General features: G+C 46.4%; 4 protein-coding genes and 1 long non-coding RNA gene across 7 annotated transcripts; 3 read left to right on the forward strand and 2 right to left on the reverse strand.

Moving 5' to 3' along the window:
• Positions 1–1,421: 1,421 nt before the first annotated feature.
• AKT2 (AKT serine/threonine kinase 2) lies at positions 1,422–47,125 on the forward strand. Of its 3 annotated transcripts, XM_072967035.1 has the most exons (15): positions 16,100–17,420; positions 19,480–19,900; positions 20,473–20,602; positions 27,523–27,651; positions 29,136–29,251; positions 37,680–37,829; positions 38,281–38,412; positions 39,882–39,947; positions 40,983–41,051; positions 41,843–41,965; positions 43,014–43,142; positions 43,354–43,568; positions 44,030–44,117; positions 44,227–44,329; positions 45,441–47,125. In XM_072967035.1, exons 3-15 carry the CDS (start codon positions 20,557–20,559, stop codon positions 45,518–45,520), a joined length of 1,446 nt encoding a protein of 481 aa, XP_072823136.1. In that variant the 5' UTR covers positions 16,100–17,420; positions 19,480–19,900; positions 20,473–20,556; the 3' UTR covers positions 45,521–47,125. The 3 variants fall into 3 exon arrangements, with proteins under 3 accessions (XP_072823135.1, XP_072823137.1, XP_072823136.1); XM_072967034.1 differs by lacking the exons at positions 16,100–17,420; positions 19,480–19,900 and adding an exon at positions 1,422–1,562; XM_072967036.1 differs by lacking the exons at positions 16,100–17,420; positions 19,480–19,900 and adding an exon at positions 7,083–7,304 and having other exon boundaries at positions 29,136–29,247; positions 37,676–37,829.
• On the reverse strand, positions 24,777–29,543 carry LOC140698073 (uncharacterized). The gene is made up of 2 exons (XR_012075490.1): positions 29,123–29,543; positions 24,777–25,698 (listed from the first exon to the last, which is right to left on the reverse strand). It is a non-coding gene; the product is annotated as an uncharacterized lncRNA (long non-coding RNA).
• A 3,783-nt stretch (positions 47,126–50,908) lies between the features above and the next one.
• On the forward strand, positions 50,909–56,215 carry CCNP (cyclin P). Its single transcript, XM_072966401.1, has 7 exons — positions 50,909–50,935; positions 52,388–52,585; positions 54,016–54,105; positions 54,183–54,338; positions 54,911–55,069; positions 55,160–55,311; positions 56,040–56,215. Exons 1-7 carry the CDS (start codon positions 50,909–50,911, stop codon positions 56,203–56,205), a joined length of 948 nt encoding a protein of 315 aa, XP_072822502.1. The 3' UTR covers positions 56,206–56,215.
• A 2,465-nt stretch (positions 56,216–58,680) lies between these two features.
• Positions 58,681–60,910, forward strand: TTC9B (tetratricopeptide repeat domain 9B). The gene is made up of 3 exons (XM_031681779.2): positions 58,681–59,103; positions 59,682–59,864; positions 60,704–60,910. The coding sequence occupies exons 1-3, from the start codon at positions 58,689–58,691 to the stop codon at positions 60,811–60,813; spliced, it is 708 nt and encodes a 235-aa protein (XP_031537639.1). The 5' UTR covers positions 58,681–58,688; the 3' UTR covers positions 60,814–60,910.
• Positions 60,911–61,086: 176 nt separating this feature from the next.
• MAP3K10 (mitogen-activated protein kinase kinase kinase 10) lies at positions 61,087–77,275 on the reverse strand. Its single transcript, XM_072967055.1, has 10 exons — positions 75,639–77,275; positions 71,905–72,085; positions 68,852–69,000; positions 68,220–68,395; positions 67,353–67,599; positions 65,692–65,808; positions 63,711–63,888; positions 63,487–63,599; positions 62,480–63,160; positions 61,087–61,688 (listed from the first exon to the last, which is right to left on the reverse strand). The coding sequence occupies exons 1-10, from the start codon at positions 76,318–76,320 to the stop codon at positions 61,366–61,368; spliced, it is 2,847 nt and encodes a 948-aa protein (XP_072823156.1). The 5' UTR covers positions 76,321–77,275; the 3' UTR covers positions 61,087–61,365.
• Between the last annotated feature and the right edge of the window lie 63,767 nt (positions 77,276–141,042).

Below are 141,042 nucleotides of genomic sequence, written 5' to 3' on the forward strand. Positions count from 1 at the left end.
TTTAAGGAACCTCTATACTGTCCTTCATAGTGGCTGCACCAATTTACATTCCCACCAGCAGTATAGGAGGGTTCCAGAAAGGCTAGTTCTTGAAGCAGATATTCCTCAAGAGCCCACTCTGTGCCAGGACTTTTGCTGGGCAGTGTTAGGTACCCAGTGATGACTGAGACAGTTTTAGGTTTTTCCCTTCTGGGGCTCTCTGTGCAGTGGAGGAGACAGACCTGTCACCAGGCAATGAGAGACCAAAATGGTCAGGGCTGTGGGGCGGGGAGGAGGAATTGGTTAGAGTTATCAACACTGTGATGTGGGAGGACCAGGAATTAGGAACACAAAGCTGGGCGTTCCAAGCTGGAGACCCATTAGCAAGGGCTAGTTCCAGCGTTAGGCTTACCTCTCGGGAAACTACCACCCCTGAGCAGGACTTGCCTGAGACTTAAGTGGACCCAGTGTTCTTCAAGTCCCAGCCAGACCTTCTAGAAGTACGCACTAACCAATACATACTTGCCAAGCCGTGTGGCATTACTGGAATATCAGAAGGTGGGGAGCCCCACCCAACCTATGAGAGAGAAGGGACTGGGAGCAAGATGTCTCACAGAGGTCTAACACACTAGTTAGTAAACGGGCCAGGATCTATGCAAAGCTCTTTTTTTACAGGGCGATTTTAAGGCCTTTGAAGGCCCAAGTTACCCTGTAAAAAAGTTATATCCCATATTTAATTGCAGACATATGAGGAGCAGATGGTATTAATATTTTGGAGTCATAGCACGTCTAATTGATATAAATCGTTCTGTTAATATAAAATCGTCCAACAGCCCAGCTACGCAGCCACGTTTGCTTCCATTTTGCAGGTATGGCTACAGAGGCACAGAAAACCAAGCCTTCTGCCCACAGTCACCAGCAAGGAAATGTAAAGCTGGGTTGGTGTGGCTTCAGAGTCTATGCTTAGCTATGAGGGGATACAATGAGAAAGAAACCCTTCCTAATGGCAGCTCCAGGGCTCTTTAAGAGCCTCTGAACCGGGACGAAAGCCGAGAGCAGAGTAAAAAGAGATCAAAGCGTATGTAAATAAGGACCAGGGGCTGCCGGGAAAGATCACGGCGGCTAGCCTCCAGGGAAAGCGGGCGTCAGAATCCTACCGCGCCTGCGCGATCCTATCTCTTCTTTCCGTATGGCGCATGCGCGGGGTACATCCCTTGCCCGCACCGGTTTGAACTTGCCTAAGGTACGCAGGCGCCCTGCTGAGTCCACCGCCTCCCCTTCCTTGCGCTTGCGCTCTAAGCGCTCTCCAAAGCCCATCTCGCTCTTTTACGTCAGTTCCTGTTTGTGGCGGGAGAAGGCGGTATTTCCGTCTAGAGGGTGGGAGGGGGTGGTAAGCGGGGGCTGGGGGGAGGGGGCGGGGGGGCCGCGCCGCGCGAGCCGTTGGGCCTGGCTTGGCGAAGGCGTTGCCGCTGTTGCCTCTGCCGCCGCCGCCGCCAGGAAGCACAGGGAGCGGGATCAAGCGCAGCGTGGCGATGGGCAGGAGTAGAACCCCGCCAGAGAGGCTGGGCGGCCGCCGGTGACAGGTGAGTGCGCCAGCGCGTGTCCCCGAGCGCCCCCCCCCCGCGTTGGTCGCGTCCGGACCCCCCGCAGTGCCGCGCTGGGCCGTACCACCGGTGCCTGCCGGGTAGGGACCGTGGTCCTCGAGCCCCCCCTTCCGGGACTGAGTGGGGGTGGCTGCACGGGGGCGGTAGGACTGGCCCTGAGGGGGCGGGGGCGGCGGGCTGTACCACTGAAGCGGCAGGGGGCGCATATCAAAGTGCGGGGGCCGAACCACTGAAGGGCTCGGGGTGCAGACCCCAGCGTGTGCGGGCTAGGGGTTGAGCCAGTGGGGTGGGAGGGGAGAGCGCGCCTGGTGTGCGAGAGCTAAGCCTTTGAAGGGGAGCGCCTTACCAAGTGTAGGGGGCTGTACCTATACGGGGCTGTGGAAACAGTTCCTAGAGCTTGTTTAGGGAGGTGGGGGCTTCTGGGGAGGGAGCTGAACCAAGTGTGGCCGGGGTAGCGCCCTCTGGGTTGTACCACTGAGGTCCTGGGGGGGAGCCATCCTTAGAACGTAGAGCCTCGCTGTATCAAAGGAGAAGGGTTGTGATGTTTGTAATCCTGAGGCACGCGTGGGGCGGGGGGACAGGCCCAAGTGGGGGTCCAGGGGAGTACTTTGGGAGCGCTGTGATGAGGAGAGGGGTTCTGTCTCCTGTGTTTGGTGGGTGGAGCTTGGGGGGTCTACTCTGAGCTGGAGCGGAATCAGCCTTTATTGAACTTTGGGGGTAACTGGGTGGTCAGTCGGACTGCTGTCTACCCTTTTCATGTTATTAGGCCTTATTTTAAGGTGTGTGGGACATCTCTGCGGTAAATTCTTCCCGTGGTTTTGGGGTGGGGAGACGTCTTAGAAGCCACTGAAGTTTTCTGAGCTTTCGGCTCCATATTAGGGAGGGGAGGGGATACCGAACTTGGTTTTGAGGAGCTGTGCACTTGGACCTGCTTAAGACTTGGGAGGACGGAGTATTTGGAAGGACATCTTTCCCTGAGAACAGGGTGGCTGGGGACATATTTATCCTTGGGATTTTGAGGACCCCTTTCCTCTCATTTGGGGGCCGCTTGTGTTCAGAGAGAGGCCTGCATATAATTAAGTCCTCCATGGTCTGCCTTTCAACCTTGTTTACTCTCCTCTCACAGAAGCATCAGGAACCCTGGCCCGATCATGGTTGGTGGAGGGTGCGAAAGGGCCAGGCACCACCCCGGGCCCCTCCATCCTGGCCATGAGGCCAGACACATGTTTGTGTCTCCTTGGTTGGCAGTCCAGCGCCCGTCATGTTTACGCTCCCCACCAGGCGATAACAGTTGGTTTCACCATTAGGCGGCAGTGAGGCTGAGTGCTGTTTTCCCAGCTGTTCCTCTCTGCATAGGCCAAGGGGACTTGGGGGTGCCCCTGGGCCACACTGACCCAGGAAGGCTGCTCTGAAGGACTTGGGGAAGCCAAGCCCTCCTGGGTCTTGTTTCTCATTGTGGTTACTGAGTGGGTTCTTGGAGCATCTAGCCCCAGACATGAGGCCACTACCCCTGCTCCCCAGGCCAGTTTGTGACCTTGGCTTGCTCCGTAACCTTTGCCCTGGGTCTGGAGTTGCTGGAGGGCTGGCCACAGTCCCTGATTGACCCAGCTAATGTGGGCTGGTGATGTGGTCAAAGGGGGCAGACAGTCGTTTCGGGTCCACACCATCAGCTTCCAAGCTGACTGGCTTTCATGGGTTGTGGTTGCTGGAGAGAATGGTCCCTGAGTTCTGTGAGGCCATGGTGGCTCTGTAGAATTTTTCTGCACTAGGGGTTTGTTCCTCTGGTCTGCCAGCTTTTAGCGAGTTTGCCTGATGAGGTTAACACCATCAGTAAAAACAATAATCATGAGATCGATGGCTAATGTTTATTGAGTGCATTCTATGTGCCACATGCTGTTCAGAAGACTTCCTATGGGTTAACTTGTTGAATACGCACATCCTAGAGCTGTGAGTACTGTCGTCATGATCTCCAATTAAGAAGGGGAAACTGAGTCCCAGAGCAGCAAATCATTTCAGAGCTAGTGAATAGCCAGCATTTATTGAACATTCACATGACAGGCCTTTTACACACGTGACCTCATTTAAATCTCAAAACACACCCTTGGGGTAGGTGTGGTCTGCCCATTTTTGAGACTCCTATAGCTAGGTAGAAGTGTGCTACCCATTTTTCAGATGAAGAAACGGAGATGCTTGCTATGAAATGAAATGATTTGCCCGCATCTTAAAGCCAGAAGTGGTAGAGTTGGAATGTGAACCCCTGGCCTGGTTTGGCCTCAGAGTTAACCTCTTCTCAACTTGTAACTAGAATGGTGGTTGAGTGGCATCCAGGGGTGGGTATGATGTTTCTGTTCATTTTTCAGGGTCAGAAATTGGGACTCAGAGGAGGAATTGCTTTGTCCTAGGTCTGTCAGACCCTAGGGGGCCAGGCTGCAGTTTGAACTCTTTGTTCACCAGGTCCCAAGCTGGTGTTGGTCTCTGTCACCTCAAAGCTCCTACCCTGGACCTTGCCAGCTGAACCCTGGGGCGTTGCCTTCCCCTCACCCTTGGAGCCTAGGGCTGCATCGAGCACCTCTGCCGACAGCCAGTCCAGCAGTTCTGGGCTTGCTGATAAAACTTGGTCCCTCCTCAGAGTTGAGCCAGGGCACCTTTTAACCCAGGGCAGAGTGTCTGCTGGGAGCTGGGAGGAGACAGCAGGCAAGACATGAGACGTGCAGGGGGTGACATAGCTACCAGGGGACTGTTTGAAGTCCCTGGTACAAGGATGATGTAGTGGACACTTGTGCAAGTTCTGGTACTTCCATGTCCTGGCTTGGGCCACAGTGTTCACCTTGGTGCAGTAGGCTCAGAATGGCACACATCTTGGGCTGTTGTGAGGATTAAATGAGTTAGTCCAAGAGAAGCTGCTAGAATGGTGCTTGCTACTGCTCAATTGGCAGTCCGAGGGCATCTATCCTTCCTCATCCCCCACCCTCAGCCCTGTCCGGCATCCTGGAATCCAGCCCCCCAGCCAGCCTCCAGGAAACTGGTGTCCTGGTTTCTAACCTTGCTAAAGAGCTGTGCTGAAGTGATTCAGAGCACAGGGTTCAAATCCACCCCTACAGCTCACTGCCTGTGTGACCTTGAGCAAGTTCCTCAACTCTTCTAAGCTGTTTCATCATTTGTGTCATGGGAAGATGACAATTCCCTCTTGATAAGTTATTGTGAAGGCTAAATGAGTTACTTTGTGGAAATTAACCACATTTGTAACTGTGCAGGCCTGCAGTAAACATTTCCTGTTCTCATTTAAGCAGAGTGCTTGACACATGATGAGACTTCAGGATGTCTTAGTAATGGTAGTTCTTATTATTTCTGCTAGGACTTAAAAGGCCCTTGCCAGGTTACAGAGCCTTGTCAGGTAACACCAAGTTGAGGGCAGGGCTGAAATTGACATCTCCATTTTCCAGATGAGGAAATGGGGGTGTGGGGGGGCAGTGCTCTGGAGTCTTGAGGGGTGGGGGACATTCATAATGAGAGACCGCAAATGCAGCCCCCAGGCCCTCTCCCTCTTCCGCGTAGTTGCTGCCTGGAGCCCCTCCCAAGGTCGAAATTCTAGCCCTTTTCCAGATCTCAGGCACTACTAGACCATTTTCCTATATGTAGTTTATTGACTCTCCACCATAGCTCCAGGTGTGATGGTAACGGCCTGGACCCGGGTGAGAACAGCCCTTTTGAAGGCTTTGAAGCAGAAGAGTGGTCTCGAGTAGGGAGGGTAGCAGAAATGCTCGTGAGCGTCAGGGGCCAGGCTGCCCAGAGCCTCATGAGCCTGGGCAGGAAGTGTGGCTTTGATCCCGTAGACACTGCAGAGCTGAGGAAAGGTTTTCATTCATCTACCACCGTTTATTGAACACCTGTTGCATGCCTGGCATTGCTGCAGGTGCTGGGGATACAGCGGTGCACTTGACAAAGGCCCTACCCCCGTGGAGCTGAGGGAGACAAACCCTAAGTCCAGCGAATAAACAGGGGCAGGTTGAAGGGAGGTGATGGGCCGGCCGTTGGGAAGGCCTCTGAACTGATCCCAGATTGACAAGGTGACCTGAAGGAGAAGGAATGGCCTTGGAGCATGGCAGGGAACCACAATGCAAAAATCACAGTGAGGACTGAGCTTGGTGAGGTGCAGGGACTGGCTGCAGGGAGGCCTGTGTGGCCGGGCAGGCCTGTGTGGCCGGGCAGGGCGAACGATGGAAGGGGTGGGGGGGAGGCCAGGGGCTGAGGGCCGGCAGGGGCTGAGTTACTCAGCCTTGTAGACCATCTAGAGGAGCAGCTTGGTCAGATTTGGGTTTTAGAAGATGCCTTTTGCCATAAGAGAGGTTCTCAGGCGTCTTCCTGGGGTGGGGGTAGATTTTAGAGCCAGTCAGGGAGTTTCACATGCCTCCCACTTCCCCCTTGAGTAGAATCTTTGCTGTAGAAACAGCGAAGGCCTGATAGTTGCCTCCCTGCTCTGTGGTTTTCACACCGTGTTCCCCAGGGCCCATGGCTGTTCCCTTTAGGGACAGATGGGGGAGGCTCAATGGGCTGATTTTCTGTCCACCCCTCCCAACCAAACAGCTGGGCTAACATCAGATAACAGCACAGAATAGCAATAATACCTGATAAAAACCACTTGCTGATTCTGCCTTCCACTCAGCTTATGTGCCTGAAGGCCTGCAACATTCTTGGCATTGCTCTAGAACTTGGAAGTCTGGGCCTTGTGGGCCTACCTTCTAGTGGAGGCAGGTACTCAGCGAACAAACCTATGATAGGACATCAGGTTGTGATTGATGTTACAAAGGCAAAATGAATGAAAATCAGGGGAAGGAGAGTAGGGATGCTGTGTTTTAGCTGGGATCATCAGGGAGGGCCTCCTGGAGGAGGTGACACGTTGGTAGGGACTGGTGTGCAAAGAAGAGCCATGGGAGAACTTGAGTGTAGACCCCTCAGGCTGAAGAGGAATTAGCTCTGATTCCCACTTACCAGGGGTGAGAACTGAGGCCTGGAGAGTCTCAGTAATCTGTGCTGGGTTTTCCAACACTGACAGGCTCTGAATTTGGGCAGAATGGAGTCCCCCCAGCCCAGGAAGGTACTTGGTAACCATGGGTGAGGGTGACTTTTAATCCCATACCTGAGCCTAGAACTTAAGACTTAGTGCTCATTCTGAGGTGTCTGCCTGGAAGGAACGGAACCGCTCAGAATAAACCTCCTCTGGCCTCCGGAAATCCCTTGGGATGGGGGGATGGAGAGGAATGTCTTTTGCAGTTGATCTCCAAGCCTCTGGGGGACCCAGGGACTCCCCTCCTTGGGCCTCTCTTCAACTTCCCAAGAGCTCTCGGTGGAAGGCTCTCAACCACCAGGCCTCTGGGCTGCACGGTAGGGTGGTTCCGTGGCAGGCTCTTCTGGACAACCAGCCAAGCAGCAAGAGGCCCAGCTTGGGGAGACAGCCCTGGGAGCAGGACCAGGAGAGAGGGAGGGAGTGAGGGAGCAGGGGTGGGAGGGGCGGTGGAGGGGAAGCTCAGCCTGGCCCCTTGGGGGCAGGACCCACCACCAACTCTGCACCCACGTCAGGACTCGGCTGCTCTGGGTGCGGAAGCAGGGGACAGCAAGCTGGGGCTGGCTGAGGGGAGACTACATGTCAGAGGTTCCTGCAGAAAGTTCCTCAAGCCCAGCCGTCCTGCCCAGGAAGCTCGTCCGCAGATGTTGTTTCTAAGGGTGAGGCCAGAAATCCAAGGCTGCCTTGGTTTGCCACCTCGTGGGCCCTTTTTGAACGGACTGCGGTGGCTGCCACTCCCTTGCCCACTTCTCTAGGCCTTTCCAGCCTGGCTTCAAGGTGTTCATTGTCTGTTGGGTTATTGTATAGTGATCTGGGCTGGGGGCAGCCAACCTGGGTGTGAACCCTGCTCCTGGCTCCTCCCGTGGTTGCCATGCAACCCTGGGGGCCTCATTTCATCTCTCTGAGATGCTTTTTGCTCAGCTGGTATGGGAACATACCTGCTGAGAGGGGCTGTAGGGAGCTAACGTGTCAGAAAGTGCTTGGCACGGGGCCTCTAGGGAAGGTGTTCGACAGATCTGAGCTGCTGCTGCTGCTGCTGCTGCTGAAGATTGTCAGCCGGGCACCTGAGAGCAGAGAAGGGGCTCTAGATGCAGCCAGCCTGGGCTTGTTGGTTGGCAGGGAGGCAGTGGCAGGCTGATTAGCGGAGGTTCCTGCTGGGGAGGACACAGGACGGGAATATCCATCACGCCCATCGCAGAGCTCCTGCTTGGCCAGACACTGAGCCTCCTGCGCACACTCCCTCGGACACACAGCAGCCTGTGAGGTAGGCAGCATCGCCCCATTTTGTGGATAGAAAACCGAGGTGCAGAGCGCTGTGTAGAAAGCCTGTGTTGTGGTTGAGAGCTGGCAGAGCGGACTGTCTGTGCCAGGTGCCGCCGCGGGGCTTAGTGCCTGCTCCCGCCAGTCCCGCCACGAGCTGGGAGTGCGGTGCAGCTCTTCTCCCCATTTCACAGGCGAGGAAATGAAGGCCCAGGGCGGGTTATTGGATTTAACCAAAGTTAAAATATTGGTAGGTGACAGACATGAAATTTGAACTCTATCTGGGGTCAAGCCTACCTTTTTAAGACTGGCCCTTCTGAGTGGAGAGTATAGCTCAGTGGTAGAGGGCTTGCCTAGCGTGCTCGAGGTCCTGGGTTCAGTCCCTAGTGCCTACATTAAAATAAACCAACCAACCTAATTACCTCTCCCCACTGCCTCCCCCCACCAAAAAAACAACACAAAAAAAGACTGGCTCTTTTGCCTCTGAGCAGTGCCATGGCCACTGTTTCTGAGATGGTTACTGTTGTTCTAATCTTTTTTGCTTTCTTTTCTAGATAGAGCTGGCACAAAGTAGGCCTTAGTTGTCCCAGAAATGACTAGATTAGATCCGTTCATTCGATGCCTGCTTGGGAGATGGGGTGTGGCTGCCTCTCTCCACCCCCCAATGCCTGTGGAGCCCTGACTTTGGCCAGCCCCATCCTTCCCCAGAGGCTAGGGGAAGGGATGAGGGTGGAAGGCACTCCCCTGCCCGCCCGCCTCCCCCCCCCCCCCCCCCCCCCGCCTTGGGGTCTGATTTCTGAATGGCTCCCGGAGCCAGCCCTTGGCTGTTTCTGGTCATTTGTATATATTCCATTCTTTCACCAAATAACGTATTGAGTATCTGCTGTGTGTTGTGCATAGTTCTGGACGCCAGGGAGCAGCACCTAGTCTAGTGGAGGAAACAGAGGACTTGCATTTACCTCACCAGTGCTCTGGATAGGGGAACAGAGATCTAGCTGGGTCTTGGGGAAGTCTCCTGAGGTGAGGCATTCAAGCCGTGATGTGAAATGCCAGAAGGAATGGGCCAGGCAGGGGTACAGCTCGGGTAAAGGCCCTGGGCAGGAGATACCATGATGAGAGTAGGCCACTTTGGTGGAGCTGAGGAGAGGGATGGAAGAGAGAAGAGGGTGGCGGGGCCCAGGTCTGGGGTCCCTGCGCTTCTCAAACTTGTGTTCAAGAACCTGGGGGGAGGGGCGGCAGCGGGGTGTTAAGCATGTGTTTTAGGATAGCATCTGAGCGTTGTCTGCTTTTTTAGCTGTGTGTTTTCATTTAGATAATATTTTCAAGAAGTTACTATGGACATGTTATGAATCATTTTTATGATTCTTTTTTTTAATTAAAGGTTATTACAAGATATTGAATATAGTTCCCTGTGTGGATGATTCCTTTTAACCGGCTAGTGACAGTATTAGGGTAGCTGCTACTTCCATAGCTCTGACTTAGGCTCAGGGTGGCCCTTGACTTTGGAGTTCCCCTCTGTGTAGTTGCTGCCTGTCTTCTAAAGCACCAGCCTCATCCCTAGCTGTGCTTGAAGCACATCTCATTGGATCTCCACAGTGACCTTGGGTTGTCCAAAAAAAAGCATCTTTTGAAATAGTGTAAGTAAGTGCCTGGTCAGATCATTATTAGGATCCTGTTTTATAGACAAGGATTCGAAGAAGAGACCCTTGCAGCCAGGTGTTAGTTGGAATTTGAATCATCCTGGACTCCAGGTGTGAGTATGGGCCTCAGAGCCCTGTTTTGGCTCTGGGGTAAGAGCCAGGGCTCAGGAGAGATGGTGTATCATGGGAGCGTCTCCTCATCAGGCCAGTATGATCCAGCTTCTTGGGCCTGTGAACATCCATGGTGCTCGCCTCAACCCCACCCCACCCAACCCCTACCTTCAGGCTCCCAGTGCTTCATTACCAGAAGTTCTATAGAGCTGCACTCCAATATGCTAGGCACTAGCCATGGGTGGCTATTTAGATTTTAATTAATTGAAATTAAAGTGAAAATTCAGTTCTTTAGTTGGACTAGTGCCAGTAGCCACGTTTTTGTCATTTCAGAAAGTTCTCTTGTCTATATCAGCCATCTCCTGTAGTCACCTGCAGTATAATCTTGGGCATGAGATTTGTTCTCTCTGGGTCTCAGTTTCCTGCTCTGAAGAATGGGGATAATAATTGCATCTACCTCACAGGGTTGCTTTGAGGATTACTGATATGAATCCAGGCCTGGCACGTTGTGAGCACCCAGTAAATGTTGGCCCTGGTTAGGACCCTGCTTGTTGGCTCCAGGGTGTCCTAGGGATAAGGTGGGGACTCACGCCACCAGGCCTCTCCTCATTTCCAGGTGGATGATGGTGATAATGGTACGGAGCCACACCTGTGAGGGAGGACCCCCTACACCAGACTGCAGGGGCCCCGTGTGCATGTGTGTGTATGTGTGTGAGCAGCCCAGGTCTGCAAGGCATCAAGGGTGATAAGGGAGGGCTGGCAGGGATGTGGGATGGGGCTAGGTTTCTTGGGAGCGAGGCCAGAGGGAGGTGGAGAAGGCTCAGGCTGGGACAGCATTATCCAGCCTCCTTGGCTGTGTCCTAGCTGCCCTGCCTTCCTGTCCCTGGTTTTCCCCGTCTGCGAAGTATGAGTCCTCGTGGTCCCCAAGTGAGCCAGGTGGTGGAGTGTTAGGCCAGCGCACAGGGCTTCTTCTGGGAGACAGTTCCTGGAAGAGAAGACTGGGATACAGCCGCTGCCTCACTGGGGCCAGAGGATTCTGCACACTGCACCCCTCTCAAGCTGACAGTTCCCATTTCTTTCCAAGAAATAGCCTCAGCCCTTCCAGTGGACATCCAGGCCCTGCCCAGCCAGGCCCCCAGCTTCCTGGGTAGCTGCCTGTGCCTCACTCCCCTCTGTACCACCTGACAGTGTCTCTCGCAGGCCATGCTTTGGCACTGTTCTTCCTCGGCCTAGACTGCCCTCCCTCAGGTCTCCACGGGGCTGCCTTGTCTCTTTCAGGTCTTGCTCAGATGTCACCATCTTAGTGAGCCCCTCTCTGACCACCATATATAAAACCAGAGATTTTCACCCTTTCCTACACACTCAGTCCTCTCTCTGCTTCTTTCTTCCATAACATTTGTCAGATTCTGACGTGCTGTGTAATTTACCTGTTTATTTAATTTACTTGTGTTAATGCCTGTCCACCCTCCTCCTGCCCCACCCCTCTGTAAACTCCCCCAGGGCAGGGAGTTCTGGTTTGGTCATTGCTGTCTCCCTGTGACCAGAGCAGTGCTGACACAGCACAGGTTCCATGTTTGTGGAATGAATGAATGCAGAATTTTTTGTTTCCCTTCAGTTGGCAGAACTCTGAGCTCAAAAGCTGTGGTTCTGTTTGCCACCCCCATTCTGAATTAATGAAAGCTCTGGGCCTGGCCCTGTGCGAGGGACAGACTGGGGACTAGGAGAGACTCTGTCCCTGCCTTGTGGAGCGCCTAGTCCCATGGGGGAGGCACCATTACCCAGATATTTGTACAAGTGACAGTTGCGGTAAGTGCTATGGGGGGAGAAAAGCCGAGCTCTGAAGGTCTGTGACTCGTGGGGCAGGGTGCAGTCAGGGCAGGCTTTCCTAAGGAAATGAGGGTTTAGCAGGTGAAGATGGTCCCCTAGATGAGGGACTAGCATGTGCGAAGGCTCTGGGGTGAGAGAGAGCAAGGAGAAAAGGGGAAAGTGAGGGGGAGAGTGTGCTGACCAGTGAGGCTGGAGAACAGGCAGAGGCCACCTCAGGTGTGCCTTTGCAGTCTCCACAGGGGCCTGTGATGTGACCCCCAAGCAGGGGATGGACAGGGCCAAGTGCTGTGTTTGGACGGTCCCTCTGGCTATGATGTGGGGTTCTCAGAGTATTTGGGGTCTGCGGCCCAGCAGACTCAGACTTTCGACATGATTTCTGGGGGTGCTGTAGGCCCTGGATGGCGAGGAGACGGGCGGTGTGGGTGGTGGCAAGGAAGAGAGAAAATCTACTCTGGTGCTTATTCTTGTCCCAGCATCATTCACAGCCCACTCACGTCTTCAGCCTGTCTCCTGTCCTACCTGCTCCAAGTAGACAGATGGGGCTGTTGCGGGGAGCGTGTGGTGCTCAAGAGAAGAAAAAAAAAGTGTCTTTAATGCCTCTTTCTTAGCAAGGAGGTAGAATAGGTAAAAATTCACGTTAGAGAAAAGTGTAACGTAGGAAGTGACGATCCCCATGTCTCCCCCTTCAGAGGAGATGATAACTCCAGATCGGTGTTGAGTAGTTGCCGGATTGGGCTCTGTTCAGAGGACTTTATGTGGATGAACTCATTTAATCCTCACAGCAGCTTGGGAGCTCTGTCCCGTTGTTATGAGGAAACCGTGGTAGAGAAAGGGGAAGCGATTTGCCTGGTCACACAGCAAGTGGCGGAGCTGAGGTTGAAATGCATTTGGTTCTTGAGGCCACCTTGACTCCCGCTCCCATTAAATTTCTGCCTCTGTTGTCTCTTTGGCACAGTTCCTTCTCTGCACATGGCATTTAACATAACATGCCTTGTGTCCTCCAGCCGAAAACTGTTCCCTGTAATCTCCATTCGTTGATCCTATAACCACTTTTCTAAAAAGGGTGCTGCCGGTGAAGTTTATCTGTGGGTTGTGAGATGCATGTCAGTCTCAGGGACATCAGTCTGTGAAGAAAGCAGCACCTCAGAAGTGAGGCGATGAGGGGTGCCATGAGCACACTGAATGCTGATGGCCCGTCCAGGTTGGTTCTCACACTTGGGACGACTGCATTATGTTCCGTCCAGTGGGTGGCCCTCCTCCAAGGGCCGGGCGCTGTACTGGGCTCCTCCCGTGCGTGCGCCTGTGGTGGTGAGGACACTGCTGTCACCCCGCTTGCACAGAGAAGGAAGCTGAGACCCGGGAGGCTGTGCATCCGAGGCACGGGGACCCGAATCCAGGTCTGCCTGACTCTACGGGCTGCATGGTGCATGTGGTCCCAGTCCAGCTCCAAACTTCCTGAGCTGGTGATGCGACAGGTCTTTTCACGCTCGTGACTTAGTTTCTTCATTAAAGTGGAGATGATCAGAGCACCTGCCACATAGGTTGCTGTGAGGGTTGAATTCCCCGGTAAAGCACTTAGGTGTGCCAGGCATGTACCAAGTGCTGTATGGGCACTGACTCTTTTTAGCACTGGCATCCCGTTGACCGTTGTGACAGTACTAGGCCCCTGTTGTGGGCATTTGGATTGCTTCCAGGGTTTCACTAGTCCAGCAACAATACTCTCAGAGTAGTGGTTCTCACCCAGGGGATGGCTTGACATCCAGGGGACATTTGGTCATGTCTGAAGACATTTTTGATGGTCACAACTCTGGGGGAGGGTGTGCTGTTGGTTTTAGCGAGTAGAGACGTACCAAGGATGCTGCTAAAACCTCCTACAGTGCACGGAACAGCCCCCACAACAAGAGTTATCTAGCCCCAAATGTCACTAGTGCTGAGGTTGAGAAACTCCGCCTGAGAACCTTATGCACAGGCATAAGCGTGTTCTACAAGAGAAACTCCTCCAAGGACGTGTGCGTTTTCTGCTTTATCGCGTTCGCTAAAGCGCCCTCACAGAACGCAGGATCGGTTCGCAGGGCTGCGGACGAACGAGGGAGACGTTTCTCTCCACTTGCCCTGTGTGCCTTTCCTTCCGAGGTCCCACGGGCAGGCGCTGCCTGGCAAATGCCAGGTTCCTGTTGTGTCTGAATTTCTCTCTTGAGCAATTCCTCCTCTGGGAGCTGTAGGTGAGGTGCAGATTAGAGAGTAGATGACAGAGACTCCCAGGGGGTCAAGGTGTCAGGAAGGAGCCCCCTCACTGTCTGCAGCTCCAGGAGACACAGAGCTTCCACCTCCCCCTCTTGCTTCCCTTATCCCATCTGTGCTGTCTGGCATAGAAAGCAGGTCAGGGAAAGGGGGTGAGAGAGAAAGGACTTGACAAGTGGCAAGGAAAGGAATTTAACTTATTTTGAGCTTGTTCTGGGCCCAGGGCTTCACTCTTACATTTATTCCATAAATATTAAGGGCCCACTGTGACCCAGCACAAGTCGACAGTAAACTGATGAACAAGTAAATAGATACACTTGTGTCTGTGATGATAAGCACTTAGAAATAAGAGTAAAGGATAAGAGGACATCAGCTAGCTGCACTGTTGACCAGGGAGGGTAGGGAGGCTTTGCAGAGAAAGAGACATGTGGGCAGAGGCTGAAGAAAGTGGGGCGGGTCCCTATGGATACTCAGAGAAGCGAGTTCCAAGTGAGGGGGCAGCATGTGTAAGGGCCCTGAGGTAGGGGTGTCCCTGTGTGTCGGAGGCACCAGTGCCATAGTGTGTGTTTGGAGAAGTGATGGGGGGGATAGAGCAGACCTCATAGGGTCCTGTGGCTCCTGTAAGGACTTTGGCTACTTTTACTCTGGGTGAGATAGGACCATGGGAGGGTTTGAGCAGAGGAGGAATGCGCTCGGACTCAGGTGGCCACAAGGTCCTGGATTGTAGGAGGGGCGAGGACAGAAGCGCTAGGCCATACCACCCTTCTTAGCAACAGGAACCACAACAACACTGATTTTACAGATGAAGAAAGAGGCTTGAAAGGACCCTTTCCTGGACCCAGTCCCTACTCAGGGCTGCTGGCTAGGACGAGGCAGTCATGCGAGGGCCTCTCTCCTCTTGGCCCTGCATTGTCCTGTCACTTCTGATGGACGTGAGTGACCCCAGCAGTGTGAGGTGAAGCTTCGGAGGGAGCTACAGTTTGGAAATCATCAAGAAACGGGATCCACGAGGCAGACAGATGGGAATAGAAAGGGCTAAAACTTAGAAAAATAGTAAATTTATTAGGATGTTTGAGGCAGAATGAAAGAGTGAGTAAGTGATACCCATGTACTCAGCAACTATTTAAAAAATAAAACCTTGCCAGTGCGGTCAGAGCCCCCTTAGGGACCCCTCTCCAGTCCCCTCGCCCTCCCTGCCCTGAGCTGACCACTGCGGGTGGTGATCTTCATTCCCCGTCAGCTTTCCTCTCTATTACACGTTCTCACCAAAACTCCAGCCCTGCCCACCAATGGGCTACAGGGCTGGAAGCCTGGGGCCCTGCTCCCTCTAGGGCTGCAGGTCCCTCCTCCAGCCGGATCGTGTACAGATGGGAGCACTCAGGCGCACAGAGAGTGTCACTTGCCTGCAGTCACAAAGCCAAGAAGCAGCAGCGCCTGGGGTTGAAATTTGGATCCTTCGGACCTCAGATTCCTCCTCTTTATTCACTGGTGACTGGCCTTGAGGTGAAAATCCAGGCAAGCCAGTCTTGGGGGTTTGGGGGTGCCCTGGAAGCCAGGAAGCCTGATTTCAGCTCTCTGTATCTTCTAGACTCCTACACCCAGGTTCTTTTTTAATGATAACTTCTTTTGTCATAAAACACTGAAAAATATGTTCAACATATTTTACACAGTATAGTGTAACAACTGTAAAGCTGTAATTCTGTGTGGTCACAATAGAATATTGTCTGCTCCTAGAAACCCCACTCCTCTTTTGCTCCCGAATGTAACAACTCTCCTGAATTTTGGACATTTGCTTCCGTGATTTTCTGCGCAGTTTTACAAGTGAGAAACAGTGTCATGCTGCCTATTCTGAGCTTGCTGTCTGTGGACTCATACTTGATGTGTTGTTTTACGTCTGGCTTCTTTCGCTCCACTTCAAGTTTTTACACTTCATCCCTGGGGCAGGTATCAGTAGTTCGTTCCTTTTTATTGCTGAGTGGTGTTGCGCTGTGTGAATTTACCTTAGGTTGTTTATCTGTTCTCCTCTAGGTAGACACCTGGTCTGTTTCCAGTTCTGAGGTTACTGTGAGTATTGCTGCTGTGAACATGCTCGCAGTTGTCTTTTGGTGAACAGATATGCTCATTTCTGTTGGGGGGCTGTGGAGCCGTTGGGCCATTGGGGAGGGATATATTGAGTTTTTAATTCCTGTTGCCCAGCGAGTTCCCATAGTGGTTTGGTTTGAACCATTTTATACCCCCACCAGTAGCAATTCCTTTATTTTTTGACAACACTTGGCATCGTCAGTTTAAAAAATTTTAGCCATTCTAGTGGATGGTTTGAGTTTGCATTTCCCTGTAATGAATGAGGCTATGTGCGTTCTTGGTTGTGAGGGTGTCCTCTCCTGTGAGGTGCCCTTGCGCTTTTCACCTTGCCTCCCAGCTGGCTAACCCCTAGCCAACAGCTACAGCTCCTGCCCAGACCCTCAGCCGATTGAGGCCCAGGCACCCTAGGAAGAAGCGAGTGGGGTGGGGCCATGCAGGCACTCCCGACTGTAGGATGTGGTGCCTGCAGGTAGGCGGCCAGGCAGGCCCCTGTGGGCTGACACCCACTTCCAGAAGCAGGTCTGTGTCCTCCCGCGGCAGCTCCCACGGGAGCAGGCCATCTTCTTGGCTGCAGTGATAGTGTTTCATCACTGCAGGCCTGCGTCACAGACACCTCAGCGGAGGCGCCACCCTCAGTGGGAGGACGGGCAGGATGCCGGGATCAGGATCCCGGCAGGATGCAGGGGATCTCCCAGTCCCTCCCCCTGTCCTCACCCAAACTGCTGCTGGCTTTTTAGTCCCCGGAGTTAGAATGTAAAAAGTGGCTCTGGTGTGTTGAGTAGCAGCCAGGGCCTCCACTACCCCTCAGCTGGGAAACCCAAGGCCTCCCCTCTCAGAGCCTCTGCCCTCCCCTGGGCACGGTCACGGTCATGGTCAGGGCCCCAGCCCTCTGGTGGGGTGGTTGAGATCGGACAGGAGAGACTCTGTGGGAGCACTGGCCCGCTCAAGGCCACCCAGCTGGCATTGGCTCTTGGACTCTGCAGCCCTGACCACTCTTTTTTTTTTTCTCTATGTTTATGTATTTTCTTTTTTTTTAAACACTTTTTATTGATTTATAATTATTTTACAATGTTGTGTCGAATTCCAGTGTTCACAATTTTTCAGTCATTCATGGACATATACACACTCATTGTCACATTTTTTTCTCTGTGATTTATCATAACATTTTGTGTATATTTCCCTGTGCTATACAGTGTAATCTTGTTTATCTATTCTACAATTTTGAAATCCCAGTCTATCCCTTCCCACCCTCTACCCCCCTGGTAACCACAAGTCTGTATTCTCTGTCCATGAGTCTTTAGATTCCACATATGAGCGATCTCATATGGTATTTTTCTTTCTCTTTCTGGCTTACTTCACTTAGAATGACATTCTCTAGGAGCATCCATGTTGCTGCAAATGGCGTTATGTTGTCGGTTTTTATGGCTGAGTAGTATTCCAATGTATAAATATACCACATCTTCTTTATCCAGTCACCTATTGATGGACATTTAGGCTGTTTCCATGTTTTGGCTATTGTAAATAGTGCTGCTATGAACATTGGAGTGCAGGTGTCATCCTGAAGTAGATTTCCTTCTGGATACAAGCCCAGGAGTGGGATTCCTGGGTCATATGGTAAGTCTATTCCTAGTCTTTTGAGGAATCTCCACACTGTTTTCCATAGTTCAGCAGCCCTGACCACTCTTGACCACACCTGGCTACCTTCACTCCTCTCTCCGATCGTGGCAGCCACATGTTTGGGTGTCCACTGGGGGCCAGGCAGTAGGCCGAGCCCCTGCACACAGTGGGTGCTTTAGTGCTACTGACAGCCCTGGTGCTGCTAATTTTGGAGGCTCTGAGAGGTGAAGTTGCCTGGGAGAGAGGGGTCAGGGGAGGAGAGAGCTGAGATTGGACACCAGGCTGCTGTCCTTGCCTTCCATATCCACCTGTCCTTTGGACTCTGGGTTCCCTACCCCAGCCCTGTTTGGGAACCCAGGCCCATTCTGAACTGAGCTCGTACCAGGGGAAAGTGCAGCATGGGCCCCTGTGTTGAGGAGGAGTTCCCTAATTCCCTAACTGCCCACCACACCTGCCACCAGGCCCTGCGTGCTCTCCCCATCCACCCCAGCCCGGTTCCTTACCCTGTAGCCACGCCGGGCCTGGGCAGTTCTCCACACTCCCCAAGCTCCTTCCTGCCTTGGGGGGTTTGCATTTGCTGTCCGCCCGGCCTAAAATTTGTTTCCTAATGTCAGCAAGTTTCACTCCGTGAGTTAATTCAGGTGTCAGCTCACATGTCCCCTGTACCACACAGCTAACAGCGCTCCTTGCCTGCTGTCTTCTTCCCCACTTGCTGCTTCTTCACCACCACCTGATGCTGGTGAACTTGTATTTGTGCATCGTCCACCTCCCCAACTGGAGTGTGAGCTTCATGAAGGCAGGGGCTGTGTCTTAGGATGCTCTGTCTCTGGCACCCGGGACAGAGTCTGGAGTTTAGAACATAGTCAAAAAAAATATTGGTGGTGTTAATAGATTCTAGAAATGTTTCTGCAGCTGTGTCTAGTCCTGGAGTGGGGATCTGTTGGGATGACTTGGGTTGGTTCATTGTGCATTCAACACAAAGCCGGACACAGGTGCTAATAGGAATTAGCATTTATAGGTGTGGGGAGAGTTGGCCAAGGAGAGGTACAGAGAACACTCAATGCAACCTCTGAGGTCAGGAGGGCGTCCTGGAGGAGGCATTGATTCAGCTAAGACCTTGAGGAGGAGGAGGGAGAACTCACAGAGGGTACTGGGGATGAGGCCAGAGGGAAGGGCCTGAGTGACAGAAGCCTGGCAGAGAGTAGGGGGTGGAGGGGTTGGAGAGGTGGGTAGTGACTGGTGTAATGATCATCATCGTGGTCATTAGCCTTTCTAGAGGGCTTTCTAGGTGCCTCAGCTTATTCAGGGCCTTCTTGTGGTGGAAAGGACTTTGTTCTGTGTTCTGAGCACACTGGGGAGCCATGGAAGGGTTTTGAACAGGGAGGGACTGGGTCAGATTGAGATGGAGTATGGGGATTGAGAGCAGAGGCTGGGAGCCCAGGGAGAAAGCCAGGGTGGGAGGGGAGGGGAGGGAAAGAGAAAGGGAAAGGGGTTGGGGGAGGGTGGAAGAGGTGGTCAGGAGGCCAGGCAGTCAGGAAGCTGGTGGTTGAGCAGTGATGGGAGGCAGCTGGAGTGCGGGTCGGCAGAGGCCAGGTCCTAAGGGGCCTGGAATCCCAAGCTGAGGAATCCCATGGCAGTGGGAAGCCACAGGTCAGGTGTGAGAGTCCCTCTAGCTGCTGAATGGGAGACAGATTGGAGGGTGGGAGGCCAGGGAGGATGTGGAGCGAGTCCTTGTGGGAGAGGGCAGTGCTGGACCTGAGCCATATCATCGGGAGGCCGGAATGGAGACCCTGGTCACATTAGAGACTGAAGCACAGACTGGGGGGACATGTAGGATCCAAGAATCTGGTGGTGGTCCTGGGTCTGTTCCTTCTGTGCGTATAAGCCCCTGGGGTGCTGTCCGTGCCTGCTGGGGGAGGGAGCCCTGTTGGGCCGTGCGTTTGCTGCTCAGAGTCCAGAATGTGATTTCTTACCCCGTTGTTTACTTCCCTGTCACTGTCCATCTTCTCTTCCTCCACTTCTCTTCGTCCCATTTACCTCCCTCCCCTCTGCCCAGGGCCTGGGCAGCTTGCCACAGTCACATGCCAGGCAGTAGTGCGTCCGGCCCACCAGCTCCCCTGGGGCACGAGAGAAAGCTGATGCCCACGGTGTCCCCAGAGCCAGCTGCCACTTCTCTGGGGGCCACCATGGCTCCTGACCTGCTGTCCGCAAATAACCCCAAGCCAGGAAAGGCTAAAGGCGCCTTGGGCTCTATGGCCCCTGTCCAGGCCTGTGGCTCCAGGTAGAGGCCCAGCTGGTGGCTGCCTCCCCCCTTCTCCCCTCCGCCCCGGGAACCTGAGACGAAGCAGCGGCCTCGGCGTCCGTCAGTCTGTCGGCTGCTGGTCCCTGAGGACAGAAGCAGAGGTCTCGGGGAAGGGACGAGGGCCTTGGTCGAGCCCCCAGGACCGGCTCCTAGACCCCAGATAAGCACATACACAGTAGGTGGCTTTCTTGTTCAAAATTGGGAGTTCCGAGCTTTGTTTCCTCTGTCATCTGTTGGGACGAGTGGACTGAGGCTGAGGGAGTGACATGGGGTAGCCTGGTGCGGGGGGTGGGGGGACTCGGTTTGTTAAAGGTGCAGGTTGGTGGCTCCTTGGTTTGGAAAGGAGATGAGTTAGAGAGGGAGTATGTCTGTGTGTGTGTGTGATCGGGGGTGGCAGGCAGATGCTGGTGGCTTCAAGCACTCCCTGAGGTGATTCATCCCAGGTTACCTCAAGCATTGGGCATGGGAGTGACGCGGGGGGTGGAGCACTGCTCTCTTGCCTTCCCCTAGTCAGAAATGAAGGTGGGTGGAGGGGGCTGCCTCTGTTCATGGGTGCCCGATGTGCAGGGCCTGGCCTGGACACAGACCAGGAAGCTCTGCTCCTGCCAGAGTAGGGCTCTGAAGGCAGGGTCGTGTCCTTTTCCCCCAGGATTGGGGTCCCCGGGGACACGGCCACGTCTCCCCCGCTCAGACTGGCCCCGAGGGCAGATCTCTTCCCACTCTGATGGCTCCTCTCTTGTCTTGCAGACCGTGCTCTGTCCACCGTGCCTCCTGCATGTCCTGCTGCCCTGAGCTGTCCCAAACTAGGTGACAGCGTGTCACGCTGCCACCATGAACGAGGTGTCTGTCATCAAAGAAGGCTGGCTCCACAAGCGCGGTAAGGGGCTGCTTTTGCCCATGGGATCGCATGTTTCCCCCTCCTGGCCTGGCTCTCCTCCTGAGGCAGAGCTGCAGCGTCTTTCCCATCTGAGGAGCCAGTATTCCGAGCCCTGCCTGCCTGCCCTAGGCCAGTAGCTCCTCACTCGCCTGTTTCATGGAATGTTTGAGAGTGGTCTGGGCAGAGGAGCTGGGGCTGTGTCTGGGCCTGAGTCTCCAGGCCCAGGCCCAGGCCCAGCTGGACCCCCTGCAGGAGCTCCCAGGCCAGGCCTCCAGTTCTGCCTCTGTATTAGTGATCTCATTCCGAACCCCATTTTATAGATGAAGAAATGGAGCCTCAGAGAAGTCCCTTAACTGAAGTAACACAGCATTTATTGATTCAGCAAATACTCCTGGAGCATGTGTGGTATGCCAGGCCGCCCCAGGCTCTGGGGACACTCTGGTGCCCTCATGGAGTTTGCGATCCATTGTGGGGTGGGGACAGACAATAAACAGATGAACAGACATATGTGAGGTGGTGAGAGCTGTGAGAGGGAAGGGGCGGGAGTGAAATGGGGTGGTCAGGGGAAGCGGCCCTGAGGAGGGTGCAGTGAACAGAGGCCTGGAGGAGGCGAGGAAGTGAGCCACACAGAGAGCTGGCAGGGGCGTCCCAGCGAATGGGACAGCAAGGTCAGAGGTAGGAGTGTGCCTGCATGGAGAGTTGGCCAGTGTGGCTGCAGCAGAGTGAGTGAGGGCGGGCTGGAGGAGGTGGGCAGAGCGGCGATGCAGCATCGAACCGTTGGGCCCCAGCAGCACGGAGAGAGCTTTAACTCCCTAGGCTGTCGTGAGACAGTGTGTGACCAGATCTGGTTGTGCTGGTGGGCGGCTGAGAAGTAAAGTCATTTACAGGGAAGAGACTTAAGAGACTAGACCTGAGGCCCCAGGCCCCTGTCCCACACCGCCACACTTGACGGCCTCACTGCCATGTGCAGGGACGGCTGGAAAGAAGCACGTACTGAGAGTCGGTTTGTCCAGGCGTCAGGGAGTGAAGGGGGCCAACTGCCCTGGCTTCCGCGGACCTTCGCCCGGGGAGGGGGTCCCAGGCCTAGGGGTAGCCACTCTCTGTCCTTTCAGTCACTTGGCAGACATTTACTGAGCAGCTGCTGTGTTCCAGGCACTGTTCTAGACACTGGGGTGACAGCAGGGAACCAAACAGGCAAAAGTCCCCATCGTCGTGTTGATGTCTTACCTTTATGGGGAGGGCTGGTGGCAGCTGAGTAGACAAGCGTGTCCAGTGGTGGTGAGTGCCCATGGGGAAAAAATCCAGCAATGTGAGGAGTGAGGGGTGTGAGGTGGGCTGGGGGAGCTGTTGTAAACGGGATGGTCAGGGAGGGCCTTGCTGAGAAGGAGGTGTTTCAATAAAGATCTGAAGGAGGCAAGGGAGTGAGTTCCACAGTTAACTGGGGCAAGGATGAAGGGGACAGCCCGTGAGTCCGTAGAGGGGAGTGGGTCAGGCATGTTTGAAGGAGGCGAGGAGGCTGATGGGCTGGCCCTGTGGGAACTAGGAGATGGGCCTGCCCATCCTGCCCTGTCCCAGCCTGCAGACACGGAGCAGGGATGAGAGACAGAGGCGGCTTCCCAGGCCAGGCTTCCCCCATCAGACTGAGCCGGGGAGACCCGGTTCCTGCTGTCCTTTCCAGGCAGGATGACGTTCATGGCACCTTGGCGTACTCGCCCAACTTGAGCCTTGAGTTTGGGGTTATTGATGGAGCTTTCTGAACCTTGGCAGATGCCGAGGTTCTAACCTGCCTCTGCCACTTCCTCTCAGTGTGACTGTGGGCAAACTCTGTCGCCTCTCTGAGCCTTGGTTTTACATTTGTAAAATGGGTTAACAACCCAGGCCGCTGGACATTGTCAGCTTCATGAGGGCAGGGTTTTTGTCTGGCTCGTTCACTGAGATATCCCCAGTGCCCTAAAAAAGTGCTCGGCATGCAGCAGGTGCTCAATAACTGATTGTTGGGTGAATGATCGGGTTTGTGAGGGTGGTGGTGCATGTGTGTCAGGGTGTGCCAGGTCTCAGGCTCCCTAGGCTGGGGTGTGAGAGCTCTGGAGGTGGCCGGAGAACTGTGGCTGGGGCAGGGCTTTGTCTCTGGTCTAGGGTTGCTGATGGCATTAAGTGGACCAGCCCCCACCAGGCCTTCAGTGTCTCTGTTCATCTATGTGGACCAGACGAACTACTGAGACAGCCACTTGCCTTGGGTTTGCACCATCCCGACACACGTGCATGTGCGTCACTCTGCAGAACCCAGTGCCTGTCATTCTGAGCAGCAGCTGGCAGAGGTGGGCAGGCAGGGTGGCTCTTTGGACATCTGTGCTACCCCACCCCACTCCTAAAATAACAGCAGCTCTGGTTTACCGTGTGCCCACTCTGTGCCAGGCACGGGGCTCTGTTCTAGGCAGGCCCGTTTTTTTTGTGTTTCCATTACTGCCCTGTGATATGGGCACCATCTTGCAGGCCAGAAGCTGAAGCTCGGCAGGAAGACCGACTTGCCCAAGGTTTCAGCCAGGAGGTGGCAGCGCCGAGGTTCGAGCTTGAGCCCTCCACCTCCTTCCTGGACCAGCGCCCGGCTCACAGGCTGCTTGTCGCTCAGTGAGATCTGCTCCAGGGGCGGGTCTGTCATGTCAGGTGTGGTCCCCTATCTGACACAGCCTCAGTATACCCTCTGCCCGGCCCCACCAGGCCAGGCCCTGTCTGCCAGTTTAGAGGTGTACAGCATAGTGGTCCCGAGCATGGACTCTGGACAGCGCAAACCTGGGTTCCAGTCCTGGCTCTCCCAGTTAACAGCTGTGAGCCTCAGGCCAGTAATGGAACCTCTCTGTGCCTCTGTTTCCTCATCTCTAGAAATGAGATTGTTGTGAGGACATTTTTCCTTTAGGTTTCTTTTTTTTTTCTTAGATTGTTACCAACATATAAAACACCACAGGTAATTGTCTGAATCATAAGCTCACTTTAAAGCCTGTGTTAAGATCAAGAAATAGAATAAGTCAGTCCCCAGAAGCCCCTTTGCCTCCCCCAAGTGGTAACCATTCTCCTAACCTCCAATAGCATAGGTGAAGTTTTCAAGTTTTGCTTTGCTTTTAAAAATTGAGGTAAAATTTACATAACACAAAATTAACTGTTTTAAAGTGCACAATTCAGCGGCCTTTAGTACATTCACAGTGTTGTGTAACCACTGCCTTAGTCTAATTACAAAACATTATTATCAGCCTAAAAGGAAACCCTGTACTCGTTAAGTGGTCAGTTCCCATTCACCCTCCTCCCAGCCCCTGGCAACCACCAATTTGTTTTCTGTCTTTATGGATTTCCTTATTTTGGACGTTTCATATAAGTGAAACAAGCATAGTGTGTGGCCCTTTGTGTCTGGTTTCTTTCACTTAGCATAATGTTTTTAAGGTTGATCTATGCTGTAGCATATAATTCATTCATTCCTTTCTATGGCCAAAAAATATTCCATCATATGAGTATACTATGTTTTGTTTATCCATGTATCTGTTGATGGACATGTGAGTTATTTTTACCTTTTGGCTGTTATAAATAGTGTTGCTATGAACATTTGTGGACAAGTATTTGAATACTTGTTTTCAGGTTTTTTTGGATACACACCTAGAAGTAAAATTGCTAGGTAGTATATTCTCTGTGTGGAATCTAATATATTCTATGTAATTAGATAATAAATACAATATTTATATGAATATATAATCTGGGTCATAATTCTATATGCATAATCTACAGCATATTCTATATTTAACTTTTTGAGGCAGCACCAAACTTCCATAGGGCTGCACCATTTTACATTCTCACCAGCAGTGCACAAGGATTTCAGTTTCTTCACACCTTCACCAACACCCGTTCCTCTTTTTCTTTCAGTTTTGTTTTTTTTTCCTTTTTGGAATAAAAGCCACCCTAGTGGATGTTAAGTGTTATGGTTTTGACTTGCATTTCCTTTATGACTAATGATGTTGAGCATCTTTTCATATGCTTGTTGGCCATTTGCATATTTTTGGAGAAATGCCTATTTAAGTCCTTCACCCTTTTTTAATCCGACTGTCTTTGTATTGCTGAGTTGTAAGAGTTTTTTACATACTCTGAATACTAGACTCTTATCAGATAAATGATTTACAAATATTTTTGTCCATTCGGTTTGTTGTCTTTTAATTTTCTTAATAACATCGTTTGCACAAAACTTTTTTATTTCAATAAGTCCACTCTATCTTTTTTTTTTTTTCTTTTGTTGCTTGTACTAAGAATCTGCTGCCAAATCCGGGGTCATGAAGATTTACTCCAGTGTGTTCTTCTAAGAGTTTTATTGTTTTAGCTCTTATATTTAGGTAGATCCATTTTGAGTTAATTTTTTATATCACGTGAGGTAGGGGTCCATGTCTCTGCTTTTGCGGGTGAATATCCAGTTGTTGCAGCACCGTTTGTTTAATAGACTGGTCTCCCCCCATGGAATGGTCTTGGTACTGTTGTTGAAAAATCAGTTGAGCATAGGTGTGTAGGTTTATTTTTTCATTCTCAGTTCTGTTCCATTGGTCTTACATGTCTGTCCTTACACCACACTAATTTGATTACGGTGTAGTAAGCTTCAAAATCAGGAAGTGTAAGTCCTTTACTTTGTTCTTCTTTTTCAAAATTGCTTGGCTGTTGGAACCAGTTGCCATGTGAAATTTGAATTCTATGTAAATTATTTGGATTGACCTTTTCCTCAACTGCAAAAAAGGCTGTTGGAATTTGATAGGGGATGTGTTGAATTTGTAGACTGCTTTCAGTGGTATTGCAATCTTAATATCAAGTCTTCTAGTCCATGAACACAGGTTGTCTTTGCATTTGTTTAGGTCCTTAATTTGTTTCAGCAGCATTATGTACTTTTTAGGATGTAAATCTTTTCCTCCTTGTGCTATTGTAAATGGAATTGTATTCTTAATTTCCTTTTTGGATTATTCATTGCTGATTATAGAAACAGAACATATTTTTGTGTGTTGATCTTGCTGGATTTGTTAGCTCTAGTAATTGTTCTGTGGATTTTTTGTAATTTTCTATATACAGGATCATGTTATCTGCAAATAAAGATGGTTTTGTTTATTCCTTTTCACTTGGATGCTGTTTGTCTCTTTTTCTTTTTCTCTGGCTAGAACTTCCTTTACCGTGTTTAATAGCAGTGGTGACAGTGGACATCTTTGTCTTGTTCCTGATCTTAGGGGAAGGCTTTGAGTCTTTTTCATTGAGTATAACGTTAACTGTGGGTTTTTCGTAGATGCTGTTTACCCTGTGGAGGAAATTCCCTTCTATTCCTAGCTTGCTGAGTACTTTTTATCATGAAAGGGTGTTGGGTTTTGTCGAATGCTTTTTCTACGTCAGTTGAGATGATCTTGTTATTTTTTCTTTCATTCTATGGATGTGTATTGCATTGATTGATTTTCATAGATTTGAACCACCCTTGCAGTCCTGGGATAAAAGCCACTTGGTTATGGTGTGTAATCCTTTTATTGTGCTGTTGCATTGGAGGATTTGCTAGTTTTTGAACTTTATATATATCGGATCATTTAGTATCTTACGTTTTAACTTAAGTTAAAACCTGTAAAATACTTAGGACAGTGCCTGGCACAGAGCTCCACTAGAGGTGGAGTTAATCATCAGTTAATGGGTATCCTCATAAGAGGAAACAAAGACTTAGAGAAGTGAGGTGACTTACTGGCACCCACCCTGCCATCCTGCCTCCCCATTAGCCACGAGTGAGGGTTTGGCACACTCCTTGCTTGCCCAGTGGGCTGATGATAAAGAGCATTATTTATTTATTGGTGTGCTGGGCCCTCGCAAGCCTGGGTGCTTTATGTTTGCTTTATATTTGCCATCTTATTTATTGTTTTTTAGCAGCTTGAGATATAATTCACATACCATGCAATTTAGCCATTTGTAGCTCAGTGGCTTTTAGTATCTTCAGAGTTATGCATCCATCACCCAACCCCTTTCAGAACATTCTCACTACCCTGAAAGGAGCCTGGCCTCCACCTTGGCTATCGCCCCCCCCCAGTCTCCTCCCAGACTCCCCCACCCCTCAGCCCTAGGCAACCACTAATCTACTTTTCATCTCTATAGGTTTGCCTATTCTGGACATTTTATATAAATGGAATCATAATTTGTGGACATTGTGACAGGCTTCTTTCTCTTAGTTTAAGTTACAGTTCATCCACCTTGTGGTGTGAATTCGTACTTCATTTCTTTATGTGACTGAATAATATTCCATTGTATAGATATGCCCCGTCTTGTGTATCCATTCATTGGTTGATGGGCTTTTGAGTTTCCCCGCCTTACTGTTATGAATAATATTGCTACGGACTTTTATGCATGCATTTTTGCGTGGATATATCTCACCATCTTGTGTGTGTGTGTGTGTGTGTGTGTGTGTGTGTTCAGGGCTTTTGGATGTTCATGGTCAGAACAAATGGAAGGGCTCAGGGAGCACTTGGAGGGCACCGCAGCAGTGACACCCCGCCTGGCACAGTGTTTTGACATTTGATCCACCTGCCCAGCTGTACCGGTGAATACCAACCCATGGGACTTGGCCTTACAGGGCCACAGGGCGTGTGTGTTTGGAAGCCTGGGCCTCCCCTGGGACAGGGCCATGCACTGGCAAGGATGGCTCCCTGGCCACACTCTGAGGCAGCTGGTGCCCTGGGACACTGCTGCAGGCGCCTTCCTGCCAGATCTGACCTCTGGATCACTGGGCCTAGCCTGCGTCAGCAGGGGCCACTTCAAGGGCTTCTCTGGGAGATGCACTCTCCTGCCCACCCTCTTGTCCGTCCTCCTCCCAGCGTGGTGCCCCTTGTGAGGCACTGTCACGCTGGATGACTGCCCTGACCCCCCCCCCCGGCTCGGTTCAGGTGAATACATCAAGACCTGGAGGCCCCGGTACTTCCTGCTGAAGAGCGATGGCTCCTTCATTGGATACAAGGAGCGGCCCGAAGCCCCTGACCAGACCCTGCCCCCCTTAAACAACTTCTCTGTTGCAGGTGGGTCTCTAGGTGGGCTCAAAGAGCAACTGGCAGGTCTTGGGGGCACATGGGGCTTGATCGTTCTTGGGCTGTGGGCCTGTCTGGGCCTGTTTGCCCTCAGATCTGTTTCCCACCCTTCCCTTGCCCCATCTCCGTGTCACCTGGGCCCAGGGGGCTGTACTGGAAAGAGAGAGGCTAGTGCATCGCCCAGCCTTCCGTCCCCAACTCTGTGCTACCCGAAGTGGTGCCTTCTGGCTGGACTCTGACCAGTGAAAGTTTGTCAGGCACAAAGCCCTGGCCTGGGCCTCACAGTACCACGATCCTGCCCTCGACCCCTGCCACCTTCCTTCCCTGCTGACCTGATTGGTCACCATATCCTTGTCCTTTGACAGTCATCTCCCCTGCCACTCTGTAGCCCAGGCCACTGTCTTCTCCCCACTGGCTCCCTGCTCTAGCCTCTTCTCCAGCCTCACCTTTCAAGGACACCCCCATCTGCTTGCTCTGGAATCCAGCCCCACTGCCCTCTCTGTCCTGCCTAAAGCCTTGTCCTGGTTGCTTTCCCGTGTGTGGTGACCCCAGCTTGGCTGTTCCCAGCCCTGGCTTCCCGCCTGAACTCCCCACCTGTCCTGAGTGGCTTCCTGCATGTTTCTCCCTGGGTATCCTGTATCCTCTGTGTCCCATGTGGGATACCCACGATGTCCCAAAGTCCCCTTTTCCTCCCCAGTCTTCTCCCTGTCTTCTTCTCAGGGAGGGCCCGGTTGCCCCCTCATCCTAGATGCCTCTCCCCACCTCTCCTGTGGCCTGCCTGCCTGCCTTTCCCTCCCTTCCCCTGCCCCACTCTGGTGTAACCCCAGCCTCCTCCCTGGGCTCCAGCCTCCATTCTCTCTCACCCTCCACTCAGCAGCCAGAGGGATCTGTCTAAATCTGTTTATATCCCTCCCCTATTTAAAGCCTTCTGTGGCCCCCTGCTGTCCTCGGGACAAAGTGCAGATTCCTCACCATGCCCCTGAGCTCTGCAAGCTGCCCCTGCCCACCTCTGCTGCCTGTCTCTCTCTTCTCCCTTCCTCACACCAGATTTGCTGTTCCCTAAGTATGTTGGACCTCCCTCACCTCTCGGCTTCTGTGCAGAATGTACCTTTCCGCCTTCATGGTTCAGTGCAGAGATGCCCCTTCCTCTGGGAAACCCTCCTGAGCCCCTGAACTGGGTTGGCTGCCTCTTGAGCTCACCCTGCCCCCCATCACAGCCCTGACCACTGATCCATCACTGGTAGGCTGTCCCCCTTACACACACATGCGCGCGTGTGTGTGCACACTCACGCACATTCACACACTTTCTCACACACACACACACACAGGACCTTGAGCCCTGTGGGGGCAAGGCCAGGGATGCCTGGGTCACTAAAGTGTCATGGGGCTGGCACTCAGGAGGAGTCTGGGGGAATGTGGGCTGCAGGCTGGCAGGGCTGCCCCTCACCCTCCCTGCTCTCACCCGTCTTCTGCAGAATGCCAGCTGATGAAGACCGAGAGACCACGGCCCAACACCTTTGTCATACGCTGCCTGCAGTGGACCACAGTCATTGAGAGGACCTTCCATGTAGACTCTCCGGATGAGAGGCAAGTCTGGGCCTCTGTGTGGCTGCCCTTTGAGAGGGGCCAGGCCCTGTGTGAGAACGGGCACAGATGGACAGATTCTCCTGGCCCTGCTTAGGAGTTTCCCATTCAGCCCTTCTGTGAGCTAGGAAGAGCAGGGGTCTCAGTCTGTAGACCCCCTCTGTTTCCTCACACTGGAGGATGTGTTGGAATCACAGTGGGGCTTGTTCACAATGAGGCGCTTGGGCCACTTTAGGGCCCCTGATTGGAGGAGGTCTGCAAAGGGTCAGGGAGCTGCATTTTTATGAGCATCTCTACTGATTTTGAGGGGGGAGGTCCAGAGAGTCAGATTTAGATCAATTTAATAGTCAGAAGAGATATAGATCCACCTAGTTCAAAAATCAAACAGCATGAGGAGGTATCTAGTGAAAGCTTCACTCTCACTTCTGCTCCACACGCCCCCACCCCACCCCAGGTTCACTGCTGTTCTTGTGTGTCCTACAGGAGCTTCTTCCCGGTGGGCACGGACAGGCTCGTTCCCATAGAGACTTCTGTGCCCTCCTCCCTTTGTTTTTCCCTTTACACAAAAGGTGGCATTGTACACAGACTGTTCTGAATTTGTTTTTTACTGACTGTATCTTGGGGACTCTCTCTGCTTCAGTATACATGGAGCTGCTGCTGCTGCTGCACTTTTTCTTTTCTTTCTTTTTAACAGCTGCACATCTGTGTCCCCGAGTTTGTTGAGCAGTTCTTTATTAATGATGACTGGGATTGTTTCCAGCCTTTGGGGCTCATTAGAAGCAGTGCCACAGGGAGATACCTTGTGCTTATCTTGTTTGACATATGTTCAGGTAAATCTGGAAAGTGAATTCTTAGATATGGGATTGCTGGGTCACAGGGAATATGCATTTGTAATTCTGAGTAATGCTTCTATTTTAGCCATGTCTGAGAGTGTCCTCACAGCCTTGTGTTTTCAGATGTTTAGGTCTTTACCAGTCTGATCAGTGGGAGATGGCACCTTTGGGTGTTTTTAACTGTCTTTTTTCTTTGGTGAGTTTGGGTGTTCTTTCATGTGTTCAAGTGCCATGTGAGTTTCCCTTTCTGACCTGTCTGTTCATATCCTTTGGGGTACTTGGTCCTTTTCTTATTTATTTCTGAAAGCTTTTTGTATATTAGGGAGCTTAGCCCTTTGTAATGAGTAGCAGATATTTTTTCCCTACTTTGTCCCTTTGAAGGCCCTCACTTTAAGGAACACTCCATTAGTTTTTCTGTGGGGTGAGGATTCAGGTGATCCTCTGGAGAACCCTAAAACAGTGTGGTTCAAGAGAAGTTTTCTGCCATAACAGAAATGTTCAATGCCTGTGGTGTCCAAGAGGGTAGCCACTAGTCACATGTGCCCTTTGAGCATTTGAAATGTGGTTAATGTGACTGAGAAATGGAACTTTGTATTTTATTTAATTAGTTTAAATTTAAATAGTCATAGCTAGTTGCTACCCTCGTGGACAGTGCGTATCTAGAACATATGCAAAACAGTATCATAAGACATATTGCCGTAATCTATACTGTAATTATCATTACATAGCTTCACAAGGTTAAAAATATTCTTGTCCCATAGGGGGGCACAATAACCATGTCAGGCCAGCTGAGGTGTTACTCAGATGAAAACTGGGCACAGGAAACATGGACTGCCAGTAAAAGCAAATTGAGATCAAAAGGTGCATAGAGTCTAGGGTGCTGAGCTGAGTTTTGAGGAGTGCATAGGAGTTGGCCACGGAGATAGGAAGAAGAGGTAGTTTCAGGAAAAGGGACCAGCGTATGCTGAGGCCAGGAGGCGAGACAGCTTGTCATCTCAGAGATCACAGAGAATCAATAGCCAGGGGTCTTGGAAGAGGGGAACTGGAGGCCTTGAAGCTGGCGAGCTCAGCAGGTGCCTGGACTCCAAATGGAGGTCCTCACAGGGCTTGGCAAGCAGTGAATCAATTGGGGTTTGTCACAGGGTTGCTGAAAGATTCCGGGGGATGATAAACAGGAAGCACTGGATTCAGCAGTACCTGGCACACACTTTGCAAGCCTGGAGCAGTAGCTGTGGGGAGCTGGCAAAGTGCAAGAGACCTGCTCTGGTTTCCATTTTAGTGGGATGCCGTGCTCTGCAGTGTGGGGAGGATCCCTTTACTAAGACTGGAGTGGGGCTGCAGAGCCCCTGCCTTCCTCCTTTTCTTAGCACCTGCCGTTGCCACTGGAGAGAAATCTGCTGGGATTGTTCTGAGACCAAACCCCAGATTCCTGACCGTAACTGCAGAGAAACGTGGAAGAGGGAGACCGCTCTGCGCCTGGCTGTCCTCACTGCCCTGCTCGGGCCTGAACCTGGGGAGGAGTGGGCAGAGGGCCGACAGGGGCCACACTGGTGACTGGTCGTTGCCTGGGTGCTATAGCGGCCTGCTCACTGGGCTCCTGGTAGCCTCCCCTTCCCTCCCCAGTCAGCTCTCCCCAGGGCAGCTACTGCGATTCCGCCATTCCCTGCCCCCTGCCAACTTGGTGTTTCAGACAGACAGAATAGTGGAAAGAATAGGGTAACAAGTGAACAGCTAGACGCCCTGCACCTAGGCTCAGCAGTTTGGCATCTGCCATGTTTGCCTCCTCTGGCTGTATTTTATGCTTCTTGAACTTCTGTTCACACTTTGGGACACTTTCCTCCTTCATAAGTACATCAGCCAGCATCACCTAAGAATAAGGACTGTCTCCTACAGAGTCATAGTGCCATTGTCACACAAGAGATGAATATTTATAATATATATTTATTAACATCCCCTCCAGATCCATGCCACACTTGAATTTCCCCAGTTGTCTTCAAAATGTTGTTCTTCAAACCAAGAGTTGAAAAACCAAGGTATACACATTGTTTCTGGCATATTTTAATTTAGTTCAGCTTTTGTCTCTCTCCCCCTCCAACCCCCACATTTTTTTTTTTGACAAGTCAGGCTAATTGTCTTGTAGAATATTCCACGCTCTGGATGAGTCATATTATTGTCTTTTGGCACTGTTTTATTTGTTCCTCTGTGCCTACATTTCCTGTAAACCAGAAATTAGGTCTGGTGCAACATTGGCGAACTATGGCCTGCTTTCCCTATTTTTATACATAAAGTTTTATTGGAACACAACCATGCTCTTTACACATTATCTACGGCTGCTTTTGCTGTCTTGTGGCAGAACTGCGTAGTTGTGATAGAGACCGTGTGACTTGCAAGGCCTGAAATAGTTACAGTTTGGCCCTTTGCAGAAGAAATTTGTAAACCCATGGTCTTGGCAGGTATACTTCACAGTGTATCACATTAGTGTGATATTTTTAATGTAAATCCTATCATGTAATTTCTCTGCTTAGAATTCTGAGTGACTTTTAGTCCCATTTGCAGTAAAGTCCAAAGTCTATGTCCTCTTCTACAAAGTCCTACATGATCTGATCTCCTCTCCAGGATCATTTCTACCACTAGTTCCCTCACTTTAGCTACCCTGGTCTCCATGCTGTTCCTTAAACATACCAAGCACACTTCCTACCTCCGGACCTTTGCACTTGCTGTTCCCTTTACTTAGAATCCTCTTGCCCTAGATATCATTATGACTCTCTCCTTATCTTTGTGAGGTCTCTGCTCAGATACTACCTTCTCAGTGTCCTGCCCTGCCTTCCATGACTATTAGCCTTACCCTGCTTTACTCTTCAGAGCACCTGTCCTTCCTACCAGGAGTGACATTTTATTTACTTTTATTGGGGGGTGGGGGGAGGTAATTAGGTCTACTTATTTATTTTTAGAGGAGGTACTGGGGATTGAACCGAGGATCTTGTGCATGCTAAGCATGTACTCTACCACTTGAGCTGTACCCTTCCCCCGCATTTTAAATTTATTTATTTGTGCCAGGAACATAATAAGGTGTTCAGTAAATGTTTGTTGAATGAATAAAAGAATAATTAGAACGTATTCTGTTCAACCAGACCCTGTCCTAAGGTCTTTACATATATTCACTCATTGTATCTTCACAGCATTTCTAGGAGGGAGTTCCTCACCTGTTAAACAGGCACAGTGGTGAAACTGAGGCACAGAGAGTTATAGAATAAAAGAAGATCTTAAGAGCCTAGGTTTCCCTGCCATCCAGGGCTGGGCCTGGATTGCCAAGTCAGCCCACCTGAGGGTGTCTGAACACAGAGGGACCCCAGCTGCCCTCCAGCTGTGAACACCCCTCTGGATCAGAGGAGGGCCCTAGTTAGGTAGAGAGGTCCCCATCCACCATCAGGCCAACAGGCAGCGGTTATTCCTGAGGCTGCGATGAGGACAGGCCCACCACCTCCAGGTCACTGAGCTCCCCTGTTGGTGCAGTTGGTCCTGCTCAGCAGGGTAGCCCAGAGCTGGGGCCCAGGGTCTGGAGTCAGCCCAGCCACTGTGCCCCTTTTCAGTGCAGCTCAGTTCCCTGGACTGTCGTGAGGAGTGAAAGAGGAAATAGATGTGGAGGCACCTGGCCCAGGCGCCCCATGGAATTGTGCTTGTTGGTGCCTTTTCTCTCCTCCATCTCCTCTGCCACCGGCACCTCTGCCATGTTCACTGCCACAGTCCCCTTGTGCTTCCTCTCTTGACTCCTAGTCTGTACCCCACACAGCAGCTGCTGACTTAAAGCAGAAATCGAATCCTGACTCCCCCTGCGTACACCCTTCCACGACTTCCTGTGATGTTAAGGATTAAGACGTAAATTCCTCACACAGTGCCTCATGGAGCCCATTGTGGCCAGTCCTCTGTTCTACCCTCATCTCTGTCAGCTCCAGCCATGCTGGCACCTGCTGTGCCTTCCACAGACACCCTGGGCTCCCTCCTCAGGGCCTTCGAGGTGCTGGTCCCTCAGTCTGGATTCTTTTCCCTTTTGGCACTTCACAGGGCTGCCTCCTTCCCTCCATTTCATTGATTTCACAGCTATGTGCCAAGTGCCTGTTCTTGGCACCATGTTCCAGGGACATCTTCCAGGTCCTGCCTTACATGCCACCTCCTTGGAGAGGCCTTCCCTGATCACCCTCTGAGAAGGGGCTTCCTTTCCAGTCCCTGCCTTGGAGCTTTTGCACACTTGTCTTCTCTGTTAGGCCCGGAACTCCAACAGAGCTTGTCCCCTGCTGCACCTTCAGTACCCAGAACAAGTCCTGGTGCACCGAGGGCACTCAGGATGAGTTGGCTGGCTGGCTGGGTGACATTCGCACAGCCCTTTGAGGTGTTTACTCTGTGCCAGGCACTACCCTCAGCGTTTTCTGTTTGGTGTCTCACTACAGCCTTCTACGGTTCTTTGGTCCCTGCTCCACGTGTCAGCCCACCGAGGGCACAGAAAGTCAGATGGCCTGCCCAGTGTTGTCTCTAGGAAGGGGCAGAGCTTGGATTCACTCCAGGCCATCCAGTTCCAGAGTCTCTTCTCAGCCACTGTGCCATGCCCAGGGGACATGGGAGGCAGACGGAGGCCCCAGGAGTGAGGCCGCTTGGGGCCCCACGGCCAGTTTGCAGGCCAACTCCCTGCTCCCGGGCCTGCACTGCAGCCTGCCCAGTGCTGCCCAGGGGAGTGTAGCTGGGTTTGCGCCCCTAGGCCTCTGATTGCCGCCCATCACTGGGCAGATGCCAGCCCCTCTCTGCCTTATGTCTCCTTGTCTGTAGGGTGAGGTGAATTATAGTACCTACTTCACAGGGTTGCGGGGAGGACTCAGGAGTTGCGTCATGTAAAACACTTCCAACTGAGTCTGGCCACAGTGTGCTCTGCGTGCCGGAGGAGGGCATTTGTGCTACTGTTTCATCAGGGAGGCCCTCTTGGAGAGGTGGTCCAGGTCATGATTCCCAAGAGACAGCTTTCCTTTGCCCGGCTCCTAGGCTCCATGGGATGGTGTCCGTTGCTCCCTGAGCCTTCCTGCTACAACACCCTGCTTGATCCTCTGGGGCCTGGCCCAGGCGGAAGCTGCAGCTTTCATCAGGGTGTGGCGGTTTGGTGCCCAAAGGAGTGGAGCCTGGGCCTGGGTCTCCACTCCGCCAACTCATGGCTGTGTGACCTCCCACGTGGCTCCACCTCCATGCACCTGTTTCCATGCCAGAAACACGCTCCCCGCCAACCCTCTTGAGGAGCGTGGAATGAGGTGGTGTTTGTGGAACTGTTATTTTTCTCAGCCTGTCCTGGAGCGGGGGCAGCAGGCTCTTTCCCCTGGGACTCTCCTTTGAGGGGTGGAAGGCATGTCAGCCCCAGCCCTGGGTGGGAGCTCCCCTCTGTCCCAGACATCATGTTGCAAACCCTTGAGGAGTGTCCTGGATGGGGGCCCTTGCTTTTCCTCTGGAATTCTGAGTGCTGCAACCTTGCCACCTCGGTCCAGTTGGAACAGGATCAGGGGCTTGTCAGGCAGCGGGAGAGTTACCCAGACCAGCCTCCGCATCCCTGTGGGTTCTGGCTCCAGATGGGATGGGTCCAGGCCCCACCGGCCCCGCCAGTGTCTTTAACCCCTTCTTTGAGTCGAGCACTTTGCCCAGGTTCAGGCTTTGCACACAGCAGCTCACCAGCGTCTCAGCGCCCCCAGCGTACCGAGGAGGGGGTCGAGCTGGGAGGCCTGAGCTCATTCGGGTGGTGGAGTTGCTGTTTGAGTCCCAGCTCTCATCACCAGCTCTGTGGCCCAGAGAGGCCCCAAGGCCTGCTTCTGGTGCTCCCTCCCGCGGTGTGGAAGCTCATCTCCCATTCATTCGGGCCACTGTTGATGGACTGTGTTCTCCCCCCTTGTAAACAGAGATGATAGCATGCTCCACGTCTTGGTCTGCAGGTTGCTTTTTTCATGACAGTCCCTCAGGATCTCTGTGTGTGAGGTATATACATACTTATTTATTTGTTTTGTATATTCAGCATGTCTTAGGGGGTTGACTTGTTTTTTTTTAATTCATGGTCATACACCCAAAGTCAGCATTTTAAACTTTCTAAGAGGACAGTGATGCTCTGATAAAGCATATCATGGGCTATACTCCCCCAGCCCCCATTTTTTGAGAAACAGGAGTATTCATGTAGGGATAGGGATTTATGTTATTATTTGTTCCAAAGAGGGTATGGGTGAAACTAGTTGGGAAATGCCAGCCTGAGGCACTGAGTCAGGGAAGGGAAGAGGCCAGCGCTGCTCCGTCTGGGTGTACACCAGGTGTCCGTGTGCACTGGGTGTCTGTGTGCACTGGGCGTGCACCGGGCCTCTGTGCGCTCTGTCTGGGTGTGCACTGGATCCGGGGCCACTCAGGACTTGGGCTGCCTTGCTAAGTCATCCCCAGATACCTACCACGTACCTGCCTAGGTGCTGAGTTGAACTATGTACGAGTAGACAAAATCCTTGCCCTCATGGGCAGATGTACGTGGCTTATGGGCTCCCAGATTCTGTGCCCGCCCTTGGTACTTGTGCTGACAGTACTCCCGCGCCTTCTTAGGAAGCGTGATCTCACGCAAGTGAGGCCATTTTGAGAAGCAGAGCATCCGGGTGTGAACCGGGGCCTATGGGCTCGGTTGCCACTTTGTTCAGCAAGCCCTGGAGCTCAGTAAGAACAGGTCACCTGGCTTTTATAGACATAAACAAAATCCGTAAGTGGGTCAACAGATACTGGGTTGAACCACCTAACATTGTGTTGTGGTTCCCTAATGGGGGATGTGTGGACAGTTTAGTATCATTCAGCCTTATTTTTTTCTTTTTGGTGTCTGGTCTTTTTTTTTACTTATTTCTCCTACGTACATTTTCCCTCTCTACAGATAGAACTATTGGCAAGTATCAAAAGAAAATTCTTTCCCAGCCATTTCTCAGTCATGAGTGACAGAACTAGTTTATTGTTCTGAAAGCTGGCTCCCCTCTGCTGGGACCCAGTTCCCTGTCCCCCGCCGTCTCTTCCACACCCCTGCCTGCCCTCCCAGCAGGCAGGCCTCCGGGGCAGCATGTCGGTCAACTCTTGCCTTGTACGATCTTCAGCTTCTTTGACTAACGAGTACTTCCTTCTGCTCTTGGTTTTGTTGTACAAAATACTGGTCACTCGTGCACACAGGCTTGTCACTCATTCTAAGGAACTTGGAGGACCACTGTCTCTCCCTTGTTCAAGGCCTAGGGCAGCGGCTCATTTTCAAGGGGCTGTGAGGAAAGGCAGTCTCCCCTCTAATCATGAAATTGCTGCCTGACTTCAAGTGGCCCTCAGGCCAGGCCCCTCCTGGGACATAGATGGTCTCTGTCCTTATTCCAGTCTTGCCCTGTACCACCCACCACAGCCAGAGGGTCTGTAAAATTTCAGTCTGGTCCCACCAGCTCTCCCCACGTCAGACTGATCGTGGCAGAATGCCTGATGCTGTTTGTCATTTGCTCGGTCATTGTGGGGCATGGGGCTCAGCCCTTCCTCCCAGGACCCAGGTTCCCCTGGACTCACAGCTCCCCGGACATGCCCCACAGGGAGGAGTGGATGCGGGCCATCCAGATGGTTGCCAACAGCCTCAAGCAGCGGGGCGCAGGTGAGGACCCCATGGACTACAAGTGTGGCTCCCCCAGCGACTCTTCTGCAGCCGAGGAGATGGAAGTGGCAGTTAGCAAGGCTCGGGCCAAGGTGGTAAGTGCGGGAGGGCAGGCGGCCAGGGGGTGGGGCGGCCAGTCTGTGAGCGAACCCCCCACCCCCCAGCCCTGGCCCTGCTGCCCTTGATTTCCATTCAGAGGGGCCCAGTCAGGGCACTTCCTGTAGGATGGGTGATTCCAGGCTGTAGATGCCCCAGCACTGCTCTGGGCACATGAAGTGAAAGGCAGCCTCATCTTGGAGGAACATGAAGCCACGTCTGCCCCCACCTCAGAGCCCCGTGCCTGGGAGAGGGAGAGCCGAGTGTGGGAGGGCCTCGATCTGAAGGCCGCTTCAGAACAAACGATTGCTGCCCAGAGCCTCCCTTCCTGCTTATGCCTGAGCACTTTGGCAACAGTGTCTTTTGATTTTCCTATTTCTTTGTTAAAATTTCTTCCCATGGGCCATGTGCCAGGCGCTGACTATCCCACTCTCTCCCCATTCCGGGCAGACCATGAACGACTTCGACTATCTCAAACTCCTGGGCAAGGGCACCTTTGGCAAGGTCATCCTGGTGCGGGAAAAGGCCACCGGCCGCTACTATGCCATGAAGATCCTGCGGAAGGAGGTTATCATCGCTAAGGTAGGCCTTCCCCGGGCTGCTGTCGACTGGCCGCTGTTGGGGGCACACGCCAGGCTGAGACACTAACCTGTGTCTACTGCTGTCTCCCCCTAACCAAGCCCATGGCTCAGTCCTGTGAGTCCCCAAAGAAGGGGAGCCTGAGGTCCAGAGAGGGCGGCCCTGTCTGCTGAGTCCTGCACTCTCTGGGCACCAGGGATGAGGGTAGAGAGTCTGACTGGGGTCGCACCCAGCAGGTGCTGTCAGGCCTGAAGGAAGTCCCTGTGTTGATAAAGGGTCTGTGGGGAGGCCGTGAGGGCTCAGGGCTTGGCTCAGTGCCTGGACCAGGAGTGGGATTCTATTCCCTTTTTTCCTTATTTAAAGTTTTTAAAATGGAAAATGCCTGATGTACATAAACATTTTTAAAGAAAAAGAAATATATAATGGACTCCCACGTAGCAATCATCCAGCTTCAACCAGTACTAACATTTGGTCATCTTGTTTCATTAGCTCTGCCCTCCCTTTTTTTTGTTCTGGAGTATTTTAAAGCCTGTTCTAGACATCATATAATTTCAGCCATACATTCTTAGATGTGTCTTTAACAGATGATGATTTTAAAGACTATAATCGTGGTACCGTGATCATATCCAACAAAATTAACAACCCCTGATGTCATCGGGCCAAGGCAGGGTTTCTCAGCCTCAGCACTGACGCTTGGGGCCAGACCATTTCTCTGCCGTGGGGGTTGTCCTGTGCGCTGTAGTAGCTTCTCCCAGGGCACCGCTCCTCCCCTGAGTTGTGACTAATGTCCTTAGACATTATTATCGTTATTGTATTATCCCTTGGAGACATACTCGCCCCACTGAGAGCCAGTGTCTGGGCACTGCAGGTGGTTCAGGATTTTAAGCAGCTCCCTGAGTGACTGCTGTGCACTCAAATACCAAACTAGCCCACGTTAGTGTCCTGGGAGGGCCCATGACTCTGGTGCTGGCCCCTGCTGCCCCCCTGAGTTTCTGATTCAAGTAAGGGCTCAATAATTTGCATTTTTCCAAGTTCCCAGGCAACCCTGCCAGTATGGGGACCACACACTGAGAACCACTGCTCGCAGCCTAGAGTCCTAATTAGATCCAGGGCCTTCTTTCTGCAAGAAAGTTTATAGATGGGGATTCCCACAGCCTGTAACATCACCTCAGAGGTCTCAGAATGTTTGCTTGCCCCCACTTAGGAGGTCAGAATTGGCCTCCTTTGGTGACAACCTGACCCTCCCTTGTAAAGTCCTCATCAGCGTCCCACTGATTGTCCTCTTCTGGGTCCATTATTTCATTAGCGCTTGCGAGTGATAACATTCTGCCCCTTCCATTCTCTCTGTGTGTTGACCAGGAATAGAATTGGATTTCACCAAGACATTGCTCCGCCATCCCTCAGTTTAGGGCAGGGGGCGTGTGGCCAACGTGGTGTTGCCCACCAGCCCCTCACTCAGCTTCTGTCTGCAGGATGAAGTCGCCCACACAGTCACCGAGAGCCGGGTCCTCCAGAACACCAGGCACCCGTTCCTCACTGTGAGTAGCCCTCTTATCTCAGGCAGGGCCTGGCCCCTTTGGACAGAGCTCGGGGAGAGAGCCTGACTCCTGCCACCGGGAAACACAGACTTGATGTTGGCCAGGTGGCTGGGGCACAGTGTTGCTGGGCTCCCCAGGTGGCCTGAACCAAGACACAAGGGGCAGCAGCTTCTTTATAGATGGTGGCTTCATGTCAACGCCTCAGCCGACTGATGATGTCAGATTGTAATCTGATGGCCCCAGGAGAGCACGGCTGCCATCTTTACGAGTTAGAGGTGCTTAGCCCAGCTAGTCCAAGTGGGAGCATTATTTTTTTGTTTATGTTTTCAGAGGTAATCCTAGAAGCAGAGCTATTACGATTGTGCTGCCTAGCAACTCAGGCTGAGCGGACATCTTTTTGAACTACAGTCTCCATTAGGGCCAGCAGCCAACAGCTGAATGGACCAGGTTGAGGATGGCTAAAGGGTTGTTTCTCTAGCTTACTTACTGTCCAAGTGTCTTACTGCGGCTCCACACTTGTTCAAATGAAAACTTAAGAGACTCTTCAGTGTAGAAGACAGAGCAGTAAGTTGCTGTAGGCAGAGAGTCACCTAAGGGTCCTCTGAGGAACTCTCTGTAGGGCTCCTTACAGCACAGTTTCAGAACTGCTTGTTTGTTGGTGGATCACTTGTCCATCCTGTTTTTGGGGTTTTCTCCCAAGCCACTGCCAGCAAACCGTGTGAGTGCATGTGTGTGTGTGTGTGTGTGTTTAATACATTTGAGTGTAAAATAGGAAGAGAGATGTGAAACAGCTCTGGTTGCTTAGAACATGGTCTCTCCCCTGGCTGTGCCTCAGAGGATGGGATCATTCGGCACAGGAACCCGTTCCCTTGTTCTCAGAGCCACACGCTCACTCACATGTCACAAGAGGTGAAGCTGAGATTTGAACCCTGGCTGCCTGATTCCCAGGGCCCAGGCCAGGACAGAGAGGCTGGGGCTGGGTCGAGAGCCCGCCTTCTTCCCACCTCCTACCCTGTCTGCCCACCTTCCCCACAGGCGCTGAAGTATGCCTTCCAGACCCACGACCGCCTGTGCTTCGTGATGGAGTATGCCAACGGCGGTGAGGTGAGTGGCCGCCACCTCGCCTGCCCTCCTGGATGTCTCCTTCCTGGGTGTGGGGGAGGCTGAGAGGGACTGTGGGTGAGAGGCGGTTTGGGGGCAGAGGGAGACTTCCTGGATGTCATCTCGTTCTGTCCACCCGCCTCCACTTGAGGCAGGAATCATCAGCTCCACATTGCAGGTGAGGAAACAGACTGAGAGAGGTTAAGTGGCTTGCCTGCATTCACACAGCTAGTGAGCTGGTGGGCAGGGTACAGAGCTGTAGAGGGGGCTGTGTGGGTGGTTGGCCGACAGCGCTACAAAGAGGGTTCTTAAAGGCTCCAAAGAAGGCGTCTGTGGGTCAAGACCCCAGTCCTCTCCTTTCGGCAGGGTCTCCTGGGGAGAAATCAGCCACTTGCTGTCGCGCACCCCTCATCCCTTACACCCTTCTCTCTCCACACAGGTGCAACTCTCTGGCTTCTGTCTCATTTGGTGTCACAGCTCATTGTCACTTGCTCGTGACCCTGCTCCTCTGCTTCCTTGCTGACTCTCCCTCGTTTGCTGTCTCTTCACACCGTCTCCCTTTGGCACCTCATGCCTGTCCTTCGCTCTCCATCCCTTGCTCGTTTTCCTTATTTTTTGGACTCGTGAGTTCTTCTCTACTCACTGGCCCTCGCTTGGTCTTGTTTGCTGTCACTTGCCGGTTCATGGAGCAGGTCACCATGTCATTGGGCTGGGTGCCGGGGCCAGCCCGCAGGGTCCCATCCTTCTGTCCTCGGGTCGGGGTGTCTCATCTCCCCACCCCCCTCTGCCGGCAGCTGTTCTTCCACCTGTCCCGGGAGCGCGTCTTCACGGAGGAGCGGGCCCGCTTCTACGGCGCAGAGATCGTCTCGGCCCTGGAGTACCTACACTCACGGGACGTGGTGTACCGCGACATCAAGGTGAGCGTGCAGTCGCCTCCTGGCACGTGCTAGACTCGCCCGCCCTGCCCGTCTGCCGAGCTTCGCCCTGCAGGGAGAGTCTGTCTTGTCCTTCTGGGAGCTGATCCTCTCACCCTGGCCCACAGTGTGGTTCTGCTTCAGGCAGCCCTGCATGGGGCCCTTCCAGGCCTCCTGTGAGCGGTGCGGCTGTGCAGCTGGAGGGTGTGAAGTGCTGTCAGCGCTTAGCCTGGCAGAGTCCACCGTCACTAAGTGCGTGCGCCCCCTGTGAGCCAGCTGTTCTGCCTGAGGGCGTGCGTGGGAACAGGTGCCTGTGTCCGTCTCAAAGTGTGGACACACGTGCCCCTAGCAGGACTGTTGACACTAACCCTCAACTGGAAGCAGCCCGAGTGTCCACTGTCAGAAAACAGCTAAAAGGGTGGTGTATTCACACGGTGGGACTCTGCCCAGCAGTTCAAGAGGACAGACTGCAGCCGTACGTGGTAGCCCAGAGGCCTCTCACAGGCTAACACTGGGGAGAGCCAGAAAAGACGGGACAGATCCATGTTGTTCAATGTCTGCGTGGAGGTGGGGGAGACTGTAAAGAAAAGTAGGGAAGTGAGATTTGCTCTATTGGAGAGGGGGCGGTGGCTGAACAGGGAAGGGGCACATGGCAGATTCTGAGGGGTGCTGGTGGTCTTTCCTGACCTGGTGGAGGTTACACAAGATCCACTGAATTGCTCATTTGTGTAAGTTTAGGAAAATAGAGGAGAAAGAAAGATAGTACTCCTTATACCCGGAGCCCTCAGTGAGGGAAGCAGATGGGGCAGGACCCGGCTCCCATCTTGCCCTGCCTTGCTTTCTTCCAGGTCCCGGGGGAGGGCAGCCTCTTCCTGAATCTCAGAGGGTGAAGGCCTAACCCTGTGCTGGGTGTGCCCTCTGGCCCCTGGTATAATAGCTACCACTCCAGGCTACAGCACCCTCCAGGGAAGGGCAGGGACGTGTGGGGCTTCAGTAGGGTACCAGGAAGCCTTGGGAAGATGTATTCCTGACACACTGACTTTTCCTACAGCTGGAAAACCTCATGCTGGACAAAGATGGCCACATCAAGATCACTGACTTCGGCCTGTGCAAAGAGGGCATCAGTGACGGGGCCACCATGAAAACCTTCTGTGGGACCCCTGAGTACCTGGCACCTGAGGTGTCTGGGGCTGGAGGGTGCAGGGCTATGTAGGGCCGAGGGAGGAGGGTCCCTCAGACCCGTGTGTTTCCTCTACCCACTCCCTCTGCGCGCAGGGCTCTGATTCCTTAGGTGGCCCTCCCAGCCCCAGGCAGGGCCATGCCCCCTGGGGCCCCTTAGCACCTTGGCCCTGGAACCGTGGGCCCGGCCCCTCATTGCCCTCCCTACTCAGGTGCTGGAGGACAACGACTATGGCCGGGCGGTGGACTGGTGGGGGCTGGGCGTGGTCATGTACGAGATGATGTGTGGCCGCCTGCCCTTCTACAACCAGGACCACGAGCGCCTCTTCGAGCTCATCCTCATGGAGGAGATCCGCTTCCCACGCACGCTCGGCCCCGAGGCCAAGTCCCTGCTCGCAGGGCTGCTCAAGAAGGACCCCAAGCAGAGGTGAGGGCTGGCATCGGCCCCACCCAACCCAGTGCCACCTGCTGCCACTGTTCCCTTGGCCCGGAGGGGCGGCATCCCCAGCTGCCCTCGCCCCATGGAGTGCTTGGTGTGTGTTGTCCTCATAGCTGGGGAGTGCTCCCCTCGGCCGGGCCTGTCCTTAGCCCTCTGCCCGTACTGTCTTGTTGTATGGGGACACTGAGGAACAGGATGGCCCTCTGCCTCGCCTAGGATATGAAGCGACCAGGGAGCCAGGTTGCAATCTCCTGGCTCTGATGCTGGGCACGTGGGCTCCTTCCCTGAGCCTTGATTTCCTCCTCTGTGAAGTGCTGGTCTGTGGCCGGGACAGAATCATTAGAGGTGGTTCAGGGCCTGCACATTGCAGGCCCAGACCTGCACCAAAAGCCCGTCTCCCAGAATCCGACTGCCTGGGAAGGCAGGTTCTCATGGCCGTCTCTGCCCAGGCTCGGCGGGGGGCCCAGTGATGCCAAGGAGGTCATGGAGCACAGGTTCTTCCTCAGTATCAACTGGCAGGACGTGGTGCAGAAGAAGGTGAGCGCCACTGCCTGCCTGCCCCCGCGCAGGAGCCCAGCCACTCACGGGTGACCTTGGCCAAGGCCTCCTCCTCAGGGTCCTGAGCCTGGGCTCCTCTCCTCCACAGCTCCTGCCACCCTTCAAACCTCAGGTCACATCTGAGGTTGACACAAGGTACTTTGATGATGAGTTCACCGCCCAGTCCATCACAATCACCCCCCCGGACCGCTGTGAGTGTCTGAGGCCCCCTCACTTGGTGGGCCTGGCTGGGCGGTGGAGGGGTGGGGTCCACTCCTCACTCAGTTCTCCAGGAGGAAGTTTGCAGGTCCCACTCCACGGCTAGGCAGTTTACCTCGCAGTGTGCTTGCCAGGGCTTTTGCTGTTGGCCCACCTTCGGGCCTGGTGAAGGTCACCAGGAGCCATTGACCACAGCATGCAGGAGACACCTGGGGAGTTGCCAGTACGGAGATGGCGGATACATAGTTACCTTCCCAAATCGCCCAGGTCTCTGGGGCTGGGTGGGTTCACTGACTCTGTAGCTGTTTGCGTTCTAGTTCCCACCCGCCCAGTGCTGGGCTGTGCTGAGACACGGCAGTGACAAGACAGTCCTGGGCCCTGCCCTCGGGGAGCTTGAAGTCCAGTGGGGTGACTGCCCAGAGTGGTCAGGCCTGTGGTGTTAGGAGCTCGGGATCTGGAGAAGCCCAGAGGAAATGCCTGACTTGGCCTGTGGGTCAAGGAAGGCTTCCTGGAGGAGAAATGCAGCTGAGACACATACCTGGTGGAAGGAATAGCAATGGGACATGCAGGAACGGAAGCATTGTAGGGTCAGGAACCATGGGAGCATTGCTGAGGTCAGAGTAGGTGAGGAAGGGTTGAGGGTGTGGGGCCAGAGCAGGAGGATTTGGGAGGCTACTGGGAGGAGTGAAGATTCAGTGCATGGGGAGCCACGGAAGGGTTTTGTGCAGGGGAGAGAAGGGCTGCATCAGGGCTTTAGGGAGTCCTCCCCCTCAGCTGAGTGTGGAGGGAGGAATTTTGGGGGTGGAAGGCCAGGCCAGGGGACTGGGCTGTAGGGGCCTGGGCTAGACAGCGGTGTGGCCTGGGGCAGAGGACACCCAGGAGACTGAGCACCCCGTGGGGCCCGTGGACCAGGGCTCTGGCCTGGGGGTGGGGCTGTGGCCGAGGGGCTATGGCAAGGAGAAAGTAACTGAGCCTCTGTCCCTCCTGGGTGGCCTGCCAGTCGGGTTGCACTGTGGTCTGCCCGCAGTCCTTCCTGGGGCTGGGCGGGGTGCCCGGGCCCTCTGCAGGCGGTTCTCCCCAATCTGCCTCCACCGACCCCTGCAGATGACAGCCTGGGCTCGCTCGAACTGGACCAGCGGACCCACTTCCCCCAGTTCTCCTATTCGGCCAGCATCCGAGAGTGAGCAGCGCCGCCCGCCGCCGACGCCGCACGGGACGCACGCACGGCTGCCATCACCGCCGGGGGGCTTTTTTTTTTTTTTTAAGTTTTTATTTTGCTTTTTTGTTTGTGTCCCCATCCCTCACCTCCTTACCCCCATTCCAGTTTTTTCTTCAGCCCTCTGCCAAACTCACCTCAGCGGTCCCAGCAGCCCTGCCTCCAGGATCCTGTCCTGCCCTCACCTTTGTGCTCAGACCAGGATTGGGGAGACTCTCCACCGCCTGCCCTAGGACCAGGCCTTTGGGCAGTTGGAGAGATTCCGATTTTTAATCAACACAAGCCCCATTGACGGGCGAAGGGTGGAGCTGTGGGGCCTACCTGAGTTTTTTGGTCCGCGCCCCCGAGGCAGCCTGCCTCTGCGTTGCTGCTGTCGGAGGCTGCCCCCTGGTGGGCTGCCCAGTGGACAGCGCCCTGGTGCTGCCTTTGCCCTGTCGTTAGGCTCCAAGAGGCCTGGCGTGGGGCAATCCAGCCCCCTCCTCCCATGGGGGCAGAAAAGCAATAATGTCCAGGGACCGGGGGAGGGGATGGGGTGGGCTTTTGGAAGCTGCGTGTAGGATTGGTGGTTTAGGGCTCCCTCACGTGAATGGGGCCCAATTACCGTGTGGGAAACCAGGAGGGGCCCAGAGGACGAGCACTGCCTCCTGGTCCTGCCCCCCCTACCCCCCAAGCTGCTCTCCTGACCCTGTGGATGAGGCAGGAGGAACATTTGGGGGCTAACCTCCCCGCCCACTGGCCCCGTGCCTTACCAGGGCTTCCTTCCAGCCGGCCTTACCTCCTGCTGGACCCCGGGCCTGGCCCTGGCCCCGTCTGAGGATGGGGGCCGGGATCTCCCCCTTCTCTCTGCCTGGGGTGGAGGGGCGCCAGCCTCGGCTGTTACACATCTCGCACCGAGACAGTATTGGGCCCCGTGGACTTAGGTCGAGGAGGGGGTGGGGGTGGGTGTCTCTGGTACGTACTAGGGTGGGGGCCTCTGAGAAGGGAGGCTCCAGGCCACCTCATCCCCTCCCCGTCTCCGGGCCCCGCATTCTGCAGCCTTAAGGTGAACGTTTGTCAGTGCCATGGGCACTTGTGTACGTGCCTCGGACTGTGTGTCCGTGGGCGTTCCTGTGCATCTGAGAAGCAGATGCACATGGTGTGTGTATGTGCGTGTGCGTGTTGGGTATGTGTGTGCAGGGGCAAGTGTGTCCTGGCCTCAGTGTGTGTGGTATGTGTGGGCTCAAGCCCCACCCTTGGCCTGAGCATTTCATCCCCAGGGGAGGGGTTCTGGCCCAGCAGGGAAGCCACACCAGAGGTCCACTTGCTGCCCTGTCGTCCCCTGCCCCCCAACATCTCTGGGCGTTTGAAATTAGTTTTTCTGGTTTTGATCTCCCCACCCCCACCTCCTGTGCTAGGTAATTCACAGAGAGACACATCCTGGGGTGGGGTGGGGGTTGGCTTGAGTGGGTGGGGTCCTTTTTCCTTTCTGTGTGTGTATGTCGTTAATCTGACAATTCTTCCTCCTTCCCACTCGCCTTTCCCCATTCCTTGTATTTGTACGGTACAAGCAATAAAGACACTCATTTCAGACTGAGGGCCACCACCCTGGGCATTTTCTTGCTTCTGGAGTCTGGCCCCGGCTTTAGCTGCCTTCGGCTCCCATTACTCCCTTTGCAGGGCCTGTTGAGCCAGGAGGTGGGGAAGCTGGAGGAGGAGGCATCTGGAGGTGGGGGTGTGCTCAAGCTCAGGTTGGAGGGGTGGGGGTACTGGGGGGGAAGGCTACTGAAGAGTTTGGGGTAGGTTCCCAGGCCTGGGCTGGGAGTACTGTGAACAGAGACCATTCCAGCCTCTCAGCAGCTGCTTAGGCAAAAAGGTGGGATGGAGGGAAAGGGTTGGAAGGGGGTCGAGGTGTCAGTGAGCCCTGGGAGAAAGTGTGGGAGGGAGTGGACCCATTTCCTGTGGCCCCTGAGCCCAGGAGGGGGCACTACCTGTATATTTTCTCCCCATTTCTGGCCCACAGTTCCAGTACAGGACCCTTGAGGGATCAGTGGGTTTGTGGTGGCCGTCAGCTGGGAGCCCCTCAGGTTGGGTTACAGCCCTCAGTGCTGGGAACCCTCTGGCAGCTGACCCTTTAATCCTGGAGTTCCCAGGCACGGGTGAATTTACTGTCAGATTTTGCCAGAAGGTGTAGGGCCTCCCATGCGTGGAGTCTTTGAGATCTTAAGTAAGGGTAGCAGAAAAGTCAGACCCTACAGCCAAGACTCAAGGAGTTTTTTGGTTTGTTTCCTAACTTCGTATGGACTTTATGATTATTGAATTACAAAAGTATGTCCTGGCGATCACATGAACAGCAGAGAGGCTTGTAAAGAAAAGCCTTTAGTCCTCCCTGTAGTTGCAGCCCCTGGAGGTGACCGGTGCTGCAGGCAGCCGTGCTCAGTCTCCCTCAGTCTGTCGGGGGTTGTCTGGGTCCGGGGATGGGCTCCTACAGGCTCCTGCCCTCTGCTGGATGGGTACATACATGTAGTAGTGCTTCTTACTTCGGAAATGTTCCCCCAAGAGGGAGTTTTAGAGGGAAGAGTTCTAATAATACAATTTCACCAATTAGGAAAGTTAAATTTTGAGTAGATTACTCTGTCTCTTGCCATGTGCATGTAGATGGTTTCACAAGCTTTCTGAGTGTGTGTAAAGAGTAATGCAAACAAAGGAGGAAAATCAAAACCACCCAGGCCTTGAGCAGTCATTCTAGTCCTCATGTCACCTCTGTGCAGACGAACACGGCCTCGTGAAAAGCTGCCCCTCTATGTAGCTCTTTCCTCCCAGTCAATGCCAAGCCGCCAGGCTCTGCTCTAGCACATCTTAACCGCCCTCCTGCCAGTATCCATATGTTAATAGGTTGTGTTGGGTCATTGGTACATCTTGGGGGCTCATCGGAGACACCGTGCTGTCATGCTTCCAGCTGCTACACAAGCTTTCTTGGGGTAGCTATGCCTCCGCTGATTCAGCTGCCTCTTTGGATAAGAATTCATTTGGTGTCCAGTTCGCTGCTCCCAGCACTCCTGTGATAAACCTCAACAGGGGAAAAATCCATCTTTACTGTGCTTGTGCTTTTACAATTTTGTGGCCTATGTTCTGGGGTTGCTGTATTTCAATACACGTCAGAAAGCCTTCCAAAAGTGTGTAGCAATTCACACACTTAAGTTTCATTTTGAAATAATTACAGACTTGTAGAAAACTTTGAAACTTTCAAAAATAGGACTACAGCGAATTCTAGGCCTGGAGCAGGAAATGTGTAAGATGAGGCTGGAGCACCTTGTGCTCAAAATTAAGGACCTGCTCAAACCAAATCAAACGCTCACTGGTGGGGGCATGTGAAGGGACACAGGAACCAGCTGAAAGCAACACAATAAATAGCAGAGTATTGGGTCATGTCCAAAGTATAAATAAAATAAATGAGTCTGGTTTGTGCTGAAATAAATGACAAATGGTGAGAACAGACATACCTGTACAGAATTTCAGGTAATTTCTGTAGCTACTCTGCCTTCAAGGAGGGGAAGCATAACCCCCTACTCCTTTGGTGTGGGCTGCAGGGTGACTTGCTTCCAAAGAGGACAGTGTGGGAAGCGGGGGAAGGCAACTCTAGAGCGGAGAAAGTGGAGCTCCCTCAGCCAGGTGATCAAGGTCAACATCACAGTGATGAGTCATGGCGGCAGTATGTGCCTTTGATAGGAGGCGATTAGAATGATGCTTTACCTCTGTGATCTCCCTAAAATGCATACTCTCGGTCCGATAAAGGGAAAACAGACATCAGACAAATTCCAACTGAGGGACATCCAAAAGATCTGAGCACTAGTTCTTGGAACTGCCAAGGTTGTTCAAAATAAGGAGAGCCTGGGAAGCTGTCAGAGCCAAGAGAAGCCTCAGGAGACGTAAGGACTCAATGTAATGTGTTCTGAGTGGGATCCTGGGCCAGAGAAAGGACATTAGGTAAAAACTCAGGAAATCTGAATAAAGCACAGACTTTGATAATACTGTATCCCTACTGGTTCCTTAAATCATGACAAGTGTACCACACTGATGTAAGGTGTTAATAGGGGACCTGGGTGTGAGGTATATGAGAACTCTGTCCTCTATGTGACTTCCCATAAATCTCCAGCATTTATTTTTAAAAAGTACAAAGAATTTTCATCTACCTTTCATGCAGCTTCCCCATGATATTCTCCATTGACTTTATCCCCCCACCCTGAAATTTATGTGTGTCCTAAAACAAGAACGTTCTCTCCCATAACCACAGTCCAGTGATCAAGGTCAGGAAGTTGACATTGAAGAAATGATTTTCTCTTGGACCTTAATCAGATTTTCCTAATGGTCACACTCATGTCCCTGTATACAAAAGAAGTACAGAAAAAAAAAAGTCCTGGCTAGAGACTCAGTCCAGGCTCACACACTGCCTTACGTTGTCAGGTTTGAAGCTTCCAGGGCAGTTATTTTGCACGATGTCTCTCAGTCAAGGTTTGTTGCCTGATGCTTCCTTCTGGTTACATGGAAGCTATTTTTGACAGGAATTCCCAGAAATAATGTGCCCTTGTCAGTGCATCCTGAGACAGTGTCCTGTTCCTGGTGATGACTTTGATACTTGGTTAAGGTGGCGTCTGTCAGGTCTCCCCTCTGTGAAGTCACTGCTTTCCCTTTGTCTTCGTGTGATACAGGCACATCTCATCTCGTGTTTCACTTTATTGTTCACCACAGATCCTGCATGTTTTACAAACTGAAGGTTTGTGGCAACACTGTGTTGTCAGATGATGGTTAACATTTTTAGCAATAACGTGCTTTTTTTTTTTGTATTTTTGTTGTGGCAGGGGGGAGTGAGGAGGTAATTAAGTTTATTTATTTAAAAAAAATTTTTAAATGGAGGTCTGGGGATTGAACCCAGAACTTCATGCATGCTAACCATGCACTCTACCACTGAGCCATATGCTTCCCCCAGCAATAAATATTTTAAAATTAAGGTGTGTACATTGTTTCTTTAGCCATAATGTTGTTGCACACTTAACAGATTACAGTATAGTGTAAACAACTTTTATATGCACTGGGAAACCAAAACATTTATGTGACTCACTTTATTACTATATCTGCTTTACTGCAGTGGTTTGGAACCAAACCTGCAGCATCTCTGAGGTCTGCCTGTATTGTGCAGAGATACTCTGAGAATATAAATATTCAGGTTCTTATCAGGCGTTCGGGCAAAGGGAACAGTGAATGTAAAAGTCCTGAGGCAGGCAGGTGCCTGATGTTTTTGGAGAACATAAAGAAGACAGGGTGTCTCCAGCAGGGGTGAGGGAGGGGGAGAGTGGGAGGAAATAAAGTTAGAGAGGTAACCATGGGCCAAAAGGACCTTGTGACCAAGGTAAGGAGCAAGTATGACAGGAAGCCACTGGCCTAGCATCACACTCCTCTTTTCCAGCCTCACTGACATCTCCATGCTTGAAAATAGCAAGTTCTTTCCTCCCTCAGGGCCTTTGTTCATGCTGTTCCCTCCACCTGGAATATTCTCCCTTCTCTTTGCATTTCTGGCTCCTCCTCTTACAGGTTTCAGTTTCAACATCACCTCATCACCAACATCATCAGAGAGGCCCTTCCAGGTCATCATTTTTAGATTACATCCAGCCTGTTTACTCATTCATTCAACAAATATTTGAGTACTTACTATGTGACAAGCCCTGTTCTAGGCACTGAGAATACAGCAATGAAAACAAAAAACAAAACCCAAACCTAGGTAAGCTTTGCCCTCATGGGGTTCACATTCTAGTCAGGAAAGAGACAGTAAATAAGGCAGTAAGTGCTCAGGAGAGAATAAGTGCAGAGAATAGGGACAGGGAATGCTCAGGGTGGCACATTTCATGGAGAAAGTAACATCTGAGTAAACACTTTATGGTAAGTGAGGGCTCTCTGAGGTTTTGGGCAGTGGGACTAGCCAGTGCAAAGGCCCTGAGGTAGTTGTGTGCCTTGTGTGGGCGAGGATGAGCCAGTAGGCCAGTGTGATGAGAGAGGGACAAGGGAGGAGGATGGGAGTCGTGTTCAGGTAGGGAGGTACTATAGAGCCTCTTGGACTTTCAACCTGAGGGACATGGGAGCCATGATATTCTGAACAGAGGCAGAGTGTGCTATGACTTTCAGGTGTCACAAGATCCTTTCTGGCTGCAGATAGGTACTGCGAGAGCAATGAAGAGGCCGCTGCACTAGTCCAGGCAGGTCGCTGGTGACTGGTCCCAATCACCACCTCCATGGTAGGCTGCGGGTTTGGGGAAAGGCAGCAACTACAGGTGATTTGCTCGTTCTTAAGTACCCACTACAAGGAACAGAAGCCTTCCATCGGTATTTGTTAAGTGACTTATAGCTTCTATGCCTTGAGGTTTTACTGTGTTAAGCTCCATGCTGAACATTTAACAAATATAATCTTACGAAATCCTCGGGACAACTCTTGTCAGATGAGTTTTGAAATCCCTACTTTATAGCTAAGGAAAGTGAGGCTTCGAGGGGCTGCTTCTGATCATGTAGTAAGTAGCAGGACGCAGATTTGATCCAGCTGTCTGACCTAGAGGGTTTGGAGGGGGCCGGGCTAGCCTGTAGAACATTCGTCACTGCCTATGCACCTGGCCAGGTGCGGCGTTCTCAGTGCGCATGCGCCCAGGCGCATTTAAAGGGCCTGCCACGGATCCTCTGCTCCAGCGGAGAGTTGGGCGCTTGGCTTGGCCCTTGAAGCCAGCCTGGAGGATGCTGGTGAGTTGCAGGAGCCAGAGTTCCACTTTCCGGCTCAGGCCTCTCTCCAGGTGCTGACCCCAGCTCCTCTTCCTTGCAGAGTCCAGCTGCCTTCCTCGACCCAGAACCTCGAAGCACCCCGGTCCCTGACCGAGTCCCTGCGGGCACGAGAGTCTCCCCAGGGCGCCCAGGGAGGCCCCCGGGCGCGTGCGCGCCACCAGGGCTAGAGGAGGCTCTGACCGCACTGGGGCTGGAGGGAGAACGCGAGTATGCTGGGGACATCTTCGCCGAAGTCATGGTGAGCGGATACGGGGCGGGATGCTCCTGGACCAGCGACTGTAGGCAACTCTGGCGCCACCAACATCCTTGGAAGGCAGCCCAGGGGTTCGGGTTAGAGTCTAAAACTGACCTGCTCACCCAATGCTCACTCAACAAGCATTTCTGAACTCCTACCTCGCCAGTCTCAGCTCTCATCTCTCTCCACTGACTTCCCAGTCCTTACACTACCGCTCCCCACAACTTCTTGACTTGTTTTTTTCTTGCATGGTTACTCGTGCTGGGAAGGCCCTTTGCCAGACTCCCCAGGCTGTTTGCAGCCCCTCTTTTGGTATTGCATAGCCCCTCATACTTGTCCCTCACATTTACTCATTTAGCAAATATTTAGCGATTTATTAACAAATGTTTCTGAGCATGTTTTGGGCACTGGAGATGCTCTGCTGAACAACATGAGACAGTCTGTCCTCATTGTGGGGAAACAAACCAACAAATGTAGGTGATAGTTTCAGAAGGGCCACAAAAACCAATACACAGGTATCTCAGACAGATACCTGTCTGAGATAGGCCTGCCAGAAAAAATACTGAAGGAGTGCATTTATTTAACAAACATCTTGTGAGCATCTCTCCCAGGTCAGTGTCCCTGTTAGGAACCGAGACACAGCTGTGATCTGGACAGAAATCTCTGCCCTTGTGATGCCGGCAGCCTAGTGGGGCAAACAGACAAAACATTCAAGGAGACACCGGGTATCTCCAGACTGAAAAAACTATGAGGAAAATAAAGTGATAACGTAGAAAGTGATGATGGGGTGCAAGGGAAAGTAAAGAAAAAGGGAAATTTTAGCTGAGACTTCAGTGACTAAGTCAGCAATGCAAGGAGTGGGAATAAGCATTTCAGGTGGAGGGAAAGATACATACATGCAAAGGTCCTGAGGTAGGAATGAGCTTGATGTAGTCTAGGGCCAAAAGAAGCCTGCAGTAGCTGGAGTGTGGACTGTGAGGGGAGAGAGGGAACAGGTGATGTTGCACCAGGGCCTGAGGGATTCTGAGAGGAATTAAGATTTTTCTCCTAAGGGTACTGAAAGCCATGGAAGGGTTTTAAGATGAAGAGTTCCTTGGTCAGATTTCTACTTTAGAAAGACCCTTCTGGGTGCTCTGAGGATGGGTTGAGGGTTGGTGACCAAGAGTGGAGTCCAGGAACCTAGGGGGAGATACTCAGGAAGTCCTGTGGCCAGACTGGAGAGATGGATAGGGAGTCGTCCACAACAAAGTCTAGGGTTCTAGACGGGGACTTAGAAGAGGAGCACATTTTGAGGAGACATTGGAGGCCTGCTTGGGTGTGACACTTGTGCGACATCCAACTGGTGTGAGGAGATGGCTGCACCCAGGGCTGGAGCTCGGGAAAGAAACCAAGGCCCTGGTGTGGAGAATGAGGCCGTCCTCACCCCACACCAGGTATGCCGCGCGCTGCCCCGGAGGGCCCTGCCCCGCACCGTGACCCCGGAGATGCGGGCGCTAGTGGTGGACTGGCTGGTCCAGGTGCACGTATGTACCAAGGAGGGGGCAGGGCTGGGTCTGCATCGCGAACAAGAACCTTACTGGTCACCCGTGCCCCTCCCCAGGAGTACCTGGGCCTGGAGGGGGACACACTCTACTTGGCCGTGCACCTGCTTGATTCCTACCTGTGCACGGGCAGAGTGCGCCTACACCGCTTGCAGCTGCTGGGCGTGGCCTGCCTGTTCGTGGCGTGCAAAATGGAAGAGTGTGTGCTTCCCGAGGTACTTATGGGGTGGGGCTTGGGAGGGTGGAGCCCTTTCTCGTCGCTTCACGGATTAAACGCCTATTGCGTGCCAAGCAAGCGCTATATCTACTCTTGGAATCCCAGCTTGTCTGTTCGTGGTAGAGGCTACTAATGTGTCCCCTTAACAGAGGAAGAGACTGAGGCTCAGAGAGAGGAAGACATTTGCCAAAAGTCAAGCAGTTGGGACTTGGACTCTTGAATAGTTATAGTATAGTCTTTCTTGAGTAGTTATAGTTAACATGCATAAATTAGTGCCTTATTGGAACTGCCTGAAGTAGGGAGTAATACCTCCATTTTATGAAGAAACTGAGTCTCAGAGAGCTTCAGTGGATGTCCATGACACACAGTGAGTGGATGGTAGGGTTTGAACTCAAACCCAGGGCCAGGTCTGTCTGATTCTGAAGACTGTCTCTGAAGCTTTCCACAACTTTCAGACAACAAATCAATGACCCCATTCTGTAGTTAAGGGAACTGAACCGATCCCAGGCATTCAAGGGCAGGGAGTAACGAGCTGGGGTCCAACCCCACCTCTTTTCCCCCAATCCCCAGTCTGCCTCCCTCTGCCTCCTGGGCGCTGGCTCCTTCTCGCGGGCTGAGCTGCTGCGCGCTGAGCGCCGCATCCTGAGCCGCTTGGATTTCCGGCTGCACCACCCAGGACCGCTACTTTGCCTCGGGCTACTCGCTGCCCTGGCGCGGAGCAGCCCACAGGTGCGGGGGCAAGGGCGTGGCCCACGTGGTTAGGGGCGTGGCCAGCGTGGGTAGGGGCGTGGCTTGATGTGCTCCCCGCCGCAATGCCAGGTGCTGCTACTTGCCACTTACTTCCTGGAGCTGTCTCTACTGGAGGCTGAGGCCGCAGTATGGGAGCCCGGTCGCCGCGCAGCTGCGGCGCTGAGCCTGGCGCACAGGGTGCTCGAGGGGGCAGGCTCCGGACCTGAGCCGGCAATTTACAGGTATGGCCGCGGCGGAAGGTCTCTGGTTTCAGGGACCTGACTTCTTGGTCGCCGTCTTTACCATCTCCGAGTATATGAGACAACTGGAGGGGAGGAGGAGCGAGAGTTGTTTTCTGGGTGGGAGAGAATGAGGTGTCTCTCCAAGACAGGAGGGTCCCACTTGCTTTTCTCTGGGGCTGTCTGAGAATAGAGTATTTGTCCAGATTTGGGGACCCTTAACCTTGGCCTAGGGTGAAAAATAAAGCATCTTCTGGGCCTGAGAAGATCCTAAGTGCGTTCCAGAGTTGACAGTGAGAGGTCTGCCAGCCTCGAATTCCCCAGCTCCCCATCTGGCTGCGAATGTGGTGGCCCTTTAGCTCCTAGAGCCCTTCTTCTCCTTGTTAACCATGCCACCGGGGATGGAGGGTGGGGTGGGCAGGATGAATCGTCTTTTCTTCCAGCTGGTGCCTCTGGGATAAAGCTGTTTGCCCATCGTGAGCCTCACTCCTCTCTCCGTGAGTCCTGGCTCTCCCATAGCCGCACCCTGCGGGGAGAATCGAGGGTCTGCCCCTCCTCTGCGGCCATCATTCACTCTAGATAATGGGCCGCGTGTCCCACCTCCAGAGAGCTCCTGAGCAGTCCTTGGGGACCCGGGTCAACCTGTCTTCTCAGCCTCGAGCTCCCAGCTCCGAGGACCTGTCCCCCGCTACTCTTGCCGCCGCCTCAGTTTCTCTGTCTCCCCATCACAGCCGGACAGAGCTGAGCCCCCTCGAGCCTTGTATGGTCCGCGCCGCTCTCCGAGGCCCGGCTCCTGGCCGCGCCGCTATCTTCCTCAAGTATGCGCGGCCCCAGCGCCACGGCACCAGCCTCGCCGCCGCCCGCCTGCTCCGCCACCCCCTGCCCGGGCCTCCCTGAGCCCGGAGACCTCAACAAAAAATACTGTGTGTGTCCGTCTCCCACTTTAATAAAAGAGTTTCTTTTATTCCGTGCGCTCTCTGTCCTCATTGGTCGAATTTTGGCCCATCTCTCGCTTTTGATTAGTCACTTCTCTGGCGTCTTGTCCACCTGATTGGATGTTCTCACCAAATCTCTTAAAGGCGACTGGGAGACGCGATGAGAATTCTGTATTCCGCCGCCAGGGGGCACTGGCGGGCTTCCAAAAGCGCCGCTCAGCGGGGTAAACCGGGGATCCCAAACGCAAATGCTTGAAGGAGTCCGAGATGCTGAGAGGAAAATTGCAACACAAGCTGAATGATCCTCGATCTTTGGGTTGGAGAGAAGGTAGGAGGAATGGGGACTGTGAGAAACTGAGAATCCCCGGCCTACTCATGAGGAAAGCTACTTTGATGTTGCCAGATTTTCAGCCTTCGTTCGTGAAGCTGACAATCTGTGATTCCATAAATCTCTCTGCTTTTATATGTTAGCAACGAATTCAATCTGTTTAATGGTTGCACAAGCCCAGCACATCACAAATGCTGGCCTGTGAGGGTCATCCATTTGTGATAGCACGCACTTTTGTTAAATGGAATCTAATTTACTTAACCTCTGGAGTGCCACAGTGGCAATGGGTATAACTACAGCACCGACCTTGCGGTTGTGTGATGGGGATGTGAGTTAACATCAACGTTAAGCTTTAGGACCATGTCTGATACCTAGTAGGTGTTGTGAAAGTGCTAGCATTGCATCCCAGCAGGACTGTGAGTTAGGTACTATTGTCTCCTAAGCACCTAGACATTTAGTAGATGCTCAGCAAGTAATTGTTATGAATCAGTGGGTCTCCATGTTTTTAATTAAAACAAAAACACGCCCGAGGTGCAGAAAGGTGACCGATGCTGTTCTGGAATCTAATCTCAGGAATATTAGACTGTTAACCAAGCCTGGGTTTGGAGGTGCAGAGAGGAAGAAATTTCCACCACTGAGGTGTTCAAGTTTGGAGGATCAGGGGTCAGGGAGAAACTCAGCAACGAACATTAAAATATAGAAACAGATGCTGTAGTTGAGATGGAAGGTGTCAAGTTCAGGTTTGGGCCTGGTGGGTGGGACATGCCATTGGACTTCCAGGGGAAGAATGTGTGGTGGGAGGAGGCGGGGATGGGGGAAATATAGTCTTGGTGCTTGTGAATGAGACCCAAGCTATGGTCTTGGGGGTAATGGTGCTAACACATAAAGTTACCCATTCACTCATTCATTCAACAACTATTTGCGAATGCTGGCTCAGAGTCAGGCACTTATCACATATCTCACAGTCTCGGGGTGATAAGCACCGGTTGTCATTTGCCTATTACTGCACCAGGCACTGTGCTACGTGCTTTACCCGCATAATGTAATTCAGTCCCTACAGCTACTCAGAAGTTAGCTTGCTTGTTATCTCCGTGTTACACAGAAGGAAGGTGGAGAAAGATCAAGGCGCTTGGCCAAGGTCCCACTGCTGAGAAGGCGGCTAAGAAGGGTTGAAGGATAATCATTCACCATCAGTTTTTCTTTCAAAAGCTTTTCAGGTGTTTTCTGTACACTTTTCTTATTGTGCTCCTTACTCTGGGCTATCATTTGACTGCTTTCCCAGTGCTTTTCCTATGCAGAGACTGAGTTCAGTGAAGGCAAGAAGCAGATCTCTCTAGTTCATACAGTTCTCGCCTCCTCCAGGAAGTCTTCACTCACCACCTCTCCTAGGCCAGGGGCCTCCTGTAAGCCCTCAGAGCCTGTTGCACTTCCCCCATCCCAGCCCCGACCCCTCTGCCTGGACTCCTCAGGCTGGCCAACTCTGGGGGCCCACGGCTGCATCATTGATCTGTCTCCGCACTTGTCCAGGGACCCAGTGACGGTAGGGCCTGAGGCTCTCAGTCTCTCCTATGTCCCAGCATCGTGCAGCCCAGATGAACACAGACACATATCAGTATTTGTTTGTTGCAGAGATAAACGAATGGGTTCCAAAGCAGCTATCATAGTCCTGTGTTACTGATGAGGATACAGAGTTCCAGATAATTTCGGTGATTTGTCCAACCCATGTAACTAGTGAGAAAATAGGCAGGGATTTGAATCTGGGGCACCTTGAGTCCATGGCCGGTGTTCTTATCCACTATGCCAAATGCTAAGCGGGCTGAAACCAGCTTTCCACGAGATTATCTTCCTGCTCTTTTCCCCAGACTTGTTCTTTCTTTCTAGAAAGGTTTGTTGGCTTTGGGCATAGGAGAGGAGAGAAGGCAGGAGGGTGTGGAGGGTAAGGGGAGTGGGAAGAAGAGATTTGGAGGAGAGAGTGGGGAAGTATTGAGGGGTTTCTCTAGACCCATAGGGGGCAGCCGGAGTCGGCTGCTGGAGGTGCGGGGGCGGAGAAAGGGTGGGGACCGGCCCCGCGGGGGGCGATGCGGTAGCTGCAGCGGCGGCCGCAGGAGTTTCCCACAATGCAGCGCGGCGCGCTGTCCCCGGTGCTGATGCTCAGCGCTGCCCCTGAGCCTCCGCCGCGCCCGCCTCCCGCCCTTTCCCCGCCGGGTCCTGGGGCCCGCCATGGGTCGGCTCGGTCCAGTCCTGCCCCAGAGCCGTCGGGGGGTCTGGGCACGGCGCTCGACAGCAGCCTGCGGGCCGCCGTGGCGTTTAAGGCAGAGGGCCAGCGCTGCTACCGAGAGAAGAAGTTCCGGGAAGCCATCGGCAAGTATCATCGGGCACTGCTGCAGCTGAAGGCGGCGCAAGGGGCTCGCCCTGGAGGCCTGCCCGCCCCCGCCTCCGGGCCTGCCACCAGTCCGGGGCCAGCCCGCCTCAGCGAGGAGCAGCGGCGCCTGGTGGAGAACACGGAGGTGGAATGTTACGACTCTCTCACGGGTACGAGGCCGTCGGGGGGAGAAGAGGGTGCATATGTGCCAGGGGTAGGAAGTGAGGGGCACTCGTCAAGTCTTGCGGGGGGTAGCTGGAGGCTTAAAGGGGCCAGGGCTGGCGTCTGTGGTGGGGAGAACTCAGCGCTTGATCAGGGAGAGGGTTTGGGTGTCTAGGGATGGAAGGAGCTGGGATGCAGGAAATGGACTTTGGGCTGTCACCTGCGAACCTCAGGTGAGATAAACTTACCCTGGATAAGCCATTCAAGGACCCAACCCTCACCTCTGAGATCGCCCTTAGTACTCTCCCCTATAGACACCTCCCAGTAAGCACGGGAGAGCTCCCAGTAAGCACGGGAGAGCCCCCTGTCTGTGTTTTTCGCGCCCTCTAGCGGCGGCGCAGATTTATTCTATCCTGATTGGTCAGAAGCTTGGCGGCCCCGGGTGGCCTGAGCAATCCCTTAGGCAGGGCTCAGCCACGGAAAAGGGTAGGGGTTCCCTGTAGTCTGAAGGCCAGGCTCCTCACGGTGAAGTGAGGTCTGAGGGTGTTGACAGATTCTGAGAGCACCGATCTTTGTGCCCCCGCAGCCTGTCTGCTGCAGTCGGAGCTGGTGAACTATGAGCGGGTGCGCGAGTACTGTCTCAAGGTGCTGGAGAAGCAGCAGGGCAACTTCAAGGCTACCTACCGCGCCGGCATTGCCTTCTACCACCTGGGCGACTATGCACGCGCCTTGCGCTACCTGCAGGAGGCCCGTAGCCGGGAGCCCACAGGTGAGGGGCGGGCTGGGAGCAGGGAAAAGGGCTAGAGCGGAGGAAACAAGGCAGGAGGTTCAGCGCAGAGCTGCTTCAGGGAGTGCTGTACCACTCACCTCACGTCCACTCTCCACCCATCTACAACTTACACACCCTCTCAACCAGTCCCCTGCCTTTCACTCATGTCCATTCACCTATCATTCCTCTGACATTCATCCAACCACCTCTCATCTATTCTGTCATTAACCCATCTTGATGCCTCCTGTTCACCTACTCAGCCACTTCCCTAGCCACTCACCCCCAACTCCATTTACCCCTCCCCTCAGATTCTTTCATCTACTCACTCACTAACCCATTCACACACCTATTCACTCACCTGTTTTCTGGGAATGCCAGGAAATTGGTGGGAGGTGGGTTTGGCAGAGCTGGAGGCTTGTCCTTGCCCTGCGGGAGATCACGGGTGTGTGTGTGGTGGGAGGTTGGGGGCGGGCAGACACCCAACTTGGTTCTCTATTAAAAGCCAATGAAGAGGGAACACAACAGGTGCACGATACAGGGTGTGCGAGCAGAGGCGAGATTAGTTTTGCTAAGTGGTTTGATGAGTAACAGGCTTCGTGCAGATGTCACTAGAGGGTGAGAAGTGTGACAGGAGTCTCTGAGCAGATGCAAGCCTGGCAGAGGTGTGACACGCTGTGCTCTGCTTGTTTGGCTGGGGCTTCTGGAGAAGGGCTCTGGCAATACCAGCTGTGCAGGGGAGCCACTGAAGGCTGGGGACAATGAGGTGTGAGCCGAGGTGGTGCAGATATCACCTGCTGCCCCAGGACTCCCAGATAATGCCCTGCCCACCTCCCCTGCAGACACCAATGTCCTGCGCTACATCCAGCTGACTCAGCTGAAGATGAACCGTTGCAGTCTCCAGCGGGAAGACAGTGGGGCCGGGACCGGGACTCGGGATGTCATTGGCTGAGGCTGACCGGGGGGGACAGTCCCCACCCCACTCCCTCACCGTGTAACTTCCCCCAACTCGTGTTCACTGGTAAAGCACTTGTCACTGGTGACCATAACCTCTTTGTGTGGTATTCTTATGGGGGCCCTGGAGGGGACATGGGCCTGGGCTCCACCCCTTGGACCTCAGAAATCCAGAGAGGCCTGTAAGGGAGCATGGGGTGGCGGGGGTGTCCCATTGGGGATGACCTAGGATCAGGGCCTGGGCCACGGAAAGACACACAGCCATGCCCGGTAGGGGGTAGGGGTTACCTTTAATGCTGCATTTTGTGCCGAATCTCCCCGTGATGCCCTGTCCCTGAGTATCCCTGCCCACCCTCCCCCCAACCACAGGGTGGGCACAGGGCCCCCCTGGGGTACAAGGGAATAAATTAAGTGCCCTCCCACTCCCCTTCCCCAATAAATAGAGTGAGTATCCTGCCCAGGGCCTCCCCTGCCTTGTGGCATGGTGGGCTGGGGCGGGGCCTGGGGCGCTACATTCATGGCTGCCCAGGCGGGCGGTGGTGGGCAGGCCTCAACGGGAGCCGTGGGCCCCACACAGGGGCACTGTGCAGTCCTGGCTCTGCCCCTCCATGTCCATGTCAAGCAGCGTGGGCTGCATGCTGGGGGGCCCAGGGCTCTCGGGAGTGTCCGGCCTGCTGGGAGGCGAAATGCTGAGTGTCTGGCCGAAGGAGACCAGTTTCCAGGGGTCCAGGCGGGGACGGTTGGCAGCTGGCCGGGGTCTTGGGGCGAAGGTCAGGGTGGTGGGGCGGCCAGGGAACTCGGGGGGCCGTCGACGGGTGGGGAACAGGGCCTGGGGGTCAGGCAGACGGGGAAAGTCCAGGGGATCCCGAGGGCCTGGTAAGAGAGGATGAAATGAGGTGAGTAGGGTCGGCCAGAGGATGGTATTTAAAAGCCAGGAGCATGTACATGAAAACTGGAATCTGACTTCTCTTGAAAAAGATCTGGTGATTTTGTTGGGCCCACTTTCCAGCAGGGTTTAGACCTTTACCTAGCCACCCCCCGACTCTCCTAATTGCTCACCCATCTGGATGCAACTCTGGGCACAATCCTTAATCTTTCAGAGCCCATTTCCTTGTTGCCCCTCCAGACAAAGCCCTCATCCCTCACACCTCTTCTCCACTAGGCCAACTTCACAAAGACCCACAGAGACACCTTAGGCATGCCACCACCTGTGACTGGGGATGACAGCACCTCACTACATAGGTGAGAATTAAATAAAACAATAACAGTAACAGTAAAACAAGTAGCACAGTGCCTGATGGGAGGTACTTAGCTCCTTTCTGTTCTAATCATCTTTGTCATGTTAGTAAACGTACAGAGAAAAGTGCCTGGCACATGGGGGTTAATGCTAGTAATTACTGTTGCCATTAATGTCACCTGCCTGGCCCTTGTAGGCATTAGAATTTGTCACCTCTGCTGCATTCTGTGTCTCAATTACCCGGTGACCCACAAGGCCTCGCAAAACAGTGGGGGCCACGGGGACCCAGACCCTTCTTCCCCATGCTAAGCCGGAGGAGGCCGCCTCGGCATCCAAGGGGTCATCGCTGGGCTAGGACACTAGTCCTTGGCGGGGACAGGGGAGATGGGCATTTTTCTGCGCCCTGGGCGCGTGGAGCCTCACTCACCAGGGCCAGGGCCCGTGGGCTCGGGCGCCCCCCGCTGCCCCAGCGCGCCGTCCGAGGGCGTCCGGCGGTGCCCGCGGCTCACAGCGCGCGCGGCTGTGACGTGAGTGGGCGTGAGCGACTGACGGGGGTCCTTCTTGAAGCTCTCCAGCTCCAGGTCCACCAGGGGGTTGGTGCTGGGCGGGGGTGCAGGTGGGGAGGGCGGCGGGGAGGGCGCAGCCGCTGCGGCCTCGTCGCTGTCGGAGCGCAGCAGCGAACGCGTGGAGTTGCAGTCGGACACGGACGACAGCGACACGAGCGTGGCCGAGGGCGCCAGGCCCGGGCCGGGGGCCGCGTCGTCGCGGCGGCCCGGGGAGCGCCCTGGCGGGCTGAGGCCCCGCGGAAAGCGGCCGCCGCGGGGGAAGAAAAGGCCGTCGAGCCAGCGCCGCTGCTCCTCGCAGTCGGCCGCGCGCGCCTCGGCCACGTCGGCGCCCAGGCCCACGGCGCCCAGCAGCGTGGCGCAGCCCAGCAGGGCGAGCTCGCAGCGCCGCCGGGAGCCGTGCCCAGGCCGGGCGGCCGGCGGGGGCTCCCATGGCGCCCGCGCCCCCGGGGAGGGCTGGGCGGGCAGCGGCACCGTGAGGTAGGACGGGGTGCTGTAGGGGGAGGGGGACACGCTGCCGCCTCCGTCCGCCTCCGCGAACTCCTCTGCAACCGGGAAAGGGCTGTCACTGGACTCGACTCACTGGGCTCCGGGGCTCGCCCCTGGCCCCTCAGCCCTCGGGGACTTGGAGGCACGGAGCTGCCCATAGTGACCCCTCCAACAGCGAAACCACCAAGTCCCACTAAGCATGGTTCTCGAATCTTTCTCCCCCCAAATCCTCCTGCCCTGGGAATGACCCCCAGAGACTGGCTGTCTGGAGCCCACGAATGCGTCCTCCGGGCTGGCTCAGTGAAATCCCGCTTTCTCCCCACAACCCTGGGGGAATGGTCACCCCTCCCTCTCCCTTTGAAAGGGGCCCTCACCCTCTTACCCATCTCATTGAGGCTGGCAAAGCCTGGGGCGATGGGTGTGTGTTTGGGGGATTTGCCCAGGTTGGGGGCACTCGATGACCACTGTTTGCTTCCTTCCCCCAGGGCCTTCAGCCTGCAGAGGGCACCACAGATGAGGCGGGGGTGGGGGCGGGACATAAGCCTTCTGGCCGCCATGGGCCTGGGGGAGGGGACAGGACAAGGCTGGGCTCCATGTGGCCAGTACCTCTCCTCTCCTCCAGCCCGCTCCTTCTGCAGGGTGGAGCTGGGCCCCCAGGTCCGGCCCTTCTTCTTGCCCCCAACCAGTTCTTCCTTCTTTGGGGGTCCACTGCTGCGGCCCCATGTCCCACTGCCACCACTGCTGCTGCCACTGCTGCTACCGCCACCACCATCCACAGGAGTCACTGGGCCGAGAGAAGCCACTTGGTTACTGGGTCTTGGAGAGTCTGTCCCCGTTGAGCTCCCAGCCTTCCTCTTCCCACACTGGTTCCACCCTCCAGCGGGAAGCCCAGTGGAGCTTGGATTCTAAATTGAGTCCTGACTCTTCCCAGCTCTACCTCCTCCCAGAGCTCCCCACTGCTGCCAGGGCAAGGGCCCAGCCCCGCACTCCTCACAGCCTGACCCTTCAGCTGTCCATTCATTCTCAAATGTTTACAGCACCTACTTTGTGCCAAGTACCAGGGCAGGTACTGTGAAGGCAGAAGTGGTCAAAGCAGACAAAACTCCCTGCCCTGAGGGGATTTACATTCTAGTGGGTGAAGACAGCCGGCCAATAAGAATCACACTAGTAAGTCCTGTGGGTAGGGAGCTAGAAGGTGGTAAGTGCTGAGGGAAATATGAAGCAAGATGGGGGTTTGGGGAGTGAGGGAAGGCCTCATGTGTGAGCAGAAATTTGAGCAAGAATTTGAAGGAGGTGAGGGAGTGAGTCAAATAGATACAAAGGAGAGGAGCATTTCAGGCAGAGGTAACAGCAGATGCCAAGGCCCTGCGGCTGGACATGCCTGGAGTGTTCACAGAACAGCCAGGAGGCCAATGTGGCTGGTGCTGGAGAGGAAGGTGAGAGATGGCATGGGACACTTGGGCAGAGGGCAATAGTGCTGTGGTGGGACCCCGTGTCTTCCAGTTCCCAGCTTTCATACCTCCATCCTTTGCACAGGCGGTTCCCTTCACTGGAATTCTGTTCCCTTTCAGTCTCTTCTGCCTGCCTGCTTGCCCTTCAGGCCTCCAGCTCTGGAGCCATTTATTCGCTAGAGTCAGTTGCTCTCTCGCCTCTGTTCCTGCTACACTTTGAATGTACCCTGCTACTAGTACCGACTGCCACCGTTGGTCATTATTTGTCTTTGCGTCCCCTCAGGAGAATGGCCTGGTACAAAGCAAGTGCTATAGGGGAGCAGTATGTGGGGCGAGGACAGGGCTGAACAATGTGGCACAAGAAACTAAGGAGTCAGCCAAGTGCCCTTCAGCTCATCAGCAAACCCTGACACCCGCATCTCTGCCACACAGCTGACTGGCCACCTCCCCTCTCCCAGGCCCCTGTCCTGGTTCAGGCCCCTCGTCTCACTTGTCTCCCGCCTTTACTCCTGACCTCCTACCATCCCTACTCCTCACAGCAGCCTGAGGGAAAAGGTGGATTTTATCTTATCATTGCCTTGCTCACAGCCCTCCAGAGACTCCCCCGTCACATTTAAAATAAGATCCAGACTCCTTATCCTGGCTCTTACGGCCCAGTGTGATCTGGCCCCTGTCAAATCCTTGACCACAGACCTACTGCTCTCCCTCCCTGTGTTCTGCTCCAGCCAAGCCGGCTTTCCTGGCTGACGAACACCATGCTTGTTCCCACCTCTGAGCCTTGGCTTTTGCTGTTCCCTCTGCCAGGGACACCGTTCCTTCAGATTTCCACATATGTCACTTCTCCTTACCATGTGGGTCCCCGCTCAAACCTCAGCTTCTCTGACAGGCCTTCCTTGTGATGTTAAAATAGCAATTCTGTTTTATTCCCTTCCCTGATTTCCTTTACAGTGCTTCCCTCTACAGGAAATTCTCCTGCCTACCAACTTGGTTACTCGTTTGTTATGTTTCCCCTGATGAGAATGAGGGAGGGGACCCTGCCTGTCTCATCCCCTGATGTTGCTCTGGGTTGATACAAGGTATGTGCTCAGATAAGTTTGTTCACCGACTGACTGGTCAGGGCTTTGGGAGATACTCACAGCGAATGGCCCTCAGCCGGGGAATAATGCTGGGGCTTGCGGGGGGGCTGGCGCCATCGGATCCTTTCCGCTTGTCCAGGGTTGGAGAGGCCTGGACTGTGATCTTATGTTCGAAGCCTGCAAAGGGAAAGAGGCTTTCCTAAGCACACGGTTCTATGGGTAGCAAAAGAGCGGTTCCCTTTGTAGAAGGACAGAAGGAATGTCACCGTTTTGCATTCCTTAATGCGGTGGTTCTCCAAGTGTGGTCCCAGACTAGCACCATCAATGTCTAGTGGAAACTGCTTGGAAATGCAGATTCTTGGGCCCTCCCTGAATCAGGAACTGTGAGGGTGAGGTGCAGCAATCTAACCTGGTGTAACAGTCCCCCAGTTCCCAGGGCTGCACACTCAGGTTTGAGAACTACCACTCTGAGGATCTAGGCTTGCGTATCCAATATGGTGGCCATTTGCCACATGCGGCAGTTGAGTGCTTCACATGTGGCTTGTGCAGTGGAGGAACTGGAGGGTTTTACCTTTATTTGTTTAATTGCAGCTAATTAAATTTACCTTTAAAAACGGATACTCGGTTTGGTTACTGGAAACATTTACGTGTCTTTGGAACTACTTGGGTAAGTGAATCTGCTTTTTCAACTGTACATTTTATGAAATCTCAATTCAGGTCAAGTATTTTTGATGAAAACTTAGCACCTGGATTGAGATGCACTAGAAATCTAAAACATACACTAGATTTCAAAGATTTAGTGTGAAAAAAAGAAGGTAAAAAATCTCGTTAACAATTTTGTTCTTGTACTGATTATACATGAAACCATAACATTTGGGTATATTGGGCTAAATGAAATATATTATTAAAGTTAATTTCACTTATTTCCTGTCCCCCTTCTTTTAATGTGACTACTAGAAAACTTATAATTACACATGTGGCTCGAATTATATTTCTGTTGGCCAGTGCTGTTCGGGGCACTGCTCTGGGGCTTGTAACATCACAAAGGGAGAGACGACCAGCACAATATGCCTTGTGACATTACCTAGAAAGCAGTCTTCAAAAAAAAAAAATCAAACCTGAACTTGAAACCTATTAAGTCCTGAGATCCAACTGCTAGGTTGGTCCATGTGAAACTTCTATTTTTGTAGGTCAAAAATGGCCGAACATCAGCAATTTCACATGGTTTGACCTAACAGCAATTTATAGGAAATTCAGGGCACAGCGAGATATGTTAAGAGATACTGGGGAGATGCAAGCAGCAAAATCCAGACTGTGAGAAATGCTACAGGATAAATGAAGCAGTTCCTCAAAAAATTATTGGCAAGGAGGGAATAGAGGCAGATTACAATATATTAAACAAATAGCTGGGAGACAAAACTATACAGAGAAGTAAGGAAGTGATTGCCCTAAAAGTCAAGACAGGGGTAACTCTTGGGGTGGCAGGGGGATGTGTTTGAGGGGGCATGTGGAGGCAACTAGGGTGGCTATAGGCCCTCTGCTTTTGTGGGCGTGATTCTACTCACTCATTAAGGTGTATAGTTTTTCTGTCATCTTTAAATTTAGCAATAAAAAAGCATGAATGAATGAATGAATGAATAAATAAATAGAAGAGGTAACCCCTGGGTTAGGGATGCTCCCAGCAGCCTCTTGGGGGATGCTCAGGGGATGCGGGTGGGTACCGGAGGGAAGGCTGATGTGGCTGCCTCCTTCCCGCAGCTTGAGCAGGCGGCTGCGCTTGAAGTTGCCCTTGCGTTTGCGGACCCTGGGCTTCTCCTGGCTCAGCTGACACATGAGTAGATGCAGCTCACGCTCCACGATGTCCATCTCGCGCTCGGCCAGCTCCTGCTCCCGCCGTCGCAGCTGCTCCTCCTGGAAGCGCTGCTCCTGTGCTGCCCGCAGCAGCTCCTCCTCGCGGCTGCGGAGCTCCTGGAGAAGAAAGGGGTGGCTTGGGGAGAGGGGCTGAGCTACTCTTCCCCAGGGATGGATCCAGGGCTGCTGGGGCTGGCTGATGCTCTGAGCAGGGGCATCCTGCTGTGGGGCAAGTTTTGGGCACAATCTAACTCACTTCACAGGTCAGGGGACTGTGTTAGACCAAAGAAAGAGGTGGCTTTTCTTTTTATTTTCCCTTTTCAATTTTTAATTTTTTAAGTCTTTAATTTGGAAAACTTCAAACATCCACAAAAGCAGAGAGAGAAAGTGCACCCCACCCACCCATCATCCGACTTCAACAATTATGTATACTTTGCAAGTTTTTTTTCACGTATCACCTTCCTTCTCTCCCCTCTCCCTCTCATTTTTGCTGTAGGATTTTAAAGCCAATCTCAGACCTCATGCAATGCCACTTGTAAGTACTTCAGTGCAGGGTGCCTTTTTCTTATCAATCTGCAAACAGGAAGCTTTTCTTAATATGCAAAAAAGGGTCCCTTGGCCCTGCATGGACCCAAAGATCCTGGGCTCAGGGGAAGGGACTCTGCCTGGTCTAAAGTATCAGGACTCAGGGATCTTGCTCCATCCCTCCCACATTGTCCCCTCAGTCCAGGGGTTACCTTCTCCTTGGTCCGGAGGTCATCGAACATGTGCTGAATCTCCAGCTTCCAGTCTTCCTGCAGCGAGTGGAAAGACTCCAGTGGCATCTGGAACAGGGCTGACTGTTCGATGACTTCAAGTTGCTTTAAGATGCTGCCAAAATCTGGCCGCCCATGGGGGTCTGGGTCCCAGCATTCTGGGGTGGGAGTGGAGATGTCAGTGGTCACACTCTGGGGCCTCAGCCTGCTCAGTGGAGGAAGGACTTCAAGGGACTGTGGACAAATAGCTCCCATGGAGCTGAGGGGAAGGAATTAAAGCCAAATTCCTGGCAGTGTTTCACTTGGTGAAACTCTGAGGAGAGAAACTCAGGGACCTGCTCCCCAAGAGTTGGCAGAATCAAGGATCAGGGAGGACTCCCGGGGCCAGTGAATCCTAACAGGTGGCCCTCAAGAGCTGTGGGTGTGGCCAGAACAAGGGTCTGGAGGCCATGAAGCCAAGCACTGGGGAGACTGTTCATGGTCCAAGGGTTCCAGCCGCTTCTCCCACACTCCCAGGCCCACTGGTATCGATGGGTGTGAAGGGGTGAGGTCTGGACCTGAGGGCACCTGCCACCCCAAGCTGAGCCTACCCTCTCCACGGGGCCCTGGCTCACCCTCCAGTAGGCGGGCAAAGGGCTCGGGGCACGTGGAGGGGATGGGCAGCGTCAGCTTGTTCATAGCCACGCCATATGCCACGGCCAAGGCGTCGATTTCACGGTAGGGGACCTCACCCGTCAGCAGCTCCCAGAGCAGTACCCCGAAGCTGCAGGTGGGGGAGAGGGAGGGGTGATGCCACAGCCCACCCCAATCCTTACCTACACCCTAGCCCTGCCTCGAGTCCCATGGTGGGCCTCCCTCCTCCCAACATCCAGCCCTGGCCAGTGAGGCCACAAACACCTGATTTGATCTCCAGCGGCCTGGTCTCAAATAGATGTGGTGGAGTTGGCTCTCTGATGTCTCTCCGTTGCTCTGCCTCTCTTCCCTCTCCCCTGCCTGAAAACCTTCAGTGGGTTCCCTGTGCTTACTGGCCAAATCCACCCTTCTTATTCCTGATCTTGACCCCTGAAGCTTCGCCTCTAAACACTCTCAGCCCTCATACCAACCCGAGCGTCATCTTGCAGCCACACTGAACAGTTGAACAAAGCCTGTTCTTCCTAACCTCTGGCCTCTGCATATGCTGTTCCCTTTGTCGAGAACACCCTTTCCTTTGTGTAACTGCCCTTTAAGTCACAACTCAGGTGCCCCCTCTGCCAGGAAGGCTTCCTTAATTCCACAGCCTCCAAAGCTGGGTTGGAGGCCTCTCCACTATGTTCCCATAGAACCCTCCACGCTTACCTCTAAAAACAAGTTAACAGTAACATTTACAAAGCACTTATGCCAGGCCAGCACCGCGTTAGGCCTCCCAATACTCCTGTAAAGCAGATCGCACTGATATGGCCCTCATTTTATCCAATGAGCAGGTGCAGGCTCAGAGAGGTTAAGTTGTTTGTTTAAGGTCTCACAGCCCGTAAGTAGTGGAGCCATTCTTGGACTCAGGTCTGCCAGATGCCCACGACAGCATCCTTAATAGCTGCACGATACCAGAGCATGCATCACTGTACCACAGTCACCTGCGTGTCCATCTTCTCCAGTAAACTGTGCTCCTTCTGGATCCTGATCACTGTTTTATGCAGTGCCTAACATGTAAAAGATCTCCGTGCCTCCCCCCGCTCATCCCCACACACATTCAGTCAACATATACTTATTAAATGTCTACTGTGTGCCAAGCACTGTTCCAGATACTGGAACAAGATAGACACAACCCCTGCCCTCATGCTGACAGCCTCCCCTTCTTTCTCAGTGACAGCACTGGTATACCTGAGCTGGGCAAATGCTACCTGAAATAATTTTCCATCCTCCTTTGCAGCTAAGTATGCCTATATAACAATGGTTCTGGCCAGTGGGATATAGGAGAGTGTGTAGTGTGCAAGTGACTTCTAGAAAGTATCCTTAAAGAGGCATTTCTCTTTCCTACTGGTAGGAATGTAGACATAAAAGCTGGAGCTCAAGCAGCCATTTTGGACCATGAAGTGAACTGGGAATGGAGGCCATACAAGGTGGAGGAAAATAACAGTGGCTTGTAATTGGAGGTGGCCAGACACCCCCTCCCCACCTCTCCTACGTCTCTGGAAACCTGTGGGGATGTTTTGATTGTCACAATGACTGAAGAGTGCTATCTACATTTGGTGGCTTGGAACCATGGATACTGAGCATTCTGAAAAGTACTGGACAGTACCTCACTAGGTACACACAAGGAAGAATTATCCTGCCCAATGTCAATGACACCCCTGTTAAAAATCCTAACATAGGACCCTGAATCCCTAACACCGGGGGCACCGTTTCAGTCCTGGGCTTTACATGAGCACAAAAATATCAGCCTTTTGGGGGGGGGGGTTCCTGTTCTTTGCCACTAAAATATGGTTTCCATAAATGTTGGGACCATAAACGAATAGCTGATGTGAAACCAGCCTAAACTCTCCCCCAAAGGGCTGCGCTGCTCTAGTTGGGACCTCCTGCCTGATCTGTCTGCCCCAATACCATGACTGTGCAGCCTGGTCCATCTGGAGCCTCAGCTGGGGATTGATCTGGGTTTGGCTTCCCCCCAGTAGAATGCTGAGTTTCTGCTGCCACCAGATCTTGCAGGTGATGAAAATCCTCCTCATTGGCCTCCTGCCCCAACTCCTGTCCCCTACAACCTATCAGTGGAGGGAGACTTTGCGATGCTAAATCAGAACATGTCATTCACAAACACCCCTAATGGTTTTCCAACGCACTTAGAATAAACCTGGAGTCTGGTCCCTCGTCTGCAGGGTCCTCTGGCTCTCTCTCCCATGTCATTTCCTACCACTTCCTTCCCTGCCTGCTCCACTCCAGCCACACGGGTCTCATGGCTGTTTCTGGAACACACCAAGCTCGTTCTCACCTCAGTCTCTCCTTTGTGGAAGCTGTACCCTCTGCCTGGGAAGCTTTCCCCCACCAAACTTTGCATGGCTGGCTCCTTCTCGTCATCCAGAACTCAGCTCAAGTATCACTTCTCAGAAAAGCCTTCTCCGAGGTCACCACCAGCCCTCAAGAGTGCTTTTCGATCAACCCCTTAGTTTGTAAGACCATCTAATACTTTTTCTGATGAATTAACTTATTATCTGTTAAAAATTATTTTACAATTTTCTTAACTTAAAAACAGCCCTTTCAACTTCTTGTGCATGTATGTATGTTTGTATGTATTATCCTTGTGGGCAGGAAATGAGTCTGTTTTTATATACTGCTGTATCCCTACCTCCCAGCACAGTTGGATGAATGAATGAATGAATGGTTGCCTCCAAAGGTCTCAATCTCTTGTTTGATGAGGGGGGCAGCATACTTGATGGTGTTTGAGGGGCCTTGGGTGCTGCCAGCCTATCTTTATAACCTTTGGAATTTTAAACTATAATCCAAGTCCTCCTCAGCTCACTTCTGCTAGCAGAGGGGACACCTGCTTTGGTGCTGGGTTGACGGTCTGACCTACTCGGCGGGCCTCTTTGCCAGGCCAGATTCCAGCTTCAGCCAGTGACTGTCCCTCCCACTCTGCCCTCTCCCCCTTCCTCCCGCCTCCATTTCCAGGAGGCCTCCCCGGTCCCACTGTCAGCACCTCCAGACGTCACTGCTTTTGGAGAAGAGGGAGAGACGGATAACCTCCGGAGCCATCCAGGCGTAAGTCCCCGCGGCGCTCATTTTGGTGGTCTTGTGCCACTCGCGGGCGAGGCCGAAGTCCGTGATCTTGAGCACCGTGTCTGCGAGGTTGTGGTTCTCAATGGCCTCCAGGATGAGGACTGTAGGGGAGGAAGAAAGGTGGGTCACCCCTGGCCTGCGGGGCTGCAGACTCGCGTGTCCTGCCCCCGCCTCAGTGGGAAGCTCCTCCTTGTTCTTCCCCTGCTGCCCTGGGTGGCCCCACTTTACCAGCTCCTTTCTGGGCCTCAAATACCACGAACCCTTCCACGCTGGTCTCATCCCTGCCCCAGGCTTCAGTGAACTTCTCCTGGATTCCTTGTCCTCCTGACTCTAACCTAGGCTCTAGGGAGCTCAGTGAAAGGTCAAGTGAAAGGCCAAGGCCTTGGTTCTCCTTGGTCCTGGCCTTGAATTCCCAACCACCCCAGAAGTGGCAACTACCAACCATGAGCAGAAGGGGATGGTCTTCCTTTTTGTCACCTGCTGTGGGGATAGGTGGATTCACAGCCCCCAATTCTCCTCCTTTCTGTGTCATATTCTTCGCCACGTGACTTCAAAATTCTTTCCATGAAAGATGCAGAGTGTATCTCCCTTTCCTTTACTCTGAGTTGGCCATGCAACTGGCTTTGCTGATAAAATGAGGCAGAAGTGACAGGAGTGCCAGTTCCAAGTCTAGGCCTTAAGAGGCCTCTCAAGCAACCCATTTAATTGACCAGCAAACTAAGGCTCAGAGAGATGAAGTCACTTGGCCAACATCACACAGCTAAGAAAGTGGTGGGGCAAAGACCCAAACTAGATCTGTCATCAGGGCCCAATCTCTTAACTGCTATGATATTCTACTACCTTCTGTCAAACAGAGGCCCCAAAGTGTACAGTGTCCTGCCTGGGTTTGAATCCCAGCTCTGCCACTTGTGAGCTGCATAACCTTACACAATTTACTTTAACACTAAAATTTCTCTTCTGTTTAATGGAGACGATAATGGCATCTACCTTATAGGGTTGGAGACAAGATTTTTTGGCTGAAGCAATAGTAGGCCCTCTAAAAGCATTAGCTATTATTATCAGTGTGTGATATCATCAGAATTGTTCCTTATTTCTCCACCTTTGCATTTGACCATGCCTGGCTATCTCTCCAGTCAGAATAACAATGAGGCAGTTCTTCATCATGCCCATTTGGCAGATGAAGAAACTGAGTGTTAGAGAGCTCAGACCATGGCCCAAGGTAACACAGTTGGTAATCCTGTCCCTTTTAAAAAGCCCAACTCAAATGTTCCCTCCTCCTGGAAGCCTCTTGAGCCTCTAGCATGTGACTCCACCTCCTAGAAGTCCTCCCTCTCTGGGTCCTTACCTCTCCTGTTTGTGGAGTGATCCTGTGACAGAGGGAACACCCCATGGTCTTATACTTTATTTCTGCATCTTCTAGGCTAGGCCTAAATCAATTGACTTAAAAATATGTATATCTGATTATGTCACTCCAACATCTTCTAATGGCTTCCACTACGTTGAATAAAATACCTAGAGTCCTCACCATGGCCCCCGAGGTTAACATGATCTGGCCCGTCTACTTTTCTGCCCTGTCTCTTCCACCTCTGCCTCACTCCAGCTCTTCTAACACCTCTGGTCTCCTTGCTGCTCCTCTAACAATTCATCCTCACCTCAGGGCCTGTGCCCTGCCCAGATCTCTGTAAGGCGGGTCCTCTGGGTTGAGGTCTCTGCTCAAATATTGCTTTCCCTGACCATCTGATCTAAAGAGCTCCCTCTGCCCCACCCTTTATCTGCTTTATTTCCTTCAGAGCCCCTGAAGCTCTTTGAAATTTTATCTATTTAAATATTAACCGTCTATTTCTGTTCACTGGAATATAATTTCCATAAGGCGGGGGAATCTTGCCTTGTTCACATCTGTAATCCCAGAACCCAGGACAGTGCCTAGAACACCTAATTCCACTTCAGAGTTATTGGTTGAATGAACCAATGAATGAATGACATCAGTGAGGTGCTCCTTAGGGGAGACCTTGATTCCTCTGTCTCAGGCATGGAGCAGTTTCCCTGCCTGAGCAGGAAGCCCTGGCTAAGAGCCCCACTGACCTTTTGTCTAAGTGACACTGGCTACAGAAAAATTTGGGGGTGTGGGAGCATGTCCTGATATCCCACCTGCAGGCTGTGAATCAGCAGGGGTGAGGAAGGGCCAAGAAGGGATCCCAACCTTCAAGAGGAGCATGTCGGCAGTCAGTCCTGCCTCCATTTCCCCAGCATTTCAGGGGAGTTAGAACATGATGAACATCAATGAAGGTGGGGACCATCTGTGTCTGTCTTGCTCAATTCCCCATCCTTGGCACAGGGCTTGGCCCACCCAGGGCACCTGACAGCTCTCTGTTGAGTGTACGAATGCCAGGACTGGGAGGTAAGGAAGAAACAGCCCCTCTGTTCTAGGGGCTTCTGGTTGTTGGGGGTGGGGGAAAGCAACTAACGTGGACACGGTGGGATGAAGTCAAACAAATTTCAAGACATGGAATTGACAGAAATCAGAAATAGAGGAGATGTGAGGGTTGAGGGCAAAAAGGAAACCCTCACATTTCATGTGAAGGCAGGGAACATGCTGGCCTTTCTTGCTTAGGATATGATCTGGCCCAGTAAATGCCAAATGAAAGAATGAACAAATAAATGAAGAAGTGAAAGGACATGAGACGGGGCAGAGGAAGGACGGGAGAGCCAGGAAGATAGGATTTTTTCCCTGCTGTATCCTAAGGGTCAGGACAGGGTCTGGAACACAACAGGTGCTCGGGAAATATCTGGAAAAATGAATGAAATTCCTAGATTGTGAGCGCCATAAGGGCAGAAACCATGGCTGTTTAGGCCTCTGCTGGGCTTCTACTTGATAGGTGCTCAATTAATATTTGTTGACATCATGGGGAACCTTGCCTTCCATCTGGCCCCAGGCCATATTCAACCAACCAATCAACTTTGGAGAGTCAATGATAGGCCAGGCAGCCTGGAATCTTTTACATAAGCCACACCCCTTTCCCTCCTCCCTCATCTTTCCCAGTTTGTCTTGGTGAGCTGGGGTAGAGGCTAGAAGTACTCCAGAAGTGGTTCTCAACTGGGGGCTATTTTGCCGTCCAGAGAATATCTGGCAAAGTATGGAGACATTTTTGGTTGCAATAATTGGGGATGGGAAAGTGGGGAATGTTAATGGTAGAGGCCAAGGATGCTACTAAATAACTTACATCACACGAGGCAGCCCCCTGCAGTCATCTGGCCCCAAATGGCAACAGTGCTGAGGTTGAGAGACCCTGGCTACAGGCCAGGTTCTGTCTCTGCCTGGTGGACTCTGGAAGCGCGGTTGGACAGTAAGCACCATGAGGCCAGGCACCACATCTGTCCTGCTCACAGCAGGGAACACAAGGCTTGTCACAGAGTCCATGGATACATATTTACTGAGCTACTGTGACTGTAGCCTAGGAGGCAGGTATTCCTTCAACTTTCTGGGCCTCCTTTTCCTCCCTTAATCGGGCAAGGACTGCCTCACCTGGCCCTAAAGGTATACTGCTGCCCCTTCTTGCCCCAGGAAGTGTCTTCTGGTGTCCCCATTTCCCACCACCTAGGCTTAGCCTCACAAGGTTCTATGGTAGCAAGTATTTGGGGGAGGACACCACTTACTGTTGATGGACTTGAGGTCCCGGTGGATGATGGGCACAGGGGCATCATTGTGTAGGTAGTTCATGCCCCGGGCCACCTGCACAGCCCAGTTGACCAGGACGTGAGGGGGCACCCGACGCCCTGCCAGCACCCTGCTCAGTGCGCCCCCCCTGGCATATTCCATCACCAGGCAGAGGTGTGGGGGGCTGAGGCAGGCGCCCCTGAGGGCAATGATGTTGCGGTGCTGCAGGGCTCCGAAGAGCCGGGCCTCCTGGCGCACCTGCTCTGCTGTCACTGCCGGGTCCCGTTCAGGGTCCAGCCGGGCGGCCTTGACTGCCACCTCCTCGCCGCGCCACAGGGCCCGATAGACCTTGCCAAAGCCCCCTACACCGATGATCTCCTCTAGCTGCAGCTCGTGGAAGGGGATCTCCTGGGGCAGCTGGAGGCCAGTGGGGGCGGCGGGGGTGCCGGGGGCCACGTAGTTGCTGGGGAAGACGCCCACACGGCCGCTGGGTAGCTGCCCGGTCCACCAGCCCTCGTCGCCCGACACGGCACAGTCCTGGGAAAGCACCTGGACGCGGTCGCCCCTCCGCAGGGTCAGCTCCTCGTCGCCCGCTGCCTCGTAGTCGAAGACCGCGGTCCAGACGGGCCCCCCGGGGGTCGTGCCCCACTCCTTGGCCACCGCCCCCTCCTCCTCCTCCATGGGGGAGGGGCCGGGGGCTGCGGGAGGCCGCTTCACACAGGCTGCCCGCGGGATGCAGAGGGCGGGTCTCGGCGGCCAGGATGGGGCGCAGTCCCTGCGGGTGCTAGGGAGCTCCTGGAGGCCATGGTTGGGAGGCCCTCCGCAGGAGCAAGAAAAAGCCTCTTTAAAAGGGCAGGGTCGTCCCCTCTGATTCAGCTGTCCCAGCAGGGCGGGGTGGGGGTAGGGCGAGGGTTTCACCTGTCCCCCCTATATGTCAGGGCGCTTAGAAGGCCTGGCGGCGCGGCTGCCGAATTCCTGCCGGGGCCCGCCGGTGGGGGACGAGGGCGAGGGAAGCAGGCAGCCCCCTTCCCCGCGCCTCTCACCCCGCGCAGCTCCACCGGCGGCCCCCGGCTCCGCATCCCGGGCCACGACTGCCGGGCGGGGCGGGGCTGGCGGGGCCCGGGGGGCGCCCGCCCCAGGACGGGGTGGCGCGCCCCTCGGCCTCCTCAAGCGCGGGGCGGCCGGGCGGCCCCCATCCTCAGCACCGGCCTCCCCGTCAGCCCCAGCCCATGCCCCCGCCCGCGCCGCTTCCCGGGGCCGCCGGCTGTGCCTGAGTGACGTGCTCGCTGCCGCCGCGCCGCTGTGCCACCTGGGAGTTGTAGTCTCTGGCAGCGCGGCCTCGAGGTCCTTGCCCACTCCCTCAGCTTCCAGAACCTGGCCTCGGGCCAATCTGAGAGCTGCACGGGGCCGAAGGAATCCTCCCGGGGAGATACGCCTGGCCTCGGGCCCTCCCTGGGACGCGGTGGGCTGGACGCCTGGAAGAGGAAAGGAGAGGGCCCAGCGCTCCTCAGACCCTGCGGGGGCCGCTGCCCAAGGTGGGGTTGATGGCGACTGACGCGCTTCGTAAAGCGAAAAACAGGAGCTTCGTGAATGGTGGTTACTGCCCCGAACCTCTAACGCGGCCGGGAAGAGGTCCCCGCGGCTGGACTGCCCCTCGGGGCCCCGACCGGGGTGCACGCCGGGAAGTGTAGTCCGTTCTCCGACTCGCGCTTGTGGGAGGCAGCCCCCAAACCGCGGGCACGGGCTCCAGCAGGCTGGGGGGTCGGGCTGACGGTAAGGCCTCTAAGGGGGAAAACGGGGCTGGGAGGATGTGTGTGTGTGGTGTCCCTAGGGAAATCACAGCCACGTCTTCTTTCCCCACCAGCTCTGGGTTCCTCTGTCTCCTCAGTCAGAACGCGAGAATCCCCCGCCTTCCGTAATGGAAACTTCAATTTATTAACGGGCTTAACGTGCATCTTATGCTAAGTGCTTTGCACACATGGTATCATTAAACCCTCGCAAAGTCCCCATTTTACAGATGACGCATAGAGAAGTAAAGTTACTTGTCCAAGGTCACAATTATAAATGGCACAACAAGAATCAAAGGTAGATTTTAAACTTACAAACCGCCACCACGACAACCGTGATTTTTACAACACTGCCTTCCCATTTAAAGAATGAGGAAACTGAACCCTGCAGAGGTTCGGACTTGCTCGTGATCTTTAAGCTTGTAAGCCGCAAAATTCTGGGTCTTTTCACCTAGCCTCTCCTGAGTGGCCTGGGGGTCTGGCTCGAGGAGAGAAGAGGGGAACCACCATGGGCTCCGGTGCCCCAACTCCAGACACTTGCCGCACGATCTCCTGAGAAGTTGTTCTGCACTCGGAGGGAAGTGGGTACCTGCTCTCCTGGCTACTTGTGAGGGAAACTAAGGGTCTCTCAAGAATGCTTGTTGAACGAGAAGCCCCACTTTATTCTAAGTACAGGCGCTTCTGCTGTAACCCGATACATGCCTTCCTGAAAAACCTGGAGTTGTGCAAAACTGCACTCAAAATAAAAGGCTTTATTTTATGGGAAAAATAGAATTAGGACGGATTGCTCAAGAAGTATGCAACTGTATAATCAGAGTGCTACAAAGCCAGTAACGATTCTAATAGAAATACTAGACAGATTTCCACCGGCCTTTGAGCTTGGCGGTAACTTCAGCGCCTTCTTTGCAATCGTAAAGGCTGGGGTTTGTGCTTCTTCCTTGGAGATGGTGGTCTGGAAATAGTAACTTCTGATGGAGACCATTTGTTTCAAAATTAAAATTCGGATCCAAGGTGTAGTCTTCTTCACTAATCTGTTATTTTGAGAAAATATCGTTGCAGTTTCTTCATCAGAGTTCACACCTCTGCTACATACCATACCATTGTAGCAAGCGTTACGGTCTTTGAAATCACTAAACTATCCGCTGTGGATCTAAAGGAATGCATTTCTGTAGGGTTGCAGCTTTTCCTCTTAACATCTTTTATTACTAAGGCTTCCTCTTTAACTGTGAGAAAACTTGCCCTAGATTGCTTCAAAACATTCCCTTCCTAGAGAAAATTGCATATTAACCAGTATGATTGTGCTTTGCTGACATCATTATTGTTTACCAATTGCTTATGGGGTGATGCAAGTCAAAGACACAGGAGAGCGGTAGAACAGGTGGTCTCCAAGCTGGTGCCTTGACTTGGGTGAGGAAAGGGATCTGACTTGGTTCTAAACCTGGTGGGCTCTGCAGTGGAAATGGGGAGTGGGATGGCATTTGTCAAATTCATAAAAAATCCTTTGGATTTTGATTGGAATTGTAATGAATAAATTATTAGTTTGGAGAGACTATGACTTTGTAATACTGAGTCTTTTATTCTTGGACTTCGGTATAGTTTTGTCCTGGGGTATCTTGTACCTGCTTTCTTTGGTCCATTCACTGGAACTTTACTGTTTTTACTTAATTACTTATGGCTGGGATTTTGTTATTTTTTTTCCTAATCAGTTACTGCTGTTGGGGTTATAATGCTGATCTTGGATCTGGCTAACTTGTTGAACTTACTCTTACTTGTTCTAGAATAGCTTGACAGATAATTCTCCACACTGTTCTAGCTAGATGACACTGTTGTTGAAAAAAAAAAGCCTTTAGTTTTTTTAGTTTAGTTTTTCCAATCTTTATAACTCATTTCTCACTCCTCCCCCTTTGGCTAAGAGTTCCAGTACAATGTTGAATGATAGTGGTGATAATGGACAATCGTTGTCTTGTTCTAGACTTTTTAAAGGAATTCCCCTAAGGTTTTCATCATTAAGTGTGATGTTTTCAGTAGTTCTAGTGGAAGTCCTTTATCAAACTTTAGTCCTAATTTGCTAAGATTTTTTTTAAATTAGAGGTTGACTTTTATCAGATGCTTTTTTATGCATTTATTGATGTAATCAGATGACTTTTCTGCCTTCATCTGTTAATGCTGAACCATCCTTCTCTCTTTCACTATTGCTGGATTTGATTTAATAATATTTTATTTAGGGTTGCTGTGCATTTGTTTTTATGAATGGAATTGGCTTGTGGTTTTATTTCTTGTGCTTTCCTTGCCTGGTTTTGACTTAAGGGGAATGCTCGCCCTGTTCTATGATTTGGGGGAACCACCTACCTTTTCCTGCAATCTGGAATGGTTTGTGATATATTGGAGTTATCTGTTTTTTGAACATCTGGTAAAACTTGGCTGTAAGATCATCCATGCTTGCTGCCTTTTTGGTAGGTCTTTGACTACAATTTCATCCTCTTCGGTGGATATTTGTTTATTCAGATTTATTAGTTTCTCCTGGAATAAATTTTTGTAATTTATGTTTACCTAAAGTATATCTATTTCATCTAGGATTTCAGATTCATTAGCATAAGTTTCTGCACATTACTTCTTATGTATCTTTTGGGTCCGGAGTTATATTTCATTTGGCTTTTCTGATATTTATTTGTTCCTTCCCTTATTTTTCTGGATCAAACTTGCCAAAAATTTTTATAGTTTTATTAGTCTTTTAAAAACTCTCAGCTTTTTGTTTTACTGATAATCTCTCCTACTTTTGGGGGGAGGGGGTTTATTTTATTTAATTAGTTTCTGCCTTAATTGTTGACTTCATTTTTTTTCCATGTTAGTCTTTATTTTATTATGTATACCCCTGGTTTTGATATGCAGTGCTTTCATTGTCATTCAGTTCCAAAAAACCATAATTTTGGGGGAGGAGGGTATAGCTCAGTGGTAGAGTGCATGCTTAGCTTGCACAAGGTCCTGTGTTCAATCCCTGTTACCTCCACTAAAAATAATTTTAAAATAAACCTAATTTTCTCCCCCCTCAAAAATATAAAAGTAAAAAAAATAAAATAAAACTTCATAATTTCACTCCCCGTTTACTCCCAAATTATTTAGAAATTCAGTTTTCAGTATCTAGGTATGTGGATTTTTCCTGGGTCATCTTTTAGTGATTGATTTCTAATTTTATTTGACGAATGTATTCTGAATGATGTAACTTCTTAGAAATTTGTTGAGATTTCCTTTTTGACTTAGTATGCTGTATTTTTTGTTTTGTTTTGGAAGTGTTCTGTATGTACTTTTAAAGAATGTACATTCTAGTTATTGGGATCAGAGATTTGACTATACAAGTTTATTAATGATCTAGTTTTTAACTATTATATTCTTACTCTTTTTTTCCTGTTTGATCTATTGGCTTCTGTGAGGTGTAATAAAATCTCCCATTATGAGTTAGGTTATGTTCATGTCTCCTTTCAGCTGTATCAATTTTTGCTTTGTATACTTTGAAGTTATGCTGTTAGGTGCACAAGGGTTTGTGATATTAATATGACATCAGTGAATGATTCCTTTTGTAAGTATGAAATATCCTTTGTTGTCCTTCCTAATGATTTTCACTTTTAATGTGTCTTTTTTCTTAACATTTCCTTAGTACTTCTTTTCCCATTCATTCATTTATTCTTCTTTTTTGTTGTTGTTTTTCTGAGAGCTAATTGTTACCATACTGTTTCATTTCTGACACAGTTAGCAATAGTTTGTGTAAAGCTATTCTCTTATGTTATTTTTTCTCCATATCCCCATTCCCACCTCCATTTCTTCCTCCACCTCAAAGACACACTTTCTAATTTGTGTTTAATTTATGATTCCTGGGTATGTCTATATTTATAAAAGATGTATAGTGCTTTATATATATATATTTTTTTAATTTACAAAAATTGTAGTGAGTAAATTTCTGCTTTTACATTTTTTGTTCAGTATTGTTTCAAGAGCATGCCATGTTGGTATTTGTATATGCAGTTCATTGCTTCTGTTTGCTTCATAGCACTACAATTTATTCGCCATCCTTAATTATTCATCTATTAATGAAGAAGACCTACATTGCCTTGAATTCTTTGCTACTCACACAATATTTCAATCAACAATCTTGTACTTGGATCCTTTGGAACTTGTGTGAGAGTTTCTCTGGATTACATACCAAGATTAGGGTTACTGGATCATAGGATATACATATTGAAATATGCCAGCCAAAGGTTCCTGATAGTTCCAAATTCCACATATCTCACTAATACTAGTTTCCCTCTGATTTTGACTCTCTGGTGGATTAAAAATATGTTGTAATTTTCTAACTGATTATGAAGGAGGTTGAGCATCTCTTCAGACTTCTTAGCCACTTAGATTTCCTTTTATGTTAATCACCTTTTCATATCTTTTGCCCGTTTTTTTTATACTGGGATTCCTATTCTCAAATATTTGCAGTATTTTGTTGTATATTCTAGATATTAATCACAATTTTTGAAAGCTGAAAATATCTTCTCTCAGTTTGTCACTCATTGGTTAATTTTTTCAATCATGTCTTTATTTGGAAGAAATCTTTATTCTTATTATAGTCAAATTCATCTCATTTTCACTATATGGCTTGTATTTTCTTGGTTTAAGCATCTTTATTCACTCCAATGTCATAAAGATATTCTGCATTTTTCTACTAGCTATTCTGGATTGAATTGTATTCTCCCCAAAAGATATGTTGAAATCCTAACCCCTCGTACTCCAGAATGCACTCTTATTTGGAAATAGAGTAGTTGCAGATGTAATTAGTTAAATTAAGATGAAGGCATACTGGCAGGGGGAGGGTATAGCTCGAGTGGTAGAGTACATGCTTAGCACTAGTCCCTGGGTTCAATCCCCAGTACCTCCGCTAAAATAAATAAATCTAGTCCCCCCCAAAGACGAGGTCATACTGGAGGAGGGTGAACCCCTAATCCAATATGACTGATGTCCTTATAAGAAGACAGCGATTTGAAGACAGACACACAGAGGGAGAACGCCATGTGATGAGAAAGGCTGAGGTTGGAGTTATGCAGCTGCAAATGGAGAAACTCCAAAGATTGACAAGAAATCACCAAAAGCTAAGAAGAGGCAAGGAAGGATTCCCCTACAGGTTTCAGAAGGAGCATGGCCCCACTGACACATTGATTTTGGACTTCTAGCCTCCGGAACTGTGAGACAATATGTTTCTGTTGTTTTAAGCCACTCGGTTTATGGTACTTTGTTATGGCAGCCCTGTGAAATTAGTATACTGTCTTTGTAAGATGTATCTATCATATTTAGGTCTCTAATCCATTTATTTGACTTCTGTATTATGGTGAGAGGTAGGGAACCAACCTTTCTTTTCTCCTGATAAGGAGCCAGCTTCCCAATACTTTTCTTTAACAATCCATCTCTTCCCTTCTGATTGGGATGCTAATTCTGAAATATCTTAATGTCTTTTATGTATACGTGTCTCTTTCTTTCCTCTCTGTTCTGTTCCTTTGATTAGTTTGTCTGCTTACGTGCCAGTCCACCTTTGTTTTCTTTATTCTGGCTTTTTGGTAATTTTATCTGATACAGAAAATTCTTTTTTCCCTCTCTCTCTCTTTCTTTTCTTTCTTTCTTTCTTTTTTGCCATTCTTGTCTATTTGTGAGTCTTGATTCTCCCACATGTACTTTTGAATACATTTATTGTGTTTCTAAAAAAAAACTTTCTGGAATTTGGGCTTGCATTGAATTTACACCTTGATTTAGGTAGCAGAAGCATCTTAATAATATTAAATTGTTGCATTCATGAACATGGTTCATCTCCCCATTTGTTAGATTACTTTTATGTCCTATAATAACATTCAATTTTTTTTCTTCAAAAACAGCTTTGTGGATTGACAGGTGAATTCCTAGATTGATGGATCAATCAATCGATTGATTATTTATTTATTTATTTATTTATTTATTTATTTATCCATCCTAGATTACTTTTAAACTTTTGTTACCATTATGAATGAAACCTTATTTTTTATTAAGGTTTCTAGTTGTTTACTATTATGTAGAGAAATGCTGTTCATTTTTCCAATTTGATATTTCATGTGGCCAATTTGCTGACTCTCATTAGTTTTAATGGTTTGGAGTTTCTGTATGGAATACCAGATCACATCCGAATAATGACAGTTTTGTCATCCTTCCTCCCATTACTTATATACATATTTATAATGATTCATTGCAATGGCCAGGACCCCAAGGAATGAATAGTAGTAGGGATTGTGTTCAGCTGTGTCTTCTTCCTGATCTTGAAGGGAATGAGCTTAAGGTTTTGTGTTAAGTGTATGGTAGATTTTTGGTAGATAGACCTTATCAAATTATGGAAGTTCCTTTCTATCCCTAGTTTTCTGAGAGCTTTTATCATAAACGGAAGTTGACCTTTATCAGTTTTTTTAAAGTCTATGAAGGTGACCATGTGACTTTCCTCCTTTATTCCATAATATAGTGCACTACATTGTTAACTTTCTAATGTTTACTAAAACCTCCTCAATGGTGGTTTATTTTTATTTTTCATACATTTTTATATTTTCTTACCTAATATTTTATTTAGAAATTGTATTTACACTTAGAAAGTAAAATGGGTCTCTAATATTCATTTCCCAAATTGTCACTATTCAGTTTAGGAATCAAGGATATACCAGTTTTGTAAAGTGAATTTTTCTTCTTTTTTCCCTGTAATAATTAATCTGTATACCACAAGTGTTCCTTGTTCCTTGAAAGTTTAGTAGAATTCCCCTGTTAAACCTCCTGAGGCTTCTTTTAACTTACATTTCTGGCTCTTTAATTGTTGTTGGTCTCTTCAGAGTTTACTGTTTCTTGTTTCAGTATTGGTATTTTCTATTCTTGTGGAAATTTGTCCATTTTGTCAAGGTTTTCAAGTGTATTGGTTTATATATTTCAAAAATTTATTTTATCATTTAAAAATATCTATAGCTATAGTTTCTCCCCTTTTTAGATATTCATTTTTTAATTGCCTCTTTCTTTTTTCTATCAGTCTATTTAAAAACTTCTCATTTTTTTTTTTTTTAGGGAGGAAGGTAATTAGGTTTGTTTATTTATTTATTTAATGGAAGCAGATACTGGGGATTGAACCCAGGACCTTGTGCATGCTAGGCATGCACTCTATCACTGAGCTATGCCCTCCTCCTTCTATCAGTCTTGATTGAAGAGTGTTTATCTTAGAGTTTCAAATTGCCAGGTTTTGATTCCTGTTGATCTTCTCTATTTTTCTGCTTTATCAGTTTCTGCCTTAAATCTTTTTCTTCTTATTTTTTGGATTTTTCTCTATTGTTTCATATTTAAGTTCCTAAACTGAGGCTTCCTCCATTTGTTGTCAACCTGTTGATACAAATTTTCAAAAGAATACATTACCCTTGAAACATTGTTTTGGTAGTGCTTTTATTGCCATTCAGTTATAAGGATTTATTTCTTTTATGTTTTATTTTTTAACTCAAGAGTTATTTGTATTATATTATTTAAGTTTTGAGCTTCTGTATTTTTGTTTTTTTAGAGCTGTCTACACTAGGGTAGATAGTTATGATATAATAAAGAGTTCAGAACATAATGCCTCAGAAGACATTTATTTATTTCACAAAACATCCCAGAGTATGTAGGTGGCCCCACCCAAAGAAGTCATCAGGTCCTTTCTTTTCTTTTTAAATTGAAGTATAGTTGATTTACAATATTGTATTAGCTTCAGGTACAAAGCAATCTTTCTTATTGCCTTGCTTTGACCACTATGCTGACTCGCATGGTTGAAGCCTTCTTAGTGTCACCAAATCTGTGTTCCCCTCAGTGAGAAGACAGAATGCAGAAGTACAGATCAGTTAGCTTCATTTTAAGGATATGAAGTTGCCCACTTTACTTCTGCTCATATCCCACTGGCCAAAAATTAGTCATATGGCTACAGGAGACAAGGTGTGTCAACTGGGGTTTGGCCAGAAAAACAGAAACTGAACCAGTTATGTTAACAGAGAATTTAATAGAAGAAATTGGTTGAATTGATGAAATACATGTTGAGATGACAAAATGGGAATATTGTCTTAATATAGACAGAAATAATAGATGCAGAAATCAGCTTTCATCCCCTAGGACCGGGGCAACTAAGGGAAGAGGTTGGGGTTATTAGAATCTAGAAGGTTGAAGGAATATTCCTGTAAAACCAGGACCCAGGCCTCTGACAAGGGGACAGCTGATCCTAGTGTGTCAGTGAGAGAAAAATGAGACAGAATGTGGAAGAAACAGGAGTCAACTGCTGCCATCAAGGGGAAGGACTATTGCTGGGATGATGCTGGCAGGAACAGGATGTAAAACAGGAAGAAGCACACACTTTCTCCTTCTAGCCTTTTGTTTCTCTTTCTTGTGCTCCCTCTCAGCAGAACCATATAGGGAGCTGGCAGCCTCAGCGCCACAAAGCAGAGTGTAAAAGGGTCGGTTGGGCTAAGAACCAATGGATTAGTCACCAACACAGTCCACCTACCCTTTTGACTACTCAGCACCCATAAGTGTCTGTCTACGCATATTTGAACTTCTGTTTAACAACCACAAGACATCACATTTCACCTAATCTTGAACAAAGATGCTCTCATCTGTTCTCTAAAGAAGGGAGATGCAGAATTCCTCCAGTTATATTATCTATTCCTGTTTTGCTTTTTCTATTATTCTTCTTCTGCTTCTGGCATTTTTTGGATTGTCTCCTCCCAACATTTCCATTTTCCCCTCTGTGCTATATTGAAAGTTTAACAGTAACTTTCTTTTTTTTTTTTAAGTGGTTACTCTAAAAATATTATCATATATTTTCAACAAAATCCCCTCCATTTGTAAGTTGTTCAAAATTTTAGTTCTTCTTTTAACACCAAAATTTGACATTGTTACTGTACTTTTGATAGAGTTTTGATATTTTTGATAGGTTTACCTTTCATTTTTGTTTACTTTTTTTTTCTTATCATTCCTTTTTGTGTTTCAGATCTTCATTCTAGGATGAGTTTCCTTCTTCCTGAAGTATATCCTTTAGAAGTTCTTTTGAGGAGAGTATCTTGGTAATCAATTCCTAGTTTTTGGTTTGTCTAAACAATAATTTTATTTTTGTTCTTGAAAGATATTTTGCTGGGCATATGGTTCTACTGTGACAGTTACTTTATTTTAGCACTTTGAAGGTCTCGTTCCACTATCTTCTGGTTTCTGTCATTGCTGTTGAGAAATAAAAAGTAATGCTTTGGGGGTGGTGGGTATAGCTCAGTGGTAGAGCACATGCTTAGCATGAAGAAGGTCCTGGGTTCAATCCCCAGTACCTCCACTTAAAAAAAAAAAAAAAGTAATGTTTTGGCTTTTCTCTTTGGTGTGCTAAGGCTTACTGTGTATCTAGTGTGAGTCTTTTAAAAAGTATTCTGCTTGGGATTCATTGGATTTCCTGAATTTGAGGAATAATCTTTCATCAATTCTGAAAAATTCCTGGATATTATCTCTTCAAATGTGCTTCTCTCCCTCCTAGTATCTTTTTCTTAAACCACGAATTGGATGTTTTTTGGACCTTCCCACTCTATTCCATATTTCTTAGCCCATTATTCATTTACCCATTTTTTTTCTTTCTGTGCTGCACCCTGTGTAATTTCTTCATATATATATATGTGTGTTCTAGTTTCCTCTCCTTTCAGCTGTAATATAATCTACTTAATTTGTCCACTGGGTTTTAAAATTTTCATGTCTGCGATTTCTAGCTTTTCTTGTTCAATCAAATCTCCTTTTCCAATCTTGAGAATCTGTTTTCCCTTCAGTATTTTTAAAATACTATCTTCAATTTCTTTAAACATTTAATATACTTATTTTATATTCTGTGCCTTATCATTCCAACATTTTTACCAATTGTAAGTCCGATTCTGAGGTTTATTGCTTCTGCTTGCATGGTTTATAGAACTCATGTTCCTTGCGATTTTGTCTGTGGAAATTCTTTAAAGTCTGGGGCTTTAAAATGAATTTCCCTGGATAGAGTTAGTTTTTGCTTATGCCATGTCCTTGTGGGAATTGCCAGTGTGGGACCACTATAAAATTTTGTCTGGAGGTCTTTCAGGCTATACAGATAGTACAAATTTAGGCTCTAAATTCACAGGAATATGTGCTTATTGTTAGGAATTCTCAGAGGGAATTTTTCACTTGCTTTACTCATCATAAAGGCAGAGACAAACATATATTCCTAATATCTTTTTCAGGGGGAGAGCTTTTTTTTTTTTTAAAAAAAAGCACCAACTGAGGGTTTGCCCTCAGGTTCTAGAATTTTATGTGTAGGTCTCTGGTCTTTCCTCTTACTCTGCTTAAGTCCCAGGATTTTTCTTCTTTGAAGATGGCCCATTAACACCCAGGTTTTATGCAGATAACTGCAGGAAAAGTTCTGAGTCTAGAGCTCTCTACTTTTCTGGATTCATGCTTTCTTGTTTTTGGTTTGCAAGGATATACTTAAGGCCCACTGTCTTTCCTTCAAGAGTGGCACAACCAAGAGGAAGTGTCTGGTTCCCAGGCCTCCCCTGCTCTCATTAAATTATAGAGCTAGTTTACATACAATTAATTGTACCTATTCATTTTTAAATTAATGATATCCTGTCCCTAGCTTTCATGGATAACAAATTCAATTACTCATTAATCTAATAGTTACTTCTCTTATTCAGAGAACACTGAAGGACTGTTGATATCCTAAAACCAAGGAATGTCTTTTATGGGCTGAATTGTGTCTCCCCGACCCCTACCCACAAATTCATATGTTGAAGCCCTAACCCTCAGTACCTCTAAATGACAGTATTTGGAGATAGGGCTTTTAAAGGGGTGATTAAATTAAAACGAGGCCTTAGGGTGGGTCCTAATTCACTCATGACCCGTGTCCTTATAAGAAAAGGAAATGTAAACACAGAGATACCAGGGATGCATGTGCACAGAGGCAAGAAGGCAGTCATATGTAGGCCAAGGAGAGAGGCCTCAGGAGAAGCTAAATCTGCCTATACCTTGATCCTGGGCATCTAGCCTCCAGAACTGTGAGAAATACATTTCTGTTGTTGCTTTAAGCCACCCAGCCTGCGGTACTTTGTTACGGCAGCCCCTGCAGCCTAAAGCTGTCTCCAGTGTTGTAATTCAGACACCATCTTAGCCTAGAGGGAGGAATGCTGGTTTGACTCTGGGGCCTTTCCAAAGCTGGTCCCATCAGGCCGGTAGCACAGCCTGGTTTGGCAGATGGACTTCACAAACCCCGGCCCAGGATGCGTCTCACTCATGCATCATGTTTCTTTTTTTCAGGGTGTCATTCAAGTCTTTCTGTTTAGGAATGAATCTGAGGACAGGCAACTTGTCGGTGACGCTCCAGACTTTCCAGACTACTTGGTTTGGAGGGCCTGTGGGATGTGCTGGGAAGGAGGACTGGGGGAGAGGTGAGAACAGCAGGAGTTAGGGAGGAGGAAGGGGGACAGAAGCACTCCTCTCAGGCACGAAACCAGATTTCTTTCAATAAATGTGGGTGAGGAAGGCATTTCATGAGGTCTAGAAGCACAGTGGGAAATGCAGGAAGGGAGTGATGTTCAAGGAGTTTAGGACTAAATGATTCAGAGGGGGCGCACATGTCGCAGCCCTCTTCTACCTCTCCTGATTAATTTGGGAGGCTAATTCAATCAAAAATAATTGCCTCTGTTCACCTTTATCATCTCCCTCCCCCAGCCTTCATGTATCACAAATTCATTGTCATTGAAAAAGTGTTAACTGAGCACAACCGCTGTATTCGGTATGTAGCAGTTGAGGAGACAGTGCCTGCCTTCATGCGGCTCCAATTCTGGGTGGGCGGCAGGGGCACTGAGCAAACGCTGACAGGAGTGAGTGTGTCGGAAGGGGCAGTAGGAGGGGGCGCTGAGGGGGCGCATGCGCAGAAAGAACCAGCTAGACCTGAAGGCCTCAGTGATGAAGCTGAAACCTGAAAGATAAAGAGGCAGGGGAGGGAGAGAGTTTCAGGCGAAGAGAACAGGGTTGTGATAGCCCTAAAGTAATTAAAGTGTCAGTTCATGACACCGAGGAAGCCCCATGTGGCTTGACTTCGGAGTGACGGGATGGTGGATGGGGCAGCCTGCTGGGAAGAGCTTTCTGGGAAAGGGTGAGGCTTTTAGACTCTCCCTCAAGGACAATGGGAAGCTACAGAAGGATTAAGCAGGGGAGTGACGGTTTGATCTATCCCTGTTGTTGGGTAGATCATGAATGAATTGTAGGGCAAGACTGGGAAGGTTGCTGTTGTAATAGTACAGGTGAGAGATGATGTGGCTTGGAGGAGGGGGGCTTCTGTGGGGATTGAGAGAAGTGACAGATTTTGAACCTCTGGAACATTCTAAAGGATCTGCTCTGGAATGAGGGAGCAGCAAGAGGTTGTGACTCTCAGATTTCTAGGGAGACTGAAGAGCTAGTAGAGAAGATAGTAGAGAGTCTAGCTGTTACTCTAGGAGGTCTCTCAAGGGGAAGCAGGGTTTAAAAAAATTTTTAAAGAGTGTAGAAAAGGCATAATAATATCTGGAAGCAGCATTGGGATGCCAAGCGATGGCAGATTGTATTATTGTATACAGTATTTGCCGTCTCTCCTGAAAGATACCCACTTGATACCAAGCTCAGCCATATGACTCACTTTAGCCAATGAAATGTGAACATAGTGATGTCTATCTCTTCTGCACTGAAGCTTAAAGAGCCACCTCATGGCTATCCGTATCTCTTTTTCCTCTGCCAGGAGATTGGCAGCGTTTCAGAGGCTGCCCCATCAGCCCAGGTCCACAAATGAATATGTGGAGCAGAGCCCAGCTCATTCCTGCTCTGGGAGTGAGTGACTCTACATTTATGTGAGTCACAGGGATTTGGGATCATTTGTTTCCACAGCATATCCTGACTGCTCACCACCTCCTCCAGACCTTGAGGTGTTTGGTGAGTAGAGGGATGAAGAACCTTCAGTTAGGATTGTGGGGGTTATCTTTGGGGAAAGATCTGGTTTTAGTTAAGGTAAGAGTTGGAGGGAACATTCAGTGAAAGGTTTACAGGGGTGACAGTGGAAGAGTGGGAAGGATGGAGGGAGTCAGGAGTAGGTAGAGCAAAAGACAACACAGAATGATGGAGAGGAGAGAACCTAGGATGATGAGAAGAGCTTATCTCTGGGGGGGTTACCAAGGAAAAAAGAAGATAGGAAACATGATGAATTTGGTCATGACACCCCTTAGAGGACAGAGGGCTCTCAAGTTCAGAACCACATAGTGCTTCAGAAAGTAGCCTCCCTTGGGGAAGGTACAGCTCAGTGGCAGAGCACAAGCTTAGCATGTACAAGGTCCTGGGTTCAATCCCCAGGGGGAAAAAAAGAAAAAAAAAGAACTTAAAAAAAAAAAAGTAGCCTCCCAGGCCCATCCACTCCCTGTCACCTCACTCTCTCTTTTTTAAAAAAATTTTTTTCTTTTCTTTTTTCTTTTTAAAATTGAAGTATAGTCAGTTTACAAGGTGTCCATTTCTGGTGTACAGCATCATGTTTCAGTGGTACATATACATACATATATTCCTTTTCATATTCTTTTTCATTATGGGTTATTACAAGATATTGAATATAGTTCCCTGTGCTCTACAGAAGAAACTTGTTTATTTATTTTATATATAATAGTTAATATTTGCATATCTCTAACTCCCACTTTATCCATTCCCACCTCTCCTTTTCGACTGATAACCATAAGATTGTTTACTATGTCCGTGAGTCTGTTCCTGTTTTATAGATGAGTTCTTTAGTGTCTTCTTTTTTCTTTTTTTAGATTCCACATATGAGTGATACCATATGGTATTTTTCTTTCTCTTTCTGGCTTACTTCACTTAGAATGATGATCTCCAAGTCTATCCATGTTGCTGCAAATGGCATTGTTTTATTCTTTTTTATAGATGAGTAGTATTCCATTGTATAAATATACCATGGCTTCTTTATCTGGTCATCTGTTGTTGGATATTTAGGTGCACCTCACTCTCTTAATGTTCATCATCATTCTCATCATAATGGGCTTACTTCTCAGTTGTTGGTGTCCTTCTGATAGAATATGACTTCCATGCTGCAAGAGTCTGGCCTGAGTTGTTTCATCACTCTACCCTGAATGCCAAGCACAGGGGCCCAAATTCCTGGAAGATGGATGAATAAATGAATGAATGAATGAAACTTATGGATCCACCCTGTTCATCATGGTCTCTCCCGCCAGTGAAGGGTGATTCTCAACAGTCTGTAAGCCTAGGTTTGACTCCTGACTCATATTTTCCTGTCTTTGTCATTGTGGGCAACTTACCCAGCCTCTCTGGCCTTGGTTTCCTTAGCTTTAAAATGGGATCGTAATGGTTATCTAAGTCATAGGGCTGTTCTCAGAATTAAATGAGATGATTTATCTCATGTGAAGGATTCAACATATTGAACAACTATCCAATTCGTTGATACTTGTTTCATCTTAATTTTAGAAATGGCATCTATGCTGATGCCCAGTGCAGACAAATATGCCATTCCTCTCCACTAGAACTGCACACAGTTTTTCAATCTCCTTGCTCCTCAACCTTAGTCTAGAGGAAAAGTGGCTTCTCCAAAGATCCACAGGGTATATTGAAGACCCAACAAGGGCTTTCCCCACTATACCTCAGAAGGAAGTGGCTCTCTTGGCTGCTGAGGAATGTGACTCAAAGAAATATCCAGCAGGCAAGGGAGTGTGTTAGTTTCCTCCAGCTGCTGTGACAAATTACACTAACTTAGTGGCTTACAACAACACACATTTACTACTGCACAGTTCTGGAGGTTAAAGGTCTAAAATTACTCTCACTAAGCTAAAATCAAAATGTCACAGGGCTGCATTCCTTCTGAAGCCTTGAGAGGAGAACCCATTTCCTTGCCTTTTCCAGCTCCTAGAGACCACCTGCATTCCTTGGCTCATGGCCCCTTCCTCCACTTTCAGAGCCAGCATGGCATCACTCCAACCACTTTTTCCATCATCACATCTCCTTCTCTGGCTCTCCTGCCTCCCTCTTTCACTTATAGGGACCGTTGTGATTGCATTTGGTCCACCTGGATAATTTAGGATACTCTCCCCACCTCAACATCCTTAGCTTGATCATAAAAGTCTCCCTTTTTCCATGTAAGTTAATATACCAACAGGTTCTGGGCATTAGGACGTGAACATCTATTGAGGGTCAGTTTTCTGCCTGTCACAGAGGGCAAGTTGGAAGTGTGCTCCCAGGCATAAGAACACTCTTTGTGTCCCTCTCTGGTCTCCCCAGCTGTGTGCTGATCTCATCTCTTTCTTTGCCTCCTTTTCTCAGTCCTTACAGCTCATTTAAAAACAGGCGTTGGGGGGAGGGTATAGCTCAGTTGGCAGAGCACATTCTTAGCATGCACGAGGTCCTGGGTTCAATCCCCAATACCTCCTCTTTAAAAAAGTTAATTAAAAATAAATAAATAAACAAACAAATAAATAAACAAACCCAGTTACCCCTCCTCCCCAAAACACCCCCCCAAAATAAAAACAGGTATCATCAGATAGAGGCTTTTGCCCCAAACTGCCTAATCCTTAAGAAAGGTGGTCCAAGTTAAGGTCTCCTCTGATTATGTCCACTAGAATGAGCTTGATCAGACAGAGTCTCCAGGTGGAGCCTATAGACCAGCACAGTCCAAGAGAAATAGAATGTGAGCCACAGATGCAAGTCACAGATGTAATTTCAAAATTTCTAGGAGTTCTGTGGGGGGAAAAGGGGAAAAAGAAATAGATGGAATTAACTTTAATAACATATATTGTATTTAATACAGTGCATTGAACATATTGTCATTTCAGCATGCATTTACTATAAAACTGATAGATATTTATATGTTATGAAACTTTTATATTAAGTCTTTGAAATCGGGTGTGCATTTTATACTTCAGCACATCTCAATTCAGACTAGCCGTATGTCAAGTGCTTAATATTGACAGTATTATATTGGACTAGTGCAGGTCTGGAACATAAACTCTGCAAAGGCCCCAGAGCCTGGAACAGTCCCTGCCACAGTGGGTGCTCAGATTTGTCAAACACAGGAATTAATGGACTGTTCTGTTCAGATTTAGGCTGTTTTTCAAAAGCCCTGCCTGGGCCACTAACCCAAAGAAGGAAGCCTCTCTAGATGGGTTATTTGCATCTAATTTGCATAACTCCTCCCAGGCTGGCTTGCTTTCCAGGCAGCTTCTCTCAGGTGATTCCCACTGGGTCCACTCTTATCTGGACAACCTTGAAAAGTGCGCCATTGAGCTGCACTCAGTGCTTAGTCCTGTCAGGAAGGTAAAGGACAGAAAGAGGACTCTTCATGGAGCCAATTTTTGGGAGACCTCTATGAGTGGGTGGGTGAAGAAAGCCCCCAAACACGTCTCCCAAGGCCTTTTGTGATCTAGTTCTGGTCCCTAGTCACCTCTTGCCTTATCACCTTGTTATAGACTGAATCATGCCCCACTTCAAATCCATACACTGAAGCCCTGACCCACCCCCCCATCCAGTGTGACTGAATTTGGAGATAGGGCCTTTAGGGAGGTAGTTCAGGTTAAATGAAGTCACAGGCCTGGGACTCTAATCCAGTAGGACTGGTGTCTTTATCAGAAAAGGAAGAGATGCCAAGGGCATGTGTGCACAGAGCAAAGGCCACGTGAGGACGCAGTGAGAAGGTGGCCGTCTGCAAGCCAAGGAGAGAGGCCCCAAAAGAAACCAACCCTATCAGCACTGTGACATTGGACTTCTGACCTCCAGAACTGTAAGGAAATGAATTGCTGTTGTCTAAGCCACCCAGTCTGTGGCATTCTGTTATGGCAGCCCCAGCAAACTAACACCTACCTTGTCTCTCACCAGTCCTTGGTGCTGCCCTTAAACTCCACTCCATTAGTTCTCCTGGCATAAGCCAGGTCTTGCTTTAGGACTTTGAACTTCTTTTTTCTGGGCAATACACAAGAAGTAGCAGAGCTAGCTGCTCAGCCGGGTGCCTTTTAGGGAGACAGAGCTGCCCGTAACAGGTAAAGGAGACAAGGAGGAGTGTTGGCTGTGTGCCAGATCACTGCCAGTCACTGAACACACTACTCCTTAAACAAAACACTGTGAAGTGAGCACCACTGACCACATTTCAAGGAAAATAATTCCAACAGTGAATATTTATGCTCTAAAGTCTCAAGCACTGTGCTCTGGACCTAACAAGCATCACCTCATTTAATCCTTACTGTGATAGAGGAGGTAGGAACCGTCATTACCATCCCTATTCTGTATGAAAGGCAGGCAGGCCCTGGGCAGTTCAGTCACTTGCCAAAGTCCACAGAGTGGGCAGCTGCCAAACAGAGCATTCTGACTCCAGAGCGCTCACTCCTGCCTGCTACACTCTGGTTTCCGTCCGCAAGTCATCAGAGACTTGGGCAACCACAGACTTGTCCAGCGTTAATAATTATCATCTGGGGCTGCACTGGAATTTAGTTTTGTCAGAAGTGCTGTTACATTCATGCAACAAATGCTTGATGAGTGTCCACCCTAGGACTAAAAATCTGGAGTCTGAAGACCAGAGCCCACAGTTACTGCCTAACAGGAGGGTCAGCATAGTGGAAAGACAGTCATGCAAACAGTTATAACAATTCACTGAAGGAAGGTATTGAATCCAGTGGGATCCTATAAATAGCCCAGAGTTTGCCTTGACAGCCTTTCTTCCCAAGGGAATTTATGCTAGAGAAAAACCAAACAAGACTGGTCACATGTTGCCTGATTTAAAAAAAAAAGAATTACAGTAGAGAAAAAAAAAAGCAAAAGCGCTGTCTTAACCATATAACTACATAAGGGTCGTAATATTCTTTGAATTTAAGAACAAGCTTAGTATATGATTACTAAATCTTTTTTATCACTTGATATGATATGATAAACCATCCCTAAATTTTACAGCAATCATTGCTTTTCATTTATGGATTTCATCTAAAAATGTTTCAAGCCTTAAAAAGAATTCAAGTATAAATATCTTTAACAGGAAAGAAACACTAACAAGTTTCATTAGCACTGGGGATGTTCTTATTTTTTTTCTCCTTGGGTGTTAGAAGCTTGAGAACAGTAAATACTGCGGAATTCAAAAATACATTTGCTTTGAGATTGTCTTTGGCCTTCAAATATAGCTAACACTTTATTGATTGAAAACTAATTTCCATTCTTAAAGGGAAAGCATATATTCTGATCTTACGTTTTCCTTTAAAAAAGGGGTTTATGTGCTTTTTATCCAGATGAGGGAATAGCGTATTCAAAGGATAGCAACTTGAGAGTATGTTTTGCTTTCCGAAACTCAAAGATTTATATACTTCTGGAGCATAAAGTTTGGGAAAGGAGATGAGACTGGGCTATAACTGAAGATAACATTGAAGAGCCTTTTTCAAAAAAAATTTTTTTGGAAGAGCCTTTTATGCTGTGTTAAAAAGCAGGAATTTTACCCTAACTGGCTGGTAGGCAGTGAAAAGGAAAAACTCTATTTCTCCCTTTACTTGCCACTCTGTTCTCAATGCTGGTCACCAAAAGTGTGGTCTTTCCCACACCAAGAAATTCTCCAGGTCTTTGGGGACACCAAGTGGATGTCTTACAATTCAGTTCAGTTCTGACACTACCTACCTGGAGTCAGCATGAGATCCCACAGGTTATGGGTTCAGTCCCACCAGTAAGGGGTCTCCAGATTACCTGCAACCTCTGTCCGACTTCACTACGAGTTGGGGAGTCTCCCAAGCCCCTCCTCAGGTTTGGTAATTTCCTAGAACAGCTCACAGAACTCAGGAAAACAGTTTATTTACTAGATGACTGGTTTATTAGAAAAAGATGCAACTCTAGAACAGATGGATGGAAGACAGGCACAGACAGGGCAAGGTGTGGGGCGAGGGATGTAGAGCTTCCGTGCCTTCTCCCGGCACGCCACCCTCCCAGCACCTCCAACAACAGGTGTTCACCAGCCTGGAAGCTCTTGGAACCTTTCAGTTAGTTTTTCAAAAATTTAAAAAATTTTTTATGGAGGCTTCATTACTTAGGAATGATTTATCAAATCATTGGCATTTGGTGATTAACTCAACCTTCAGTCTCTCTCCCCTCCCCGGAGGTCTAGGGGTAAGGCTGCAAATCCCAACCTTCTAATCACATGATTGGTTCCCTGGCAACCTGCTCCCACCCCTTCGCTTTCTAAACTGAGGTATGGTTGAAAGGGGTTCATTAGGAATAATAAGAGACACTCATTTCACTTTTGTCACTCTTACTGTTTTTCCAGGGTTTTAGAGATGCTGTGTCAGGAGAGGGGACAAAGACCAAATATATACTTCTTACTTTAAATCACAATATCACAGGTAGCTGTTGAGAAATTTTTGGCAAAAAAAATTTTTTTCTTTGAAACGATCAATTGTACCTATTTATAAAATTTCTCCTGATGGCAGCCCTGAGGATGGGTTGCAGAGGACCAGGAAGATCATTGAGAGTCAGCACAGATGATGAAGCTGCTGTCTCTGAGCTCCCAACCCACCCTTCTGGGCTTTGCTTTGTGATGCTGGGCTGGGAAATCCCTGCTTTGTCAGATGGTTCTGTGTTAGACCTTGGCAGTGGGGTTTGTTGGAGTCTGCAGGAGGGTGATGAACTTGTCCTGGTTGGCTCAGGACTTCCCCAGTTTTAGCACTGAAAGTTCTGCTTCCTTGGGAACCTCTGTTCAGGATGGTTGGTCACCTTATGCAGAAGGGACTTGCCTGCTGTTCTTGTAAGTGTTACCCCAGCAACACTTCTTTGCTCTCGCGGTGGTGGTGGTGGCAGCGGCACTGCCTTCCTGTAGCAGCTGCTGAATCCAGTTTGTAGTTTTCTGACACTTGCAAAACCAGTTTCATCAGGAACATCAGCACCAGCTGGCTGGTGCCCCTTCTTCTGCCTCTTAGGTCCCCCAGCTCTAGGTGTGGCACCTGCTTCCTGCAGTTGCTACTTCTGTGCTGTCTTAGAGCTGTGGTTCTGAATGTGGTCCCCAGACCAGCAGTGTCAGCATCAGCCGGGAACTTGTTAGAAATGCAGAATTCCAGGCCTCATCCCAGACCAGTCAGAGACTCTGGAGTCTGCCTTTTAACAAGTCCTCCAAGCGATTTGGCTAAACTTTAAGAATCCCTACCTTAAAGTTCTCTTTCAATTATCTTGATAACTACTTTATACCAAGCTGGCAATTCTTTATATTATAGTTTATATGTTAAATTCTCTCTGTTAAAGTAACTGGTGTGGTTTCTCTTTCCTTACCGGACCCTGTCTGATCCAGGGCCCACTTCAATAGTACAAGTTAAAGATGAAACTGTCCAAACTAGAGTGGAGGGAGTGAGGTGGAGAAGAGGTGACACATAGGAGATATTTAAAAGGTCTTGGTTACTATTTGAGAGGAGGGAGGAGTCTAGGACAGCTCCCAGTTTTCCAGCCTGGGTTGCAGATGGACTGTGGTGCCCATTCACGAAATACAGGCACTATTGGAAGAGGTGTGGGTTGGGGGAATGATGGTGGAGATGACCGATTTGGCTTTGGATTTGATCAGATTCCAACAGAGATACCCAGGTGCGGACATCCCATCGGCAGTTGGCTATAGGCCCCTGAGCTCAGGAGAGATGTCTGAATGTGAGATTTGGAAATGATCAGCATCTAGATGGCAGCTAATGCCATGGGCCTGGATAAGCCTACCTGAGGACACAGGCAGCATGAGAAGGAGGACCCCGAGCCAGGTGTCATAGGATTAGAGACCAGGACACACCGGGAAGGGAAAAGCAGGCTAGTGGGAGGAGAGCTGGCGGGGTGGGAAGTTACAGAAAGTGAGGGCCGAGGGAGGTTCAAAGTGGTTAGATGCAGTGGAGAGGCCAAGGGGGTGTATTAACCAGGTCTTTTTTTCCCTCCTGTATTCTGACTATTTGACATCTGGGGCTTTGCTGACCCTGTCAGGACTGCCCCTGTCAGGACTAGCCAGTTCTTACAGATAGCAAATAATTTACCCAGGAACATGCTTTTCAAATACAAACAAACCAATCCAGAGCCCACCCCCCAACCCCTCACCTCCTCTATCTGGTTCGCACACTCCAGCCGCTCTCTACCTGCCCGAATCACCCCAGGGCCAGGTCCCAGACAACCAGGGGAGACCTTTTGCCTCCTTATTGCACAAAAGGTAGCATACTGTGCATTCCAGTTGCACCTTGCTTTTTTCACTTAACTGTATCTTGGAGGTCACTACACACACACACACATATGCATACACACCCTTTATGTGTATACTCCTAATAGATCTTACTTCTTTTTACAGCTGTAGAGTGTTCTATTTTTGTGGATGAAGCACAGTTGATTTAACCAGCACCCTATTCATGGCCGCTTCAATAGTTTCCAGCATTTGCTGTTACAAATAGTGCTGCAATGAAGAGGCATGTTCTTAGGGCATTTCATCTTTCCATCTGTGTGTCTTTGCAATAATATCTTAGACATGGGATTGCTGGGTCAAAGGGGGCATTCCATGGAGTTTTTTCTTCTTTTCTTTTGCAAGAGGGAGGTAATTGGGTTTATTTATTTATTTATTTGATTTTTCAGTGGAGGTACCGGGGATAGAATCCAGGACCTTGAGCATGATAGGCATGTGCTCTAACACTTGAGCAATACCCTCCCCCACTTCCTCCATGGAGCTTACTCTTTTGCATTCTACCTGCAAGGTGTGAGATCCTCTGTTTTCCCAAAGCATTGCCGACAGAGTATTGTCAAACGCTGGGAGTTTTGCTAATTGGATAGGTGAGAAAAAGGATCTTGGTGTGGTTTGAATCTGTGGTTTTAAAAAATTATGAGTAGGGCTGAGCATATTTTTGTATATGAAGGGGATATTTGCATTCCTTTTTATGTGAACTTCCTCTTCATAGATCTTGCCCACTTTCAATAGTTTTCTTGGTCTTTTTGGCCTCAGTTTTTAGATGCTCTTTATATTTTAGGGGTACTAGCCCTTTGTCTATGATATAACTGTAAATTTGTTTTTCATTTTATCATCTGTAGTTTCTAGTTTGCGTATGATAGGCTAACATTTCGAACCTGCAAGAGGTTTTCATTTTTGCTTGGTCATTTAACAAAATTCTCTTTCATTGTTTCTGGATTTTGATTGAACAGTTTGGCAAGTTTACCCCACTCCCGGGTCATTAGGACACTCATGGATGTTTTATTATTTGTGAGGTTGTAATTTTCCATTTAGGTCTTTGATACACTTTGAATTTAGTTTGGTAACCGATGTGAGGAATGGATTCAAGCTTTTCTTTTTGTTTATCTATTTGCTTCAACACGACTAAATTAAAAATTTCCTTAAAGTCCCTTCCCAAATTAAAAACTATTATATGAGCACATAAATTTCCATAAGTAATAGCTTCTACTTATGGATTTTCTAATCCTTCCCTTGATCTGTATACTCATTGATGCACCAGTAACACATTGTTATATATGTATTTGGGGGGTGGTAATTAGGGATATTTATTTAATTAGTCTTTTAGTGGAGGTACTGGGGATTGAACCCAGGACCTCGTGCATGCACTCTACCACTGAGCTCTACCCTGCCCCTTATATTATTTTTTAATATCTGGTAGAGCTATTCCCTTTTTCCCTCCTTTTCCTTCTTTTTCAGTTTTTTCCCCATCTTTGCCTGTTGTACTTCCAAATGACCCTTATAGTCAAGTTGTCTAGCTCTAGGGAAAAAAAAAAACCCGATGACATTTTTATTAGGCTAGTGATACATTTATAAGTGATCTCAGAGGCATTGACCTCTTTATACTGTTGGCCGCTGTTTTGTTTGCATCCTTGGAATCCAGGCGCCATCTGGTGGCCATTGTTCACAACAGCAATATTTTCTCTAAAAAAGCTGCTCAAAGCAATAAACATTTATCATTTCACACATACTCTGTGAGTCAGGTATTGCAGGGTGGCTTATCTGGATGGTTCTAGCTCAAATCACTGGTTCATCCTCACTGCCAGGGCTTCACTCATCCCAAGGCTTGACTAGGGGTGGGGGATCTCCTCCCAAAGTGGCTCATTCACACATCTGGAAGGCCATACTGGCTGTTGGCAGGAGGTCCCAGTTCCTCACCATGTGGCCCTCTCCATGGTGTCCTCATGGCATGCATCTGGCTTCCCCTCCTAGAGCAAGTGGACCCAGAGAGAGTGAGGTGGAAACTGCTATACTAGGTAATTTTAGACTTAGAGAAAATGTTCATATAGTAGAGAATTCCCATGTATCTTTACCCTGATATTAACACTATAGTACAATGATCAAAAACTGGAAATTAACATTGGTACCACATTATTAACTACCAGCCTGATTTGAATTTTAACAATTTTTCTGTCGATATCCTTTTTCTGTTCCAGGATCAAATACAGGATCCCCCACTGCATTTAGCTGTCAGGTGCCCTTAGCCTCCTGTGGTCTGTGACAGTTCCTCTGCATTTCCTTGTCTTTCATGACTTTGACCCTTTTGAGGAGTAGTGATCAGAGGTTTTATAGAATGTCCCTCAATTTGGGTTTGTCTGATGTTTTTCATGGTTGAAATAAAGTTAGCATTTTTGCTGGAAATACCACACAAAGCATGTTGTGTCCTTCCCAGTGCATATCCTATCAGACATGTCAGTATATCTTATTACAGGCAATGTTGACCTTGGTCAGTTGGTTAAGGCACTGTGTGCTGCACTTCCCCGCTGTAAAGTTACTGTCTTTCTCTTTGCAATTAATAAGTGTCTTAGGAAAGCTACTTTTCAGATTACATAAATCTAGATTCTCCTCAACATTGTACCTACTAACTTTAGCATCCATTGGTGGATCTGGTCTGGAACAGTTGTTACTGGGGAATTTGCCTAACTGATTTTTTCATGTCCCTTTCTCCTTTTACATTTATTAGTTGGAATTCTGTTGAAAAAAGAAGCCATCCCTTCTCCCCATTACTTATTTGATTATTGACTTAGATCAGCATGAGCCCATGGGCATTTGTTGTATTCTATGGGTTAAAACCGGATATTGAAAGTCTTTTAAATTTTTGGCAACCAGCTGGATGTGAAACGGTGTGCTATTCTGAGGCTCAGACAGAGGGATTCTGCCCTCCAGTGTATGTGCAGCTGGTATTCTTTTCCACAGTCAGCGAGCTGACCTGTATCCCTGGAGGAGCGTGTCACCCACGCAGGACACCTCCCTGCGCCTGGTCCCTGTCCCTGTATACCACACTCCTAGAGCTGGCTGGCTGAACCTTCAGGGTAATCTGCTGCCAGAGTTGTAAGTTGAAGGGGAAGAGGGTATAGCTCAAGTGGTAAAGGGCATTCTTAGCACGCATGAGGTCCTGGGTTCAGTCCCTAGTACCTCTTCTCCAAATAAAGAAATATAAAAACCCAATTACCTTCCCCCTCATAAAACAAAAGGAAAAAAAAAGCAAAGTTGTAAGTTGGGGACCTGCAGGCCCACACTGTTTCTAAACACTTCATTTATTTGCCACATACCCAAATTGGTCGTTTTCACATGAAAGCCCCACTTCTGTCTAATTGTGAAGAATTCTAAAATCTGGTTAATACTGGGCCCACGTTCCCCCATGATGCCAATTCAAAGAGCTGGGTAGAGATCACCAACCTGACTTTTTCAGTTTGCCCCAGTCCCCCTCCCTCTTTACTGCCCTACAACTGTCTTTTTTTTTTTTTTCTCAACTTTCTCTTTTTCCTATGGAGGTACTGGTGATTGAACCCAGGACCTCGTGCATGCTAAGCATGTGCTCTACCGCTGAGCTATACCCTCCCCCTAACCCTAGGCCTGTCTGTCTTCACCCATTTACCTTTTCTCTCTGTTCTTTTTGGGCCTACCATTTTTTTTAATTGTGGTAAAATACATATTACATAAAATTTTACCCGTGACCAATTTAACCATTGTAAAGTGGCATTAAGTACATTTATAGTGTTATAAACCATCACCACTGATGGTTCTAGAACTTATTCCCAGTACCTCCATAAAAAAAAAAAAAAGAACTTTTTCATCACTCTGAATGGGAACCTGGTATCCATTAAGCATTTTCTCCCAATTTTCCTTCCCTGCAGCCCCTGGCAACCACCCATCTGCTTTCTGACCCAATGGATTCTAAATTATTATGAATTTTTAATCACTGCCCTAGATAAATCCTAACTAGTTTGGAAAGCAACATATATTAGCATGATTTTATTTTGGTTAAAATATACTTGCATGTCTCTCTCTCTGTAACACGCATAGATATCTGTAGATGAGTAGGAAAAAAATGTCTGAAAAAATAAGCCACAAATTCTAAGCAGGAATTCCCTCCAGGGATTGAGATCAGAAAACATTCACTTCTTGCTCTGCATAATTAACAAAGAGATGAAAGTGTGGGTAACTTATTTTTGTGTATTCCTTCCCCCAACTCTGTATAAAAAGGAAGACATACAGAAATACATCTGGGACCGCTTTGACTATAAATAGTGGAGCCTGCCCTACATATGGCCTGCTTATAAATGAGATAACCAAATAAATCCCTTATTGTTTTAAACCATTTGATTCGGGTTATTCTTGTTGTTTGCACCAACAAGAATAGCTGATATTCTTTGTAATAACCATAACAGGCTGGCGCTATTGTTACCGACCAGGGTTCTTGGCCTTCTTAATCAATAAAAGTTGATAAGGGGCCAGACGAGAAATTCAGACAAGGCTTTATTGCTGCTTGTGCTGCAGCAGGAGGGGGTGAAAACAAGTAACAGCTTCCCTGTTTGCTCCCTGAGGGGGGCCCAGCTGGTCCCTTAAATGGGGTGAGTGTAGGGGCAGGTACAAGGGTGGGGCTCGAGGGGTGGCTTGGGTGGTCCGCCCACCCCCTTGGTGGTGCTGTGTGCAGGGACCATGCGCAGTATCTTGCTTCTGTTCCTGGTACCCTGCTTTTGCTCCTGACACCTCAAAAGTAGCAGCTGGGTTTTAGGTCTTTTTGTATCTTATCCTCACAACTGGCCCCAGCTGCGCATGTACACAGTTCTTTTTTAGCTCTTTATAGTTTCTTTGTATTCTGGTGCTCATAGCCCTGCAAGCATTGCAGCCCAGGGTCCCAGGTCCCAGCGTGTCTCCCTATTACCACTTTCTACAAAAGGAGACTGCTGTTGAATGATGGAAAAGTCATTGTCTAGGGACACCACCTAGCAGACACACAGGATTTTTTCTTGCCCCAAATCATCTGCAGCTGGAAAAGGATCAGAAACAAAAGCATGGCAGAGCTTCCGAGATAAACACCTTCCTTCACTTAGGCTCTGGGTTTGAGAGGGGGTAAAGCCCAAGAGCGAGGTCACTAGTAAGGAGGGCTAACACTTAGGGCTGCCAACCTGATTTCCAGCCTGAGGCTCTAGGCCGGGAGGTCCAGGAGAGAATTCCCTCCTCTAACCAGGCCTGAGTCTTTGCAGTGCTTGGAGTGCGTGTTCTTCTGCCGCCACATTCCAGCTGGCGTATGGCGTCCAACTCAACCCAGGCTCTTTGCTGGAACTGGGAAGCAGTGAAGGGATGCCCAGTCTGGGTCTAGACCTTTCCCAATGATGTGTGCCTAGAGGCCGCTTCCATCCCACTTAACAGGAGAGGAAACCATCATAGAGAAGGAATGGACTTTGGTGGAAGGTTAGGTTATTGATTTGAGATTTTAAAAATGTAGTCATTTAAAATTTTCTTCTGGGCACTGCTTTCACTGTATCCCATAAATTTTTGTATGTTGTGTTTTCATTTTCATTCATCTCAAAGTATTTACTAAATTCCCCTCTTTAATTCATTGGTTAATAAAGAGTGTGTTGTTTAATTTCCACATTTTTGTGAATCTTCCAAACTTCCTTCTGTCATTGATTTTTAATTTAATTCTGTTGTTGAAGAACATGTTTTGTGTGATTAGAATCCTTATATATTTACTGAAGTTTGTTCTGTGATCTAGCTAGTGATTCTGTCTTGGAGATTGTCCCATGCATGTTTGAGAAGAACATGTACTCTGCTGTTGGTGGGTGGCATGTTTTATAGTCGTCTATTATGTCTAGTTGCTTTACTGTGTTATTCATCTCTTCTGTTTTCTTGTTGATCTTCTGTCTAGCTGTTCTGTTCACTATTGAAAGTAGGATGCTGTAGTGTCCAACTATTGTTGAATTGTTTATTTCTTCTTTTAATTCTGTTAGTTTTTACTTTACGTATTTTGGGGCTCTTTTGTTAGGTCATATATGTTTATAATTGTTATGTCTTCTTTTTATTGAAGTATAATTGATTTATAATATTGTGTTAGTTTCAGGTGTACAGCAAAGTGTTTCAGTTATTTTATTCAGATTACATTCCATTATAGGTTATTATAAGATATTGAATATAATTCCCTAAGCTATACAGTAAATCCTCATTGCTTATCTATTTGATGTATAGTAGTTTGTATCTGTTAATATCATACTCCTAATGTGTCCCTCCCTCCCTCCCTCTCTCTCCCCTTTGGTAACCATAGGCTTGTTTCCTATGTCAATGAGTCTTTTTCTGTTTTTTATATAGATTCATTTGTATAATTTTTAGGTTCCACATGTAAGTGATACCATATAGTATTTGTCTTTCTCTGACTTACTTCATTAAGGATAATATTCTCTAGGTCCATCCATGTTGCTGCAAAGGGCAATATTTCATTCTTTTTGTGGCTGAGTAATATTCCATTGTGTACATATATTCCACATCTTTATGGGCACTTGGATTGTTTTCATCTCTTGGCTATTATAAATAGTGCCGCTATGCACATTGGAGTGCATGCATCTTTTCAAAATAGAGTTTTCATTTTTTCTGGATATATACCCAGGAGTGGGATTGCTAGATCATATGGTAGCTCTATTTTTAGTTTTTAAAGGAACCTTCATACTGTTTTCCATAGTGGCTGCACCAAATTATATTCCTACCAATAGTGTAGGAGGATTCCCTTTTCTCCACAACCTCTTCAGCGTTTATTATTTGTAGGCTTTTTGATGATAACATTCTGATCAGTATGAGGTGATATCTCATTGTAGTTTTGATTTTCATTTTTCTAATAATTAGTGATGTTGAGCATCTTTCATATTATGTCTTCTGGATGGATTGATTCTTTTATTATAAAATATTCTTCTTGGTCTCTAGTAAAAGGTTTTTGTCCTAAAGCCTATTTTGTCTGATATTATAGCCACTCCAGGTATATTTTAGCTACTGTTTACATTGTATGTATTTCCATTATCTTACTTTCAGCCTATATGTATTGTGAATCTAAAGTATGTCTCTTTGTGATAACTTACAGTTGCATCATATTTTTAAAAAATCCAGTCTGCAAATCTGTGTCTTTTAATTGAAGTGTTTAATCCATTTGCATTTGTTATAATTACTATAGGTAGGCTTCATGTCTGCCATTTTGTGATTTGTTTTCTATATACCTTTTGTCTTTTTTCATTTCTCTATCCTTCCATTACTGCCTTCTTTTGTGTTAATATATATTTTTCCAGTGTACTACTTTAATTTCCTTGTGTGTTTTTTAGTATATATATATTTTGAATAGTTTCTTAACATTTCCCCTAGTCCACACTTTCTTACTCCTTTGCATGTCTTACAATATTTTTTGTTGCAAACTGAACATTTTGACTATTATAATGGGTAACTTTGGAAATCATATGCTGCCCTCTTCCTCAAGTTTGTTTTTGTTGCCGTTTTTTATATTAGTTATTTGTTTAGTGATTTTTTCCAACTATTCTTAACTAATTCTGTAAAGTCTGTTCTCTTTGGTGTGTGTAGATCCTGAAATATCTGCTCAGCTAGCTTATGGATCAGCTAATGATTGGACAGAGATTTCCTGAAATGCCTGGTACCAATATGCCTTCCAGTTTTTACCGAGGGACTCTGTGTGTATTTGGGGCATGCTTTCAACTCTGTTAGGCAGTTTAAAACTCTGCCTTAGCCTTCACTTTCTGCTTACACAGAGCCTCAAAGTCTGCACAAGGTAAAAGCTTAGGACTTTCTCAGGTCTTTCCTGAGCATGCACACAGCCTTGGGCATGCCCATACTCAGTGCATGTTCATGGCATTGAAAGCTTCTCAGAATGTGTTAGAGATTTTCAAAGCTCCTATGGACATCCCATTCTCCAGCACTCCTTTTTAATCTTTTTGGTTAGTATATTGTTTGCCTGTACTGTTATCCACAATTCAGGCAACCGTGGAGTTAAACAATTGCCTATATGCCTGTAATATTTTTTAAAACAAATGTCACCTCCTGTGAGAACCCTTTTTTCACTGAGAAAACTCTAAGTGAGGTAAAATACAGACAGCCTTGCAAGTAGGGTCTTCCAGGGACCCACTAGGCAGGTCGAATAATGACAACTCTTTGTGAATGCGGCTTTATAAGCGCTCCAGCCCTGCTGTGCTCCCTCTGGTGATTGCAAGGCTGCTGGTTTTCCCCCTGAAAGAAGGCTGTTGTTTTTCAAGGCTACTGTGTAGGTGGCGAGTAGGAGATGGGACAAGGGTAGGTTGAAATGCTACAAATCTCACTGTTCTTACTGAGATCTGGCCATTTCTCTTGAATAAATAAATGCTCTCCATATTGCTGCAGGTCTTTGATTAATTTCTAGAATTCTAAGAGGGCTGATTCTGAACTATTTTTTCTTTTTGCAAATTTTCACATTAATTTTATGGAGGAGAAAAGTTTTGGTAGTCCTTACTCCTCATTCATATTGATGCCACTCCTATTATTTTTCTTATGATTTAGAAATATTGATATGTGTCCTTGTCCCTGTGTAATGTGATGAGAGTAGAGATGAGAATGTCACGTGCTTCCAGAAAAGTATTGCAGTCATCTGGACTGCTTTTTAACTATTCAGTTTCTCCTTCTTCACACCCTGTAGGCATAGCCATTGACATGCTTTGGTTGATAAAATATGAGCAGAAGTGACAATGTGTAATTTGTTTCTTCCCTTCCCCATCGCTGTAGTGATCATGGAAACACGTTTTGAGATGACTCTCCATCAGACTGGGTCTTTTAGTGATGAAAATGAATATAGCCTCCTGTGGATCCATAGTGGACATGTAGCATGAGCAAATAAATATTAGTATTATGTTAAAGCACCATGACTTTGGGAGCTATTTGTTATTGCATCATAACTGAGCCTATCCTGAGTGGCATAAGTGGATAAAAGCATACTTGTTTGTGGACATGAAGAGTATTTCTTCATGTTCTGTGTGCCTGGTGGGCTTGTGTTGAAAGAATGCAAAGTAATATGAAATAAACTGCAGTAAGAAATAATGGTTAGCAGAATACTTAAAATTCAATACGTTAAACGGAGGCAGGAAGCCCCACAAGAAGACCAGCAGGACCCCTAGCCAGGGGCACTGCTTTCCTCCCAGCACCATCCAGTTCCCTGGCCCAGAGGTTCTATCTCACTTTTTGCCTCTAAAGTGGCTAACTTACCCTAAAATTCTGTTGGTTCCTTGAGCTCATTTCTGATTGGTTATTTCCTTCACTCCTGATTGGTTATTGCTCTCACTTCTGATTGGTCCACTTCCCTACCTTCTGATTGGTCAATTTGTAGTACTTCATTTGCATGGAGCTCACTCCTGATTGGTTATTTCTCTCACTCCTGATTGGTTATTTCTCTCACTCCTGATTGGTCTATGTCTACAAAGCTTGTTCCTGTTTGGTCAACTTCTGTTATACTTAATTTGCATATGATGTTGCAAAGTGTAAAATGGGCAGCCTATAAAAGGCCTGTGTAAACCTACAGACGGGGTCCAGAGCTTGAAGTGTTAAGTTATCTGGTGCTGCTGGTGTAATAAACCCGAGTTCTCCAACTCTCCAAGTGCTACTTGGTCTCTCACGCAGATCCATGTTGCTGTCACAACTGAGTTGTAATGCCAAGCTGTAACACATTTTTCCACAACAAAACAAGAGACATTATAGGACCCACATGAAATGAACTCTATGAAATAATTTCTGAGAATATGAAACAAAATCTGCCCAAAGGTAAAGCCATGCCATGCTTTTGAACAAGAAGCTTAATGACTTAATCATATAATTTGTAAATTCAACATGGTGCCAATTAAAATCCTCAAAGAACTTTTTAATTGAGTAAAATAATCTTACAGCTTATATGGAAGAATGATGTCTCATAAAAAGCAAGAAAATTATGACAATACAGAAAGCTGAGAGAAGGTTAATCTTATTAGATATTTAAACTCACCTTAAAGCCATTGAAATGCAAATAGTGTAGCACTGCCATGTGACTAGGCAGACATATCAGGGACATTAGAAATAGAGCCTAAAAAAGATACAATTTTATCACACGTAAAGATGGTATTTGAATTTGGGAGGAGAATGACTTATTGTTAAAATGTTGCTGGTGTAACTGGAAGAAAATAAAGTATGATCCCTGTATCATGCCGTACAGAAAAACTCCAAATGGTCAAAATATTTACAGATAAAAAAAATCAGTAAAGATCTCAGAAGAAAATTGAAGAAATTTTACATACAATTTTGTGATGGGCAGGTCCCTTTAACTAAGATAAGGAAGCTCAAGTCCATATATTACAATATTAATATATTTGACAAAATAAAAATCACATGGCAGGTGATGACCATAAACAATGCAGATAGTTGTACAAATAAAAGCATACTAACCAAGTAGAAGATTGGGCAAAAGATATAAATAGACAAATTATAGAATAAAAAACACAAGAGGTGAATGAACATACGATAAATGGTCTGTCTTTAGTATCCAGGGAAATGGAAGTTAAAGCAGAAATGAGACATCATCATTGTGTAGCCATTCATTGGCAAAACAGAAAGTGACTTATAGAGTGAGTGCTGGTTGGAATGCTGGGAAAAGGATCCTCTCACATATTGCTGGTGGCAGTGTGATTTGTTAGAGAAATTTCAGATTTTCAATCTGGCATTTTACATTGAAATAAAAAATACACATATCCTTCAATCCAGAAATATTCTGAGTCTACTGTATGACAGAAGTATCAGTACTTAATGATATATGTGTGAGATTTTCATTATATCAGAGTTTATAGAAGCAGAACACTAAAGCAATCATAATCACCATTAATGAGTGGTTGAATTAATCATTGTACATCAAGTTTATGAAATACTTTGCAGACAGATAAAAGAATGAGTTAAATACAAGTCAAAGTAGAGATATTACCATTATGTTGTGTTGTGGGAATATCAACATCAAAAGATGGGTGTATAATATAATACTACATTTGTAAAACAAAGAAAATCCGTGTGTGTGTGTGTGTGTGTGTGTGTGTGTGTGTGTGTTTTGTGGGTGTGTATAGAGACATCCTGTCACAAATTGGTAGAAAAATCCCATATAAGACATAGAAAAGGAGACTTAGAATTATGCCAGAACTACTTCTTATTTACACTTGTGAAGGTTATCACAGGTCTTTGAGTTGGAGGAGTTAGACCTGGTACTAGAAACTATAGTATAGTTTTCATATTTAGTTACTTTTGAGTACAGTAAATTTGTTAGCGTTCTCATAAAAATAAAAATGTATGACCAACGTATCAAAAATTTTGCATGATGAAAAATATAACAAAATAAAAATAATGGAAATTTTAAGTTTTTTGTTTTTAAGAAACTTTTTAATAGAAGCATAACACAGAGAAGAATGCATGATTGATAAATGCACAGCTTGATGCATTTTCTAAACTGAGTATACCCATGTAGCCACCACCCAAACAAGGAATAGGACAGTAACAGAATCTCAGAAAGCTCCCCTCATGTCTCTTCCAGTACTATCTCTTTCCTCCTTCTGAGAGGTAAACATTATCTTATTTTCTAATAACCTAGATGAGTTTTGCTGGAGTTTAACCTTTATGTAAGTGATATCATTCAGTATGTACTCTTTTGGATTTGCTTAACATTATATGTGGAATACGTATTCAGTTTGCTGTATATAACAGCAGTTCATCCATTTTATTACTGTGCAGTATATCACACAACTCATTGCTGAAGGAATTATGCACATTCTGTGTGGCTCTATTGGTAGAAGACTCATAAGCTTGTAGGTAGTTTCCTGCAGACCTTTTCCCTTTGCTAATTTTGCTTTGTATCCTTTGTATCCCTTAATTAGGAAAATAAATTACAGCCAAGAGTATGACTAGATGGTTAATCCTGTGTGTCCTCTTAGTGGATTGTTGAACCCAGGGGTGGTGGTCTTGGGGACCTCTGATACAGTTGGTGTCAGAAGTGGGATTCGTTAGATTCCCCCATGACTCACTGAAATTCAGCAAAAGCATTATTTGGGAAAAGGAAATGAAGATGAAAGGGTGGAGCATGATGAAACTTTGGTTCCTGGGTGACTGTGGAGTCATCCATGGTATGAAACAGCACTGAGCTGCAGTCTGTTATGAGAGGTAAAAGTTACTTATGTAATATGAAAAAATGGATCATCTCTAGGACAGTTGGCTTGCTGGATGCCCTGGCTGCTTTTGGCCATGCTGGCTGAAGTGAGGGGGGAAATGCAGCCTGAGTGATGCCTTTAGTTTTTGTCTCCTCCAGGAAGAGGAGAAAGGGCTCCTAAATCCTCTCTTCCCCTTCTCCACTTGCATTCCAGCCATGATTTTTTTCCTGAAAGCTGTAATATTAACCTGTAAATGTTACATGTACTGGTAGAGGTTTGAGTAAACTTTCAATGAGAAAGAAAAGGGGTATATTTTAAGTGCTTTGTGTCTTGTTACTCTTGTATATGCATGTATGAAAAATTTTGATATAAAATGTTAAATGATTTTAATTTCATAAATGCTAGAGGGATCATCCTTATAGAAAAAGCTGCAAAGAAGTGTTGAGGAACACAAATTCCTTTTTGCCACTGATGGGTGGACTAGGTTTAAATTTTCTGAGTATTGGAAACCAAACAAATTTCCGTAGGTGATGATTTTTACTATGATTTTTGCCTGTTGGAATTTAAGGGAAAAAGAGGCAATCTCCACATGGAGGTACACTTTTGGAGCTTTAAGCAGCAGTTTTCAGTTTGCTAATGAGCTCTTGTGAGATCATATATCTGACAACTTTTGGAGGCTGATGGTTTTCTGGCCTGAGGTGCACATTTTGAGTGGATCAATTTGAACTCAAAGTTTGACAATATAAAAAGGGTTTAGGGAAATCTTGCTTGTCAGTCATGCCTGGAACATGACTGTCTGGCCCTGTGGTGTCTTTGCTGCTGCTGAAGAAAACCTGCTGGCTTTTAAAAAATCTGAATCAACAGAGCCTTATAACCTGGTCCTGTGTCTAAGTGAAAACCTGCTACAAGCTGTGCTGAATTGAAGGCAGATATGGCTGAATAAATAGAATTCAGCCTCTAGGAGTGTTACAGATTTAGGGCATCCCTCTGTGGGGGCCAGAACTGTGAGAACATTGTGCATGCTGGCTGTACCATCTGGGTCACTTACAAGTGCTCACAGGAAAGGGCTTATTCTCTGAGAGGACTACCTAAAATTAAGATCGAGCAGGGGTGGGTCGGTGGGTATAGCTTGGTGGTAGATCGTGTGCTTAGCATGCAGGAGGGTCCTGGGTTTAATCCCTAGTATTTCCATAGAAAAATGAAATGAAATGAAATGGTTCCTGATCAGCTCTGTAATTCTGATGCAGAGTAATCGCTTCCGAACTTGTGATTCCTGCCCCAAAGCTGCACGTTGGAGGAGGACATCACAAGGACTGTGAACCCTCCACCCACTGCTGACAGATCTAACTTTTGACCCCTCTCTTGGGGGATGTCTCATTTCTGTTCACTTGTGTTCAGCTTCCTGGATTAGTTGCAGTTTGCAACAACAGACTGATAGCCTAACTCTACCATTTTCAGCTTTCTTCTGGTACAAGGACCCTAAGGAAGGCAGCTTGATTATTAAATGCACTTATCTCAGAAAGGGATTGATCTTTTGTAGATTACTTACTGAATAAATAGCCAAGAGTAAAGGGATAGGAGGATATGTAACCCAATTTTGAAATTTTTGAAAATTCAGGATTCTATCCTGACCAATTGCTGCATAAATGTGTCATTCTGTTTAAGTTATATAAAAATTTTTTCTATGAAAATACTTTTGTTTCTGTTTCACACAACTTTTCCAGAGGAAGGATCTGAGTGAGAGTAGGGAATGAATGAAAAAAAAAAAGTAAAGTTTTGACTGTGGAGTGAGACACACTAACTCTGTATCAATGAAGGAGAAAAACCCTCCAAAATCCCAACATCCGGGGAAAGCATGAGAGCAAGGGAGGGCATTAATGGTCTTTTGTTTTTCAAAACTGTTCCTGGAAACTTTCCCTTCCTAAAGAAAAATACCCCTGCTCTTTTTCCAAACTGCTGCATGTGCTTTGAATTCTGACATTGGACCCTATGATCACACCTGACAGCTGATTAGGAGACAATGGGAGGTGGCCCTGACTATTGCATGTTCCATGCAAAACATCTTTAGACGTCCACACTCATGAGGCAGATGAGCTGGCGTAATGGAAAAGCAAACTGCTGGGAACTGACTGCCTGGGCATTCCCTCTGAAAGTGAGGACTGGACTGAACCACTGGGACTGGTCTGGCAACCCTGGAGCAGGAGGGCCCAGGGCAGGAGGCCACACAGGGGACTCTGTTAACCCCTTTGCCTGACCAATGCGTGTCCTGCTCAGGGCACCCTAACAATTGTAAACTCTGCTTCCAGGAGTACCATGTGTGCCCTCTGGGGTGGTTCTTTTCATGTGTGCTGTGCCCTGACACTGCCTCAGCCCTGGAAGGCTTTGGGGTCAGCTTCAGCTTCCCAGCCAGAGTGTGCTGTGCCTGAGTTGATGCCTTGGGCCAGGCAAAAAATTCATACAGAAACTTGAGGAAGAATCTACTTGGATTTCTTTTTGAATTCTGGAGGCAAACTTCTACCTGCAGTAAAAACCAGAGTTTCTCAGCCTGTTTCTGAGTCTAGATTGGCAGGTAATCCAAGAGAGAAAGTCACTGTCTATCATCAGTTGCAATGTACCACACCCTAGAGAACGTTCCCATCTCACCTGTTCTTCTCAAGGCCCCTCCCCGTAATGGGACTGTCTCCTATGTACCTGATACCATGAGAAATTCAACTCTGGTTTTCTAAGGTTTTAGTTTAGTTATTTAGCCTCCTGCCTGGTCAAGTTTTGCAATTCAGCAAATGTCTTAAATAGGAAATCAGTTTCTTGAAGCCTCTCAAATCTCCAGTTGATCCCTCTACCCTCACACAACTTCCAAAAGTTCTACTGGTTTCTCTATGTTTCAGAAGTGGCCCTGCACCAGGCCCAGATTCACCACCTTTGGACCATACCCAACATTGGCAAAGGACCCTGGAGAGACATGAGGATCCTCAGCATTTGTCTGAAGATTCTTCCCTTTCTGGAATTTTATTTTCTTAACTCTTGCTGCTGTCACAGCTCTCTAATACCTTTCAAATATGATTATAGTAATTGATAAGGCTTTTCCAGTTGCTCTTAGCAGAAGCATTGACTTGCTTCAAACTACTCCATCCTACCCAAACGTGAATGTCTTCTGATTTTTTCTGTTTAAATCAACCTTATTGTGGTATAATTCACATACAGTAAAATGTACCACTCTCAGTATACAGGTCAGTGAGTTTTGACCAATGTATATACCCATGCAGTCATCACTACAATCAAGATATAAAATAATTCCATCACCCCAAAATGTTCTGTCATGGTCCTTTGTAGTCAGTTTCACCTCCTTCTCCAGTTACAAGCAACTAGGCAACCACTGATCTGCTTTCGGTCACTGCAGATTAGCTTTGAGTTTTCTAGAATTTCACAGAAAAGGGATCATACAGTATGTACCTTCTTGTGCCTGGATTATTTATTCAGCAAAATGTTTTTGAGATTTATCTGTGGTAATTGTATCAGTGGTCCATTCTTGAGCAGAATTCCATTCAATTACATCATTGTTCATTGCTGAACAGTGTTCCATTCTGTGACTATACCATAATTTGCTTATCTATTCCCTGGGTTGTTGTCTATTATGAATAAAGCTGCTATGAACGTCATGTATAAGTCTTTGTGTAGACATACATTTTTTTTTCTTGGATAAATACTTAGAAGTGAAACTGTTGGGTTGTGTGGTAAGTATAGGTTTAACATTATAAAATATTGCCGAGCTGTCCTCCAAAGTGGTTGTAACTTCTGCATTCCTGCCAGCAATATTTGAGAGGTCCAGTTACTCCTTCTCATCTGTCTTTTAAATTTAACAATTTGAGTGGTTATATAGTGGGATCTCACTGTGGCTTTGTGTTTTCCTGATGACTGATGATGTAGAATACTTTTCCAAGTGCTCACTGGCCATTTATATATCTGCTCTGTAAAGTGACTGATGTTTTGCTCATTTTTCGATTGAGTTGTTTGGACTCTCACAGATTTGCAAGAGTTGTTTATATATTCTGTATATCAGTTAGATATAGTATTGTGAATATTTCATTCCCATCTGTGATTTGCCTTTTTATTGTCTTAATTGTGAATTTTGAAGAACAGAAGACTTTCATTTTGATGAAGTCCAAATTTTTCTTTTGTGGTTTGTACTTCTTTTGTGCTATTTAAGAACTCCACACCTACCTCAGGGAAGTAGTATTTTCTCTTAGTGCATTTAGAGTTTTAACTTATATATTTAGTCCCAGGATCAAATTTGAGTTAATATTTGTATAATGTGTGAGGTATGGGTACAAGTACTGTTTGTTTGTTTTGTTTTTGGTTTTTTTGCATATGGGTGTGGAATTGCTCTCTATATCTTTTTATGAAGTTAAAAAATGAATTCTTTTGTATAGCTAATGGTTGGGTCCTCTTTTTTTATCTAGTCTAGCAACCTTTACTTTTTAATGGAGTGTTTGGACCATTTATAATCTGATTATTGATACTGTTGTTTAAATCTACCTTAAAAATTTTTTTTCTATTTTCTCCTTCTGTTGATTATTTTCCCTCCTTTTTGCCTTTTGGATTGAGTATTTTAAAAGGATTTCTTATTATCCCCTCTATTGGCTTATTAGTTGTTGTTGTTTTGTTATTGTTGCTGCTGTAAGATTTACAGTAGATGACTTATCATAGTCTACCATCAAATAATATTGGACCACTTCACATATAATATGATAACCCTACAAGCTATTTCGATTCCTCCACTCATTCATATGCAATTGTCATGTATTTTACTTCTACCTATGTTATAAACCTCAAAATATATTGTTATAATTTTTATTTTAAAAATAACATTTTAAAGAAATCAAAGATTAAAACATTTACATTTACTTACATATTTCCCACTTCTGGTGCTTATTGTTTATTTGTGTATGTCTGGGTTTCCATCTGGTATTATTTTTCTTTCATTTGAAGAACTTCCTTTAAGTTTTCGTATAGTAAAGGTCTGTTGATGATGCATTCTCTGTGATACATTCTCTGTTTTTGTTCATTGGATAAATTATTTTAAATTCACTTGAGAAGGATAGTTTATTTGAGTATAAAATTTTAGGTTGACAGTTTTTTCTCTTTCAGCTCTGTAAAGATATACTATGTATGCACAATTTCTGATGAGATATCATCAGTATTTCTTATCTTTGTTCCTCTTTTTCTAAATGTGTTTTTCTTTGGCCACTTTTAAGATTTTAAGTTTAACTCTAGTTTTCAGGGATTCAATTTTTATGAGCTTCAGTGTGGTTCTTGGATCTGTGAGTTTATAGTTTTCATCAAACTTAGAAAATTATATACGTGTGTGTGTATGTGTATATATATATATATATAATATAATATATATATAATATAATATATATAATATTTTATATATATATATATATATATTTCCCCCTTTCCTTCTAGGATTTTAATTATGTATATATTAGCCCACTTAATATTATTTTATAGATAAATGAAACTCTGTTACTTTTTTAAGATTCAATTTTTTATTTCTCTATTTTGCTTCATTTTGGATAGTTTCTATTGATATTTCTTCTAGTTAACTGATTTTTTTCTTCTCCAGCAAGTAATCTATTGTTAATCCCAACTAGTGCTTAAGTCAACACACAGAAAGAATGTATGGATCAGTTTTATTGACTATTTTTGCTCCTATTTATAGCCGTATTTTTCTGGTCTCTTGGCTTGTCTAATAATTTTTAATTGGGTGAAGGACATTGTCAATTTTACTTCATTGAGTGCCTGGGTTTTATTTTTTATTTTCTTTTTTTAAAGAAATATTAGATGTTTTTCTGACATGCAGTTAATTTACTTGTGGTTCAGTTTGATTCTTTCAAAGCTTACATTTAAGCTTTGTTAAGTGAGTTTGAATAATCTTTTTATAGAGATACTTAGTCCAACTACTAAGGTATAACCCTTCTGATGTCTCTGTTGAATGCCCTAAGTAATCAGTGAAGATTCTGCTCTCTGGGTGGTCATATCTTGAATACCTTCCAGCTTTGAATGAACTCTGGAAACTGTTTAGTTCAAAGTTACCTGGTATGTATATGTGCAATTTTATGGAGTTTCACCCTGTGCATGCACAACTTAGTGTTCAGCAAAGACTCAAGAGAGCCCCAGGCAGACTCCTGGAGTTCTTTTTCTACATAGCTCCCTATTCTCTCTCATTGCCTTTTGAGCCCAATATATATATTCTTAATTTTCTGTCATGTCAATTTATACCAATATTTCTTGCTTTCTCTCTTTTGTGAAATTTTCTGGTCAATCCTTTCAATCTCCTTCAATAGCCTTAATTCTTTTCTTATTTCATCCCAGCACCCTGACCTGGAGAAACCTCAGCATGAATTGAATGTAGTGTCCATTTCTATCCCTATGGATACACTATGGTAGTTTTGTGCAGCTGAATACACAACTAGGTAGATTGATGTCAGTGTAAATATTTCATTGCCAATAACCTGAACTCCTCTTATGATTCTGCCCAACAGATCTTTTCTGTTTCATATCTCAACTCTTTATGCCATTATCTATTGCTATGCTTTCAAATATTTTTAGTTATCTTCATCTCTAATCTTCTCCCTCTCTTTCTAGATATGCTTGTCTCCTGCATTATAAAGAAGCTGAAGCCATCTGTTGAGAAATCTCTCCATTTCCTTCCACAGTTCAGAATAATCCTCCCTTTCCATCTATTCTTTTTCCCTAATTTATATTAAATTGGTAATAGATCCCTTTTTAAAACTAAGGTTAATTTCTTGAGCATGGATCCCACTCTTTTTTTATTTTGCTAATAATGGACTTTGATCTCATGAGTATTGAATTTATATTTACCGTAATTCAACAAATCCTGATCTACTAGTTCTTACCCGTCAGTATTTAAAGTCTCCCTTTACCTCATAAAGTGCTAGTTACTCTTTTACACTTACATTTATTGAGAGCATGATCATACTCCCTCCATTTCCTCACTCCCATGCACTGTGAGTCCATAGTAAGCTGACTTTCCATCACACAGCCCTATCTATTTTACCTTTTATAATGGATTCTCTGTCAATACCTGCTACCTTACTTAGATGTCCCCCACATTCTTTCTTTGGGAAGGCCTCTTTTTTTCTTACCAGATCTTTAATAGGTATTTAATCAAGGTATTTAGGAATCTAAGAATTCTCTTCCAGGAAATATACCCCTCAGAGATTTTCAGAGCATAGTCAGGGTCATATGTTTATTCTCTAAGGTCTCACTTTTTATGCTTCACAATTATTTGACCTCATCCCTATAGGGAGTACAGAAGAAATGTTTTCTTCCAGTTACTTCTGACAGCATATTGGGATAGTCGCTTTAAACACTTATAATTATAATTTAGATAATTAGTGCTGAGAAAAAATGTTTAGAGATTTTTCTTGGAGGCACTGTCATTGATGCAAAAAGTAACATAATAATACACACATAATAATCACAGCTCTAGAGAGATGAGGTCAGGAAAACCAAAACTATAACAGGGTTCAGCTTTTCCCTCCCACAACAAATCAAGTAAACATTGGGTCCAGCATCCTGGAACAAAGGTTACTCAAGTGAGTGGAGTTTTATTTTGGACTTAGAAATTGTCTGGGAAAAAAAGAAGTGACTAGTTGAAAATGGGAATCTACACAAGGTCTGGATAGTAACACCTTTTCGTGAGAATATACAAGAGTCCCTGAGAGAACCCCGGTGAAGGACTGTTCTCTGATCCTGCAGAGGTTCTCTCCCTCTCATCCATGTGCCTATAGTGTCATCTCCAGTCTTCCTCTGCATTAGTTCTGTCCTAATTTTCACCTGCATCCTTTGATTAAACCTTCTTGGTCTGAGATTCCCTAAGCATGGGGTCAAGATGAATTAAATGTGTAATAGAGCAAATTATAGGCCTGGTGCACAGACTATCTTAAATAAATGTTTATGTCTTTTGTTTCCACTGGACCTCGTCTGGGTGAGACTAAATTTGGGAAATTAGTTTACTCTGAAAACTTCTATGTGTCCACTGTATGAAGATGTAAAGACATTGTCTGAATTTTCATCAGAATTGGTACATTAGGGAATTACATTATTGTAAATTTTGATCTTCAGATCAAAATAATACACCTTGAAATAAATGCCAAACCCAATTACAGAAGATGCATGTTTACCAGTGAATATTCTCACAGCTGAATAGTCTCTCATTCCAAATAGCATACTTTGGTCCAAAACTTGGTTCTGAGATGTTATATTGGTCTCACAATCAGGCATCTGATGTGGATCCTGTCTTCTGTTCTGTTTCAGAGGAACATAAAAATCTTGAAAGCAAATATGACAGATCAGGACAGTGGTCAGCACAGGGTCAGTGCTCACGAGGATTTAATAATTTAATGAAATCTTGATAAACCTCAAGGTAAATAGACTTGAGGGAGGCCTCGCCACACTTTTTGCTCAAGCACAGAGACTGTACGGGATTCATTATCAGCCACGGTACTCTCTTGGTCAGTTGCACCTCTGCTACTGTTTCTTTCTGTGTGTGGGTGTCTGGCTCCTGCTTCTTTTGATGATTTCTTTTTCAGCCCTGAAATTTATTTGTCTGTAAGATTTGATTTGGCAGTCCAACTTTATACTTTCCAAATCACTCACCAGTTTCAGTCTCTTACACTGAACAGTTATTTTCTCATTTGTTGAATTTCCTATTTATAATATTTTTCTGTGCACTTCGTTCTAAGCCATTGTGTTTGATTGTTCTTATATGTACTGTATACTTTATTTCTACTGAAGTATAGTCAGTTACATACAATGTGTCAATTTCTAGTGTACAGCATAATGTTTCCTATGTAAATACATATACATACATATATTATTTTCATACTCTTTTTCATTATAGGTTACTACAAGATATTGAATAAGTTCCTTGTACTATACAGAAGAAATTTGTTTTTTATCTATTTTATATATAATAGTTAATATTTGCAAATCTTGAACTCTCAATTTATCCCTTCCCAGCCCTTTGACCCCTGGTAACCATAGTTTACTTATTGTGTCTGTGAGTCTGTTTCTGTTTTGTAGATAAGTTCATTAGTGTCTTCTTTTTCCTTTTAGATTTCACATATGATTGATATCATATGGTGTTTTTCTTTCTCTTTCTGGCTTACTTAGAATGACAATCTCTAGATCTATCCATGTTGCTGCAAATGGCATTATTGTATTCTTTTTAATGGCTGAGTAATATTCCATTGTATAAATATACCACAACTTCTTTATCCAGTCATCTGTCAGTGGACATTTAGGTTGTTTCCATGTCTTGACTATTGTATACAGTGCTGCTATAAACATTGGGGTGCATGTATCTTTTCAAATTAGAGTTCCCTCCACATTGCTGAGGGAACCCAGGTGTGGGATTGCTGGATATGGTAAGTCTATTTTTAGTTTTTTGAGGAATCTCCAAACTGTTTACCATAATGGCTTCCTCAAACTACACTCCTACCAACAGTGTAGGAGGGTTCCCCTTTCTCCACAGCCTCTCCAGTGTTTATTGTTTGTGGGCTTTTTTTTTTTTTGGAGGAGGGGAGGTAAATAGGTTATTTATTATTTTTTTAATGGAGGTACTAGGAATTGAACCCAGGACCTTGTGCTTGCTAAGCACATACTTACCACTGAACTATATACCCTCCCCACCTCATTTGTGGACTTTTGAATTATCGCCATTCTGACTGGTGTGAGGTGATACCTCATTGTAGTTTTGATTTACATTTCTCTGATAATTAACAATATTGAGCATTTTTTCATGTGCCTATTGGCTGTTTATCATTTGTCCTATATACTTTAACTGCTGTGTTAAATTTTAAGAAATGGGGTAGGTCAGTCCACTTCATCATTATTATTTTTAAAAAAGACTAGGTTTCTGTATGTTTGAACATTTTGATAATACAGTATTGGGGAAAATGACTTGAATTTTCTTCTGCAATTATAGTTAAATTTTAAGGCAAATTGCCTAGTTCCCCCCAAGTTATCTACTATTTTGATTGATATTGACTTGAATCTACACATTTGAGGAAACTTCAAATCTTGACAACATGTTATATCTTCCCATCCAAGAACGTGGAATTTAGTTCCACTCATTAAGGATTTCTTTTACGCTATTTAATTTTTTTTTACTTTCATATTTCCAACATATCACTGACCTAGTTTATTCCTAAGATTTTTGAAGTGTTTATGCACAGTCTGTTTTAAAATTTTGCATATTTGTGTAATATCTGGGCAAATTACTAGCTTATTACTTCTAAAGTATTTCAGCTGGTTCTTTGAATGTAACACAGAAAGCAATCTAGTTTTCAAAGAGGAGTAATTTTTCTTGCCAATTTTTTGGACAAGTTAGAAAAATACTAATAACTGTGTGCCTGGGGTCATGTTAGTCTTTTCTTCCTAATGGAATGAGATTGCTTGAATGTTCACTGTCACATTAACCATGTATACTCTTGGAAAATATCTTTGTTGTTGTATTATTATTAAGTTATACTGCTCAATTCAGTCTAGGTTGACTCAAAAGTTCTATTCAAAGATTGAACTGGTTTATAGAAAGATAACTTTGGACAAAGAGTATTTGATAGGATCCGGTACAGCATAAGACCCTTGATCATCTGTTTTTCAGGAAGACCACGCTTTTACATAAACAAAAACAAACAAACCTCCCAACCAAGCAAGGATATGCAGTTTTGAATAACACAATTAGTGAGCTTAATGCACTCTTTTAAATTATTAAGTAGAGAATCTGCATTCCATGTTAAGAAATCTATTAACATAAAAGACATATTAAAATAATTTTTGAGATGAAAATAATGACTCCATTCATTTATTCATCTAATAGATATTTGTTGACTGCCTACTAGTGACGGAATGTTCTCAACCCTAGACATGGACTGAAAACAAGGTAGACAAGATCCCTACTTTCATGGCTCTCATGTTTCCATCAGAGGAAATTGTCATCCTTCAATAAAATAAGATAATCCAATGAGATAATTTCAGTTGTTATAAGTATTATGACAGATATACTAGGTGATTAAGAGAAACAAACTTTAGGGATGGATTTTTATACATGACAGTAGACTAGGGTCCCAGAAAGGAGATTTTAAAGAAATTATGGTGAGAACCATATTTCACTTGACTTGAAGAAATTCACGCATGTGTTCTGTTTCTCCCCAGGTTCTGTGGATTTGAGCAAAATCATCATACCTCAGCCCCTGAGAGAATGATTTCTGTTGACATGGCAATGGGTATGGTCATCCTCGCTCAGACTGGAATAGGGACTGTGGGGAATGTTTCACTCCTTTGTCATTACATCTGCTGTCTTTTAAGGAGGCATGGATTGAGACCATTAGAGCAAATAATCAACCATCTTGCTTTAGCCAATACTTTGACCCTTCTTTGTGGAGGAATCCCTCCGACAATAGCAGCCTTTGGATTGAAATATTTCCTAAATGATATAGGGTGTAAACTTGTCTTTTATTTTCACAGAGTGGCCTGGGGAAGTTCCCTCAGCACCACCTGTCTTTTGGGTGGCTTCCAGGCCTTAAGTATTAACCCCATGAACTCCAAGTGGGCAGAACTCAAATTCAAATCCCCGAAGTATATCAATTCTCCATGTATCCTGAGCTGGCTGTTTCATTTGCTGATAAATGTCATGGTTCCCATGAGAATGATTGGACAGAAGAACAGCAGAAATATCAGTGTGAAGTTAAATTTTGGATATTGCTCCTGTTTGTTTATGAACACAATTACAGAATCAATATGCTCAGTTATTTACTCCTGTGTTGATGTTATTTGTTTGGGACTCATGATATGGGCCAGTGGATCTATGATATTTTTTCTTCACAGGCACAAACAGCAAGTCCAATACATTCATAGCACTAGGCAACCCCCAGAAATGTCCCCAGAGGCTAGAGCCACAAAATCCATCATGATACTTGTGAGCGCTTTTGTCATATTTTATTCTCTCTCTTCTGCCTTTGAAATATACACTTACCTTTTTGACAATCCACAGTTGTGGCTTGTGAACACCAATGTGCTCCTAGCATCTTGTTTTCCAACCTTCAGTCCCTTTTTGCTCTTAAAAAGTAACACCCATGTCTCCAGCCTCTGCTTTTCCTGCTGAGGAAGTTATAGAACTTACCCAGTTACTGACAGCACTGTACAATATTCATTCATCCATTCATCTCATTCTGTGAAGTACCCTCTCTGTACCACTCGTGTTTTAGACACAGTGGTGGACAGCAAGGGTATCTGCTCCAATAAATAGGTCTGTGGGGAATCCAGACATTGGACAAACAATTACACAAATAATTATGTAATTGTAGTTGTACAGGTGCTGCAATGAGGCATTCGGAATAGTATATCTCAGGATCTTGGAAAGCTTCCCTTTGTGTCTGTGGCTTTGGCTACTTCCTGAATATTTTGGAGGAGTTCATCAGCCTTGCGGGTGTTCTTGGCAAATGGAAAGCACATTCGAACGCCATTTGCAGGAAGGAACATAGGACATACAAAGAACTGAAAGAAAGCCCGTGTGCCTCAGGTGCCAAGAAGAAGAGAATTTGGCATGAGCTGAGGTTACTGAGTTAGGGTCAGATGACAGTTTGCCGAGTTTTACAGGTTAGGTTAAGAATGTGTACCATGAATCCCAACAGTCATTTCAGGCTTTTATCAAGGAGGTAAAATGATTTAAGTTTTTTTATCAAGGAGAAAGAGAGCATTTAAAAAATTATCCAGTTTGCCTAAAAATTATGAGCATTGCTTATTGAATTGAGCAAGAGTCAACTTGAAAAAAAGAATTAGGAGACTTTTGAAGCAAACCAGATGAGAGAAGATGATGATTCTAATAAATATGATGAAAATAAACACAAAAGAAGAGCACATGGACTTGAGACACACCTCCTTAGAAGCATGCACTAAATTTAGTAACTGTGTCATAAGGGGTGGTTTAAAGCTGGTGTGGACAATGACTTACAATTCTCTTAAAACTTGAACAACTGAATTGGTTGTGGTGGTATTTCTTGATATCAAGAAACCAGGGGAGTTGTAGCTTGGGTTTAACGGTATTGCACATTCTTTTTAGCACGTGGAGTGCTGAAAAGGCATCTAAGGCATCTGCATTATGCACATGTCTAATCAGAGGTCACGCACACGTATATGTGAGTGGAACAAAGATGGAAGGTTTGCTTTGGAAATACACACTTGGCTGTCAACAACATATATTGGTAATAGGAGCTTAGGTAGGGTTGAAATAAGGGAAAGTGGAACTCGAGAGTGGTGAGCTTCATTTAAAGATCAGATGGAGAACATGCAGCTATACATTCAGTTCATTCATTCATTTTTTCATTTTATCCAGAATATTCAATGATCCCCTACTATAGGCCAGTCACTGTTATAGGCAATTTGGATATAGTAATAAATAATATTGGAAAAAAATAATGGTCCTTATGGAGCTTACATTCTACTGGGAGTGGCAGAAAATGTTAAACAGGTAACACTGTAGTATTTCAGTTCATGGTTAAGTGCTCTGCTGGAAAGTAAAAACTAAGGGATAGGAAGGCGGGGGAGCAGGAATGCCTCAGCTGGTTTGGTTTTAAATAATCTGGTCAGGAGATCCCTCCCTGAAACTGTGATATTTGAAGAGTCTAGAATGACTTGAGGGAGGAATGAAGGCACAGAGCTGGTGGCAAGAATGTAGAGGGTAGAGAGGACAAGTAGAGGAAAGACAGAGAAAGGAGCATTACTTGTGTGTTAGGTGACCAGTATGGCTGCAGGGAGACACAGGGAGGAGCAAGTAGTAGGAGTTAAAAGTGTCAGCTTATATGAAGTGTTGTAGGCAGTGTCACTATTTTGACTTTCATCCCAAAAGAGAAAGGGAACCACTAGAGGTCTTTGAGCAGATGAATGACATGATCAGATTTATTTTTTTGGAACAAATGATGGTGATAGTGTTATACTGTATCAATTTAGCTAAGCTGGAACCATGTTTCCAAGAACTTCCCTCCTGAATGGTTTTGGGTTAGGGCTGGCGGAGGTGACATTGGCGCCATATTTAGAAGTTGGCAGAGAAGCAGTAGCCATATGCTCTGAAGGGCAGTGCGGGCCCCGGGCTCCAGGCGGCTGCTCCTCTGCTGACTCGCCCCACTGGCTCCTGCCCGGTGTCCTCCTTCAGCTCCTAGTGCTGGGCCAGGTGTGTGTGCAGTCCACGACAGAGTGCCAGCTTCTGCAGGTCCCTCACGTGGTAGATATCTGAGGTAGATCAATTAGATGTATGGAAACTATGTAAGCCACAATAGAAGAATCATAGGGTATTTCCCTGTGGTTGTGGGGTAAATCCATGTGACCGTAAGTGCATAACTTTCATAATTTCAAGAACAACTACTTGGTTCGTTGAAACTAAAAGTCAGACTCTGGGATATTAAAATTTCTTAAATAGCAATTTGTAGTCATTGTTTCCACATGTCACTTACTAGACTCTCTTCATGCTCTTATAATTGAGCATTCTTCCTCCTCATTCCACTAAAATAACGCTTAAAAATTTTTTTTCATTGTGGTTTTTATTTTTGGAGGGGCAGGTAATGAGATTTATTGATTGATTTATATTTGATGAAGGTACTGGGGACTGAATTTAGGACTTTGTATGTGCTAGGCACACACCCCACCACTGAGCTCTACCTTCCCCTAAAATTGCTCTTAAGAAATCATCAGTGACTGCTGTGTTTGCGGATACTATCTGCAGATCTCAGGCCTCGCATTATTTACTGTTGAAGCAAAATGACACAATTGGCAACTCTTTGATTCTTGATACACTTTATTTTCATAGTTTCTAAATTGCCACCTTCTCTGGGTTCTTTCCTGCCCCAGTGGTGGCTATTTCCCATTGTACTTTGCTACCCACTCCTTCTGAGCTGGATCTGTTAACTCTGTACTATACCAGGGACTGTTCTCCTCTCCTGTAGCTTCATATTCTCTTTATGTGTGCACATCTGGTTATTTGGCTTTAAAAAATATCCAAATCATTCCCATATGTAAATGACTTTTACAACACTTGCAGTAATCTTTCTCTTCAGCGTAATACTTGCTATTCACTGGATATCTGATGGGATTTCTAATTTTTAACAAATTTTTATATATTTTTTTATTTTGGGAGGGAGGTGACTATGTTTTTATGTATTTGTTTATCTTTAATGGAAGTACTGGGGATTGAACCCAGGACCTTGAGCATGCTAGGCATGCACTCTACCACTGAGCTATACCCTCCTCCAGATGTCTAATAGTAATGTATCTAAAAATGAATTATTTTTTTCTACTAGCCTCACCTATTTTCTCTTTCTCCTGTATCTCAGCAAATGACACTAGGAGGCCATACATTTTTCCAATAAATCCCTTAGAAATCAGTCTTGATTACTTCTTATGTGAGTGAAGGTCTTAAAGGATTGCTGAGAATTTGACAAAATGACAATATACAAATGTGTGGACAGGTTAAGGTGAAACAATAAAGCATAGTATGGTTTTCTGAGGCTCCCAATCATGAGGGAACCATTATAGTGTCCAAGCTTGAAAAGGCAAGGCAAGGAGCAGTTACTGGACCCAGAGGAAATAGGGATCCTCAAATAAGATGTATGACCTTTGGTGGGGGGTCAAAGCCAACTTTGATAAGGTAGGAAGGGAGCCAGGGAATATATACAATCCAGTTTCACTCTTCCTGCTCTCTGGTCTTAAACTGCTCCAGCCTATTGATGGAGCCCATAATGATTAGCCTTGAAGGCAAAGAGCAAGGCAGAGATGGGTGGAGAGTAGATCTGGAGGGACACATGGAAAATACACATTTCAGTGATCTTTTCTTTCTTTTACAATCCAGTTTATTCACTAGTGCCTTTGGCTTTATTTATAAAATATGACCTTTCTTATATCAGTTTCTCTATATCTGTTACTTCCACATTAGTCTAACCCATTATTTTTGCCCTGAATTACTGTGATATCTTCCTAATGAATTTTCATTTTCTAATTCTGGCCAGCTTTCAATTCTTTCATGTCAAAGAACCTAAGTTTCATATTATAAGTTACAGGCTATGAAAAATATTCCTAGTTAGAATTCAGTTTCCAAATCTCATGAGACTGGAAAATGATCATCCCATCAAGCCTAAACAAACTAGAAGGAAAGAAATAATAAAGAGCAGAAATCAGTGAAATAGAAAAAATGTGCAAGAGAAAAACCAAGTTAAAAATCTTGTTATTTATGAAACTGATTAGTCCAACAAAAAGAATGAAAACACAAATTAGAAATATCAAGAATGAAAAATGAAGCATTAACACATATTACACAGATATTACAAACATAATTTATAAAACATAAATTAGCTACTATGAAAAATGTGAAGGTGAAAACAACCACACAAAATTTATGGGATGTAGCAAAGGCAGTGCTAAGAGGGAAGTTTATAGCGATACAGGCCTTCATCAGAAAAGAACAATCTCAAGTAAACAATCTAACCCACCAGCTAAAAGAATTAGAAAAAGAAGAGCAAAAATACCTAAAAGTCAGCAGAAGGAAGGAAATTGTAAAGATCAGGGAGGAAATAAATAAAATAGAGATTTTTAAAAAATAGAAAAAATCAATCAAACCAAAAGCTGGTTTTTTGAAAGGGTAAATAAAATCGACAAACCTCTGGCCAAAATCACAAAGAAGAAAAAAGCGAGGGCACAAATAAGCAAAATAAGAAAGGAAAATGGAGAAGTTACAACAAATAACATAGGAATACAGAATATTATATGAGAATATTATGAAAAACTATCTGGAACCAAAGTGGATAACCTAGAGGAGATGGACAAGTTTCTGGAAACATACAGTCCACTAAGACTGAATCAGGAAGAAACTGACCGCTTGAACAAACCACATCACTAGAAATGAAATAGAATTAGCAATAAAAAACCTCCCTACAAATAAAAGTCTAGGACTGGACAGCTTCTCTGGGGAATTCTACCAAACATACAAAGAAGAACTCATACCAGTCCTTCTCAAACTCTTCCAGAAGACTGAAAAGGAGGGAATACTCCCAAACTCATTCTATGAAGCCACCATCACCCTGATACCAAAACAAGGCAAAGATACCACCAAAAAAGAGAATTACAAGCCAATATCACTGATGAACATAGATGCAAAAATCCTTACCAAAATACTAGCAAATAGAATCCAACAGCACATAAAAAAGATTATACATCATGATCAAGTGGGGTTCATCCCAGGGACGCAAGGGTGGTTCAACATATGCAAATCAATCAATGTAATATATCACATCAACAAGAGAAAGGACAAAAACCACATGATCATCTCAATAGATGCAGAAAAATCTTTTGATAAAGTTCGACACCCATTTACGATACAAACTCTCACCAAAGTGGGTATAGAGGGAACATAGCTCAACATAATAAAAGCTATATATGACAAACCTACAGCCAGCATAGTACTTAATGGTGAAAAACTCAAAAGCTTCCCACTAAAATCTGGGACAAGACAAGGCTGCCCACTATCACCACTCCTATTCAACATAGTCTTAGAAATCCTAGCCACAGCAATCAGGCAAGAGAGAGAAATAAAAGGGATCCAAATTGGAAAAGAAGAGGTAAAAGTGTCACTGTTGCAGATGACATGATACTATATATAGAAAACCCTAAAAGGTCCACACAAAAACTACTAGAAATAATTGAAGAATTCAGCAAGGTTACAGGTTACAAGACTAACGTTCAAAAATCAGTTGCATTTCTTTACACTAACGATGAATCAACAGAAAAAGAAAGTAAAGAAATAATCCCCTTTAAAATAGCACCCAAAGTAATAAAATACCTAGGAGTAAATCTAACCAAGGAGGTGAAAGATTTATACACAGAAAACTATAAAACACTGATGAAGGAAATTAAAGAAGACTTTAAAAAGTGGAAAGATATTCCATACTCCTGGATTGGAAGAATCAATATTGTTAAAATGGTCATACTGCCCAAGGAAATCTACAGATTTAATGCAATCCTTATCAAATTACCCAGGATGTATTTCACAGAACTAGAACAAATCATAATAAAATTTATATGGAACCACAGAAGACCTAGAATTGCCAAAGCATTACTGAAGAAAAAGAAAGAGGATGGAGGAATAACTCTCCCAGACTTCAGACAATACTATAGAGCTACAGTGATCAAAACAGCATGGTATTGGTACAAAACCAGACATATGGACCAATGGAATAGAATAGAGAGCCCAGAAATGAACCCACAAACTTTTGGTCAACTCATATTTGACAAAGAGGCAAGACTATACAATGGAATAAAGACAGTCTCTTCAGCAAATGGTGTTGGGAAAACTGGACAGCAGCGTGTAAAGCAATGAAACTAGAACACTCCCTTACACTATACACAAAAATAAACTCAAAATGGATCAAAGACTTAAACATAAGACAAGATACAATAAACCTCCTAGAAGAAAATATAGGCAAAACATTATCTGACATACATCTCAAAAATGTTCTCCTAGGGCAGTCTACCCAAGCAATAGAAATAAAAGCAAGAATAAACAAATGGCACCCAATTAAACTTACAAGCTTCTGCACAGCAAAGGAAACCATAAGTAAAACAAAACGACAACCTATGGAATGGGAGAAAATTTTTGCCAGTGAAACCGACAAAGGTTTGATCTCGAGAATATATAAGCAGCTCATATGACTTAATAGGAAAAAACAAACCCAATCCAAAACTTGGCAGAAGACCTAAACAAGCAATTCTCCAAGGAAGACATACAAATGATCAACAGGCACATGAAAAAATGCTCAATATCACTAATTATCAGAGAAATGCAAATCAAAACTACAATGAGGTATCACCTCACACCAGTCAGAATGGCCATCGTTCACAGAATGTCCACAAATGACAAATGCTGGAGAGGCTATGGAGAAAAGGGAACCCTCCTACACTGCTGGTGGGAATGCAGTTTGGTGCAGCCACTGTGGAAAAGTACACTATATGGAGATTCCTCAAAAGACTAAGAATAGTCTCACCATATGACCCAGGAATCCTGCTCTTGGGCATCTATCCAGAAGGAACCCTGCTTCAAAATGACACCTGCACCCCAATGTTCATAGCAGCAGTACTTACAATAGCTAAGAAATGGAAACAGTCTAAATGTCCATCAACAGATGACTGGATAAAAAAGAAGTGGTATATTTATACAATGGAATACTATTCAGCCATAAAAATGACAACATAATGTCATTTGCAGCAACATGGATGTTCGTGGAGAATGTCATTCTAAGTGAAGTAAGCCAGAAAGAGAAAGAAAAATACCATATGGCATCACTCATATGCAGAATCTAAAAAAAAACAAACATAAAATCAAAATAGAAACAGACTCATAGACATAGAATACAAAGTTGTGATTGCCAAGGGGGCAGGGGATAGGAAGGGACAGACTGGGATTTCAAAATGTAGAATAGATAAACAAGATTATACTGTATAGCACAGAGAAATATATACAAGATCTTATGGTAGCTCATAACGAAAAAAATGTGACTATGAATATGTGTATGTTCATGTATAACTGAAAAATTGTGCTCTACACTGGAATTTGACACAACATTGTAAAATGACTACAACTCAATAAAAAATGTTAAAAAAAAAAGAAAAGAAAAATGTGAAGGTGGTGAATTGGACAATCTGGTGAAATGGACAAATTCATTGTAAAAAAAACTTACAAATTTAGCAGAAGAAGAAATAGAAAATGTGAGTGGTCTGTTTAACAATTTATCATATAAAAAAGAAAAAAAAAACAGTTTATCATAAAGAAAACCGTCTGCCTAAACATTATGGAAGAAATTGTGTCAATCTTGCAAAAACTCCCACAGAAAATATAAAAAGGGAACACTTCCTAACTTTTTTGTGAGTGTAGAATAAAATTGTTTCCAAAATCTAATGAGGCTATTTAAGGAGAACAATACAGACCAAACTTTCATAATCACAAATGCAAAAATCTTTAACAAACTATTAGCAAATCAAAACAAGTGACATACAAAAAGATACTACATCATGAACAAGTGAGTTTTATTCCAGAAAATAATTTTTTTTAACATTTAGTACATTTTACCACTAACAAAGAAAAAGACAAAAATTATACAATCATCTTGATATGTTAAATAAATAAATAGCATTTGACAAAATATAAGACCCATTCATGATGAAAATTCTTAGCAAACTAGAACCAGAGGGTAACTTCCTGAGTCTGTTAAGGGATATCCACCAAAACAAACAAACAAACAAAACAAAACTACAAAAGACATCATACTCAATATTGAAATGTTAAAAGCATCCCCTCACATTAAGGATAAAACAAGAATGTCTGCTATTACAATCTCCACTCAGCGTTGTACTCAAGGTCCTTGCCATTGAAATAAGAGGATAGAAAGAACTAAAAGACATACAAGTTGGAAAGGAAGGATGAAAACTGTTATTAATTGAATTTTCTTCTAGGAGTTTCATAGTTTCCAGTCTTATATTTAAGTCTTTATTTTCATATATGGTGTGAGAAAGCAGCTCAGTTCGATTCTTTTGCATGTAGCTGTCCAGTTTTCCCAACACCTCTATTGAAAGGGCTAGCTTTTCCCCACTGTATATTCTCACCTCCTTTGTTATGGATTAATTGCCCATATAAGTGTGGGTTCATTTCTGGGCTCTCTGTTCTACTAATCCATTATGTCTGTTTTTGTGTCAGTATTATAGTTTGATTTCTGTAGCTTTATCATATAATTTGAACTCGGAAATGTGATGCCTCCAGCTTTGTTCTTGTCCAAGATTGCTTTGGTTTTTCAGGATTTTTTGTTTTTCCATACCAATTTTAGGATTGTTTTTTCTATTTTTTATGAAAAATGCCATTGGAATTTTGACAGGGATTGCATCAGATTTGTAAATTGCTTTGGGTAGTATGGACATTTTAACAATATTAATTATTCTAATTTATGAACATGGAATATCTATCCATTTATTTGTGTCTTCTTCAATTTATTTCATCAGTGTTTTAGTTTTTAGTGTACCCTTGACTAAATTTATTCCCAAGTATTTTATTGTTTTTGATGCTATTGAGAATGGATTGTTTTCTTAATTTCTTTTTCAGATGGTTTGTTGTAAATGGATAAAAACTATTTATTTTTGTATGTTTGTACCCTGCAACTTTACTGAATCTGCTTAACAGTTTTTTGGTGAAGTTTTTAGGGCTTTCTATATATAAGACTCTTTCTTCTTTAGTGGTTATGCTCAAGTGCATTTTTTCTCGATTAAGAGAAAAGAACGCTAGGCGATGCTTCAAGAAAGAGCAACTCTTCTCAGACAAGCGAGCCTCACCACGGCAGCAGCCTGCGCCTGCGCACTATTCGTGGCAGGCCCGAGTTGCATGCTGGGATCAATCGGACCAGCCCAGTTCTAGGCTTGGGAGGCGGTCCTCTCGGGCTGTATTTCCCAGTGGCCACCGCGCTGAATTAGCGGCCCACTTCTGCTCCCCATGGTCGTTGACTTAGTGAGGTGAGGCCTTCAGGTCCTAGGAAGAACTTAGTGTCTGTGGGAGGCCTCTGCAGTCCTACAGACCGGTCAGTGTGGCTGGGAGAGAGGGGCGCTTAGGAGGAGGAGCCGGGGGCGATGACTGACGCAGGACGGAGCGTGCTGCCGTGCAGCCCTGAGGGGAGGAGGGGCGGGGGCGGGGAGCGTGCCTTCCCAAGTGGCCGACCAGAGTGTGGGCGTGAGAGCGCGCATCGTGCACCACACGGGGTGTGCACGGTTCCTGCGTGCTGCTGTGGCGGGGAGACTGAGCGTGCTTTGCTGTGGCTGTGTGAATGTCAGTGGGACCCGTGGCCCTCTTTTGTTTCTCCCTCACAGGCACAGGGGCTGCAGCAGAGCAATTGCCCCAGTAGGAAGGTCAGATATTCAGCCTAGAATGAAAGGTTCTTTTTAAGAAGGCACAGACCTGGAACTGGGACGGGAATTTAAGAGCTGGAAGTGCCTCTGAGGGTCCCCCAGGACGACAGCTATGCGTTGAGAACCACACCATTCTCAGAGCTCTGTCTCCAGGAATCAGATGCGAACTCAGGGACCGATTCCTCCATTTACTTCCGTCCCATTTTGTGCAATGTGAGGGGAGGTGTGGCTCTGAAGGTGCTTTCATATTTAGTCTGGGTTGCAAGAAAAGCCTAGGGAGTCATGCTTGACTTCTCCCGCTCCAGTCGTACCATTATTCAAAAGAACCCCAAAGAGGATAAGTTTTATTGCTACACGTCTGAAAGTCAAGGGTGAGTTCATACTTGGTTTTTGTTTGGGAAATGCGCTTTTACTTTTTCAATATAGATGTTATGAGAAGTTTTGCAGCCCACCATTGTGGTACCCCATTATTCCTCATCTCTCCATTTAACTGTTAATTTAGTCATTTGGCAAATCGTTCACCTCTTCCAGTGCACTTGATTTTTTTCTAAGATGATATGGAAATAAACCGCCAGAGATGAATGTTAAAGCTGTTTCAGACTCTGATTTGGTAAGGAGGAAATTAGTGTTTAGGCAGAATTCCACATCAGATATCTTGTTTTTTGAGGGCATACTTTTCAAAGCAAATGAAGAATGGAGATAGATGATTTCAATCAGCCTGTGAGTCTCTCAGGAGTGGGAAAGGAATAGCACAGTAGTTGGTATTAGTAGGAGGCAGGATTTTTCCAGGGAGTCTCATCAGTTTAAATTTGTAGTTCAGGTCTCCTTTGAGGTTTGGCAACTCAACTTATGTTTTGGACTTCTTTTTTATGTGCCTTTTTGAGAAGGAGTACAGTGCTGTGGTTAAGAATAGGGACTGTGGATCCAGAGTATCTGGGTTAGCATCATGGCTCTGTCTCTTTCTAGCTATCTCAGGCTTGTAATGAACATTAGGTAAGTTAAATGTGTAAAGCCCCCTAGAGCATTGCCAGGCATATAGTAAGTTTTAGCTGTTCTTTATGTATGGCCATTAAAAAAGTTTTTTTTATTGAGGTATAATCGATTTACAATGTTGTGTTAATTTCTAGTGTACAGCATAGTGATTCAGTTTTATATATATAGTGAAAAGGAATATATATAATATATAATATGAAAAGGAATATATATTTTTTCATTATAGGCTATTACAAGGTATTAAATACAGTTCCCTGTGCTATACAAGGTGAGACCTTGTTGTATACAAAATACATATCTAGAAAAAAGTAGAAAATATATAACAATTTTATATGTATTAGTTAGTATCTGCAAATTCTGGACTCTATTTATCCCTCCACCCCACTTCCCCTTGTTAACCATAGGTTTGTTTTCTGTGTCTGTGGGTCTGTTTCTGTTTTGTAAATATGCTAATTTGTGTCATTTTTTTCTTTTAGATTCCACATGTAAGTGATAAATAGTATTTTTCTTTCTCTTTCTGGTTTCACTTAGTATGACAATCTCCAGGTCCATCCATGTTGCTGCAAATAGCATTATTTTATTCTTTTTTATGACTGAGTAGTATTCCATTGTTTAAGTATACCACAACTTCGTTATCCAGTCATATGTTGATGGACATTTAGGTTGCTTCCATGTCTTGGCTATTGTAAATAGTGCTGCTATGAACATTGGGGTGCATGTATCATTTTTTTTGCATGTATCATTTTGAATTAGAGTTTCCTCTTGATATATGCCCAGGAGTGGGATTTTAGTGTATTTCCCTCAACTTTCTGCACAACAGGAACATGAGCAATATGTGATACATTGTGATTGCTGCCTGCATTTTAAGAAAATGAGTGAGATACTCAAGTGATTTAGAATAGAAATTCTTAATTTGAGATCCTGTGATTCCATTTATGGTTTCAGGGGACCACAAACCCCTTGAAATAGTATATTGAAATGGTTAGAACATTTTAAATGTGGGTTTTGAGGGGAGAGAAAGTATACAGTGATTTCATGAGAATATCAAAAGTGTGCATGACGCAGTGATCTACTAGTTCTCAACTGGGGGTGATTGCCCCCAGGGGACATTTGGTAATACTTAGAAACAATTTTTGTTGCTATACTTGGGGGGGGGCAATGGTACTTGGATCCTGTGGGTAGAAGTCAGGGATGCTACTAAACATTCTGCAATGCACAGAATAGCCCTCCCACCCCAACTCCCCAAAAAGAACTATTGGGCTCAGTATGTCAGTAATGCCAAGATTTAGAAACCTTAGTCTAGAGTCAAAAGACTGTGATACCTGGGGTGACATTTAAAATGATCTTATACAAACTGAGTAGTTAAACAAATCACATTAGACTCATGTGGTAGAATATTATATGCTTAATAAAATTAAGTTTATAAGGAATCATGAAAAGAAAAAATATTTGATATAATGTTAAGCAGTATTCATGTTATGAACAATAGTATTCAAGAAAATGTTACATTGTAGTTGAATCTTATTTACTAAATGAGGGTTTCATAAAGCATTCTGTAAGGATGATATCCAAAATGATATTTTAATTGGTTATTAAGTGCAGAAGAGAACTGAAATACTATGTGTTTCACACATTTTCTTAACTCAGTCTGCAGATGCCACTTACTGCATTGTGTTCTTTCACAGAAGAATCTTGATAAGAAAAGTGTCTAATGATATAAGATACAGCTAAAGGATATTAGAACGGGTTAATATTATTTCTTTAAGTCACTTTGATTTCTTTGATGACCCTTGTGACAAGCTCAGTTTTTTAATATTTGGAAGTATTGACTTCATGATAACTGTTCTTATTTTTAATTTGGAAGTAGCTTTATTGTGTATTTTTGATGATGTAATAGTGTGGAGCTGTTCTTACTAAGTAACTCAAAAAGAAGAAAGTTAGTATTATAGTCCCACTCTAGAGATGGTCATTATTGATGTTTTGGTTTATATTTTTCCAGTTGTATTTTCTGTGTGGATATGTGAGAATCAGTTTGAAAAATGAACCAATTCAGTCATGGTTTTCATTTATTTCTGGGTCTGTGGAGAGAAGAGCAATGTCAGTGCCTCTCCCTCTGAAGCTTCTGTGCCAGAAGGCACCTTTTCTCTAGTCTCTGTGAGAACCCTTTTTGCTAATATTATTATTTAGGAATTGCATTCTCCAGGCAAAGCTCTGAATATTCTTGTATAGCATTCTAAGAAAGCAGGCCTTATACTATATTTTACTATATGACATATAAGAAAAAGGAAAATAGTAGAATTAAGTTTCTTTAACAAATGTGACTTTCTTTATCCTCAATAATAATAATACATACAAGCAGTTACTAATACGTAGTTATGTATTTTAATTGCATTTTCTTACATTTCTTTCCGACAACCCTTTGTGCTACTCTTATTTTTATTTTCCTAATAAGAAACAGGCACTGAGCAGTTACTAATTGTCCTTGTTCAGATTCACATACTGAATATGAAAACAAAATTTGTTTGTTTTACTAATGACAGGGTACCATGTCTGAAATTAGGTATACTTCTAAAATCCTGCTTGCCTCACTTTGTAATTCATCATAAATTTTTTTCTTCATCAGTTGTTTGGATCATCATAAATGAAAAATGGCCTGATATGCCATCATACAGCAGACCATAGTTTATTTAACTATCTGCCAGCTAATAAGACATTAAAGTTTCTGATTTTTGGTTATCATGTAGTATTCTCTGATGGTCATTCTTGTGCATGTATTATGTGTGCTTTCATAGCTGTTTTCTATGGAAAATTCCTAGAATTGGAATTTGGGTTAATCATAAGATGGTCAGGTACCTGCAATACGGTGGATACTTGCAGTGTGATATTTGGAAAATGTAATGACTAAAAAGAAACTGCCACCATATTTAAATTTCTTATTATCCAGCAAAGAAGATAAAATCTGAATGAGAATGGCAGAGTATTATAAAGTCCATTAGAGAAAGTCATCTAGTATACTTTGAGAGTTTACAGGAAATTGACAATTTTTTTAGTCTATATTCACCAGACTTTGACCAAATTATAGTAAGCCCATAGGATTTCTGTAGAGTTAAATAAAATAATGTGGTAGGATTTGTACCTTACTTTGAAATTCTAAATATGTTAGATGCAAAGTGACATAACGGAAGATGATTCAGCAGTTGTGAAGAGGACATCGTAGCTAAAATGTTAGGTTCAGAAACATAATAAACCTTTGTGAAGAAGACATGAAAGAAGCAGCAAATTAGACTGTCATTGACACATACAAGATATTGCTTATGGACTTATAGACATTTTTCCTAGAAATTATTCTAACAGATAAAAATAGACATCTTAGTGTTAGTTCAAGGATTGGGAAATAAAAGAAACGAAACCGTAAGTAGAAACAAGAACTCATTAGAGTCCTGAGTTTTTCCTGCAAGTTCCCATTTTTCCTAGTTTTACTCTATCTACATTTCAAAGTAAATAGCCATTATATACTGTAATCTCATGTTAATAATCTTCATTTTGTGTTAATTCTGTAAGAATGTATGTGTGCGTGATTGTATCTCTAGTCAGTCTGGTTGCTTGAACTTTTTTCTCTTCTAGACTCTGAAGTAAGGGGTCACAGGAACAGTATTCCCAGAGTATTTGTATCTTGATAACAGTTTGCAGTCTTATTTTTTCTAAATATGACAATTGAGATACAATTCACGTACTGTAAAATTCACCCATTTAAAGCGCACAATTAAATAGTTTTTCACAAAGTTGTGCATCTATCACTGTAATCAATTTTTAAACATTTTCATTCACCCCCATTTCATACCCAGTAACTCCTCATTTTCCCTCAATATATTTTCTAATTTTCATGATTATTTCTTTGACTCAAGAGTACTCTTTCTTTTATTTCCCAGGTTTTTATATTGATAATGTTCAAACCTAGAGAAAAGTTAAAAGAATAATAATTGAATTCCATTTAAAACCATTATGTAGATTGACCAGTTGCTGACATTTTCCCACATTTGCTGTATGTACTTATGTATCTAAATGATTTAAACCTTTTTTGCTGAACTATATGATAGTAAGTCATGACACCAGATACTTAAATACTTCAGCTTGCATCTCCTAAGAATAGGACATTATCCTAAATAACCTTTCATTATTCCTAATTAATTTCATTATCCTAATTAACCTAAACAACCTGTCATTATCACATCTAGGAAAGTTATTCTTTCACGGTTATGTTCTAAAGTATAGTTGATAGTTAAATTTCTCCTGTTTCTTTTTTCTTTATTATTATTATTATTACTATTATTTTTGGTTTTATGTGAGCATGTTTCATTTCAGGGTCAAAACAAAGTTCATGAATTGATTTATTGTTAGGTTTCTTTAGTCCTTTTTTAATCTAAAGAACTTTTGTACCTTAAAATTGTTTTGTTTTGTTATTTCTTTTACTTTGGCTTTTTTTTTTCAGTCAAATCCAGGCCAGTTTTCTTAAAGCATGGCATTCTGAATTGGTGTGATTTAAACATTTTCTCATAAGTTGGTTCAGAAAACTCCATGGTGGATGCATAATTCCAATAGCATTCTGTGAAGAATCACATAATATCCTGTCTCTGTATAGATTACTATAATTTTGATCAACCACTTCCAAATAAAGTAATAATAGCATGGATATATTATGGTCAATCAGAGAATATATGATTTTACTCCTTTGAAGTATGTTGAGACTTTCTTTATATTATAGCGCAGTATATGTTCAAATTATATAAAGTGGTGTGTGATTGAAAAAGGAACATGTATTTGTAGTGTCAGGTTTGTTTTGTGTTTTATGTAAATTTGTTTATTTAATTTTTAAAAATACATACTTTTGCAAATTACTGAAAGAGGTATGTTAGAATCTCCCATTCAGTTTGTGGATCTCTCTATTTTCCTTTGTATTTTGTTAGGAGCATAAGAATATTTAATATCTCTTTATAATAATGGCCATAATACAGGTACATTATAGAAAATTGGTAGAGACTAGTCCAAATTAAAAATTTAACCCTGACAATCACACTTTTTAGTAATTCCTACTTCAGCACTCTCCTCCTATACCTTTACACACACATATAGTTATTTCTGTTTAGCAAAATGAGGTCATACTGAAATTGTTGCTTTATAACCTGCTTTTTTCAGTCAGTGGTTATCACATATCAATATATAGTTCCCTTTATGTTGTACTTGTTTTATATGAATGCTATAGTAGCATTACAGCTACATATATTGAAAGCCCCATCACACAATGATACAGTTTTTCTTTCAACCATTGCACATGTTCTAAAGAACTCAGGAGAAAAAAATAGTCTATTAAATTTACTCAGATATTTACCATTTCTTTTGCTTCTCCTTCATTCCTAGTGTTCCATGTTTTCTTCTGATATCATTTCCTTTTGGTCTGAAGAACTTCCTTTAGCAAGTCTTTTAGAGTAGGCCTGTTGGTGACAAAGTTTTCTACCATCTAAAAATGTCTTTATCTCATCTTCATTTCTGATCAGTATTTTTTCAGGATATAGAATTTGGAGTTGAATTTTTCTTTCAGCACTTTAAAATGTTGTGCCACTTCCCTTTGGCCCCCATGGTTTCTGATGAGAAGCCTAGAGTCATTTGAATCATTATTTGGATATTGTATAGGTAATGAGTTTGGGGTTTTTTAAGGTGCTTTCAAGTATTTTTTTCCTTTGCTTTAGTTTTTATCAGTTTGATTATGATGAGTAGGGGTATGGATTTCTTTAGGTTTATTCTCTTTGGGGTGCAGTGAGGTTTTTGTCTGTAGGTTTATGAGTTTTGCCAAACTCGGGAAGGTTTTAGCCCCTTTTCTTCAACACCTTTTTCTGCTGTGCACATTTTGCCTCTTCTTCTGGGATGCTAATGACGTGAATGTCAGAAATTTTTTTTATTGTCGTCCTGGTCCTTGTTGCTGTGTTCATTTGTTTTTCAGTCTTTTTTTCTTTCATTATGATAAGCCTCTCCCAGTAGCTTATTTTTTGTATTATAAACCTTTACTCTCAGCCTAATTTCCTTTATTTATCAGTAATTCTCCAATCTATATAGCACATTATGTGCTATGGACTTATTATTCAGTGATGAATACCATTAGGATTGTGTCTGCCATTGTGGATTTAGGGATAAGACAATATACAGAATAAGAAATGAGTTAATGAATGAATGAACGAAAATGTAATTGAAACACAGTTATGAAGGCAAGGAATGAGGCTCTAGAATAGAGAGTAAAGGGCAGGGATTTATTTAGGTAGGGCCCAGCAGGTACAGCTATTCTGAGGAAGACATTTACCCTGAGACTTATAAGATAAGAAGGATGTTTCTTACAAAGAGCACAGGCCAGAGGGTTCTTGGGAGATGAAATGGTCTGAGCAAAGCATGAAGATATGGAAAAAAGGTTGTGTCATGTTCTAGGTACAAAAAAGAGGCAGTGTGAAAGACATAAGGCACAGTGGCTTGATATGAATTCTTATTATCCATGGCAAAGGTTTTGGATTTTTATAGTAAAAACAAAGCATTCGAACCAATTTTAAATACAGATTCTTAAACTAATCTGCATCAGAATCATCTGATAGAGATGTTAAAAATACAGCTTCTCAAGATTTATTCCTAAAAGTTCTTATTCTGTTTATCTGAGTTACTTGAATATCAATACCTGTAACAAGTTTATGAAATGATTTTGATTAACAGCTGAATTCCACAAAATTAATCTGCTCCCCTATTGTGAACATCACCATCTTACATAAATTATCTTTGTTATTAGAGCTCTTCTTAATCCTTTTTTCAAATTCTCTGAAAGTATTTTAGGTTTAAGCCATTCTTTAATGGATTTTGTCTCTTGAGTCAAATTGTGGAGCTGAGAAGTTATCACCAGAAAATGAGATTTATGAAATAAATTTGCTCGAACAGGTATAAAGCAAGTAAGTAAAACCCTTGACCTCAAAGCCTTCAGTTTTAGAAATAACTCAAAATATAAAAGGAGATTTGAGAGACAACAGGGACATCAAGAGGGATCCATCAGTCGAAAGATAAGCAGCTATGAAAAAATGCCTACTTATTATGCTTCTCTTACTCACAATAC

Source organism: Vicugna pacos, chromosome 9 (assembly GCF_048564905.1).
Source record: "Vicugna pacos chromosome 9, VicPac4, whole genome shotgun sequence".
In the NCBI taxonomy this organism is placed as follows: Eukaryota; Metazoa; Chordata; class Mammalia; order Artiodactyla; family Camelidae; genus Vicugna; species Vicugna pacos.

Excerpts from the sequence above, each read along its gene's own strand:
- AKT2 (XM_072967034.1), top strand. The coding sequence starts at position 20,557 with ATGAACGAGGTGTCTGTCATCAAAGAAGGCTGGCTCCACAAGCGCG. Across the intron at positions 41,052-41,842 it reads AGTATGCCAACGGCGGTGAG|CTGTTCTTCCACCTGTCCCG; the intron begins GTGAGTGGCCGC and ends CTCTGCCGGCAG. Across the intron at positions 44,330-45,440 it reads AATCACCCCCCCGGACCGCT|ATGACAGCCTGGGCTCGCTC; the intron begins GTGAGTGTCTGA and ends CGACCCCTGCAG.
- CCNP (XM_072966401.1), top strand. The coding sequence starts at position 50,909 with ATGGGCCAAAAGGACCTTGTGACCAAG. Across the intron at positions 50,936-52,387 it reads AAAAGGACCTTGTGACCAAG|AGTCCAGCTGCCTTCCTCGA; the intron begins GTAAGGAGCAAG and ends TCTTCCTTGCAG. Across the intron at positions 54,106-54,182 it reads ACTGGCTGGTCCAGGTGCAC|GAGTACCTGGGCCTGGAGGG; the intron begins GTATGTACCAAG and ends GCCCCTCCCCAG.
- TTC9B (XM_031681779.2), top strand. The coding sequence starts at position 58,689 with ATGCAGCGCGGCGCGCTGTCCCCGGTGCTGATGCTCAGCGCTGCCCCT. Across the intron at positions 59,104-59,681 it reads ATGTTACGACTCTCTCACGG|CCTGTCTGCTGCAGTCGGAG; the intron begins GTACGAGGCCGT and ends GTGCCCCCGCAG. Across the intron at positions 59,865-60,703 it reads CCGTAGCCGGGAGCCCACAG|ACACCAATGTCCTGCGCTAC; the intron begins GTGAGGGGCGGG and ends CCTCCCCTGCAG.
- MAP3K10 (XM_072967055.1), bottom strand. The coding sequence starts at position 76,320 with ATGGAGGAGGAGGAGGGGGCGGTGGCCAAGGAGTGGGGCACGACCCCC. Across the intron at positions 65,809-67,352 it reads CCACATCAGCCTTCCCTCCG|GCTTCGAACATAAGATCACA; the intron begins GTACCCACCCGC and ends TTCCCTTTGCAG. Across the intron at positions 63,889-65,691 it reads CCGGCTGAGGGCCATTCGCT|TGACTCCTGTGGATGGTGGT; the intron begins GTGAGTATCTCC and ends CTCTCGGCCCAG.